General features: G+C 43.4%; 10 protein-coding genes across 21 annotated transcripts; 2 read left to right on the top strand and 8 right to left on the bottom strand.

The window, feature by feature from the left end:
• Positions 1-3,937: 3,937 nt before the first annotated feature.
• G6PC1 (glucose-6-phosphatase catalytic subunit 1) lies at positions 3,938-13,392 on the bottom strand. The gene is made up of 5 exons (XM_072646585.1): positions 12,959-13,392; positions 11,423-11,532; positions 9,994-10,099; positions 8,291-8,406; positions 3,938-6,059 (listed from the first exon to the last, which is right to left on the bottom strand). Exons 1-5 carry the CDS (start codon positions 13,186-13,188, stop codon positions 5,548-5,550), a joined length of 1,074 nt encoding a protein of 357 aa, XP_072502686.1. The 5' UTR covers positions 13,189-13,392; the 3' UTR covers positions 3,938-5,547.
• Positions 13,393-51,721: 38,329 nt separating this feature from the next.
• LOC140528598 (amine oxidase [copper-containing] 3-like) lies at positions 51,722-59,731 on the bottom strand. Its single transcript, XM_072646571.1, has 4 exons — positions 57,995-59,731; positions 55,441-55,726; positions 54,897-55,026; positions 51,722-53,147 (listed from the first exon to the last, which is right to left on the bottom strand). Exons 1-4 carry the CDS (start codon positions 59,583-59,585, stop codon positions 52,869-52,871), a joined length of 2,286 nt encoding a protein of 761 aa, XP_072502672.1. The 5' UTR covers positions 59,586-59,731; the 3' UTR covers positions 51,722-52,868.
• A 622-nt stretch (positions 59,732-60,353) lies between these two features.
• AOC2 (amine oxidase copper containing 2) lies at positions 60,354-68,846 on the bottom strand. Its single transcript, XM_072646584.1, has 4 exons — positions 67,238-68,846; positions 63,018-63,303; positions 62,637-62,766; positions 60,354-60,752 (listed from the first exon to the last, which is right to left on the bottom strand). Exons 1-4 carry the CDS (start codon positions 68,823-68,825, stop codon positions 60,486-60,488), a joined length of 2,271 nt encoding a protein of 756 aa, XP_072502685.1. The 5' UTR covers positions 68,826-68,846; the 3' UTR covers positions 60,354-60,485.
• A 1,986-nt stretch (positions 68,847-70,832) lies between these two features.
• PSME3 (proteasome activator subunit 3) lies at positions 70,833-76,985 on the bottom strand. 2 transcript variants are annotated; one of them, XM_072646577.1, is made up of 11 exons: positions 76,635-76,985; positions 75,850-75,882; positions 75,648-75,710; positions 75,177-75,281; positions 74,424-74,472; positions 74,023-74,135; positions 73,683-73,751; positions 73,103-73,170; positions 72,952-73,006; positions 72,721-72,807; positions 70,833-72,513 (listed from the first exon to the last, which is right to left on the bottom strand). In XM_072646577.1, exons 1-11 carry the CDS (start codon positions 76,674-76,676, stop codon positions 72,433-72,435), a joined length of 765 nt encoding a protein of 254 aa, XP_072502678.1. In that variant the 5' UTR covers positions 76,677-76,985; the 3' UTR covers positions 70,833-72,432. The 2 variants fall into 2 exon arrangements, with proteins under 2 accessions (XP_072502678.1, XP_072502679.1); XM_072646578.1 differs by lacking the exon at positions 76,635-76,985 and adding an exon at positions 76,036-76,573.
• Positions 76,986-80,299: 3,314 nt separating this feature from the next.
• Positions 80,300-89,022, top strand: BECN1 (beclin 1). Of its 4 annotated transcripts, none has more exons than XM_072646572.1 (12): positions 80,300-80,476; positions 80,707-80,835; positions 81,382-81,449; positions 82,780-82,838; positions 83,495-83,585; positions 83,717-83,853; positions 84,040-84,234; positions 85,773-85,919; positions 86,307-86,456; positions 86,703-86,763; positions 87,288-87,430; positions 88,163-89,022. In XM_072646572.1, the coding sequence occupies exons 2-12, from the start codon at positions 80,709-80,711 to the stop codon at positions 88,329-88,331; spliced, it is 1,347 nt and encodes a 448-aa protein (XP_072502673.1). In that variant the 5' UTR covers positions 80,300-80,476; positions 80,707-80,708; the 3' UTR covers positions 88,332-89,022. The 4 variants fall into 4 exon arrangements, with proteins under 4 accessions (XP_072502673.1, XP_072502675.1, XP_072502676.1 ...); XM_072646574.1 differs by having other exon boundaries at positions 87,966-88,179; XM_072646575.1 differs by having other exon boundaries at positions 80,343-80,835; positions 81,332-81,449.
• On the bottom strand, positions 88,449-94,578 carry CNTD1 (cyclin N-terminal domain containing 1). Of its 2 annotated transcripts, none has more exons than XM_072646580.1 (7): positions 94,458-94,578; positions 92,647-92,722; positions 92,227-92,401; positions 91,452-91,614; positions 91,039-91,180; positions 90,295-90,391; positions 88,449-89,736 (listed from the first exon to the last, which is right to left on the bottom strand). In XM_072646580.1, exons 3-7 carry the CDS (start codon positions 92,395-92,397, stop codon positions 89,566-89,568), a joined length of 744 nt encoding a protein of 247 aa, XP_072502681.1. In that variant the 5' UTR covers positions 92,398-92,401; positions 92,647-92,722; positions 94,458-94,578; the 3' UTR covers positions 88,449-89,565. The 2 variants fall into 2 exon arrangements, with proteins under 2 accessions (XP_072502681.1, XP_072502680.1); XM_072646579.1 differs by lacking the exon at positions 94,458-94,578 and adding an exon at positions 94,066-94,337 and having other exon boundaries at positions 89,341-89,736.
• On the top strand, positions 94,360-96,216 carry COA3 (cytochrome c oxidase assembly factor 3). The gene is made up of 2 exons (XM_072646583.1): positions 94,360-94,756; positions 95,655-96,216. The coding sequence occupies exons 1-2, from the start codon at positions 94,435-94,437 to the stop codon at positions 95,756-95,758; spliced, it is 426 nt and encodes a 141-aa protein (XP_072502684.1). The 5' UTR covers positions 94,360-94,434; the 3' UTR covers positions 95,759-96,216.
• A 505-nt stretch (positions 96,217-96,721) lies between these two features.
• WNK4 (WNK lysine deficient protein kinase 4) lies at positions 96,722-111,433 on the bottom strand. 6 transcript variants are annotated; one of them, XM_072646565.1, is made up of 19 exons: positions 110,503-111,433; positions 108,495-108,667; positions 108,046-108,266; positions 107,477-107,634; positions 106,949-107,037; positions 106,598-106,814; positions 105,716-105,980; positions 105,316-105,437; positions 104,964-105,022; positions 104,729-104,885; positions 104,366-104,482; positions 99,803-99,940; positions 99,574-99,628; positions 98,730-99,415; positions 98,595-98,652; positions 98,080-98,494; positions 97,738-97,937; positions 97,486-97,583; positions 96,722-97,371 (listed from the first exon to the last, which is right to left on the bottom strand). In XM_072646565.1, the coding sequence occupies exons 1-19, from the start codon at positions 111,115-111,117 to the stop codon at positions 97,369-97,371; spliced, it is 3,846 nt and encodes a 1,281-aa protein (XP_072502666.1). In that variant the 5' UTR covers positions 111,118-111,433; the 3' UTR covers positions 96,722-97,368. The 6 variants fall into 6 exon arrangements, with proteins under 6 accessions (XP_072502666.1, XP_072502667.1, XP_072502669.1 ...); XM_072646566.1 differs by having other exon boundaries at positions 99,574-99,625; XM_072646568.1 differs by having other exon boundaries at positions 104,729-104,846.
• Positions 111,434-112,415: 982 nt separating this feature from the next.
• On the bottom strand, positions 112,416-117,430 carry VPS25 (vacuolar protein sorting 25 homolog). The gene is made up of 6 exons (XM_072646576.1): positions 116,724-117,430; positions 116,191-116,336; positions 115,301-115,354; positions 114,766-114,854; positions 113,906-113,981; positions 112,416-113,026 (listed from the first exon to the last, which is right to left on the bottom strand). Exons 1-6 carry the CDS (start codon positions 117,065-117,067, stop codon positions 112,914-112,916), a joined length of 822 nt encoding a protein of 273 aa, XP_072502677.1. The 5' UTR covers positions 117,068-117,430; the 3' UTR covers positions 112,416-112,913.
• Positions 117,431-126,902: 9,472 nt separating this feature from the next.
• Positions 126,903-129,317, bottom strand: RAMP2 (receptor activity modifying protein 2). Of its 2 annotated transcripts, none has more exons than XM_072646582.1 (4): positions 128,976-129,317; positions 128,092-128,163; positions 127,612-127,729; positions 126,903-127,397 (listed from the first exon to the last, which is right to left on the bottom strand). In XM_072646582.1, exons 1-4 carry the CDS (start codon positions 129,070-129,072, stop codon positions 127,139-127,141), a joined length of 546 nt encoding a protein of 181 aa, XP_072502683.1. In that variant the 5' UTR covers positions 129,073-129,317; the 3' UTR covers positions 126,903-127,138. The 2 variants fall into 2 exon arrangements, with proteins under 2 accessions (XP_072502683.1, XP_072502682.1); XM_072646581.1 differs by having other exon boundaries at positions 128,768-129,207.
• Positions 129,318-139,756: the final 10,439 nt, after the last annotated feature.

Raw genomic sequence — 139,756 nt, 5'->3', positions numbered from 1 at the left:
TCATGAAATTCATGTAAAATATTGATGAACTTCTCCAGGCAACCAAATTTTGACATGATTTTCCATAAGCCCTCACGACTAACAGTGTCAAAGATCTTGGTCAGATCTACATAGGCTTACAGCTATAATAAAAATAAAGATCCCTGTTTCTTTGAAGGCGATTTCTATTGAGCAAGGGACTATTCAATCCTTATCTTAATAACATATGGTAATCAAAAGATTATCAAACCCAGGGTTTTTTTCTCCATCACCTGATTCTTGAAAAATTTCTCTTCTCCTATATGAAAATGATATTACTCTGATATCATTTATTTATATAGATCTTAGAAAAGCTATTTTCTAAATTGAGCAACTGATGCAGAGAAAAATCATTAAATATTAATTATTCCACAACTACAGTGATGCTTTGGGGAAAGGAACCTAGCAAGTTGCCATGAACTACACCATAGTCCATCAATCAGGGCTAAGAATTAAGTATCTAGCGCTAGGTAGTTATTGTAATGAAACATTCTCTTGGAAAATGAATGAAATAATGAAAATAATAAAAATGGTAGTCACTCAGACCATGGAAGCCATTTTGAAATTTTTTCTTGCAAAGTGGGACCTACCCTTTCATCATTTTCCAACACAAAGCAGTTGGAATTATACAGCCAGAAGCCCTTAAAAATGATTCACTGAAAGTTTTCTCTTTTTTCTGTTCTATTACCCTGGTAGCTTTGATATAGGTGTCATCCAGGTTGGTCTGGGTAAACCAAGTTTGGGTAACGTGGAAGCCCACTACCCCTACCATGTGAGTAGGGGTAGTCTCCTTTGAGTGGCTGTCTGAATCTTTAAAACTGTCTACTATGCCTATCACTCTTTTTCCGCTGCTTTTCCCCCCACCTCTTTTCTTCTTCTCTTTTTGGCAAATCTTATTTGATGTGTGCATCCAGAGAATGAAGATCAGAATTCACCCATAGATCTGGGCACCAAGAAATGAACCTGGGCATGGGAGTGTTTGCTTCTGTGCTGTGCTGTTTGTTCTTGGTTTTACATGCCAGAGGTAATGATCCTCATGGGCCATGGGGATCTTAGATCCAGGATTGAAGAAGGTACAAGTTAGCTATCTTGACATAAAATCTCTGAGAAGCCAGACTAGTCCTTGAGTCTGAGGGGTGTTTTGGACTTTGAATTGCTACTATGCTCTCTAAGAACCGAGCTAAACTGTTAACCTAATCTCCTTCCCCTCCTCAGGAACTGATGTGTAAAAAGGGAGGAAGATTATGCTACGGTGATGGACAGAGAGTGAGTCAAAGATTCGATGGAAAGGCAAGTGTTAGGTCAGAGACTTAGATTTAGATTCAAGAGAGACTTTTCAATTCATATTTTATAACTTTCCAAGAGGCAGTAGTTCTCTTGCTCATCAACTTATCACCTTCTACCCCCTACACTTCTAGAATCACATATACCTACTAATAGAAGTGCTAGACTTAGAAACTTGCCTGTAACCTATAACTCTGAAGACCACACTGTATATTCTCTTTGTTCTCTACATTCTACAATGGCCTTTGGACAAAAGCAATAAAACTTGATTTCCTAATGTGAAGTAAACTTTGTGTCTATGATACTCAATCACTAACTTAAGATTATGCTATTAAAAACAACCATAAATCACATTATTGTTTCTGTTTTCATCTCAGTGTGAGGGATACTATTTCCTTCCCAAATCCATTTTGCCAGGCTTCATGCCCTGGCCCTAGATTCGAGATGTTAAATATATGGTACCAGCACTTCAACTGGACTAAATTAAAATATAATTTAACAAAATAAATAAATAAAAATGTAATTTAACAAAATAAATAAGATATACTAAAACATAGGTAATGTTATTACGTGATTTTCTAAGTCAATATACAGCCCAAAGGGATCCTTATATGTGATTTAGTGACCCCCATTTCTTTTTGAGTTTGATACCACTGACCTAGATGACCAGATCATTAAGGAAAAATAATAGTAGTATAGCAGTGCACAGTTATATGATATTTTAAGGTTTGCAAAGTGTTTTATATACATTATCTCATTTGATCTTGACAAAGAAATCTAATGTAAAGAGGCAGGGTCCCCCTTCAAAAGAGCAGAACCTTTCTCCTTTAGTCTCTATCACAGTCTTACCTTCTGGAGAATTGGACCTCTCAGAAGATCTCTAAATCTGCTAAGAAGTTACACAAATACCAAAGTTCCTCAGTTTCCACATTTGTAAAATGAGGGAAGTTGAACAAGATAACATCTAAAGTACCTTCTACCTCTAAATTCCTCTCCCTCAAGAGACCTAGACTTACTCTAACTAATCAATACCTTTTAATATACAAAGATTTCCATTAAAGGGATAAGAAAGAATGCATCAGATAATCCTGAGATACCAGGATAATAGATCTTATTCAGCAAGAGAACCCTGTAGAAGCAGCAGAAGCCTTGGGGATTATTCCTTAGTTCTTTGATCACCTTGCCTGAAATCTTAGTGGCATTATATTATCAGATTAGGAATCTTTCCTATTCCTGTTTTACTAGAGTCATCCATGTTGACTTATAGCCCATAACCATGACAATCTAACCTGGACGCAAAATCTTTTTGAGCTCTGATCTATACAGCCCTTATTATCTATAATTTTTATTAGCCCCTAAAACCTGACAACATATTCTGTATCACTTTTTCCTGTTTTGCCAAACCCAAATTGACCTCTCTATTCTAATATAGCCGTACCTTGGTCATATATATTGCAGGTGTCACAAAAAAAGCACTAAGGACAATGCATACTACTCAGACAGAAATTTCCCAATGTTCTTCTCCTTAACCCCTCCAGCCTAGGGAATTTTGCCCTTACAATGGGAATACTGGAGGCCCTGACTCAGTCTTACAGACTTGCCTATGCCTATTTTTGGACTTAGTGGAAGAAGAAACAATGAATCTATGAGAGGCAGAAGCAGCAGAAGAACTCCCACCATGAGGTCACCCACAAATACTATGGAGCTCAATCACACCAAAGACACGTTGGGGTGAAGTCCCTCTCTCTGGAGAGGGTGAGGGTATAATTCTGATCTTATTTCTTTAGGCCATGGGTTTCTTATCCTATTTCTTAAAGAAAATTCTTACCTTTGTGTATTTAAAAGTTTGTTTTGTTTTCTTAAGGGAAATGTAATAAAGCTATTAACGAATGAACTGATAAACTACCTGTTGTTGCTTGAATGTAGCATTCAGTGAGGTAGTTGGAAACAGCTGGGGGGGAAAGACAGATTTAAAACTGATGCTTTTTGTCAGAATAAGATTTCTGGTTGGAGGGTCAGAGTTGATAAAGACAGTTCTTGTTGTTTTAAACAACTTCCCAGGTCAGAGAGAATAAATTCTGTGGGGTTTCTTTGAGCAGACAAGTTAGTAACTACGACTGGACAATTAACTGGGTTGACATGATAATGGCATCTGCCATTATCTCCATCTGGTTTGAAAGGAACACAACTCCTTCAGTGGAAGAGGAATTTAGCAGTGGCTAGCGAGAAAATCATACCCCAAGGGGAGGAATAACCCAGCCTACAAAAAGGAGAGGGACAGTGTGAGTGACTGACAGTGAGTGACTGCTCCAATTACCTATATGTATACAGCCACCACCACTCCTAAATCAGTGACTATCCTGATGGACTCTGTTCCACTAAGTTCTTCACCTTTTTCCTGATTCACATTGAAATAACTAGCCCTACCTCAGCCATTATTTCAAACATATGGAATTCCTACCAGGGTTTGCTGCCTATTCACAACACAGCACTTCCATCTTCTTAGAGGAAAAATTAGGTACAGAAGCTGAATGACTTGTTCAAAGAAGGAAAGAAAGAGTCAACAAATCACCCAAAAAATAAATAAAATCCCAGGGTCTTGTTACACCTGAAATATAATAATCAGATGAACTTGTTTTTCTTAAAAATGTTTTAATAAAATATTACACACATATATATTTTCTTATACAGATATTATGTCCAGGATTGTTGGTATGGATCACAGTACTGTATATGTAACTGATAGCAAACACAAGGTCTGAAAAAATAAATAGGTTTTGATGTTTTTTTTTTGTTTTGAAACTCTCTTTTGTAAGCAAATTCATCTGAGAAACCTTTTGGAGAATAGGAAAAGAGGAGTTTGGTCTTTTCTCCCGTCTTCTTTCCTTTCCCACTTGGACCAGAGGAAGGAGTCACATTTGCTCTCTAAGAATCAAAAGTAACATTGGAGTGACCTACTGGGAAGCTAGAAAGGCTGCCCTCTTCTTGACATTTTTCCTACTATCCTAGAGCTTAACCTAAAAATACAGAAGCACCGGAATAGATTTACTTTTTCAGAGAGCTTGGAATAAGATAATGCAGTGGAGGCGGGGCCAACAGTGGGAAAGAGCAGGAGGAAAGTGAGCTGCTGTGGTGTAGAGAAAGAATGGGTATAAGAGAATAATTTATGTGATGACCCCTATAATGTAAAAAAAAATGTAATATTGAAAAATATCAGCATTCTGATCAATGTAGGGAACAGTCCCTATTTCAGAGGACTGATTGTGGAACATACCTTTCCTCCTCCTTACGATGGACTCTAAGGGTTGAGTGAGGAGACCTTTGTTATCAGATGTTATCATGATAACATGTTATCAGATGTGGTCAATCTAACCTTAACTAAACTTTTTATTATAAGGAAGAGTTGAGGAAGGAGGTGGAACTGGAGGAGGAAGGGAGTCATTAGAAAGTGACCTAGATTTCTTAAAAAAGAGTATCAATAGAACATTTGTTTAAAATAATAACAATATTAACAGGTGTATTCAAGGGCAAACAAAATATGACTGACTATCCTGACCCAGGTAGCATATTCAGCTCATCTCAGCCATTTAAAAACACTGGTAGTAGTATGTTGACCAACCATATATCCATTCAGGAAAAAAAGATAAGAAGAATTACTTATCTTGTTGCCTATGTATCATTTTTGCAGGCTGGTCCCCATTAGGGAAATTGCCTTCACTTAGATGATTCAACGTAATTGGTGCCATTCAGGTAATGTTTATCATATGATTTTTTTTAGTATATGATATGTGGAATCCTCAGACATTCTCCTCCATCTCTCCTTCTTTCCCCACTATCCTGCTCTTTCCTCCTTTTCTCAGCATGAGTAGTCACATAGTCACAGCCTGGAAAAATTCACAAGTGAGATTCCCAATCTGAATTTTCTTACTAGAGACTGGCGAGATTTGTCTCATCTGGAAGGTCTGCTACTATGGATTGGACAGAATAAAAATAACATGCTTTTATGAGAGACTCCAGGGCTAACAGTCTTTTTGTAATCAGAGAAGTTCTCTGGAATGTTGCAGTTCTCTCAGAAGCCTTGCTAGCTCTCAAAGAATCGCCACACAAAAGGACTGAGGATTCTAATGAGACAAGAGTCGGTGGTCCGACTCCTAAACCTGTTGGCCACACCATAGGCTGTCAGAATACCACTTAACTGCAGGTAGCACAATTCATTTATACTGGATATTCAAGTCTCCAGGTCCACTATAAAAATTTCTTCTGGGACTGGCCCAGAATCTGGGAGAAGCAGTAAGGGATGAGGCTGACGGATGTCAGAGGCACTGCCGCACTCTTGCAAAAAGACAGTGCATAGAAAAGCATCTCCACCTGGGATGGGGGTTTGAAAGCATCAAAAAGATGCAAGATGACCAGTGAGGCCACAATACAACACAGGCGGAAGGGAAGCTGCTTTTTCTGTTTACCTTTGCAACTTTGCTTATACATATTGGAGTTGAGGGCCAGACCCAGGCCAAAGAGGGTCCCAAGGTTCTTGAGCAGACTGGCAAAGGGGGTGGTGTCAATATGGACCCATTCTGGCTGCTCACACCACCTCTTGGCTTTCTCTAGGGTCCATAGGAGGTCAATCCCCATTGCCTTCAGCATCAGGTAAAATCCAATAGCAAAGCTAAATAGGAAAAAGGTGATCACAATATATTTCTTGAGACTGGCATTGTAGATGCTCTGGATGTGTCCAAAAGTTTCAGCGACAGCAATACCTGAAGAATGGCCAGACAAAAATGACAGTAAGAACTGAGGGGAAATCTTCAGATGTAGCATTAGAGGGTGATGCGCTACCAACCCTGCCAGATTTAGAGGGTAACATAAGAGACATCAGTTTGATCTGAATAGCTATCTACTACAGTGTTGCTCCTTCAAACATAGAAAGCGAAGAAAAAAATCTCCAAACTGATACTCCTCCTTTTCTGTTTCCTCCATCCTGCTCTTTCTGTGCTGGGCTGCCTTATCCCTAGTACCCGGTCTTGGCCCCTTGAACCACCTAGAATCACTGCTGCCATGGAGGTTACTTAGATATTTTACTAAAATATAATTTTGGGCAGCTAGGCAGCACAGTGGATAGAGTATTGGGTCTGGAGTCAGGAAGATTTGAGATCAAATCTAGCCTCAGACACTTCCTAGCTGTATGACCCTGGGCAGGTCACATCCCCTGGTTTGCCTCAGTTTCCTCATCTGTAAAATGGGCTGAATAAGGAAATAGCAAGCCAGTATCCCTGCCAAAAACAAACAAACCCTAAGTGGGCCCACAAAGAGTTGGACACAACTGAACAATCACAAAAGAATAATTTAGGTTGAAGAAACTCTTATCTAGCTTGCTTTGTTCCTTTTTCTTAATTTTATGTTCTCTCTCTCCTTTTAACATCTTTCAATTTATTTTAAATATTTTTACTCAAAATCATAGATCATGGCCAAAAAATAGATGAGTAAAAGGTTTTTTTTGGATACATCTTGTTGTTTACATTATTAGAATTTTTACAATTACTATTTCTTCCCCTTCCTCCTCCCCTTAGTAAATTAAATCTCTCCTCTGAATATGTGGGGGACTTAAGGATATGGAATATGGACTAGGCTGGTAAACTGTTTTTCCTTATCTTTAAAAAAATTTGTTGTACAAGGGATAACATACTGGGTAAAGGAAGGGAAACAAATATATTTGGAAATGAAAGTAATGGAAAAAAAGAAAGGCTACCCACAAAATATTTTTAAAACCAAAATAATTTTTCAAATAAAAGTAAGATGAGTTTTGGCAACAGGAAAAAAAAAATGAGCCTGCCCTTGCACTATATTCCGTTTTTAAAGATCTCTAAGAAAGGGAAGATCCACAAGTGTCATGAGAACAAAGATTGTGGCTTAGTTACACTTTGCCTCTGCCCTAGTACTGAGGACAGTGCAGTAAGTAATAGTTTAATAAATATTTGTGGAATGAATGGCATAATGAATGGAGATTCCACAATCTTTCGGTTTGTCACAAATTCCAAGGTCTCTTACTCCAACTACTCTCTCAAAATCAAAGTCCTTTCTTATGCTGCTCTAAGTGCCTCCTGCTGCATTCTTGGCTCAATTTGTAAGCTACAAGTCTACTCCACTTTAAGAAGATCAGAATGCAGGAAAATCTGAAATAGCAAAAATTAACAAGGGTTATTTGTGTTAGAAAAGGATTCCTTTATATTTGGAACTTCCCTAGAGTTTTTTTTTGTTGTTGTTATTGTTACAATTTGTCAAACTAAGCTGCAGCTAAGCCCTAGGAAAATCCTTAGAGTATAATAGAAAATATGACTTCATTTACAAAATTATAGTTTCCTTACCAGTTTTCAGGAACATACATATTGTGTAAAGCAAAACATACCTTGCTATCAAAATAGCAACTCTCTAAACTTTCTATTTTTGATTTGCAATCCATTGAAATTCAACAGCATAAATTACATTCCCATTGTGTTCATACTTCGTTGCCAAAGAAGACCATGCCATCAGAGAAATGATGACATGACTTGTACTTGACTTTGTTTTGAGTGAGGGAGGGCTATGCAGGTCAGCAGCCTCACTTCTCCTCCAGAGCCATCTGAATCCAGTGACCTGATATTCATCAGGATGACTGGAGATGACCTAGGATGCACTGGGAGACCTTGGACCCTTTAGGCCAAGGTCTTTGAAGGTACTCACTTAGGGTGAGGCAATGCCCATTCATTGAATAGTCTGTTTAAGAAATAACCAAGGCATGGCCCCTTTAATGAGGTCAAGAAAGCAGCAACAGTTACAGGAGAGGAGAGGAGAGGAGAGGGGAGGAGAGGGGAGGAGAGGAGAGGGGAGGGAAACGGAGGGGAGGGGAGGAGAGAGGAAGGGAAGGGAGGGGAGAGGAACACAATAAGGATGGAATGCTGCATAGCTATAGTTAAGGAGGAGCCAGAAAGAAGTCGCTGCAAGTACTACTGACCTGAGAAGACTCCAGCGACAACCTGATGAGGGAAATGGGCAGCCAGGTAGATTCGAGACAGACAGACATTGAGCTGCACAACCCAGAACCCCAGCCACAGAAGCACATGCAGGCACCTGCGAAAGGAAACCCAAACACAGCAGAATTGAAACAGAGTAGAAATGCTATTCAATAAAACAGCCTCTGCAGTAACATTGGAATACCTTAATTTCTTCTAGTCCAAAATTCTATTTAATTATAATAATCATGGAACCTTAGACCTGGAAGTGACCTCTAGTCCAAAATCTAGCTAAAGTATCAACTCTCTCTAACATTCCCAACAGATGGTCATCCACTCTCTATATAAACACTTCCAGGAACAGAGTTCACTGACATTTTAAGACTCTTGTAACTACCACCTACTGGTCTGGGTTCTTGCCCTCTGCGTTCTGAGCAGAGTTTCTATTTAAAATCTCGCATATAGTTGAAGGCAGTGATCATATTCCCATTGTCTTCTTTTTCTAGGCCAAATATATCTAGTTCCTTCCAGCGATCGTCATCACCGTAAGTAAGCATCACATGAAGTGATCCTAGTTCCCTCACTATCCTGGTTGCCTTCTGGATGTACTCTGATTTGTCAAGGACCCACTGACAATGTGGTGTACAGAACCAGACACAATACTCCAGAGATGGAGTCTGACCAGGGCCTAGTTCTATAGGGCTACCGTTTCTTTCATTCTGGATTAATGTGATTTAAAAGAACATTAGCTTTTTCAACGACCACATCACTCTTGCAGAGTATTGTGCTTATAGTCTGCTAAAACTCCAAGGTCATTGTGTAGCTACATCTCCCACATTCTGTACTTGGGTGACTAATTTTTTGAACTTAAGTTAAAGATTTTACATTTTTCTGTGTTAAATTTTATCCTGAGAGGCAGAGTGGTAGATGAATGGAAAGCTGTCCTTGGGGCTGGTCCTTCCTGGGACACATACTTTCCTATGTGACTCTGAGCAAGTCGCTTAACTTGTGTCCCCAGACAATTTTCTAAGACTATATGTTGCAAAGACAGTGATGACTTATGAGTATAGGAAGTCCCTCACTGGGAGTTTCACAATCCTAGAAATCACAGGTCAGATAAAAAAATTAAACCAATAAACATTTATCTTATTAGATTATATCATCCAGTGAATTAGCCCTCTATTTCAGCTTTTTGTCACTTGTAAATTTGATATAAATTCCACCTATGTTTCCATATAGGTCATTGATAGAAATATTGAAGGAAGGGAATAAGGTGCCTACTATGTGCCAGTTATTGTGCTTAAACACTTTACAAATATTATCTCATTTGATCCTCACAACAACCCTGTGAAATAGACACTATTATTATCCCTATTTTACACTTAGAAAACTGAGGCAAGCACAGGTCAAGTGACTTTCCCAGAGTCACAAAGCTAGGAAATGTCTGAGGCCAGATTTGAACTTAGGTCTCCTTAACTCTGGGTCCAGTGCTCTATCTAATGTGTGGCTACCTGGCTGCCTCACAATAATGAACAGAACAAGACTCCTGTTTAATAGGAGTTCCTCAAATTTATCATTCCCATTCTAAAGTATGAGAATATACTGGGGAAAATGAGAAGCAAAGAAAGTGATTTATCAGTTAGAAAGCTGATTGATCCCTTTCTCCTTCCCTTAGTCTCTCAACTATCACTGAAACCTTCCTTACCGGAACCCAAGAGTCGGCTTCTTCTTTCCACGAGTAAGGGAGAGAATGGATGTAACAATTACATAGTATACACCTGCTGCACCCATGGCATGGCCTGAAGGACTACCTGGAGGATGAGAAGGAAGCACAGTGTCTTAGATACTGGCAAAAAAAAAAAAAAAGAAGAAAGGAAGGAAGAAAAAGAAAGAAAGAAGAAAAGGTACTTCTATCTTTCCCTGGCTTTGGAAAAATTCTATGTACCTCTTCACCTACTATCACCCCTCACCAGGGCTCACTCTGGGAATGTCCTATTGTTTGGAAAATATCAAAATGTTTTTAATGAATAAGCTTCAAGCAAGGTGTAGCTGATGTACCACTGATTCAGGTGGCTCCACCCACAAAGCCCAGCTGCTGGGTAGAGAAGCGTATCTGTGGTCCCTGGCCATTGCTATTTCCTCTTCCGTGGAGAAAATGAGTTCAGGATACCCTTTACAGATCCAGGGCTTCTGCCCCTTTCCTCAATGAGGAAATCCTGGCTTAAGTGCAAGACACCAAAACACTTCAACCTCCTGCACCCAGGTGACAGTACTTCTGTGTTAAACTTCTCTACACGATAGCTCCCTACCCAGTCAATGTACAAGTCGCTCCATCATTAGGTTGTCTTCAATTATTTCAAAATATTATTCTGAGAAAGGGTCTCTAAGCTTCACCAGACTACCAGAAAGGTCTGTGACACACAGAAAAGGTTAAGAACGAATTTCTAAAATGACATGGGCAAGTACGTTAACTTGCAAATAGTCTTTGAACTGAATTTAGTTGAATTAAATGGAAGCTAATGAAAAATCACAGAATCAGAAGCCACCTGTATAATCTGTGTCAATTCTTAATGTCCTCAAGTGCCCCTCTAGTCTCTATCCGAAGACTTTCAATAAGGAAAAACCCACTATCTCCAAGAAAGTCCATTCCACTTCTGGACAGTTTCTCCTTACATAAAACCTGAATCTACCTTCCTCCCACTTCCATTCATTGCTTTATGCTACAAGCCAGAATGAATCTTCCCTTTCCCTCATTTGTCACTCAGTAATTTCAGCTGTGTCCAACTCTTTGTGACCCCATTTGGAATTTTCTTGACCAAGATACTGGAGTAGTTTGCCATTTCCTTCTCCAGATCATTTTATAGATGAAGAAATGGAAACAAACAGGGCTAAGTGACTTGCCCAGGGTCATACAGCTACTAAGTGTCTGAGGCTGGATTTGAACTTATGTCCTTCCTGATTCCAGGCTTTATCTATTGTGCCACCTCGCTGCCACATAATATAGCAATGTTATCAACCACAAAATAGCTCATCTACATGGTTACAAAACTGCCCAGTTTCTATTTTATGCAAAGTCTTTATCATGGTCACTTCCATAGAAAGTTAGCAATGAGATATGTTAAATGAAATCTCACCTGGTCCAGTCTCACAGGTGATGGGGAACTGCTTTATCACAGGCACAGATGTGTTTATGTAGTAGTCAGTGTCGAATACCCACCAGTATGGACGCTGTCCAAAAAGAATCCTGTCAGACAGCAAGAAAGTTGTAAAAAGAATTAGAGGGTCTGCTTTACTAAAGAGTGAGAGAGTATACTGAGAAGCGTCACGCACTTACTTTCCTGTCTTCACTTACTTTCCTATCCCTAAATGCCCACAGATGGCAACTTTGTTTAGCTCTGATTCTAGAACCACAGAGTGTCAGTGCTGGAAGAGACTTTGAACATCAATCTAGCCAGTCTTGACATTTTACAGATGAAGAAACTTGGGTCCAGGGAAAAAAGTAACTTGCAGAGTTAATGGAGCAAGATGCTCTCAGACCTAGGTCTCTCGACTTCCAGCTCAGGGCTCTTTACTGCTCTTTACAATCCATACTGAACTATCCCAAAAGGAAAGTTTAAAATTGAGAAACCGCAGTTTAAAACTTAGACCTGTGTGTGCTCAGCCACTGCATCTCCATCTTCCTCACTCTTCTGTTCATTTAAAGAGAACCCTGAGTTTCCACAGTGACAAGATTATCAGGGTCATCTGCCCCTTCTGTTCCCACCACAATCTCTATCTTCCAAGAACTGAAGAGAATTTCCTATCTGGAAAGTGCGTCCCCTGCATCTATATCTTTATCCTTTCTGCTTTGGAATAAAAACCACTGAACAAATGTCTTTTTCCTTTCATTGAAAAATGGGCTAGAAAGAAATTTTTCATTTTAGTAAAAGAGATGTCAAATTGAAGTCAAGAGTCTACTGTCACTCTAAAGTTATGAGATGATAGATTCCTTTTGGATTTAAGGATAATCATTTTCTCCCCTGTTGATAGACAAAGATCCAGGTCTTGAATAAAATAAAATATCATTAATTCAGACTCCACTAATCTAGGGCTCAGTCAGACACAATCTATTATATAACTCTTACTAAGTACAAAGTTTGAAATAATTTTACCTATGAATTTCTGGGGTCTTACAGGTGAGTAGAGAAAATAACCATTTATAATTAGTAATTTTATAATAAAGAATTCAGACATTTCTTCAATATGCTTTCAATTTCTGTACCTAATAATTAATTCTTTTACATTAAAGATTTGTGTTACTAATTCTATTTTTATTGACTTAGCTCATTTTATTTGTTTCTATCTCTTTCTAACAATCTTTATATTTTGTACTATATTTCAAAATTTTTTTTAAATTTCATTTCCTTTTCAAAATTATCATTATTCAGACTTATATTATTCTTTCTCAATTCCATACTCATTAGATTTTACTCTTTCTAACTCAATGACAAGGTTCTGCCTCCAATACTTGTGTAGGATATTAAAAGCAAAGAGAGAGTAGCTGACGTCCTCCCAAAGACTATGGATAGGGATTAGAAAACAGGTTCCCTTTGAAGAGTCAGTGGAAGACAGACCTCTTCCCCTTCCTGATCCCCCTGTTATTCTTCTTCCTTGCCCAGATTCTTACTTACCACTTAAAAACCAAATTAAGCCAGTCTCCAATCACAGCCACCCAGAGGAGTTTGATGCCTACAGTCTCTTGAATATGAAACCAAATGGGAAAGAGGACATAGAAGGCATTCCTGAGATCTGCAAGCATTGAGACCAAGATGAACCAGTCCTTAGAGTCCTTATAATTTACTTGGAGGTAGCGGGTTGATTGGATCCCAAAGTCATGGAGGATGTTCATCCCTGCCTCCATCCTCACTCGCCCTTGGCTCTTCTGTAGGTCCTCAGCAAAGCAAGTGAAGTTATTTCAGGCTCTGCTGGAATTGTTGTGCTCTTAGATCGATCCTTGCCTCTGTTTTATACTCCCTTGCTTCCAGACATAGGTCATTTCAACCCTGATCTTTGGACCCAAAAACCACTTTTGTCTAAAATCTATTGATCAAAGGTGCATTACCAGAAGGTTGATGCAAACACATGTGGGGTCATTTACGTAAAATAGGAAAACAGGCACACAAAAACAACCTGATCTGCCAAATACTCAGCAGGGGCAATTATTAACCTTTGGCATGCTGTTTGACATCCCAGACAACTGCCCTCCTGTCCCCTTAAACTAGGCCAAAGACATGGGATCAAGTTTAAACCGTCTACTACTCCTTGCTTCATTTGGAAGCTTCCCTGATTTGTATATGGAGTTTGTACCCTCTGTTGTATACTTGCCAGCTTGTTTGGTGGACATAATGAAGTTAACATGCCTCAGTTTAAATCCTTTTGAGTCATCTCTTTGCGTCCTCCAGCGATTCACATTTCTAGTTATTAATTAAAAAGTAACAAGGCGGTTCTATGTTCTGAGAAGAGTTGTTATTTGATACCTATGTCCTCAGCTGCATCAAGTCTTCAGAAATGCTTGTGGTTCAACATCCCCTTTCTCAGTGTTGGTGAGATATGAGATTATCATAAGATGGGCTAATGATTTAATCTGGCAGCCTTTAAGAAGACTTTTAAAATCATCCCTTGCAATTTACCTGAATGAATATCTATTTATGCAAAAATAAATGCTCATAGAAGTAAAATGCCAACTGTCTTGTAGTCCTCAATTCAGGGATGGCCCATGACATTGAAAGGAACCAAAAACCTTACACCAATTGTCTTGAAATTTGGATTTGGAAATTTGGAAGGACCCTGGATACAGGTAGGACATACATGAAAAAGAGGAACTAAGGCTGTCTTGACAAAAGGCGTTTGTCATGAGAGTGTGGAAAGGAAATAAAGTTTTAAAACAACCAATATTTTCTTTCCTTCCAACCAATACAACGTCCTCTTCAATAATGCCAAGGAGGATGGTCTAATATATCTGGAGCAGAGAGGGATAGGTGAGCTGATGGAAGGTTGGGGAAGAGGATCAGAATGAAAGGGTTTGGCGCAAAGGTTAAAGATAGTCAATGCTAGAAATAATTACAGGAATCAATGAGATGGTAGGTCCTGATTTATCTAACTTTCTCAGTGCATCAGATCCTCGCTAGGAGGGATACTCTCTTCTAGTGGTGGTCAGGATGGATTTCATAATGAAGCATATCAGTTGAACAATCCTGTACCTGGGGAGGTCCATCTTAATAGCTTATAGATAAATGTCTCCTGTAGTAAGGAGCTCTCCCCCTCTCCTCCTAGATAAACCTTGTTCTTAGAGTAATTCTTTCTTTAAATCTCCTGTCCTGGTTTCAATTGCATAAGGGCAATCTACGTATAAAACCTATGTACAGTAAGACAACAACCCTGGGCCCCCATAGAGTTAGACTTCCAAGGGGCCATAGTCTCTGTGTCTTGCAGGTCTTGGTCATGTGCCCAGCATGTGGGGAGCAAGAGGAGGGCACTATCTTCTGGTGGGAACAGCAGAGTGCTCTGCTCTTCTTGATAAGGAGTCATTATGGGACTGATGTTTGTGCTCTGCAAAAGCAAAGCATGGGACTTTGGGCAGTCTGCCAAGTTTGGTGACAAGCTTCGCTGGAACAACCATGGATTACATCATGAAGCTATTATTGGTCTCCAACTGCCTCTCAGCTACCAACATCTCTCATTCTCCCATTAGCCTCAGTGGCAATCCTTTTCTACTGCTTCCTGAGAATTTTTATCGTGTGATGAAACGGGGTTAAGTACCAATTAGAAAACTGGTTGGGGAAGATGAATGGTAAAAGACTCTCAAATGTCTCCAATACCAGACCCTCAAAGATCTTGTGGATGTCATGATATGTTGGAAAAAACATTGACTCTGGAGTCCTGGCTTCAAATCTTGTCACTGACACTTACCTATAAGACCTTAAGCAAGTCACTCCTGAACCTCGGTTCTCTCATCTGTTAAAAAAAAAAAAAAGGAGTAGGTTGGATTAGATGGTTCTCAGATTCCTGTCATTTCTAACTGGGTTTAATCCTAGCTCTACATGTGTTCCCTGTGTGACCTTGGGTAAGTTACTTTTCTCTGCCTCTCAGTTTCCTCCCTTGTAAAACGAGAGGAGTTGGATTAAGTGACTTTTAGTGTCTCTTTCTACTCTAACACTCTATGTTAGCAAGTCAGCCCCTAAACAGAAGGATCTGTCTCCTTTTAGTATTTCTTTTCCCTTGTGTATAATATTGTTTCAATAAATGCTTGTTGAGTTGAATTGAATTGATTGTATTTTGCAAGAGGCACTTCAGATTTGGAAAATTTTATTTTACTGCCTCCAGAGATTTCATTCCACCTCTCTTAGTCACCTTTTCCAGCAAATGGAGATTCTCCTTTTCAAGAATTTCTTGCTTGAATCTAACTTCACTCTCCCCCTTTGCAGTTTGATTCCATTCCCTTTTGTTCAGAGCTTTAAGTTAACTGCCCTTTAGGGAAATGTCTGGTCAGAGACCAGGAGACAGTTAAGATGGAAAAGTTTATGGAGCTCTCTTTGGCTGGTGAGCTGTTAAGACCCAGTAAAAAACACAAGTTTTGCATGGTTGGAGTTTCTGTTTGGGGGAAGAGATGGAGAGAAGCTGTCTCCCAGAAAGTACATTTTAGACTGACATGATTACAAGGAATCTAGGACTTTATTTTCATTCAAGTAGCATCCACTGGACGGGGAACCCGGGACTCTAAAGGGGAGAGGAACTGCTTTGTCTTTGTTTTCTTGTTGCTGTGGTGTTAGCTAGTGCATTTTCAAAATAACACAAGGAGAAAGCCCTCATTATCAATGCCGACCTCCCTCTGAGTAACAGAAAAGTGGGTTGCTCTGCAGATTCATATTCAGAATTTGAATTTTCCAATTCCAAGCTGTACAGCTTTTAAAAAAAAGTTTTTCTTACTAGCTGTATGACCTTGAACAAGTCACTTAACCCCAATTGCCCTGCCTTCCCCTCCTCCAAAAGAAAAGAAAAAAAAGTTTTTAAAACCTCTTTTGGAGGATTTTCTTGGTGGGGAATAGGTAAGTGTAGTATTTAGGAGGAAAAGATGGAAATTGATAAGACGAGTCACTGTTACCTTTGAAATGATTCCATTCATCTCTACAAAAACACATTGGGAAAAACAGATTGGGGAAAGAGATGGATTAATTATTGTTAGCCAGTGAAAATGACTGACTTATCTCAGGGCTCAGTGAGAAAGTTCAGCTCTAGGACCTTGAACTGTTCATCTGTTAGCCAGATGGGGGGAGCATGGTTTGTGTCCTAGTTACTCCAGATGGATAGGGTGAACACTCTGTCTATTTAAAAAAAAAAACCACCCAGAAGTCATTTGTGGACATTTTTAAAAAACTGAACAGTCAAAGCCCTTGCTAGCTATGTTTACTTCTCTTCCAACCCTCTGCTTTTCAATCTACTCTTATCTCAGGGATGGTGATGAGGCGAGGCAGACAGGAGTGTCCAAGGCACTCGGAGTAACAGTGGGTACTGGCTTCCTTCTACAAGAGCTACATGAATCGATGAATTTAAAAAGTAACAGAAATTAATGTAAATGTAATTTCCTTGGTCTCAGAATCATCAAGTTTCTTAAAGTTTCTTCTAGTTCTAAGTCTATGAGCCTTGTGACCCCCATTGAAATTACAAACAGATCCTCTTCCCTGGGAAAAAATAAGCACGGTCCAGCCTTCCAAAAGTCTTCTTGATTGATGGGACAACAGACTATTTGGTTCCTTACCTCAGAAAAAGATGTTCAATCCAATTCAGTAAACACTTATTAAATATTTACTGTGGACAAAACAATGTGCTTTGTCTTTGGAAGAAGATGGGGATGGCAGGGAAGGTTGGAAAATACTGGAGTCCCTACTAGGGCATTTGACATATAAATAGATGATTATAATTATAATGATTATTGAATTGAGTTGAATTGAATTGGTTGCATTTTGCAAGAGGCGTTTGGGATTTGTGCACACCAAAACACATGCTACTACGGAGTATCATGGAGATCAAAGGGAGGATGGTTGTTGAGGTATGAGGGAAGGTTTGAAAAATGAATTGCAGGGCAGAAAAAGTTAAGGTGGGAAGGACCGTTAGTCCAGACAGGTGGTGATAAGGATTTGTACTAGGGCAATGACAATGGAACCAGAGGAAAGAAGGGTGAGAATTAAATTCCACATAGAATTGACTTAGTTACCTGCTAACTTAATGAATGCAAGAGATAAAGGAACGAGCAAAGATAAACAGAGGTTTTCAACCTTGGAGACTGGATGTTGGCACAGATAGAAGTAGCAAAGAGGGAAGCAAAAGTGGCTTTTGAGTGAAAGACATTTAATGAAATAGTGAATTGTGAAAGTTATTTCTTTTACCTCCTTTGGCAAGACTAAACCACCCTTAGGAGTTTGGAAGGGGAAGAGACTTCCTGATATCCAACTTAAATCTCTACCCCTTTGAGCTAAAACTTTCTTGACTCTATTACTTAAGCTAACCAGAGAATTCCCTCCAGCCATCAGAAAACCTCAAAGTTATTGGTTGGGATAATTTGGAAGAGGCTCCGCTCCCATGGAAACATTTTTTTTTTCATTTGACCTGACATCCTCCCGTATGGAAAACAAGAGCTGTTTCTGAAGGGGAATATGACTAAGACTGCAACGCTAGCTACTAAACCTTTCCTTGATCTAACTCAACTGGCTTTTTGAAGGCATGACTTAATGAATGTCGATGCATCTAGATGCAAATAAAAGGAGGTGGGAGAGAATTGAGCCATCTATCCATCTGCAGAGTGATGAGGATGAATCCTCATAAGAGGAAGGATTTAAACATATCACTAAAGGTAGCTAGTGGAATAAAAGATTTTGTCCTATTACTTTAATAGACTTCTTAGGAAGTTGGCCTAATTTTATCAACCACATATCCCTCTCCTCCCTTACCTTGCCCCAGGGTCCTCTAAGCTTGGTCTAGCCACAGGGGTGGAGAACCTACAGGTCACATGTGACCCTCTAGGTCCTCAAGTGTGGCCCTTTGAATCCAAACTTCACAAAACAAATCCCTTTAACAAAAGGATTTGTTCTGTAAAACTTGGATTGAGTCAAAAGGCTTCATCCAAGGACCTAGAAGGCTACATGTGGCTTTGAAGTTGTAGGTTTCTCCCCACCCTGTTCCCTTCCCCGCCCCCTGCCGGTGGCTAGGGTTTTAAAATGTAAAAGAATTATTTGCATGTGGTAGTTATAATAATGCTATATAGTATATATTACATAATGATATGTACTATGTATCATTAAACTACACATAGCATGTATCGTTATATACAGTAGATATTATATATACAACATTCTATATATTATGTACCATATAGTAGATGTATGGCATATAATAATATAGTAGTTAAAATAGCAACAGCTGGAATTTAGATAGCACTTTAGGATTTGCCAAGTACTTTGCAGGTGACAGTAATATTAGATAGCATTTATATAGTGCCTACCTATGTCCTAGTTATTGTGCTAAGCATAGTACAATCATTACCTCATTTGATCCTCACAATGACTCTTTAGAGGTAGGTGCCATTATTATGTCTGTTTTACAGATGAGTAAACTGAGGCAGACAGAAAGTAAGTGACTTGCTCAGGGTCACACAGTTAAGTTGGGAGGAGTGTCCTGTCTCCTAGAGAGTTTGGTCCAAGCCTCAGTGCATGGTCAATGAATGGTCACCCCATCTCCAACCTCCTAAACCCCAGTTAGAGGTGCAGGACATAGTAGTAGGGGAAAACAGGCTTTGGAAAAGCACAGGACCCTTGGTGGATCAGTGAGGGGCTAATGGACTAAAGAACCACTGTGGGAGGGGGAAGTATGCCCTCTATATCACAATGCTCTGGGACAAAACCCTAGGTCACCTTCCCTAGTTATGACTCTGCTGTCACATCTTCATCTTTTGGCCTTTAATATTTGCTTCTTAGTGATTTTCAAGTTCTTCCAATTTGTAGACTCTCTACTGAAGAAAATCCATGCATAAAGTCCAGTGGACCACCTGGCTCCCACCTTCCCATGTGAGTACTAAAACAGTGATGCCAGTGAGATTGATACTCAGTTTCCTAATAATTGTCATAAGGAAATCATTGTCTTATTCTAAGCATCAGCACCAAATGAATCAGCTCAGGGATCACTAAAGAACCCATACCAGAACACCATTTTGAGGACCCATATTTTGAGAACTGCTTCTTCATGGTGAAAGCCAATTCCCCCTCTCTAAAACACTAAGATCCAGTCAGAAGCTAGAAGACCATTCTCATTCACCTTCTTATTATTTTCTTCTTCCTCAACCATTATTTTCCTTATCTAGCTAGACGTGGAAACCTTAAAAAGTTTCATTTTAAAAAAAACAGCTAGTTTCATGGTTTTATTTTGTTATACAAATATGTTTTATTGGTGCCTTTTGTTTACCTATGATTCTGACACTATTGACTGTGTGTTTAACATCACAATCATTTCTATATAAACCCACAACCTCCACATCTCAGAATCGAAGCTTCTCTTATAACAAAGAATTTAAGCAAAATATAATGAGTACCTTATCTAAAAACATTCAAAATAATAATAGTAACTAGCATTTATATAGTGCTTCAAGGTTTGCAAAGCACTTTACATGTTAACTCATTAGATTTTCACAACAACCCTGGGAGACAGGTACTATTTTTTGTTCCCATTTTACAGATGGGGAAACTGAAGTTGTGAGAGGTTAAGCAGTTTGCCCAGGATCACACAGCTAGTTAGTGTCTGAGATAGAATTTGAACATAGGTCTACCTGACTCCAAGTCTAGCACTTCATGCACAATGTCACTTAATTAGAGATTTATGGTGTCCATCAAATCACATATTGTATCTAATATATCTTATACCTGGGACCAATGCCAGTTCCTAATAAGTACAGCTCATCCTTAAGTGAAAAAAAATAGCTATGCTCTACCATGAATTCAGCAGGGCCTCCTTGTTACAGGGACCCCGTGGGTAGAGACTGTGTATGTGGGTGATAATTAGGAAACCAGACGCCTGATTATCTCAGCTCATACCCTGTTCGGGCATGAAGGTGATTGGAGGGGAGGATGTAAGAACTATTTTGAGTTATAAAAACAACAGGAAACTCAAAGAATGTTAGCTTGGGAATAAACAGCTGTCTGTGTCCCCGCTGTTTCCATGTCTCCCTGGACACAGGAGACCTGTTTACAATACTGATCTCTTGCCAGCAAGGGCAGGGAGACCAGAAGAGGCCCAGAGAGGGAGGAAGAAATGCTTCACTTCCCATTTTTTTCTCAGTCTTCACAGTGAAAAGTAGAGAGAGCTGATTCACATTTTACAGTTGCCTTTTTGCTTCTACTAATTTGGAGGCAGATGAAGGGAGCTGGGGCATTGGTTGTGAGAAAAAAGAAAGTGATTATTCAAGTGCCCACCCAAATGGCAGGATGTCAACTTTCATCTCCTGGTTAAAAGTGTTCACTTTCTTTCCTCAGAGTACTTCAAGCCAAACCTTATTGCAAAAGCCTCATCACCAAAAAGTACTTGGGCTGCTGATTAAAAAGAAAATTACAATTGTATAATTAATTTGCATCCCATTCACATGACATTCTTTTAAAATCTACCCCACCACAAATGCACACAGAAAGACCAGGACAAATGACTAATTGGTCTCTGTTGACCTCACCTACAGACCCTTCCTCTGCACTAACTCATTTCCTATAAGACTATATTACTAACACACTCTCTATATACCCTCTTCTCATTGATCCCCCATTTTGAGCTTTGGCTACACCACTGTTTGATCTGTTTCTTCCAAGTTTCATCATGTCAGTGACCCAGTTTGATACAATTCCCACCCCTCAGTACTTGCTGATCATTGAAACCCGGCTAGCCTGGGTTTCAGAAAAAATTGTCAATTATAGATCGGGCTAGAGTTCCAGCTCTTCCACAGGGGAAGGTGCTCTTATAAGAAGGCAGACAGAAAGGGAGAGAGGTACCAGGTCTGTGTCCCAAAGAGGTCAGAGGAAAAGGAACCCTATGTACAAAAATGTAGTTCTTTACGTAGTAGCAAAAACGGAGAACTTAGGAATGTCTGAGCAGATTATGGAATATGAATGTAAAGGAATACTATTGTGCTGGAAGAAATGATGGGAGGGATGGTTTCAGTGAAGCCTGGGAAGACAAGCATGAACTGAAGAAAAGTGAAGTGAATAGGACAAGGGAAACAATTTATACTATAACAACACTGTCAAATCAAAGCACTATAAAAGTCAGTGCAGTGACCAACCATGATCTCAGAGGACCAATAATGAAGCATATTGCCCACCTCCTGACAAAGAGGTGATAGACTCAGAAGGCAGAATAAGACCTATAATTTTTGGATATGACCAATAGGGAAATCTGGGAATTTTGCTTGACTATGAATACTTGGTTTTGTTTTTCTTTTTCAATGATACGGTAGGGTAGGAGAGAGAAAAGCAAATTTTGTTCATTGAAAAAATAAAATTTAATTTGAAAGAAAGAAAGGGCAGGGATACGAAACCATATGTGTTCATCTTCCCTTGTATGTCCATGTATCAGGAATCCATCTGGACCCAATTTTCTTACGCTTAATTAGGAAAAGATCACTAAAATCTTCCAGGCCCAGCAGAGAGAAGTAGGACAGTAGATCAGAGAGAAGTTCAGCTGTACAGGGTTTGATACATTATCTGGAACAGAAGGGAAGGGGCCCCCATAAAGAAAGCTGAAAGAAAGACTTGGTGTAAGACCAGTCTCCACTCAAATAAATTAACAAAGAAACTGATAAAGAAGAGTGAAGAAACAGACTAGAAAAGGACATGACATGATGAAAAAATATTATGAGGGAAAGGATAAGTGACTCAAAAATTCTTGATAAAAGTGAAAGCAAGACAGTAAATTCTCCTGGACTCCCCTAAATAATAGATCAGTAGCAAGGACCTTTAGAATGATTTTTTGAAATGTATATTGAAAAAATAAGTATGGACATTAGAGTGGAAATAGAGCTAAGCAAGAAAGTAGATAGAGAGTCTCTCCAAAATTTTGGAGACTCTGAAGAAGAGAAAGCAGATGTGGAATTCATTTGGGCATCTCCAGTTTGTATTTTAATTCAGCTAACTATGTCAGAGCCAGAAAGGATTCTTAGGGAGTGTCTATTCTATCTCCTTCATTTTACAGAGGCAGACATAAGCCCAGAGAGAGTAGGGATTTGTCCAACATCATACAGTGAGTTCGATGCATTATGTCAGCATATACTACAATTACATTGCTTTAATTAAGAGAGCAAAGAAGAGTTTACCAGTAAGATCTATGGTGAAGGGAAGAACTTACGATCAAACAAAAGATAGAGAACATTATGAAATGCAAAATGGATAATTTTGATTACCTTAAATTAAAAAGTTTCTGCACAAACAAAACCAGTGCAACCAAGATTAGAAAGGAAGCATAGAGCTGGTAAACAATTTTTATAGTCAGTGTTTCTGATAAAGGCCTCATTTCTCAAATATATAGAGAACTGAGTTAAATTTATAAAAACATAAGTCATTCCCCAATTGATAAATGATCAAGGGATATGAACAGGTAGTTTTCATATAAAGAAATTAAAGCTATCTACACTCATATGGAAAAATGCTCTAAATCCTTATTGATTAGAGAAATGTAAATTTAATCAGCTCTGAGTTACCACCTCACACCTATCAGATTGGCTAATATGACAGAAAAAGAAAATGATAAATGTTGGAGGAGACTTGGGAAAATTGAAACACTCATGCGTTGTTGGTAGAGTTGTGAACTGATCCAGTCATTCTGGAGATCAATTTGGAACTATGTCCAAAGGGCTGTAAAACTAATCGTACCCTTTGATCCAACAATACCACTACTAGGGCTGTATCCCAAAGAGATCATAAAAGAGGGAAAAGGAAATGTACAAAAATACAGCTCTTTTTACGGTGATGAAGAATTGGAAATTGAGGGGATGCCCATCAACTGGGGAATGACTGAATAAGTTGTGGTGTATGAATGTAAAAGAATACTATTGAGCTATAAGAAATGATGAGCAGAAGGACTTCGGAAAAACCTGAAAAGACTTACATAACCTGATGCTGAGTGAAGTGAGCAGAACCAGGAGAACATTTTACACAGTAACAGCAACATTGTACAATGACTAACTTTTTTTTTTATTTTAATTTTTTTTAATTTATTTAACTTTTAACATTCATTTTCACAAAATTTTGGGTTCCAAATTTTCTCCCCTTTTGTCCCCTCCCCCCACCCCAAAACACCGAGCGTTCTAATTGCCCCTGTCTGCCAATCTGCCCTCTCTTCTATCATCCCTCTCTGCCCTTGTTTCCATCCTATACCCCTTTACCTGTATTTCTTATTTCCTAGTGGCAAGAACAGTACTCGACAGTTGTTCTTAAAACTTTGAGTTCCAACTTCTCTTCCTCCCTCCCTCCCCACCCCTTACCTTTGGAAGGCAAGCAATTCAATATAGGCCAAATCTGTGTAGTTTTGTAAATGACTTCCATAATAGTAGTGTCGTGTAAGAACTAATTATATTTCCCTCTATCCTATCCTGTGCCCCATTACTTCTATTCTCTTTTGATCCTTTCCCTCCCCATGAGTGTCGACCTCAAATTGCTCCCTCCTCTGCATGCCCTCCCTTCCATCATCCCCCCCACCCTGCTTATCCCCTTATCCCCCACTTTCTTGTATTGTAAGATAGGTTTTCATACCAAAATGAGTGTGCATTTTATTCCTTCCTTTAGTGGAATGTGATGAGAGTAAACTTCATGTTTTTCTCTCACCTCCCCTCTTTTTCCCTCCACTAATAAGTCTTTTGCTTGCCTCTTTTATGAGAGATAATTTGCCCCATTCCATTTCTCCCTTTCTCCTCCCAATATATTTCTCTCTCACTGCTTGATTTCATTTTTTTAAGATATGATCCCATCGTCTTCAATTCACTGTGTGCACTCTGTCTCTATGTGTGTGTGCATGTGCGTGTGCATGTGTGTATGTGTAATCCCACCCAGTACCCAGATACTGAATAGTTTCAAGAGTTACAAATATTGTCTTTCCATATAGGAATGTAAACAGTTCAACTTTAGTAAAGTCCCTCATGACTTCTTTTTGCTATTTACTTTTTCATGCTTCTCTTCATTCTTGTGTTTGAAAGTCAAATTTTCTTTTCAGCTCTGGTCTTTTCATCAAGAATGCTTGAAAGTCCTCTATTTCATTGAAATACCAATTTTTCCCCTGAAGTATTATACTCAGTTTTGCTGGGTAGGTGATTCTTGGTTTTAGTCCTAGTTCCTTTGACTTCTGGAATATCATATTCCACGCCCTTCAATCCCTTAATGTAGAAGCTGCTAGATCTTGTGTTATCCTGATTGTATTTCCACAATACTTGAATTGTTTCTTTCTAGCTGCTTGCAATATTTTCTCCTTGACCAGGGAACTCTGGAATTTGGCCACAATGTTCCTAGGAGTTTCTCTTTTTGGGTCTCTTTCAGGCGGTGATCTGTGGATTCCTTGAATACTTATTTTGCCCTCTGGTTCTAGAATCTCAGGGCAGTTTTCCTTGATAATTTCATGAAAGATGATGTCTAGGCTCTTTTTTTGATCATGGCTTTCAGGGAGTCCCATAATTTTTAAATTGTCTCTCCTGGATCTATTCTCCTGGTCAGTTGTTTTTCCAATGAGATATTTCACATTATCTTCCATTTTTTCATTCTTTTGGTTTTGTTTTGTGATTTCTTGGTTTCTCATAAAGTCATTAGCCTCCATCTGTTCCATTCTAATTTTGAAAGAATTATTTTCTTCAGTGAGCTTTTGAATCTCCTTTTCCATTTGGCTAGTTCTGCTTTTGAAAGCATTCTTCTCCTCATTGGCTTTTTGAACCTCTTTTGCCAATTGAGTTAGCCTATTTTTCAAGGTGTTATTTTCTTCAGCATTTTTTTGGGTCTCCTTTAGCAGGGTGTTTACTTGTTTTTCATGCTTTGCTTGCATGTCACTCAATTCTCTTCCCAGTTTTTCCTTCACCTCTCTAACTTGATTTTCAAAATCCTTTTTGAGCTCTTCCATGGCCTGAGCCCATTGAGTGGGCTGGGATACAGAAGCCTTGACTTCTGCATTTTTCCCTGATGGTAAGCATTGTTCTTCCTCATCAGAAAGGAAGGGAGGAAATGCCTGTTCACCAAGAAAGTAACCTTCTATAGTCTTATTTTTTTTCCCTTTTCTGGGCATTTTCCCAGCCAGTGACTTGACTTCTGAGTGTCCTCTCCACCCCCACCTCACCTCCAGATCCGCCCAGCCAGCACTTGGGGTCTGAGATTCAAATGCTGCTTCCCAGCCTCAGGGTTTGGCCGGGGGCAGGGCTGCTGTTCAGTGTGAGATTAAGTTCAGGTGCTCAGGTGGGGGCAGGGCCGCCTCTCGGGCTCAGTTCCCTCAGGGGGTTTATGCAGAGACCTTCAACAATGGATCCAGGCTTCTGCCTGCTTGGGGAGCCCTGTTCTGCTCCCGCCTCTGCTGCTGCCTCCCGAGGGGTCCTGAGTTATGGGGGCACCCCACTCCCCTCTCAACCCACCAAAGAGGCCCTCTCACTGACCCTTGTCACCTGTGGGTGGAGGGACCCACACAGCTGCTGGAGATTCCGTTGCTGAAGCCTGCTCGGATCTGCTCCTTTCAGCGCTGCGCTGCTGAGGCAGGGTTGGGCTCTGCTCTGGTCCGGGGTGTGAGGGACATTTTGTGAGAGGTTTTCAGGCTCTCTGGAGCATTCGCTAGTGGTTCTTTTTTTTACAGGTATGTTATGGGCAGTGGGTTCGGAGCTAGCGTATGTGCGTCTTTCTACTCCGCCATCTTGGCTCCGCCCTTACAATGACTAACTTTGATAGACTTAGCTCTTCTCAGCAATGCAGTGATACAATACAATTCCAAAAGATTCGTAGTGGAATGCTATCTACGTCCAGAGAAAGAATCCAGAGTCTGAATGCAGATCAAAGCATATTATTTTCACTTTCTTTGTTGTTTTTTGTTTCTTGTGGTTTTTCCCTTTTCTTCTAATTCTTCTTTCACAAAATAACCAGTGTGAAAATATGTTTAATGTGATTGTACATGCATAACCTATACCTATACCTAATGTGATGGTATATGCATAACCAAGACTGCTTGCTGTCTTAGGGAGGGGGGAGGAAACTAAGGGTGGGAGAAAAATTTGAAACTCAAAATAAATGTCAAAAACCATCTTTATGTGTAATTAGAAAAAACAAAATACTATTGAGTGAAAAAATAAAAAAAACCCAATTACATTGCTTTGAATCATTGATAGATTTCAGAAAGATGGAAGTATAGTCATTGGAAAGAGCTTCAGGGACAGAATGGGTTCTACCATGAATTGGATTAGATGGAATTCTCTGATGGAAGTTGAGCTTCCAGCTTGCTCCTTTACATATTGCCTTTTTTGCCGAGTAGAAAATGTGATTGAGTTCAGGCCTCCAAGGAATGACCTCAGATTTTCTAGCATTGAGTTTCTTTACTGAAAAAGATGGAGCTGAATACAGTAGACCTAAGCTGAGGATTATTTAGGTTAGACTTTGGGAAGGGGTAAAGCATATAAAATAAGAGAATGAGATAATAGCAGATAGGGAGGTTGTGAAATGGCCTCCCTTGGAAGTCTTTGAGAAAAGGAGGTACCCGTAGCAGGGGGCCACCTCCAGAGGTCCTGATCTGTATCTGGTCACTGGACCCAAATGGCTCTGGAGGAGAAAGTGAGGTCGATGACTTTGCACAGTCCTCCCTCACTTAAATCCAATTCATTTACAAGTTATGGCATCAGCTTCCCGATGTCATCATCTTTTTCCAACAAAGGACAAATAACAATGGATGAGGCCAACACAGAGGCAGAAGCCTGTACAGGATGGCCCCTGAAGGGCCCAAGATAAGGTGGGGTGGGAAAGAGGGAGCGGGATAGTGGAAGGTGGGGAAAAGGAAAAGGAAGAGGAAGAGGACAGTTTCAGAGAAATCAAGAGTCAGATGAGATTTATTCAGCCTAGCTAAAAAAAAAAACTGACTTTCTGAGGCTGAGACATTGGGGTCAGACAGTTTAGGTAATGAGGAAGAGGCTTTCAAAGGAGGATGATATAGAGTAGGTAGGAGACATGTATCTCCCACCCCCAGACCCCAGATTCCAGCAGAAAATGTTTTTTCTTATAACAGTAACTCCACAGGCCAGAATCAGTCACTCCAGATACTATCCTGGCTGGAAAACAAGCTGCTTCTCCAAGAGGAAATACACAGGGGATGCATAATCAGTGGTGCATATACTTACCCTAGAAAACCCCAAACTTCCCCCACTACCCTGATGCCCCAATAACTCATCCCAAGCATCTTGATGAGTTAGCAGTTCTCCTGTGCCTGTTTTGTTTTTTTTATCCATGAGATGAAATAGTAAATACTTTTTCTGTCATAGATCACAGAGAAAGTCCAAAGGAGGAGGAAAAGTGGAAAACAAGCAATGAAATTAGGAGACCCCAGTTCCAGTTCTTATCCTGCAGATAATTCAGTTCAACAAGCATTTATATGTAGACCTACTATGAGCAAGGCACTGTGTTTGTCACTGGATATGGAAAGACAAAATGAACCGACAGTTTCTATCCTCAAAGAGCTTATACTGGGGGAAGGGGGAGGGATACAACATATATAGATAAGTGGAGGAAAGCACACTAATAACTGGGGAATTTGGTAAAGCTTCCTGAGGAATGTGACCCCTGAACTGAGGCTTGAAAGAATTCAATGCAAGTTTTCTTCAAAAATCTTCAAAGATGTTCTGTTACGTCATTTGAAATAGAATTTAGTTTACCAAAAAACCCCAATATTTATTGACAGTTACGTTTTTCAGGAACATATTTAATGTATAAAGACAGGCAACTGTCATCATCAACTATGATTGACTTAGCTCTTCTCAGGAATACAATGATATAAAACAATTCCAAAGGACTCATGATGGAAAATGCCATTCACACCCAGAGAAAGAACTATGGAGTCTGAATGCAGATCAAAGCACACTGTTTTCACTTTTTTTGTTTTTTTATGGCTTTTCCCTTTTGTTTTGTTTCTTCTTTCACAACATGACTAATGTGGAAATATGTTAAATATGATTGTACATGCTTAACCTATGTTGGATTGCTTGCCGTCTTGGGGCAGGGGTGATGAGAGGGAGGGAGGCAGAAAAATTTTGGAACTCAGATTTTTATAAAAAAATAAATGTTGAAAACTATCTTTACATGTAATTGGAAAAAAAGCACTATCTCCAAAAAAAGAGGCAGTTATATTGAAGGTGATGTTCATTATAATTCCTGATATATGTATATGTGTGTGGGGGGGGGGATGTGTGCCTAGAGTCCTTCAGACTCAGACTCCCATAGTAGAAGACTTTTCCCAGCTCTGCCACCTACTAGTGCTTCATCTCTGAGACCACCTTCCATCTATACAGCTTCTATATTCATACTTATTTGCATGTTATCTCCCCAATTATATTGTGAGTTCTTTGAGGGCTGGGCAGGTTTTTGCCTTTCTTTGTATTCCATAGAGCTTCGCATAATGCCTGGCACATGGTAGGCATATAATAAAAGCTTATTCACTGACTGACTGCCCTCATATTGGCAGGTCTGGGGTTCCCAGAGATGGACTGCTCTTTCCACCACACTACCTTAATAACAATATTCTTTTTTTTAACATTCATTTTTCATAAGATTTCGAGTTCCAAATTTCTTCCCTCCCTCCATCTCTTTCCCTCCCCAAGATGGCAAGCCATCTATTATAGATTACACATATTAATGTAATGTATGTAACAGGTATACATTGTATATGTATATGTATATATATGTAACATGTATATATGTTAATGTATAATGTGATCATATTAAACATATTTCTACATCCTATAATAATATTGCAAAAATAAAGGCAATTTTCAAGGAAGGAGAATCATCCTTCCCTTATCCTTCCTGATGTTTTATATACTCTGTCGATTAAGAAAGTCCTCCCTTATGTCTAATCTAATTCCCTCCTCCCTCTGTTCCATTCTTAGCAAATTTACCAGTACCATCAATATTTTTCTCTTCCTCTGCATAGTGACACATACACCCACTGAACTTCGCTTGTTTTCTGAGATTTCAGGGAAGCAGTCTCTTTGGTGTGGTAAGAGGTAGTTGAAGCATTTTCCAGAATTGGCAAGATTTGCCAATGCCCCAAAGACCAATTCATCTTCTAGAGGAACAGAGAATATTAGCTTCTGTTAGGAAAAGCTCATCCTGTTATTACCACTGACCCCTGAATCCTGTGCCACTACTGCAGGGGGTTGGTGGAGCAAGACAGTGGGGACACAGAGCTTGGCATTTGGAAGTAGGGAAAAGGTTAATAAATAAGTAACACATTAGGTTGGTACAGCAGAAAAGTGGTTTCTCCATTGTTTCTTTTTATTACTTGAGTAGACAAAAGTTCCCACAGATTATCTACCCACCTTGCTCCTCTTACCATCCCAGAAAAAAAAAAAAGGAAGTCCATTAGAAGTAACAGGAGATGTGGGGTGGGGTATCAGATAAGGGTAGGGGATACAGAGTTGGGAAAGATCTCAAGTTTATGCCGTATGAATGAAACTGGGGGGGATTTACCCCAAAAAGAGAAGAAAAAAGAAACCAATATGTACCAGAAGAGTCTAAAAAAAGAGAGAGAAGACAAGGGAACATAATAATAGCTAATGTCAAGTGTATAAAGAATTGTCATGTAGAAAAGAGATTACCCTTGTTTTGTTAAGTCCCAGAGGTCAGAGTTAGGAACAATAGCTGGAAACTGCAAGAAAGCAAATTTAAGCTTGATGTAAGGAACATTTTTTTACAATCAAAGCTACTCAAAAGCAAGATGGGGGGTAGCGTGTTTTCCTTTGCTGGAGGTCTCCATGCAACAGACAGATGACCACTTGTCTATGAGGCATGTTATCAAAGGGCTTCTTATTCACCTATGAGTTGTGCTAGAGGTCCTGTGAGGTGACTTCTACCTCTGTGATTCTATGAGTCTATGCTTCTTTCAATGGGATGCCAGTGAGGTCACTTTATCATTCAAGCCTTACCTCATAGATCTCTAAGCTATCAGTTCCATAACCTTTGCCACCATTTTCTCCTGGTGACTGGCCATGGTCACCCTGTTCTCTGCTCCACTCAGAAACTTGAATAGCAGTAATGCTGCCTTCAGGGTTCTATCATTCAGGGACTTCACAATTCATATCCCCTCTACACTCCTTTCTGCCCTCCCCCTCCCATTCTGGTAATTACAAGGTTCTTAGATGTGAAGCAAAGCTTTACCTTGTGAAAACATTGTCTCCTGCCTTGCAAATACAAAAAGGAATGCGATTCAATTATAACCCAATGAACAGTTATTAAGCTCTTCCTGTGTACAATTGTTTAGTTGTTGAATCATTTTAGACCCTCCCTGACCCCATGTGGGGTTTTTTTGGCAAGACACTGAATTGTTTTGCCATTTCCTTCTCTAGCTCATTTTACAAGCAAGGAAACTGAGGCAAACTCAGGTCCTTCTGCCTCCAGAGTGGGCTCTCTATCTGTTGTACCACCAAGCTGCTGTCTTATATACAAGGCAATGTGGTAAGCATGCAAGTTTGTTTTTTGGAGAGAGGAATCTAGAGTTGTTATTTCATCAGTGTATGAAAATGTCAAGTATAGAAAATCCCTCCACTCATGTTTTCTCCCCAATTATATTGTGAGTTCTTTGAGGGCTGGGCAGGTTTTTGCCTTTCTTTGTATTCCATAGAGCTTCGCATCTGTAACCTGGAGTCTGAGAGGGACACTAGAGGGTCAAGTAACTGCACAGTGGATAGAGACTAGGTCTGGAGTCATGAAGACCTGAGCTCAAATCTGACTTCAGACACTTACTAGATATGTGACCCTGGGCAAGTCACTTCACCCTGTTTGCCTCAGTTTCCTCATCTGTAAAATGAGCTGGAGAAGGAAATGGCAAACCACTCCAATATCTTTGCCAAGAAAACCCCAAATAGGGTCATGAGGAAATGGACACGACTGAAGTGACTGAACAACAGCTCTTCACTTTCATTTTCCTTCTTTCTCTTGGGAGAGAAATAGGCTAGTTGCTCTCTTGCTGTTTCTTAAGGGTTTGTTTTGTTTTCTCTTTCATGGTTTCTCTGAGATAAAATGATTAACTACTGTATTTCTGATGTACATGTGTATTCTTGCACAAATACTGACAAAGGAAGAATTTTCACTTGGGGAAGATGTAGAAACAACTTAGTGTTTCCTTGGTTCCTCTTGATGGTAGGAGAAGGTGGGCTGTATCAAAGAATACTTGGGCATGAAGTCAGGAGATTTGGGTTCAAATCTTTCTTCAGTAAAGTACCCAAGAGAAAGAAGGGATGGGGTAGAGTGTTGTTGGGTTTTTTTTTTTAATAATTGTTGGGATCTTTCCTGACACAATGGGTACTTAGAGCTATATAGAAGAAAGACTTTTTTAAAATTCATATTTAGTATTTTCCTAAAAACAGAAAAATAAAAGTAGATCTTAAAAAGTCCTAGATACAAACTGAAGGGCTGAGAACAAATTGGAAGTTACCATTTCTGGGGCTGTCATTTCAGGCATTTCCCTAGCACCAAGGGTCAGAGCCAAGGGAGTGAGGAAAGGCCTCTCCCAAGGGGAGGAGCTGGGAAAGAATGACTCGACTCTACTCTACTCATGCAAATGCAGAAGCTAAGAAAAGACAGAATCAAGTCCCTGGCTTTAGAGCAGAATAACACCAGTGCTGGGACTGGAGTCAGGAAGATCTAAGTTCAAATCTGTGTGACTCTGGGCAAGTCACTTAACCCTTCTTGCTTCAGTTTCCTCATCTGTCAAATGCACAGGAGAAGGAAATGACAAACCCACTCCAACATTTCTGCCAAGAAAACAAATGGGGTCATGAAGAGTTGGATATGATTGAAAAACAACTTAACAATAGGTTAGATAAATATAATAGAGGATGGAAAGGAGATGGGAGAGACTGAATGTCACAATGCCTAATTAGAAGGGGAGTCTAATGGTCCTAGTGAGAGGGATGAACTAGGGTGGTGACTGTATGTGAAAAGGAAGGAATAGAAAGAGGTTATGGACATTGGATGTGGTGGGGTTGAGTTAAAGAGGAAGAAAAAAATTGAATCTGTGTTCCTGGGAGGATGGTAGTGCCATTGAATAGAGATTTTGAGAGGAGGGCAGGTTTAGACGGGGAAAGAAGGCATGGCTTCAATTTTAAGCTTGTTGGGTTTGAGTTGCCAGTGAGACACCCAGGTTTATATGCCCAGCTGGTTGCTGTTCAGTCATGTCTGACTCTCCATGACTCCATTTGTAGTTTTCTTGGCAGAGATACTAGAGTGGTTTGCCATTTTCTCATCCAACTCATTTTACAGATGAGGAGACTGAGGCAGCAAACAGAGTTAAGCAACTTGGCCTACATCATACAGCTAGTAAGTGTCTGATTCCGGATTTGAACTCAGGAAGATGAGTTTTCCTCATTTCAAGGCCTGCACTCTGTCCATTGTGCCACCTAGCTGCCCCAGGTATCCAGCAGAGGGTTAGAAATACAAGATTATGGAATATTTTGTGGTATTACTTGCCTTGCCCCAAATCATGTCAGCTTCTTCTTTGGTAATATTTTTCTCTATATCTAACCTGAATCCCCTTTTTATGTAAGATTTAGCTCTCAGGAAATCTAGGGTTTCTTGGAGTTACAATTCAAGTTGCATAGTAATGTAAAAGGGTTAATCAGGGGACTTCTCTTCTCCCCCAGTCTAGGGAACAACTTGTAGAATGCAGCTGAATTCCTATGGTCATTTTTGGTAATATGTGCTCTGGCTCATTGCTTAAGAATTTTCACTTTGGGAAGATGCAGTAACAGTATTTTGGTTCTTTAGTTCCCCATGGTAGTAGTGGGAAGAGATGGGTTGCATTAAAGAGTGCTGGACTTGCAGTCAGGAAACCTGGGTTTGAATCTTTCATCAGCCACATTCACTATGTAATGATGGTGAAATTCACTTAATGTCTCATAGCTTTGGTTTTCTTATCTAGAGAGTGGACATAAAAATTCTTATACTTTCTACTTCATAGAGTTTTTGTGAGAAAAGCACTTTGCAGATCTTGAGTGCTATATGTAAAGGTAATTTATCAATAATAAAATATGTCAATACTTTTAAATCTTTGTGATAGTATCAATGTTTTTATTTCCTTTATCAATGAAGACTACAATATACACAGTAACAACACCATTGTGCAAAGACTAACTTTGGTAGACTCAGCAACACAAGGATCTGAGACAATTCTGAAAGACTAATGATGGAACGTGTCATCCACATCCAGAGAAAGAACTTTGGAGTCCAAATACAGATGGAAGCATATTATTTGCTCTTTTTTTGTTTGTTTCTTCTTTCTCATGGTTTCTCCCATTGGTTCTAATTCTTTACAACGCAACCAATGTGAAAATGGGTTTAATGTGAATGTATACATGTAGCCTATGTCAGATCGCATGCTGTCTTGGTGAAGGAGAGAAAATTTTTACTCCAAATCTTGCTCAACTGAGCAATAAATAAATAAATACTTTTTTAAAAAGATAAAGGCCAGGGGGCGGAGCCAAGATGGCGGAGTAGAAAGATGCATATACTCTAGCTCTTCTTCCACAGCCCATCAAACACCTGTAAAGAATGACTCTCAACAAATTCTAGAGCAGCAGAAGCCACAGAACAATGGAGTAGAGGAGACTTGCAGCCTAGGGTGACCTGGAAGGCTGACAGGAAAGGTCTGTCACACTGGATGCAGAACAGGGACCAAGGTCCCCCCACATAGTTCCAGCCCCAGGCAGCGGCAGCAGAAGCCTCAGCCAACAGCAGTGGCTCCCACTGCAGGCAGTAGCCAACATCCATTGTTGGAGGCCTCAGCCCTGAGTGGTGCCCCAGCCTGCCTAAAGCCCCTGCAGGAATTGAGCAGCTGATCTGAACCTCAGCCCCCAGTGCTGGCATGGTGGAACTGGAGGTGAGGCTGCTGTGGAGAGGAAATTCTACTACTTGCAGATTCTGGGCATAAAAGTTTCTGGTTGCCCCCAGATCAGTGTGCAGGCTTGATTGTGCCACCTTGGAGGAACCGAGATCTTACAGGTCCCCAGAGTATACCCTACTCTTGACAAAGAACCTAAAAGTCAAGTAACTGGTTGGGAAAATGCCCAAAAAAGGGGAAAAAATAAGACTATAGATTACTTTCTTGGTGAACAGGTATCTTCTCCCATCCTTTTGGATGAGGAAGAACAATGCTTACCACCAGGGAAAGAGATAAAAGTCAAGGTTTCTGTATCCCAAACATCCAAAATAAATATTCAATGATCTCAGGCCATGGAAGAGCTCAAAAAGGATTTTGAAAATCAAGTAAGAGAGGTGAAGGAAAAATTGGGAAGAGAAATGAGACAGATGCAAGAAAATCATGAAAAGCAAGTCAACAGCTTACTAAAGGAGACCCAAAAAATTGCTGAAGAAAATAACACCTTTAAAAATAGGCTAACTCAATTGGTAAAAGAGGTTCAAAAAGCCAATGAGGAGAAGAATGCTTTCAAAAGCAGAATTTAGCCAAATGGAAAAGGAGGTTCAAAAGCTCACTGAAGAAAATAGTTCTTGAAAAATGAGAATGGAGCAGATAGAAGCTAATGACTTTATGAAAAACCAAGAAATTACAAAACAAAACCAAAAGAACGAAAAAACAGAAGATGATGTGGAATATCTCATTGGAAAAACAACCAACCTGGAAAATAGATCCAGGGGAGACAATTTAAAAATTATGGGACTACCTGAAAGTCATCATAAAAAAAAAAAAAACCTAGACATCATCTTTCATGAAATTATCAAGGAAAAATGTCCCTGTCCTGATATTCTAGAACCAGAGAGCAAAATAAATATTTAAAGAATTCACTGATCACCTCCTGAAAGAGATCCAAAAAGAGAAACTCCTAGGAACATTGCAACCAAATCCCAGAGTTACCAGGTCAAGGAGAAAATATTGCAAGCAACTAGAAAGAAACAATTTGAGTGTTGTGGAAGTACAATTAGGATAACACAAGATCTAGCATCTTCTACCTTAAGGGATCAAAGGACATGGAATATGATATTCCAGAAGTTAAAGGAATGAGGATTAAAACCAAGAATCATCTACCCAGCAAAAGTGAGTATAATACTTCAGGGGAAAAAATGGTCTTTCAATGAAATAGAGGACTTTCAAGCATTCTAGGTAAAAAGTCCAGAGATGAAAAGAAAATGTGACTTTCAAATACAAGAATCAAGAGAAACATGAAAAGGTAAACAGGAAAGAGAAATCATAAGGGACTTCACTAAAGTTGAACTGTTTACATTCCTACATGGAAAGATAATATTTGTAACTCTTGAAACTTTTCTCAGTATCTGGGTAGTTGGTGGGATTATACACACAAACACACACACACACACATACACACTCACACATGTATATACATACACACACACACACACACACACACACACACACATATATATATATATATATATATATATATATATATATAGAGAGAGAGAGAGAGAGAGAGAGAGAGAGAGAGAGAGAGCACAGCGTGAGTTGAATAGGAAGGGATCATATCTAAAAAAATAAAATTAAAGGATGAGAAAAGAATATATTGGGAGGAGAAAGGGAGAAATGGAATGGAGCAAATTATCTCTCATAAAAGAGGCAAGAAAAAGCCTTTCCAAAGGAGGGAAAAAGGGGGAAGGTGAGAGGGAAAAAGTGAAACTTACTCTCATCACATTTGGCTCAAGGAAGGAATAACATACACACTCAATTTGGTATGAAAACCTGTCTTACAATACAGAAAAGTAGGGGAGAAGGGAATAAGCAGGGTGGGGGGGATGATGGAAGGGAGGGCAAATGGAAGAAGGGAGCAATTAGAAGTAAACACTCTTGGGGAGGGACAAGGTCAAAAGAGAGAATAGAAGAAATGGGGGGCAGGATAAGATGGAGGGAAATATAGTTAGTCTTATACAACATGACTATTATGGAAGTCATTTGCAAAACTACACATATATAACCTATATCGAATTGCTTGCCTTCTCAGGGGGGATGGGTGAGGAGGGAGGAAGGAAGAGAAGTTAGAACTCAAAGTTTCAGGAACAAATGTTGAGTGTTGTTCCTACATACAGCTGAGAAATAAGAAATACTGGTAATGGGGTATAGAAATTTATCTTGCCCTACAGGACATAAGAGACGATGGGGATAAGTGAAGGGAGGGATGTGAGAAGGGAGGGCATATTAGTGGAAGGGGCTGTCAGAATGCTCAGTGTTTTGGGGTAGGGGGAGGGGAGAGATGGGGAGAAAATTTGGAACTCAAAATTTTGTGGAAATGAATGCTGAAAACAAAATAAATAAACAAATAAATGATTTTTTGAAAAAAGATAAAGGCCAAAACCCTTGCATGTCTTAAAAGATGACTTTGTGAGTTATTGGGATAAAAAAAAAGGCACTGGTCAGTCAGTGGTGAACTTTCTGGTAATAATGTTCTCTGAAGTTAATTAGATTAGTCCATGGACATACCAAAAACCTGTCATGCTTGGTAAGATCTTCCAGAGTTTGGGCTCCAGTGCTATAACTTTCAGGGGAGCCCATGATCATCTACATCAAAATGAGAGGTAGGCTTCAGTGGAGAACAGTAGCCATCCCCCTGTAAAAATTGCTAACTTGCCTATATGGTATCCCCTCTGGAGAGGAAGGGAATATAGAAGGCCTAAGCCTGCCAGAAACATTTTGTAGTAATTTATTATTATTCTAAATTCAAACTTTAGTCTGCTTGGAAAGAAATATTCAAACTGGCAGAGTCCCCTCAGGCCTTTGGATATCTATCTGACAAAAGACAATATGAAATAACACTTAAAGAAATTTTGAATAAGGAAAAGGTCACAATTGGATAAAATACAGGATTGGGTTAACATTCAACTCTACCTAATTGAATAATAATTACTTAATCTTTCTTGAGGAAGCTACATGACTCAGTGGAGAGAGTGCTGGTAATGGAGTCAGGAAGACCTGAGTTCAAATCTGGCCTCAGATGCTAACTAGCTATGTGACTCTGGGCAAGTCACTAGTTTGCCTCAGTTTCTTCATCTGTCAAAGGAGTTGGAGAAGGAAATGGCAAACTATTCCAGTATTTCTGTCAAGAAAACCCCATACAACTTGTATGAGCCAATGCTGAGTGAAGTGAGCAGAACCTGGAGAACATTGTGTACAATGACTGACTTTGACAGACTATAAGCCCTTCTCAGCAATGCAAGGACCTAAAACAATTCTAAAGGACTCATGATGGAAAATGCCATCTACATCCAGAGAAAGAACTGTGGAGTTGGAAAGCAGAGGGAAGCAGACTGTTTTCTTTTTTGTTTTATTTTGTTTTGTTTCAGTTTTCCTTCTCATGGTTTCTCTCATTCGTTATAATTCTTCTATGCAACATGACTAATGGGAGGATGTGTTTAAGAGGAATGTATGTGTAGAGCCCATATCAGGCTGCATGCCACCTTGGGGAGGGTGTTTGGGAAAAAATTTAAAGCTTATGGAAGTGAATATTGAAAACCACAAATAAAAATTATAAATGAATGAGTGAATGAATAAACCTATAAAACATATAAACAAACAAATAAATAAAAAGAAAAGAAAACCCCATTCAGGGCCACAAAGAGTCAGACAGAACTGAAAAACTTTTCTGAAACCACTCAGTTCTTTCTTTGACCAAGCTCCACAAGAGTTCTCCGGTGGTAAGCAAAGGTACCTCCCCTGTCTGATCAATATCCTAATTCCTTCAGAACCCAGAAAGAGTGACTCATAAATCTCATCCCCTCAAGGGGTGGGGAAGGCCATGATCTTAACTAGACAGGAAGTGTCTCTTACTTTATTTTTGGTTAATCCATTTTCTGGGAGCCTTGAGTTTAGCTCCTGACTTTTTGCATTTTTTCCCTAAGGCAAAAAGATTGTAGATTAGAGAACGTTTTATTTAATAATATTTTCAGTTGAACGGAAAAAGGAGGTTTTTAAATATGTTTCCTCAAGAAGCACTCAGCTATTGCTCTAGACATTTTATTTTAGAAAATCTAAGAGTTTTCTAATTCTTCATGATTAATTCTTTCCTTGTTAATAAACCTCTACAAAAGTTATTTGGAAGCTTGAGTGTTATAGAAAGGGGGAAGATTGGGCAGACTATCAGCAACAGGAGCTGTAGCTTGGGAGTGCAGTTATGAGTATCAGAGTATAGGAAAATCAGTAACGGGGATTCAGTAATCTAATAAAGACCAAACAGCTACCATTGGGTTAGAGAATTTATAATTATTGAGAAATGACTAGTACGGCAAACAAAAAAAAAGTTCCCAGTAGCAAGGGCCAGAGAGCTGGTGCTAAACAAGAGATATGATGTAATAAGATGAACAATGTGTAGTCCCTGAGAGACTCCAGAAGACCTGGAAGCCATTGTCATCTGCAGACACTTCTTAAGTAACTTAACCTCTCTGAGATTTATTTGACTCATCTGTAAAATACAAATGTTACTGTTCAGCAGTACCTTGTAGGATTGTTGAAAGAAAAAACCAATAGACTTGCACTGCTGGCCTAAAGGGTTGGAATCTTCCTTTCCAGCTCCCACTTCCTAGTTCCAAATTCAATCACGAGGATGGCCACCCTCTAAAGAGAGGAGCCAGTCTTCGGCTTTACAGTCATTTCACTCTCACTTTAGCTCTGCATTGTCTGAACAACTGAATGCCTCAAAATCTATTATCTCTTGTCAAGCTTGGGCATCTCTCTGTCGGTGGTAATCTCTGAGCAGAATTTGGTTACAGAAAACTTGGACTGTTGTCAGTTGGCTGAGGTTGGGAGACCTGAAGCCCCTAACTCTCATGATGTTGCCTGTAAGGCTAAAAACATCCACCTTACGACCGCAGAACAGCCAAGACAAACAAATCAACACATCAGCTAAGTCTGATATCATATACCTCATTCTGCCTTTAGAATCCCCTGCCTATCTGAAAAGAAGCAGAAGGCATGCTGCATAGTTAGTATTCTAACATCACTTTGGTGGTGCAGTGGATAGAGTGGTGAGCCTAGAGTCAGGAAGACTCATCTTCCTGAGTTCAAATCTAACCTCAGATACTTACTAGCTGTGTGATTCTGAACAGGTCACTTAAACCTGTTTGCCTCAGTTTCCTCATCTGTCAAATAAGCTGGAGAAAGAAATGGCAAACTGGTCCAGTACCTTTGCCAAGAAAACCTCAAATGGGGTCATGAAGAGTAGGATGTGACTGAAATGGCTCAACAACAGCAAATTCTGATGTCACTTTGACCTGCCCTTTTTTCAAGAACCTCCTCATACCCAAGGGGGACAACAGAAACCGCTGAACCCCAGATCTCTCTCTGCAAGGTTTTCTATATAAGTAGTAAGCAGTGGCAAATTTAAATGACCTAGCTTAGACCAAAGGCATAAGCAAAAGACACAGGCTTCATGAGGAACCAGAAAAGACAATTGTAGAATATATAAACAGAATTAAATCAAATTTTCCAGCAAAGTGCCACCTTTTGTAGCCTTCACTGCCCAACCAAGGAGAACTGCAATATGACATGAATGCCTTGATGGTGGCTACCAAAGAAATTCTTTGGTGGCTACTGGAAGTTTGGATTTATTGGAAAACAAGAAAGTCTCTCAGGGAGGAATCTGGGGTATAGATGCGTCAGTAATCATTAATCATGATTAAATCTTATGATTTATGCTGGAGTTTAAGGCATTATGCTAAAGGGTAAAAATAGTAACTGGGGATGGAGTAGAGAGTGGAGTGGAAACTCAGACTTTTTTCCTCTACATGGGCTCTCCCTTCTGTGCCTGCCTACTCTTTCTTCAGAACTCTTTCCACCTCAAAATCCCTTGGGAATCAATATTGGGATTCTGCATTCAACAGAATGAGAAGTCAGTGCCCCCTGTTCTGGCCTGGCAGCAGAAATAAAGGCCAAAGGGAACAAAAATCATGAGCTTAGGATAAAGTTAAAGTTAGGAAATATACAAGGGAACGGGGAAGGGAGAAGGGAAAGAAGTGATGTTACACATTATAAACCATTCTCTGAACCCTAATAGTGCTTTTTTTAAAAAAATTTATTTATTTTTATTCTGAACCCCACACACACCAACTCTTCTAGATAAAGAACAGTAAAAGAGGATTGTATATAAAACCATGAGTCTACTCTATCCAGTTTGTTTCTTTTCTAAAGGATATAATAAATTCAGCATGTTTCTTTACAAGCTATGCCTCTGCCATCTCCTTCTGGACATCTCCCCTTCTGTGCTGTACGTTGTTTTAAGTACTTCATTGATGTTCTTTTATTTCTTTTCTTCTTTTGAAGAGGCCGTGGGCCAACGTATCATTCATGTTCCCTGCCACTCCAGTTAGATTATTTGCTCATAAAACCTTCCATTTTTAATAAATAAGTAGAGTTAAGCAAGACAAGCCCATCCATTAGATATAACTGAAAATATCTCATTCCATCTCTCTAGTCCTGTCATAGGCAGTACTTAGCCCTTGAATAGTAGTTTGTGGGGTAACCAGTCCAACACTGTGCTTCGTAAGTCCTCTCAAAGTGAGATCAGTAATTGTATCCATCAAAGTTCTGAAGTCCTTCAAAGTTGTTTTTCTTTACAAAGTATTTCTTTTTCTGTTTCTTCCTGCTGGTTTTTGTTGGTAATAAAGAAAGACTGGTTGTTTGTGGGGGCTTATTTTGTATTTCTACAATTTTGCTGAAGTTGTGATTTCAATTTATTTTAAAATTGAATCTCTAGGTTCTCTAGGTAGAATGTTATCTGCAAAAAGCATAAATTTTGCATCCTCTTCACCTCTGATATATTAGATATATATTAATATATCATTAATATATCACCTCCGATATATTAGTCAATGTTGGAAAAGTTATAGCATACTAGCGCATTGTTGGTGAAGCTATGAAACAGTATGATCATTTTGGAAAGCAATTTGAAATTGTGCAAATAAAGCAACTAAAATGTCTATACCCTTTTACCCAGAGATTCCACCACCTCAAGGAGATCATTTGGTGTCATTTCACTGTACAACAAAGAGAGTTCTTTAATCTTTCAAAGTTTTCTTTACAATGTTAATGTCTTTGCACAAATTATTCTCCTGGTTCTTCTCCCTTCACTCTAAACAGTTTATCCTTCTCAGTTTTCTCTGAAATTGTCGCTATATTTCTTATGGTACAATAATATTCCATTACATTCATATACCACAATTTGTTTAGCCATTTTACAATTGTCTAGAGGAGTATAGGCTTAGATTCTAGCTTTTCTTTTCTTCTTCCTTCCCTTTTAAATTTTCCCTTCAGGATCAAGAAGATCATTTTGCCTGTGGCAATCTTATCATACCTTTTAAATCCTCACCACCACCCCTACCAGTTCTAGGATGGCTAACAACAATGAGTCTGGGCTGCATTTATTGTTGTGTTGATTGTTTAGACTTAAGAAAGGATGTAGAAAATGTTAATAATTCAGATTAAACACACTTTTAAGTGTGTTGTGCCTGGTGTTGGTTGTTAAACGTTTATCAGTACATCTCTACTAGTTTTCCTTTTGAGTTTAATGTACATATATTTTATACTAAACCTATGTGTCTTCAACTATCTTTTGTCCATTTCAGAGATAAATGAAGTACATGTGATGCCTGCTTCCCCCACCCCTTTCACCCTGTTTGTATTCTCTTCTTCTCATGTGTACCAATTATAGCAAATTGTTCCATTCCCTTCTTCCTCGTTTCTGCTCTAGTTCTGAAAGAACATTTGTTTCATTAGAATATTAGCACCATCTCATCATACAGACCCTTGTAGTTGCTCAAGTACCTTTCTACACTTCTCTTGACTCTTGCGCTTGTATTTCAAAATTCCAACTCAGCTCTGGTCTTTTCATCAGAAATGCTTGAAATTCCACTGGTGCATTAAAAGTCCATTTGTTTCCCTATAGAATTCTAGTCACCTTTTCCCTGTAGGGCCAATCCTTATCCTTCATTCTGAAAATACACAGACAAGAGCATTTTTCTCCCATTTGGTGACTTCCTGAGATCTTACAGTATTTCACTGAATAATTGTTGCCACCTCCTAATCGTCACACTCTGTTTTTTCAGTTCCAAAACTGGTTTGTAACCTTTCAATGATTGTTGCATGGTATAATTCTGTTCATCATGCCACTTCAAATGTAAACAGAGTAGGAATGTATTCACCAGTGTGATGTGGATACACATTTATCTCTCACGTATTACATGCTTCGAGCCTAGAATTCTCAGCTCATGTTGTTGTCAGTATATTTCCAAAAGCTGACTTGAGTGGTTTGTTTAGAGTGCTGCAGGACTAACTGTATTGTCACTCAATCCAATGAGGAGCCATAGGCGCAAGGGAAGTGGGCAGGCAGATGAAGCTGCCATGAGTAAATCATGTGATATAACAGTTGCATCTTCCTGCACTGTCTAAACTGTACAGTTCACTTGCCAGCAATACAGTTTAGTAATAAATGATTTTTAAATAATACCAACACAGTTTTCAAAAGCTTCACATAATGGTCATACCTCACCTTTTTTGCAAAAAAATTGTTATAAAATCTGCTATGATTAAGTGGCAAAATATGGTATATACTATACAGATATAAACTAGCTCCTATTATAATTCATAACTAGCTTGGTTCATGTTTGATATCATCCCACAGGATCTTAATTTCTTTCCCATACTCAACTCTATACTATCCTCTCTTAAACCCCTTGCTCCCTTTTCTAACCAGTGTCTCTTGCCAACCCTGGATTACTCCCACCACCACCCTTCTCTGCTCTTATTCATGTGCTGCTGAATGAAGTTGAAGGAAGTCTCATAGCCATGCTGACTGGGTACATTATCAATTTATGTTATCCAACTACATTTGTGCCCTTAATTATAGCAAGGCAATTCTTTTATTTCTCGCTAATTGATTTTCACTTACCCTGATGATTGGTTAAGATTCTAAAATCATCAGAAATCCCAGTCATGCTGCTCAGTTCCCCTCCAGCTCTCTTTCTGGTCTGTTCCACTTCCACATTTGCCACTTTGCCCCTGTGCAGATATCATTCCTATTCCTGCTTTTCAGCTTCCCTTCATGTGTTGTTTTCCTCCATTACAATATAAACTCCTTGATGGTACAGACTGTTGTTTTCTTGTTAATTAAAGCTATTCCACGTGAGTTCTCTCTTTTGTCTTCTCTTGATTTCAAAATTCTAACCATAAGAGGGTAGCTAAGTGGTACAGTGGATAGAGTACTAGGCCTGGAGTTAGGAAGATGTGAGTTCAAATCTAGACTCAGAATCACAGACTAGCTATGTGGCTCTGGCCAAGATACTTAACCCTGATTGCCTCAAAAAAATAAACAAGCCATTGACAGCATCTTCTCCCCTGCTCCTTTTCCCAAGTTTGTCACAAAGAAGTGGCTCTTCCTCTCCAACACACTGCAATCTTAGTCATCTTACCTCCGTCTCTCTCTAATTTTCAAACTCTACCTACCTACTGGCTCTTTCCCTACAGTTTTCAAACATCTCCAAGTTTCCTCACGCTCAAAAAACCTTCCTTCAAACTGTGATGCTATATCTTGCCTTACTTTCTCAGCCAAACTTTTAGAAAAATTTGTTGACACTTTCTGCCTCCACATTCTCTCTTCTCATTCAGCTCTCCAGTATGGCTTCCAGCCTCATCACAAGAGTAAAATTGCACTCTTCAAAGTTACCAAGGATCTCTTAACTACCAGTTCTGAGTCCTCATCCTTTTCATTCTCTCTGCTACATTTGACCACCCTCTCCTCCTGGATGCTGTCTCCTCTTTGGCTTTTATGATAGTACTCTTTCTCAACATGTGTCCATGGTTAGAGTGCTAGGCTTGGAGTCAGGAAGACCTGGGTTCAAATCCAGCTTCACACATTTAATAGCTGTGTGACCCTGGGCAAGTCACTTAACCTCTGTTTGCCTTCATTGATTGGAGAAGGAAAAATGTTAAATCACTCCAATATCTTTGCCAAACCCCCCCCCCCCAGACAATGTAGTACATGAGATCACAGAGAGTTGGACATGACTGAATTGATTGCACAACAATAACACTCTCTCTCAATGCACCTCCTGTCTGTCAATTGCTCCTTTATAGTCTCTTTTCCTGGATATCATGACTCCTAACCATCAATTCCCAAGGTTCTGGCCTAGGATTCTCCTCTTCTCTCCCTGACACTCTTCCTTTGTGGCCACTTCAGCTCCCATGCAGATGACTCACAAATCCATATATCCATCCCCAGTCTCTCCCCTGAGCTCTAGACCACATCACAAATTGCCTGATGAATATTTATAACTGGACATCCTGGAGAGATCTCAAACAATATATGCAAAACTTAATTCATTACCTTTCCCCCTAGCCTAACCCTAGTTAAAGGTACACCATTCTTCCAGTCTCCCAGGTTCATAATCTTGGCATTGTCCTCAATTAGTCATTCTCCCTTACCCCATATATCTAATCATTGTCAGATCTTGCCTTTTCTAACTCTATAACACCTCTCATATATAACTCTTTCTCTCTATTCCACTATCACCTTAATTCAGACCTCCCTATTACTTATCATCTGGATTATTGCAATAGCCTCCAAACTAATCTCTCTCCCTCAATTACAGTTTCATTTCTATCCATCCTCCACCCTGTGGCCAAAGAGATTTTCCTTCATTGACCAAGTCATTCTCTTACTCAATCAATTGAGTATCAATCAATTTGGTGGCTTCTCATTGACCCCATAATCAAATATAACTCTTCTATATAGTTTTTAAAGTTCTTCCCAAACTCTTCCCAACATATCTTTCCATCTTCATTGTACCTTACTTCTCTTCCTGCACTCTGTAATCCTGCCAAACTGGCCTTCTCTCTTCCACACACATAAAGACGCCATCTCCACACCTTTATGTTGTTGTTGTCCAGTCTTTTCTGTCATGTCTGACTCTTCATGACTCCATTCAAGGTTTGTTTTCTTTTGCCAGAGATACTGGAAAAGTTTGCCATTTCCTTCTTCAGCTCATTTTACAGATGAGGAAGCTGAGGCAAATGGTTAAGTGACTTGCTCAGGGTCACACAGCTAGTAAATGTCTATATGAGGCCAGATTTGAACTCAGGAAGATGAGTCTTCCTGACTTCAGGCCCAATGCTCTATGCACTATGGTGCCACCTAGCTGCCACCCATGCCTTTATATTAGCAGTCTTCCATGTTTCCAGTGCAATCCATCATCTCCTCCTCATAGCATCTTTCTCTTCCTTTAAGATGTATCTCAAGCACTAGATGCTACATAGATCCTTTCTTGATCCCCTAAACTATTAATGGTCTCCTTCCAAAACTACCTTGTATTTAACTATTGTATGTTTGTATTCCTTCTTTTTATATTTATTATTTATATCTTTATGTATTTATTGTATCCCTCATTAGAATGGAAGTACAGATTGTTTTAATCACTGTATTTATATCCCCAGGACCTAACATAGTGCCTGAGAGCCATAAAAGGTGCTCCTCAGAACCTCACAAAGTTCTTGTAGGAGATTTAGTTGACTTTTTTTTTTTTGAAGAGGGTGTCAAGGCAATCTGGGTTAAGAGACTTGCCTAAGATCACACAGTTAGTAAGTATCAAGGGTCTGAAGCTGGATTTGAACTCAGGTCCTCCGAACTCCAGGGCTAGTGCTCTATTTACTGTACCACCTAGCTGTCCCTTACTTCTTTTCCTCTTTCTGGTATGGATTCTGGTATGGATTTCTGAATCTGGAGTTCTGCCCCTGTTTATCCTTCATTCTTGAAAAGGACCATGACATCAGGGAGGTGATGCCATGAAATGCAAGTGAATTGGATTTAAGTGAGGAAGTGCTGTGCAAAGTCATTAGCCTCACATTCTCCTCCAGAGCCATCAGGATCCAGTGGCCAGGTACAGATCAGGACAACTGGAGATGATGCAGGCTGCCCTGGGGGTCCTTGACCTTTTCAAGCTAAGGTCTTCAATAGATATCTTCAGTATAGATTTAGGTAAGTGCTATGCCTAAAGCTCTATTAAGGGACTTCTCCCAGTAAATTCACCCGGAATTATCAAGTGTATTTACAAGACTCTATGCTAGATGTGGCAGATACAAAAACAGAAAGTTCCTGCCCTCCAGCCTCCATTGTATTAGGGGATACAATATGAGAATAAGAGACATCTGAGCTGTCTGAAATAAGAGAAATCTGAAAACATTTGTAAGCACCTTCTTTAACAGATAAATAAATATAAAATAATTGGGATAGGGAGAGCAATGAAAACCTCATGGATGAAAAGTGGCATTCTAGCTGAGCCTGGATAGATAATGTCAACTCCAATAGCCTTTCCCACAGAGACTGTGCTTCTATTGTACTCCTTGAAATACTGCTATTGGATCTTTAAGAGAAACAATATAATCTTGAATTCTAAGAAGTTTAGCATTCTGGAGAGGCTGTTAAAAGTGATGACGAGAGAAATGAAGAAAATAAAGAGATGAAAAGAACTTCTTTTCCAGTGAGAAGAGGATAAAGACAATTCTTAAGATTTTAATTGGTATCCTGAGTCAATAGAATGATGGAACTATTGTTTCAGAAGTAAGAAGTTATCAGTGGTTGTAATGATAGTTGAAGGTAACTGACTGTTAAAACATTGTAAATAATTATTTAAATCTTTGCGTGAGTTGTTGCCTTATTAATAAATTGTATAAGCTGTGATACTGTTGTTTAATTAACTTTGGTGTTTAGTTATATAGAGATGAGAAACTGCTTATGGCGGGAAAGGGGACTATCCTTTTAAATTGGTGGTGGGAAAATCACAGTCAGATCTAATTGAATAGAAAATAAGACTGATTTCAATTTTAGTCATTATTAAAGCAATTTCGAAATGTACTTTTTTTATTTTATTTTTTTATTAAATTTATTTATTTAACTTTCAACATTCATTTCCACAAAATTTTGGGTTCTAAATTTTCTCCCCATTTCTCCCCACCCGAAAATGCCAAGCATTCTATTTGCTCCTATGACCAATCTGCCCTCTCTTCTAACATCCCTCCCTTCCCTTATTCCCATCTTCTCTTTTGTCCTGTAGGGCAAGATAACTTTCTATACTCCATTATCTGTATTTCTATTTCCTAGTTGCAAGAACAATACTCAACAGAGTTGTTCCTAAAACTTTGAGTTCCAACTTCTTCCCATTCCCTTTGGGAAGGCAGGCAATTCAATATAGGCCATATCTGTGTAGTTTTGCAAATGACTTCCATAATAGTCAAGTTGTGTAAGACTAACTATAATTCCCTCCATCCTATCCTGCCCCCCAATTGCTTCTATTCTCTTTTGATCCTTTCCCTCCCCAAGAATGTTGACTTCAAATTGCTCCCTCCTTCCACTGCCCTCCCTTCCATCATCCCCCCCACCCTGCTTATTCCCTTCTCCCCCACTTTCCTGTACTGTAAGATAGGTTTTCATACCAAAATGAGTGTGTATTTTATTCCTTCCTTTAGTCGAATGTGATGAGTAAGCTTCATGTTTTTTCTCTCACCTCCCCTTTTTCCCTCCACTGAAAAGTCTTTTATTTGCCTCTTTTATGAGAGCTAACCTGTCCCATTCCATTTCTCCCTTTTTCCTCCCAATATATTTCTCTCTCACTGCTTAATTTCAATTTTTTAAGATATGATCCCATCCTATTCAATTTACCCTATACTTTGTGTGTGTGTGTGTGTGTGTGTGTGTGTGTGTGTGTGTGTGTGTAGTCCCACCAACTACCCAGATACTGAAAAAAGTTTCAAGAGTTACAAATATTGTCTTTCCATATAGGAATGTAAACAGTTCAACTTTAGTAAGTCCCTTATGATTTCTCTTTGCTGTTTACCCTTTCATGCTTCTCTTGATTCTTGTGTTTGAAGGTCACATTTTTTTTTCAGCTCTGGTCTTTTCATCAAGAATGCTTGAAAGTTCTCTATTTCATTGAAAGACCATTTTTCCCCTGAAGTATTATATTCAGTTTTGCTGGGTAGGTGATTCTTGGTTTTAGTCCTAGTTCCTTTGACTTCTGGAATATCATATTCCACCCCGTTCAATCCCTTAATGTAGAAGCTGCTAGATCTTGTGTTATCCTGATTGTATTTCCACAATACTTGAATTGTTTCTTTCTAGCTGTTTGCAATATTTTCTCCTTGACCTGAGAACTCTGGAATTTGGACACAATGTTCCTAGGAGTTTCTCTTTTTGGATCTCTTTCAGGCGGTGATCAGTGGATTCTTTCAATATTTATTTTGCCCTCTGGTTCTAGAATCTCAGGGCAGTTTTCCTTGATAATTTCATGAAAGATGATGTCTAGGCTCTTTTTTGGATCATGGCTTTCAGGTAGTCCCATAATTTTTAAATTGTCTCTCCTGGATCTATTTTCCAGGTCAGTTGTTTTTCCAATGAGATATTTCACATTATCTTCCATTTTTTCATTCTTTTGGCTTTGTTTTGTGATTTCTTGGTTTCTCATAAAATCATTAGCCTCCATCTGTTCCATTCTAATTTTGAAAGAATTATTTTCTTCAGTGAGCTTTTGAACCTCCTTTTCCATTTGGCTAATTCTGCTTTTTAAAGCATTCTTCTCCTCATTGGCTTTTTGGACCCCTTTTGCCAATTGATTTAGCCTATTTTTCAAGTTGTTATTTTCTTCAGCATTTTTTTGGGTCTCCTTTAGTAAGCTGTTGATATGCTTTTCATGCTTTTGTTGCATCTGTCTCATTTCTCTTCCCAGTTTTTTCTCCACCTCTCTAACTTGATTTTCAAAATTCTTTTTGAGCTCTTCCATGGCCTGAGCCCACTGAATATTTATTTTGGATGTTTGAGATACAGAAGCCTTGACTTTTATGTCTTTCCCTGATGGTAGACATTGTTCTTCCTCATCCAAAAGGATGGGAGGAGATACCTGTTCAAGAAAGTAACCTTCTATGGTCTTATTTTTTTTCCATTTTTTGGGCATTTTCCCAACCAGTTACTTGACTTTTGGGTCCTTTGTCAAGAGTAGGGTATACTCTGGGGACCTCTAAGATATCAGTTCCTCCAAGGTGGCACAATCAAGCGTGTACTGGTCTGGGTGCAGGAAAGGATTTTTGTGCTCAGAATCTTAGCAGAATTTCCTCTCCACAGGCACCTGACCTCCAGTTCCCCCAAGCTAGCACTGGGCGGGGTGGGATTCAGTCAAGCTGTGGGGGCAGGGCCACCATTCAGTGTGAGACAAAGACCAGCTCCCTCAGTGCCCCCAGGGGTTTTTACAATCCAGCAATGGTCTTGGGCTGCTGTAGGGGCTGCCTGAGAACTCCTGCCGCCTGCCTGTTGTGAAGGCCCTTCTCCCTTCCCCGTCACTGACCTTTGGCGCCTGTGGGTTGAGGAATCTGCAGACCCTCTGCTGCTGCGACTGGGGATTCTGAGACTGGAGATTCCATCTCCAAGGGCTATTCACAAGCCATTTGCATGCCCGGCCAAAGCTGGGCTGGGCTCCGCGCTCTGCTCTGCGTCCAGTGCAACTGACGTTTCCCGTGGGCCTTTCAGGTCACCCTGGGCTGGAAATCTCCTCCACTCTGTTGTTCTCCACTTCTGCTGCCCCAAAATTTGTTGAGAGTCCCTCTCTACAGGTATTTTATGGGCTGTGTGGGGAGACCCTGCATATGTGTGTCTTTCTACTCCACCATCTTCTCAAAATGTACTTCTGAATTACTTTAGAACTCATGATGATGAGAAAGAATATGATAACAAGTCTATTAATGTGTTTCTATGTAACATATAGATAGAAAGATGGACAGACAGACATATATAGGAGACAGGAAGTTAAATTATATATGTATGTATATGTATATCTACATATGTATGTACTGTCTATCTATGTCACAGGAAGTTAAAGAGTCAGGAACAGAGTCTGGACTGGAAAACCTGCCATAGAGACCCTCCCGCTGGTTCCTTTTAGAGAAAGATACGACAGTTGAGTTCCCGTTGCTTTCATTCCTTCTCTGCCCCTTGTCACCTTAACCCCAACTCCTCCCCTACCCACTGGCTTACCCTATTGTCCCTTCCACTTTTCCAGGACTGAGGGTGGGGGTAGGAATGTAGTTAAATTTCAGTGGGAGTTGTCATAGTTAGTCATTTCAGTCTTATCAGACTCTCCATAACCCCATCTGGGATTTTTTTGGCAAAGATACTAGAGTGGTTTGCCATTTCCTTCTCCAGTTCATTTTACAGATGAGGGTTAAATGAATCGCCCAGGGTCACACATCTAGTAGGTATCTGAAGCTGGTTTTGAACTCAGGTCCTCCTGACTCCACTCTACACACTGAGCCATCTAACCACACCTTTACTGGAAGAGGGGATTGAAAACAAAAACAGGATGTCCATGGATGCTGCTTTGGTGATCAGAATGGAGTCCTCCACCCTCTGCTCACATACCAAACATTATTAGATGCTCAAAATCTCTGTTCTATGAACCTGATTTGCTGTCTTGATTGATGTGCCCTCTCCCACAACACAGACTACATGGGACTATGCTTACTGTTTATAAGGGCTTAAGGCTGGAAGATAGGAAAAGGGCTCCCCTCTACCCAGTCACCCCATGCTTATATTCCCAGGACAAAACTGCTAACAAATATTAAATTTTTCCAAGATAGGCACAAAAGGAGGATACACAGCAGGTGCCAAGAGACCTCACGAGTTTCTTAAGGATGTGGACAAATTACTTTTCCTGGTTCCTGCCCATCTCCCTACTCCTCAAGAGTAAATATTTCAGTTCCTGTTTATTACCCATTTAAATGTCCGGACATTCCAAGGAGAGACAGGTGATGTGAGGACACTGGGGAGTTTGGGGGAGGAGGAGGAAGACAGGGGTTAACCTAGATGAGGCTAAACCAATCCCAACATGGTAAAACCCAAGCTCATTTGCATCCCTTAACTAGATTGGCCAACAACATATTGAGGTCACAGGAATTATTTATTGCAAGTTTTTGTTTACTGATCCAGTGGGTACTCAATCCCATAGCACTTATAGCAAATAACCCCCTTTCTCTTCCTACCATCCCTTCCCCCATCCTGTTAACAGTTAATTATCCATTCAGAATTTTCTGATTTAAGCTGTTGCTGTTGGTCTGACTTTTCTTTTATTATTTCACAAATGAATATGAATAAGTCACACTGTCCATGGAGAAGGTAAGGACCTGGAAGGAATTTATTGGACTGGTGTAAACAATATAAGATTCATTAGGGAAATTTTTTTTTATTACATCTGAGCATGACAGAAACACCCACACAAACCCCTCGATCATACAGACACACATGGACAAAGGCATGATGGGAAAGTGAATTTTATAGTGAGATAGATAAGAATTATTATCCTCTCAACAAAAACATCACCATAGGAAGGAGAAGATAGACATTTAGGTCATGAGGGATGGGGTGGGGTGGGGTTAGGTTAGGAGTACAAATGGTAAGAGTGTCACTGCCACAGAATCTCACTCTCCTGGCACTAGAAGAGAAATTTGAAAGCATTTGTAAGCTCCTATTATTACAAGCCAGACACTGTGCCAGGTACTGGGAATACAAACTAAAAAAGAAAAAAAATGGAAATGATCCCTGCTCTCAAGGATCTTATACTTTATTGAATATCAGAGTCTGAGGTCCTTGAGAACAGCGATTATTTCATTCTTTTGTCTAACAGTGCCTGGCACATAGTAACTACTTAATAAATACTAGGATATTGAATGAATGTAAATCCCAAGAAGCTGAAAAAACAGGGAGGTGGGCTATGGCTAGGGAAGAGACACAGAAAGACAATTCCAACAGCTCTACAAATATAGGCTTAGATAAGCCTGCCCAGGAATCCACAGAAATACCTGGTTCTGGAGAGCTGTTGCTTACAAAAGTCCTAATACATATCCCCACTACACACAACTCCCCTAAGCTCCCCTTCTCCCTCAGTCCCTAAACAGCCTTATTCCTCCTGTCCCATAACAAGGAAGGAAGTAGAATAGCCCAGTGATTATAGCAAAGCTGGAAAAGGCAAAGGAAGGAAAAGTTTAAATGTTTTAGGTCACAGTTTGACTATCCCTTCTGGGAGCCAGGGAGTGTATGCTCCTCTCTCCTCTCTGAAGCCAGGGATCCAACATGTTTTAAGATGAGGGAGACTGAGCTGGGTCTTCACTGATTTGCAAGGGTGCAGTGGCACATTCAGGGAAGAAGTAGGAGGTCTGGCAACTGTGGAAAGAACAGATACAGAGCTGGAGGCCAGACATTAATAGCATAATAATCCAGTGCTCCTACTTCCTCCCTATTTGGACACTGAGGTTCAAAGCCAGCCTCTAAGACCCTGTTCTAAAACCACCGTGGGTGAAGTTGGGGATGTCAGGAGCACAGGCCAATGTCTCTGGAAAGCACAAAACAGGATTGTTCTCACAGCCTCTGGCATCCCAGTCATTCTGAAAGTAGACCACATCAGGAGACTGGACTGATGGATCCTCATTAAAGAAGTTATAGGGTCGGAGGAAGAAGCCAACGCCATTTGCTACAGTCACTGTGTTAGGAATGTCTTCTGCGTGAGGAATGTGCAAAAAGCCAGTAGTCACCCAGGCGACCAGATCCTGGAGAAGACAAGAAGGAGGACCCTAGGATGAAGAACCTGTTACTTTATGAGAAGTCTTCTAAGGGAGGACCCAGTTTGGCAAAATAGCTTCCCCTTCCAGCCCTTCAAAAAAGAAATCTCAATACAACCAAACATCCTTTATGCAACCAGGGTGATAATTGCTTCTGCCCTAAAGAAATAGCAAGATGGTCAGTGAAATGGGAATGGTGATGGGCATTGGTGATGCCCTCCCATCCCATAAGAAATTGGGTCCCTTCTCCCCTAATTGTCGTACAGTGGTATCCAACTCTTCATGACCCTAAATGAGGTTTGCTTGGCAAGGATACTGGAGAGGTTGGTCATTTCCTTCTCCAGTGTATGAAAGCAAACAGGGGTTAAGTGACTTGCTCAGGGTCACACAGTGAGTGTCTGAGGTCTGACTTAAACTCAGGTCTTTCTGACTCTGGGCCCAGCACTTAACCACTGAGCTACCTAGCTGTCCCCAAAACAGCACTTGCATTTATTTATCTGTGCAGGTGACATGTGTTAAGTACAATGGTATGCATCTACTATGGGCTAGGTCAGGGGTAGGGAACCTGCTGCCTCAAGGCCACATGTGGCCCTCTAGGTCCTCTGAATCCAAACTTCACAGAACAAATCCCCACCACCCCTGGGCCAGGTGTTGGAGATAAAAAGACAAAAATGAAACAATTCCTGCCCTCAAGGAATTTCCATTCTATAGGAGGAAATAGCATATATACATATAAGTAAATATAAAATAAACGAAGTAAGTGTAAAGGAAACTGGTGACAGACAACACATGGATAAGCCTTTAACAGGTGGTCCCTGAGCTATATTGTGAAGGAAGGAAGGGATTCTTAGAGGTGGGGGTGAGTCGGGAGCAGACAACTGGGGGGTAAGTAAAAGTGCAAAGTCCTAGGCACACATGGCCTCTCCCCACTACCACTGCACAGATTTAGAGAGTCCCGTTTGGTGAGCCCGGAGCTGGATCTCCTAGCTTGGCTTTATCTGCACTTGGGTCCCAAAAAGAACTCTCTATTGAGGGAAGAGAGGGGGAAGGCCAGAGAGGGTGTTGTGAGTGGTGGGAAAAGGGCAAGCATTAGAAGGAGGGAGTATAGCTGGATCATGGGAGAAGCAGGTAGGAGCTGCCAAGGCAGGAACAAGACAGCTCTACCCCAATCACACCAGTGTAAAGAGCAAAGTCATGCCATTGCCAAACATTGAAAACAGGACCTCCAGAAAGACCCTGGCAAAGGGTTAATAAAGAGCTATTCTGAAGTGTATGAAGGGTAAGAGTGAGCTACATTCTGAGGTCAGGGGGTTCTCTGGTAGTGATTAAAAACTCAAACAGAAGACCCCAATGTAAGTAGCCCTGCAGACTGAATACTGACTTAGAAAACCACATATTAACATTTTCTATGCTCTACTGTAATCTTATTTATTTTCTTAAATATTCTCCAATTGCATTTTCTTCTGTTTGAAGTGGACTAGGGGATGTTGTGGGTCACATGTGATCCAGGCTGGCAGGCATATTTGACACTTCTGCTCTAGGGAACCCAACACTCCATCCAACTCTATACAGAGCAGTCCAAAAGTCTTAAGCGGTGTTTTAAGCTCTTATACTTAATTACTATAATTAACACTTTGGGGCCGCCCTGCACGAGGACTTGATCTGATGGAGCATACAGCCTAGGGAAGGGGGTTCAGCCTCTCTTGCTCCCCCTCCCTCTCCCTCAGGCTTGCCCACCTTGCCCGCTATGGTCTCGTTGTTGATGAAGTCACTGAAGTTCACAGTCGGGCTCCAGGGATCGTTCTGATTATAGATACTGGTGCTCGAAGGCTCCTCCTCCTTCCTCTGTGTCACTGCCAGCTGGTACCTAATCAGGGAATATGGTCAGAGCACCCAGGTGGAACATGCTAGGATCCCACCAGAAGAGTATAGGAAAAAGGAACAAGGATCTTCAGGTTGTCCCTTCTTCCTCCCCCTTTTTCATTATTACAGTAGAATTATTCATCTTATCCTAGGATTTACAGTGTTTTCCTAGGCTCTACTGGATTGTTTCCTTGCCCATGGGCAAGATGGCCCTGCTCCCATCCCAGACAGACTGAAGTCTCTCTCATGTACCCAAGGATCCTCAGAGAAACTGATGACCTGAGCTCTTTGGTTGACTCCATTCTAGTGTCTTCCCAAGATCCACCATCCTATACTATTTCTGCAGCCAGTTTCTCTGGAGGCTAGTATACATCTATGTATTGTGCCCTTCCTCCCACAGGCCAGCCCAATCCCTGACCTTCCCCAGCTGAAGGCTCTTTCCATGGCACTCTCCTGGGGCATTGGCTGTCCTGCAAAGCTGATGGTCTGGATTCGGTATCCACGACGGTGACCCCAGGCATTGGTATGATTGCTAGCCAGGTAGAGGTATCTAGGAGTGGAGCTCCCAAAGGCAAAAGCTGCCTGGTCTTCGGTCTCCAGTGTTTTTTGAATCAGTTGCATCATGTGCATCTCATGCTCTGGGCTCCAGGGTACAGGCCTAGGCTCAAATGCCATGTCCTCTGCTACCATCCAATTTTCCTGTCCTGCAAAGTTAAGGAAAAGGGTGATACACATTCATTTATACAGTTATTTTCTGGACTCTCTTCCAACAACTCCAGAGCTCGGGAAGAAAGATGGGGTAGAATCACAGAATAATACAGGATTAAATTATAACTATCTCATACTGTTTTGGGCAACTAGATGATACAGTGGATAGTGTTCCAGGTGTGAAGTCATGAAGTTCTTCATGAGTTCAAAACCAGCCTCAGATACTTACTAATTATGTGACCCTGGGCAAGTCACTCCACCCTTTTTACCTTACTTAGTTTTTCATCTGTAAAAATGAGCTAGAGAAGGAAATGGCAAAACACTCTATTATCTTTGCCAAAGGAACCAAATGGGGTCATGAAGAGTCAGACACAACTGAAACAAGGGAATAAAAATTCTCATACCTTCCTATCACCTCCCCTATCCTTTGGCTAAAATGGTAAAATTGCTCCAAAATTTGGAGGGATTCTTTCCTCAGTGACTCAACACCAATAATAATCCCAAAAGCTCCAATGAATCCTACTCTTCACCTGGTACCTGGTTTTTCTTTCGAGAACTTCCCCATTCAAAGTGGAGACAGCACAGAGCTGAATCACAAATCTCTCTCCTTAACGGACCAAAGGCACAAAAAGAATGACTTTATTCTTCATAAGGAAACCACTCAATAAAAGGACAACCATGGGTCCCATGAACATGATTAGATGAGTCTGTTTTCTACATCATCTCTCTTAAACAAAAGTAGAGGTATATTCTTTACACAACTATATATCTTGGTTTAAGGAGGAAAAAGGGTTTTCATCCCTTGTTAAGGTCAGAGAATTAGGGAGATGAAGGTACATCAGAAAGGTAATGGAGGGATGGATGGCAACTATCAGAAACTCCCTCAGTGACTGTGGGAAATTCAGGTTAAGGAAACGTCATGGACAAGTCGTTTGACTTCTCTGGGTCTCAGTCTTTTCATCTGTGAAACGGGAGGGATGAACATGATGTCCTCTGAAATCTCTCCCAACTCTAGGTCTATGATCCTATGATTCTATAGGGTGCAAATATGCAAGTAATCATTTCATGCCCTTCCCTCTTGGCTGAATGTACTGTGCTGGAGGAGAAAGAATAAAGGGGAGGAAGGTAGAAATTTTGGGGGAACAGAAATTGACCCTCTCCTCTTTGCCTGTCCAGTTTTTCTCTCCATGCCGCTTTCCCCTCAAATCCCTTGGATATAAGTATTAGAATGTAGTTAGTACACAGCAAAATCCAAAGCCAGTGTCCTCTGCTCTGCTCTGGTTGCATAAATCAGGGCCAGAGGGAGCAAAAATCATGAGCTTTTGGGCTCAAGTTAGACTTGGAAATACTCATAATCCTCCAGGGAAGCTAGGAAAGAAAAATGAGATCACAGGTTACAGACTGTTCCCTGAGCCCTAATAGTTCCCATGACTTTGTCATGTAAAAAAGTCTTATGTAAGGAGTCCTTTCAAGTGCTCTGAGTTTTAAAGAACAAGAAATCAAACAGAAAATTGCCAGCTAATTTTGATCCCCAGGATCATGGGAGACAGAAGAGTATAGATAATTAAAACAGCTCAAATAACTTTTAAATGCTTTTAAAAATCAAATCCAACATCAATAACCAAAAAATCCAGCCCCTAAATAACTAAAAATAGTTTTCCTAGTATATAGCTTTGAGCATACAACAAAATAAAATTCTCATGCTGGCATTCAAGGTCCTTAGGGTCTAGTTGTCACCTACTTTTCCTAACTTATCTCCTACAGTTCCCCTACTTGTATCCTATGCTTCCAGTCAAACTAGATTTTGTACAGTTCCCAATTCTCTCTGCACACCCTGGGTTCCCTAATTCTGTGCCTTGGATCACACTGTTCCCTCCTGGAATATCCTCTTTGTATCTTCACCTGACTACCTATTCTTCAAAACCCAACTCGAATTGTCCTCCATGAAACCTGATTTCCCCAGCTAGAAGTGATCTCTCTACTCTAGCATTTGTGACACTCTACACTTTGAATCATGGTTATTTTATGTACCCATTTTATCTCCCTTATTGGACTATAAGCTTCTGGAAAGCCTTTTTGTATCCGACATCTTACCTTGTTTTCTTCTTTGCACGCAGTAAATACTTGATAAACATTTGATGAATGAATGAATGAATGAATGCATAGATTATTTCAAGGTATCAAACAAAGCAAAAGATGAGGATTCAAACCTATCCCCTTCTCCCTTTGGCCCTCGCCCACGGAGCCCTACAAGACCCCCTCACCTGCTACATCCAGATCAACTTTGAAGTTAGCAACATGGGTATGGATGGTGCCTAGGACATGCTTCCCAACCTGGTTCCCATATCTTCGGCCAGCACCAAACAAAAAGGATGAAGCGATATAGCCAGTAGCATGAAATTTGACCTCTATGGCTCCATTGGGGTGAAAGGCCATGTCCCACACATAATCATAGTTGAGCAGAGTGGACACAGACCTGACAACCAACACTGTCTCTGGGAGGCCCCCGTAATAATGGGAGAAAAAATCAGAATGGTGCCGCCGCAGGGGCAAGCCCTGGTTCTGTTCAAATATACATAGAGCATCACGCACTGTCCTTGGAGTTCCAGAATCCGCAAGGAAGTCCCAATCCACATAGGTGGCCAGGTATGGACAGTCTACTCCTCGAGTCAGTGGTGTGGAGAACAAGCCCATGCCAAAACTGCCATCTAAATAGTGAGTTATCATGGCTGCTGGGGAGTTGCCACCATAGATGGTCAAAGACTCCTGGAGGCTGACCTCATAGACTACTCGCTCCCCTTGGAACCGGATGTCAAAAATCCTCATGCCACTGAACAGCTCCAGGCTGAAGGTGAAGGTCCAGAACAGGGAGGCCACTTGACTTCCTTGGACGTGGTATCGTGGTCCCTGGGGAGAGAACTGTAGTGGGGGAGGAGAACCAGAGGGAACACGTGGCCTGAGAGATGAAGACCCTTTAGTGCTATCGTGTGCTATCTCTACAACCTCTACTCGGCCTCCCTCAAACTCTTGTTCAAGGTGGTCCAGATTCTTATAGTATCGACCATGGTAAAAGACTTGCTGAACTGTCCACTGAGCAGGGTCTAGGGCCTGATGGTCTATTAGCAACTCCAGCCCCACAGGGTGGAGGTAAAAGCCAGCACCTGAGACGTTGTAGTAGATTCCAAACCAGGTGGCCCGATCCCCAGAGTGCAGACCTCTTGGGGCAGTGGTCATTGACAACAGATTGCTGCCATTATAGTAGCAACAACGATGGAGGAGACCAACAATTCGAGGGAGCTCACGGTCAGAGATCATCCTGTTAAGTTCTTCATACTCTTTTGTGGACAGTGGTCGCTTATAATAGGGGAGGGGTCCCCCATGGCGTTCTACAGTCACATCCCGAAAGTAGGAAGGGTTGGGTAGTGGCCCCACCACAAGCTCACTCACATTGGGTTGGGTCTGTTGGCCAAAGAAGACAATGGCTAGAGCCTCTCGCGGAGGTGACGGACCCTCCCTGTCTAGGTAGGCCAAGGCTACAGACTTGGGGGGCAGCTGCAGCTCCACTGAGTAGACACAGTTATCAGATGGTTTGGCATGACTTGCATCCACCAGGCCTGGCCCCAACTTCTGGGTCAGAAAGTGCATCACTGATGCCAGCTCCTCACGGGTCAGGTCTGAGAACAGCTTGCTCTGGAAAGGATGTGGCTGGATCTGACTCTTCTTGGCTGTTGGTGAGGTGCATTGGGGAGGTGGGCTGGAACCACCCCCACCCCTACTGGTCAGTAGGACACAAACCAGGGCAAAGATGGTGATGATGGAGAGAGCCAGGAGCACCAGTGCTGTCTTCAGGTTCATGGTCACGTGGATAATCAGAGTCAGGACCTACAGGGGTGGGATGGGGATCTCCAGGCAGGGAAAAGTTTCTTTCAAACTCCAGTGCTTGGGTTTATGTGCCTGGCCACAGGGCAAGGCTGCCAGACTGCAGAGATACAAGGGAATGTGTAGGGCAAGAGCAGCAGAGGGGAGGATCAGGAGGGGTGGGAGGACCAGGGGTGGGAGGATCAAGGGTGGGCGGACCAGGGTTGGGTGTGGAGGGGGAGGCGGGACTGAAGGAGAGGGAGCTGGAGCCTCTGCTGTACCATATAAGGACCTATCCTTCCTATCAGGTCCTGCTTCCAGAGTCAGAGTTGGGGATCATAACATGGGGAAGGAGTTATTTAAGATAAAAGAGAGGGAAAATGAGAGGATCCTAGGAGAGAGATGGGGCTGAGTGGGGTTGCCCTTTGTTCTACCCCCAACCCCATCTCCAGCCTCCTTCCTCCTCTTCCACCCTATTCTCCCTCCCTCCCACATCCAGATGTGTTCTTTCCTTTAGCTGCAAAATACTGTTCAGCCTCCAAGGGAAACTTACTATTCATGCACCCCCACCCGACCAGCTTCCCTCTTTCCTAAATCTTTCCCCACTTCTCACAGCTCCCCTCCCCCTGCCATGAAAATTCTGGAGAGAGGACAAAGAAAGGTTAAGTTTTTAAAGAATCAAAGTGAAGGGGAAATGAGAAAGAATAAGGAATGTAACAGGACTGGGGAACAGGGTGGGGATGAATTCAGAATACATGTATGGAATGACTCCCAGCTGAGTTTAAGAATATGCAAAGGTAAGTGGGCCTGTTGAGACACAGGAAGAGAATGAGAAGAACGACCGGGGCCAGAGGAGTTACAAAGGATATGGTCCAGATGTCAGGATTCTAAGCAGGATTAGAAACCGTAGTAGGAAAATGGAGGCAGGTCAGGTACACAGGCAGCCACGTCTGGCAGGCAGGCAATGGGATTGACATCGCAGACCCCAGCATCCTGATCGTCCCGAAAGTAAACAGCATCAGGGGAGAAGGCAGAGGGGTCCTCATCAAAGAAGTTATAGGGCCTGAGGAAAAAACCAACGCCATTTCCTGAAGTCACTGTGTTGGGGATGTCCTCTGCGTGAGGGATATGCAGAAAGCTCGCTGTAATCCAGGCAACCAGGTCCTGGGAAAAAGAGGAGAGAAAGAGGGCTGTGGTGGTGAGGATGTAACTTTGCTCACCCCACCCCGGCCTGGCAGGGAGAAGGAGCTCTCCCAGTATCTCACTCTTCATCAACTAGTTCAACAATCAGGTTTACCAAGCAACCTTACAACCACACTTCCCCCTGTCTCCCTTAGGATCCATTGTCCTAGCTGCTCCCAAGGGAAGCCAGGTGTAGGATGATTTGTGCTCCAGGTCTGAGCTATCATCCTACAAGGATGAGAGGGGCCCCCACTTCCTTACTAGCTCTCTCCAAGGCCACTCTCAATTGCTAAATCCAAGGGTCTTTTTTATTCTCCCCATCTTCTTCCTTAAACTGTATCATTTTGAACATTACTGACAACACCATCCCTCTGCTTATTCTCTCATTCCTTAACTTCAGAGATACCATCTTCTTCTCTCAGGTTTTCCTCCCTCCACTCTTACAGTTCCATCTGTCTTTTGTGCTGGTACCTCAGCATCAAGGTAGATTTTCCCCATTGGCCTCTGGCCTTCTCCCCTTCTCACTCTACACTCCTACCTTCAAACTACCTTCAAACTCCATCAAATGAGTGCCTCGCACATAGTAGAAATTTAATACTTATTCCCTTCTCCCTTCCTTTCTCTCCCTCTATCCAGGGTATTCATACATCTGTTATCTCCAGCCCTGACCTAAGCTCTACATCTGTGTCTATGAATATCTATATTTTGTCTCCAGATGAACAAAACTCTCAAGCTCAGCATGTCCAAAATAGAATTTTACTCTTAACGCTGCACCTCACAGTCAGGTGACTCATTCAGTTTCCCATATTAAAGTTTCCTTATCACTCATATACAAACAGTTTACCAAATTCTGTTGTTTCTGTATTTGAAATCTTTCATACATCTGTCATCTCTCTGGTCCCACTTTCACCATTTCATTACTACCCACCTGGAATATTAAAATAACTTCCCAAGATTTTTCAGCCTTCACTTTCTCCTACTCTCAGATCTCTTTCTCATTGCTACCAACATAAAACATTATGCATTCATTTGGTAATCATCCCACTATTCAAATGTCTCCTAGGCTGCTTATTGTTTGCTGAGTAAAATTCAAACTCCTTTGCCTGGCATTCATGACCCTCCACAATCTATGGCCATGCCACCTTCCCAGTTTTATTAAATATAACTCTCCTCTACTCCCTATACTCCAGTCAAATTGGACTTCTCTCCTAAATATGTCTGTATTCTCATGCCTGTATGCCTTTGTTCATGGGGTTCCTTGTATCTGGACCGTGTTTGCTTTCAATCTTCACCTTGTCAACTATAGTCTTTAAAACTCAGTTCAAATGCCCTGATATAAAGCCTTCCCTGATTCCCCTAACCAGTACTAACCATTTCCCTGACAACTTCTCTTTTTGTTGTATTATGTATTATTTTGGTTTGTAGTTATCAGAATGCGTAGAAAGAGAGCTGAATTTTGATTCAGGAGATGTGGGTTTGAATCCTGGCTCTGCGACTTATTATCTCTGTGACCTTGGGCAAGTTATAACCTCTCTTGACCTAAATGTCCTCATTAGGTAACCCATGAGACCCATTCTAGCTGTAGATGCTATCTATGTAGATGCTACTCCTAAACTGCAAGATTCATGCGGGAAGGAACTGTTTATCATTTAAACTTTACCTCCCCTACCATCCTTTGCACACAATAGACACTTAGTAATAACTATTGTTGTGTCTTGCCCCTGGTATTGATCATCAGAGAAGTCCCCATCCTTCCAAATGGTTCAGACATCCAAAGTCCAGGTCTAAGGACTTATAGAATCAAAAAGACTAAATAACTTGGAAACTAGAAAACTCCTCTCCCACCCCATCTCTAGGGCAACTGACCTCCCCTGAGAGTAGCTCATTGTCAATGAAGTTGGCAAAGACCACAGTTGGTGTCCAGGGATCATTCTGGTTGTAGATGCTGCTGCTCTGTGGCTCCTCTGCTTTCCGACGAGTCACTGCCAGTTGGTACCTAACCATGAGGTGGGAGCTCCAGGTAAGCCTGAGGGTCTTAGTTGGGGAGTGGGGTGGATGTTGGAGGGGTGGAATTTTTATATGGTCAGTCTTCTTTCCAGATGCCAAGAGATATTGTTGCCCACCTCACTTCCCTTGGTCTGGAGGAAGGGATGGGGAGCTAATGAATTGAGATCTCCAGTAGCAGAGGCTAGAGGGCTACCCTTTCTTCCTGATTCTTCCCACCCAGATCTCTCCCTCTTTCCTTACCTTCCCCAGCTGAATGCCTTCTCCATGATGGTGTCCTGAGGTAGATGTACTCCAGCAGGACTATGGATCTGGACACGATATCCACGGCGGTGACCCCAAGTATTGGTGTGGTTGCTGGCAAAGTACAGGTATCTAGGGAGGTCATCTCCTAGGAGGAAGGCTGCCTTATTCTCTCTGTCCAGTATCTGCCTTGTCAGCTGTGGACGCTGTAGCTGGTGCTCAGGACTCCAAGGCACAGCTATGGGTTCAAACACCACATCCTCTGCCACCACCCAATTTTCTAGCCCTGCAGGGGTGAGGCAGGGTAGGGGTTGGATTACACATCATTTGAGATCAATTCAGACAAACTACACACACAATGAGAGTAAGTGATGAAAAAAATGACTGATTCATCTCTGATTGACTCCCTATCAAATTCCCCACAAGGTTGTTTCACATCTTTTCCTCTATTAAACCCACAACACAATTCCACCCCATCCCCATCCCCTCTTTCTTAGAAAATAACTCCGCCTTTATTAAAATTAGAAGTCCTCTCATCTCTCTTTTACATTTCAAAATCTGTCACATTATCACTAATCCTCCCCTTCCTTAATTCTGGTCTCAGAGTAAGGTCTCCTTTGCAACTCCCCTCTTGCCAAGGATAATCCCTCCGCCTCTGTCTCAATCCCATTTCTTCCAGTCACAGGATTTGCTCCATCCTATTCTCTTTCCTTCATCTTTAGCTCTTTCCCCTCTGCTTATAGATATGCTTAATTTCCCCTACCCTGACCACACCTTCCCTTTCCTTAGCACTTACTTGTCAAGCAATTGTCCTATTAGCTTTCCTCTTCTCTCAAATGTAATGTGTTCAAAACTAAGCTGAACATCTTTCTCCCCTTAACCTGCTCCTACCTTCTGACCACTGTGGCACCCACTCAGTGTCCCATATTCATAATAATCTTGGGGCTATCTTTGACCATTCCCTCTCCCTCTTGCCTCTCATAGACAATCAGTTACCTAGGATTATTGACTGCATGGCTGTACTCTTCTCATTTGTGTTCTCCTCTCTCTATTCCATTACCACCACTCTAATACTGGCCCTAAGGACCACTTCTTCATAGGTCTCTAACCTCTATCCTCCCTTTACCTCCCTTGCTCTATAGCCCTCGAACTCACCCTGCATCCATCCTATTAGCAACTCTAGTCATGTCATGCTATTAAAAAATCAATAGCTCCCTCTTACCTTCCCAAGTTCAGACTTTTCTGCTTGATATTCAAGGCCCTCTACTCTCCCTAACCACTGTACCTCCCCAGTCTTATCTTGTTATTCCCCTCCTTGAACTCTTATCCTACTGCTGAACTGGACTGCTCTATGCTCTCAACACACACACAATTTGTCCCCTTTAAACTGCCTTTAAATGCAATCTCTGGTGTGCGTTCTGTGGAATGCTCTCACTTCTTGCCTTTTCCTACTGGATCCCTAAGTCATCCCTGAAAGTTCAACTCAAATACCACCTCATTTAGGAAACCTTCCTGGAGGATTCCACTCAGCTACCATGGGTATTGAATTTGGAGTCAAAGAATCTGGGCACAAATCCTGAGGCTGCCTGGTGTGACTTTGGCAAGTGACCTCTGGGGCTGTTTTTTCATTTGTAAAATGAGGGTTTCATTACCCAAATATCTTTTAAAAAAAGGAAAGGGAGTAATATATTTATCTTGACTAGGGATGGGAGGGATATTTTGTCAAACAAGTGAACATTATTGGAGAAAAAATTAGCAGGTTTGATTATGCAAAAATATAGGATTTTAACAATACAAAAAGCACCTCTAAAATTAAAAGGCATTGGGGAAAAGCATTTAGAGCAAACACCAGATAAGTCTGACATATAAAAATCTATAAAGACCTTACATATATGTGTGATTGTCACACAAATAATTTTATGTACACATATACATACATATGACCAATGAAACAATGATCAAGAAACACGAAGAGACAATTCAGAAGGACTGCAAACTAATAACCAAATAAAAACATTGGTAACTAGAAAAACGCAAATCAAGACAACCTTAAGATAACACATAACATCCAAATAGGATGAGAAAAATAGCAAAAATAATCAAAATCAGAATTGCTGTGACTGCAAGGAAAAAAGAACATTTAATAAATTGTTAGTGGAGCTGCAGACTGCTGCAAACATTTTGGATGGCAATATATGTCAACATATGAGATTGAAAAAAGTGATGATAATCTTTGTTTTAGCAATCCTTGTAGGACCTTACCTTAAAATATTATAAAGGATGTTTATATTGAAAAATCCATAATTGCTTTATTTGCCAATAGAAAAAAGGAAATCATCTATATGCCCACAAATCAAAGAGTGACTGAATATATTATGGTGTACTAATGTAATATTAGTGCATTGAGTCCTGCCTTTGATACACACTGGTTGTGGCAAGTCACTGAACCTTTAGTTCTATGAGCAACTCTGTAAAACTATATGCCAAGAAGGTGCCAATTTGCATCAGCAGAGGGAGTTTCATCTGGAGTTCTCTGGACCAATGAAATCACAAGTCCAGTCACTCTATTTATGGTGCAGTGTGTGGTGTGTGTGTGTATGTACACATAATATGTGTATATATATAATATATATGTATATATGTGTGTGTATATATATACATACATACATGCATGCATACATACATGGAGACCTGGGCTCAAATCCTGCCTCAGACGCTTACTAGCTATATGACCCTAGGCAAGTTACTTAACCTCTGTTTGCCTTAACCCATTGGAAAAGGAAATGGCAAACCATTTCAGCAACGGACAATACAGTCCACTGGATCATGAAGTTGAATACAACCAAACAACATCATTAATAATTATCACAGTTGTATATATTATGTTACACACACACACACACACACACACACACACACACACACACACACACACAGAGGATACAAATCCACCTATGGAAAAAGATGTAAATCAAGAAAACAGAATCAGAACCATATATACATTTGACTACAATGGAAGGAATGGAGGCAGGGAAGGAAGGGAAGAAAACAAAAGGCAGAAAAGAACTTAAGACAGATTTGAAAGAGTACAAAAAGCAAACACATTTCATTTGGTGTTTAATTTGCTTTTGTTTATGGTTATTAAAATAAAAAATTAGAATGAAAAATAGGAAAACAGAAAAGAGAGAGTTGAAATAGATTATCTCCAAAGTCCCCTCCAGCTCCAAATCCTGTGATGACTGGCAAATTTGACTGCCAGTCTCCATTCTCTGTCCACTGAATGATGGTGAAAAAAATCAATTACATGCACAAAATACACTTCCCATGTTAGCTCAGAAAGCTGGCATGTGATGTTGCCCATGGTGGGAAAAATGAGATGCCTTTCCTCCTAAACAGCTGTTGATGAGATCCCTTTACGGGGACATCCCTGCCTATGCTGCAAGGGAGCTTCTTCCAAGGATGTTCCCAACCTCTTTCCACCCCCATTCACTCCTGCAGGCCACTGGCAGCCTTTAGTCAAGCTCAGGTGGATATCACTTAAGATAACACATATCAAGTATTTTGCACAATCTTAGGGTGCTACATAATGAATGCATTAGTGTTGAACTTATGAGTTAGGAAAACCTTGGGTTCAAATCATGGCAATGTGGGAAAGTCACTCACTGTCCTTGAGGTTTCCTCATTTATGTAATAGGGAATAGTATTTTACTAACTACCTTAGTGTTGCTGTGTAGTTAATATCTATCAAGGGCTCTGCAACAAGGTTAGTTATTACTAGGTGACACAGGCCTCTCATCTTCCCAGGACTACAACAGCTAGCCGGGTGGTAACCACCCAATTCACCCAAGTCACCTAGACCCCTGAAGGCTTATGCAGCTGACCACACCTCCCATGTTGCAACATCACTGGACCCCAGGGCATGATGCAAGTGGCAAGAGATCAGAGTTTAGGTAGAAACAAAACCTAAAACAATTTATATTCCTACTAATTTGAGAATGTGAGGCAAGGTAATCACCTTGTCAGATGTCTGACAAACCTAATGCTTCGTGGACTGTGCCTGATACTCCATAAAGTGGACAACATAAATCACTTAGGTTACTCTCACTAAATGTATTAAACAATTTGCGTGGTAATCTGATTATATCCCCCAGGTCTCCTTCCAAAGATTGGTGTTTTGGATCTTCCTCCCTACAGATTCTTTGGCCCCAGTCCCAAATTACCTGCTACATCCAGGTCCAGCTTGAAGTGAAAGGCATGAGTGTGCACTGTCCCCAGAACTTGTCCCCCTATACGGTTCCCAAAGCGAAGGGTATCCTCTCCCCCACCTAGAAAAGCTGTATTGATATAGCCTGTAGCATGGACCCGTCCCTGAAGTGCTCCATGAGGGTGTAATACAAAGTCCCAGATGTAGTCGTAGTTGCCCACAGATGACACTGACCGGATAACAAGAGCTGAACCAGCCACAGCACCAAAGTAACGACCTTGTGCCTGATTATGGTGTCTTCGAAGGGGCATACCCTGTGCCTCCTCAAATACACACAGTGCTCCAGGGAGCAACTGGGCTGTCCCCTGGCTCACCAGCACATAGGCATCCACCATGGTGGCTAAATAGGGACAATCTACTCCCCGCACAAGCCCCCGACTGTGCCGACCAATCCCATAAGTGCTATCCAAGTAGTGGGTCATCATTGTCTTAGGTGAGTGAGCACCATAGATGGACAGACATTCTTGGACACTGATCTCATAAGCCACCCGCTCCCCTTGGAACCACACATCAAAAATCCTCATGCCACTGAATACCCCAAGGCCAAAAGTAAACGTCCAAAATGGAGAGGCTACTTGACTCCCCTGGACACTGTATCGGGGACCCTGAGGTGAGAACTGTAGAGGAGGAGGGGGACCTGGAGGTACCTTAGGCCTCAAAGATGATGCCCCATCTGGTAAGGGTGGAGCAACCCTAACCACATCCATTTGACCAGCCTTGAACTTTTGCTCCAATTGGCCCAGGTCCTCATAGTAGTAGCCTTGAAAGTAGACCTTCTGGACGGACCATCGAGTTGGGTCCAAGTCCCCATGATCCAGCAGCAGTTCCAGTCCCACAGGATGCAGAAAAAAGCCAGCACCTGAGACATTCTGGTAGAGGGCAAGCCAGGTGGTACGCTCCCCTGATCCAAAGCCATGAGAAGGTGAGGGCACAGGTGCCAAAGAAGAGCCATCATAACTGAAGACAGATGTCAGGAAGACAGGTGCCTTGGGCAGTTCTACTTCCTTCAAGTGCCTCCATATCTGGGCAAACTCAGTCTTCAGCATAGGGCGCCGATAATAAGGGAGGGGACCCCCATAGCGTTCTACAGTCACATCCCGAAGGTAGGAAAGGCTCGGCAGTGGCCCCACCACAAATTCACTCACATTGGGCTGGGCCTGATGGCCAAAGAAGACCACAACTAGAGCTTCACGGGGAGGTGGTGGTTCTCCCCCATCCAGGTGGGCCAATGCTGCATCTTTGGGAGGCAACTGTAACTCCACTGAATAGATACAGTTGTCTGATGGGTTGGCATAGCTTGCATCTACCAACCCTGTCCCCAGCTGCTGGGTCAGGAAGCGCATCACTGAAGCCAACTCCTCCTGGGTCAGATCTGAGAACAGCCGACTCCGGTTAGAATGCAGCCAAAACTGACTAACAGGGGTCCTTGAGGGGCAGTGGGGAGGTTGCCTGGAGGCACCCTTATCAGTCAACAGAACACAAACCAGAGCAACAATGGTGACAATGGAGAGAATCAGGAGGACCAGGATCACCCTCATATTCATAGTGACTACCAAACAGAACAGTATTAGAAGTCCCAGGGAGAGTTCTCTCAGTTGCTTCTCCCAGCTCCAGGAATCAACTCTGGGGAAGAAAGCTACTCCCTGGGTTAGGACTGAAGCTCTCCACCCTCTGGTCTAGATATGTAATTTTCCCTATAACTGGTTTCTTTGGTCCTGCCCTCCCCATTTTCCTCTTCTGTGGCTTGGCTTCCCCAATTGCCACCCACCTCCCCACCCTCCCCAGCCCCAGTACACCAGTAATCAGGTTCCAACAACAATAAAAACTGTAGGTATTTTTCATCACTGCCAACATTGTTGGTTAAAAACTTTTAATTTATGGGTTTCCTTTAGTTGAAGGAGAGCATAGACCAAGGGTAAAGAAATTTTTAGAATCCTGAAGTACAACCAAACAGGTGCTGGAAAAAGATTCCTGCTTTAAGTCTCCTTATGAGGCACCCTTGTGCAGAGGTAAAAAGCATTGGACTGGGAGTCAGAGAACCTAAAAGGATGGCCCTGCACTGAAATCCCAGTTCTATTCATTAATATCTTCTGAGACTTAGGAGAAGTCACTTTACCTTGGGGGGAAGGAGGGTTTGAGGGGTGGAAGGTCTCAGTTCCTTCATCTATAAAATGGAGTCAGAATAATTAATTTTTCAAGTCCTTTCTTAATTCTGATGCTGTATAGTTACATCCTTCTCTTCATCTCTTCACAGAGCCTTGGGTGAGGATTCCATTTCAATTTAGTCCAAGGGGAGCCTAGAGGTAGCCAGCATCTGTACCACCCTACTTTCCTATCCCCAATTACCTTTCTGTTTTCCTTAATTACGGTCAATAATCTGGGTCCCACTGTAAACCTGAGCTCTAGGACTAGGTAACATGACCATCCATCCAAGACAGGTACTCTTCACCACATGTGTGTCTCTGCCTTGCATCCCTAGGAAGCCCTCCCTGTTGTCTAATCTCCATTTGCCATACTACAGTCTTTTTTTAAAAAACTGATTCTGAAAGGTAGAAGACAACAAATCCTAACTAAAAGTTAGTTGTTTTTGTTTTCTTTTTGAGTAGCAGCAAGGTTAGGCTGGTATCAGAGTATGACTGGGAAATGAAAAGTGTATCTGAAGATGTAAATCAAGGAGAGTCCCAGTCAAACATACCAAAAAACAAACAAGAAACTCACCACTATTAGAAGTGAGTACAGACTAAGTATCAATATACAAAGTCTTTAAGGAATTAAAAATATCCTTCTGAAAATCAGAGATCCAACCATCTCTGACACATCCTGGTAACTCGTCCCTGAGCCAGTCCCTTATCTTCTTGGTGCTCTACTTAACTAATACTTGAATCAACAGAAGGTACTGACCTACAGTGGTAAATGCCTGGAGGCTCCCACACCAATGAAATCACATGCGAAGCAGGCTTTCTCCCTGACCCCTCCTTTGCACAAGGGAAAAAGGGACAGGCAAGGGGCATGGTGGTGCAGTGAGTTAAACACCAATCAAGCTAGTTAGGATGCTGCTGTCTGAGTCTTGGCTCAGCACTAACCAGCTAATATGACCTTGGACAAGTTGTTCTGCTTCTTGCCAATTACCTCCTTTATAAAACAGGAGTGTTAGGTTCAGGTGACCTTCTACCTCAAATACTATAGGTCTCTCAAGTTCTATGATGAGGAAGCTCTACATTAAGTACATGAGAGCACAGCAGCCCCTACTGGCAGCTCATGAGAATCACTGGAGGAGGGAGCATAGATGCCAGAAGAGGAGTGGGGGGAGAGGACAGGAGGACACCCTCACGTTTTGGAGGCATCATTTTTAACATAAGCCAAGACCACAGAGAAAGGGTCCACCTCCCCCCCTAATAATGGAAGACAGTGTTAGATCAGTCTTTATATCTTTGAAGGGGGAATATAGGTTGCCCACCTCATTTGTGGTCAATCTGTAAGTGGGGGTGTGTGTATGGAGATTGGCCTCAGCTTTCTGAGGATCGCGAGGGGTCTGTTACTTTAAAAAAAGGTCAAAGTACCTGTATTTTTAATAATTTCTTGACATGGTAAAAGAATTTTACATTACGATTCAGGGAAGCTGGGGTAGGATAAGAATTGGGGAAGCTAGGTTGGGGACATCAGAACAATCCAACAAACAAAAAAGCAAACAACACCAAGAAACACATGGTGAAGAGGGAGAAGGTAGGTTGGGGACAGGGATGGGATCTAGGGGAGGCCCAACTAAAACACAGTTGGTTTGTTACTGAATATTATTCATGGGAAGACATGTCCTGAATCCTTCACTATACTATAACATAATGGGACAGAGAGTGATGCATCCCAGGTGGAAACCAGCAGAAAAGTGCAGAGACAGAAAAACAGAAAGGAAGATGGAAACACAGAGGGGAAGGGTTGATTGGCTGTAAAAATCAGACCTTCTCTGAGGGGTAACAGAGCTGGGAGAGGTCAGAAGAACCTGTAATAATGAATGGAATAGACCTAGAGAGTTCTCAAGAGAAAAATAGCAACTCTTCCATGTTCACACACTCACACACACACACACACACACACACACACACACACACACACACACACACACACACCACCACCACCACCACCCCCACCCCACCCCCGGGAAAAAACATAAATAACAATATATTCCAAAAGCAAGAAGCCTAAAACTAGCATCTGGACCTAAGCTTCAGAAAACACCACCCTCCCATTTGTAACTCATTTCAGAAAAGCCTGATTGTTGGGCCAGCAGTCTTTGTAACAATTCCCAACAAGACTGAGTTAGAGGATGGTAGCTGCCTGCCCTCCCTCCCCATCCATCCATCCATCCATCCATCCATCCATCCATCCATCCATCCATCCATCCATCCGCTCAGGTGTAACAGACTGTGCCTCTCAGCTGAATCCTCCTCCACTTAGTCTGGACACCTGACTCTTGGAGCTAGGATGAACTCCTGAAGAGGGTGGAAAGTCTGGTAATAGGGTCAGGAATATGTGCGATGAGAGAGTTACATATGAAAAACTGAAAACCTCACAATAAAGACATCAAAAAACCTCTGAAAGAGATGGTAGAAGGTATAATATTTCCCAAGGTCCCAGTAGCAGGGAGATGCAATTTAGGAAATAAAACCTCTCCCTCCCTTCTCCCCCCATTCCCCATCCTATCATCAGGGATTCCTCTATGCCACAGACAGGTAAAGGTAGCCCACCCCATTCCCTCCAAGAAACACTAAGTTTTTTCACTTCCAACTCCCCCAAAGTCTAACCAATTAACTGAAAAGGAGACGGACAGACCAAGAGACCAGAGGTGGACTGGGGTGGGAAAAAGTTCAAGAGAAAGTGCATGTGTGCATGTACACACATATGCAAACACTCCAGAAATGAGTCTCGACAGGGCAGGTTGGGAATGGGGACTAGGGTAAGAGTTCCTGAGGCCTGAAATAAGAGGTAAACACGTCACAGAACTACATGAGAGCTTCATTAGACTCTAACTAAAAACAGAAGAGAGGTGTGATTACTATTTCCAGCCAGTTTCCCCATATCGATAGTCATGTAACAAACCAAGGCAATGTCGGTCTTGAGCCAGACTCACAGAGTCCCCTGGCTCTGGCCCTGGCCTCAGTACAGCGTCTCTGCATTGCTGCTCCGGGGCCGCTTGATCTTCTCAATGTTTTTCAGGATCATGTCATGTAAAGTGACCTGAGAGAGAGGTTGGGGGAGGAGGAAGGAAAATCACCCACCTGGCTCTCATCCAGCATAGGCATAGGGACTTCAAACAGAGCTTTCAGGTCAGGAAATGGGTTCACTGGAGAGATGAGAAGCAGAATCTAACCCCCCTCCCACTAGAGATGAGAGCTGAGAGAAGTTAGGGCAACTGGACGGTTATATGGTAAAGGGATCACTCACGTATTGGTTCCTCAGTTCTGATATGATGAGCCGAAGGCTAATATATTCCTTCTCATCAATCTCTGTCACTGTGCGTCGATAGTCTTCCTGAAGAATGGGAAGGAAGGAAAGAAAAGGGAGAGGGAAAAGAGGAGTTAGTTGTTTTTCAGGGTCAGGATGAGGGTCTGCTTATTCAAGATTTTGCTCCCAATGTCACACTTTCCATCCCAAATCCACAATTTTCTCACTTACCACATGGGGATATTTGGCTATTTTAGAAACCAATTTGGCTCTTGTAATGTAATATCTGAAAAGAGAAAAAAAAGAGAAAAGAGCAAGTAACAGAAGCAGTCAAAGACAGACCTTATTCCCCAATCCCTGGGACAGCTCCCCACAGTCCTACCTAGAAATCTGGTCCAGATAAGATGCAGCTTCACTCTCCACAGTTCTTAGTTCTGCAACTGTCTCCTCCTGTGAAGGATTAAAGGGTGAATGCGTGAAAGTAAATCCATTCGTACCAACCCCACCCCACTGGATACCAATACCAGCTAGGCAAGACCCAAAATATGCAGAACAGATGGAAAAATGCCTCAACCTCTTCCTCTAGATATCTCCTCCACCCCCATAAATGACCACATATGTAGATTTTCACTCAAGGATTTTTCAAACAATCAAGCAAGTACCTATTTTGCAGAAGTGTAACAGCCACGTAGGATAAAGATAAGAGCACAGATAAAAGGAAGATATAGAATAAAGAAGACCAAATTTCTGCTCTCAAAAAAAAAAAGCCTAAAAGTAGCATCTGGGTCTAAGCTTCAGAAAACACCACCCTCCCATCTGTAACTGATTTAAGGAGAGCCCAATAGTTGGGGCAGCAGTCTTTGTAACAATTCCCAACAAGATTCTGAGTCACAGGATAGTAGCTGCTCTCCCTCTCTCCCATTACTCTCTGAGAACTGATCATCTACATCACAAGGCATTACCTGGATGGATACACCAAAGTTATTTCCATCTTCTATCCTAGGGATAAGGAGCTGAACCCACATTTTGACCTGGAAGGAAAACAAAGCAACATGAGAATCAGTAGCCTTTCTGTTGTAGAGCATTTCTTATGTGAAAAGTAACTGCTGCATGGAAAAAGAAAAGAAAAGGATCACTAAATAAAGAGGAAACTAGGGAGTAGGAGGAGGGTTGAGGGCAAGAAATCTCCCTTCCACCTCAAGAACACAAAAACATCATTTTCTTCTTCACAAGCTATTATAAGGCTTTCCCCCAATCCATCATCATTTGCACACCTTGCCCCCCATTTCACTCTGGCCTTACCGTGTTGCATTTCTCGATTAACAGCCGGATTTCAGGTTTCACCTTTTCAATAATGTCCACCAGCTGTTGGTTGCTTTTTAACATCCCATTAGGCATTACAAATACCTTGGTGCCTGGTGGGAAAAGGAAACAACTAATTTTGTCTGGAAGAGGAACGGACATTTTTTTCTCCCCTGCCCTAGGGCCTGCCAATCTCCCCACCTCCCCCCACCGCCAGGGCTTCCCCCAACCCATGACACTAATGCCAGGTGAGGCCTTCCCTTCCTCCACTGAAAAGCAGTGGAATTCTAATTTCAGGTACATTCAATTCAGAAAATGCAATCAGACTGTAGCTCTCAGGACACCAGATCAACCAATGTGGGTCTTCCAGAAGTAGATTTGGGGAAAGGGATGGTGCTCACCCTGGAAGGCCTCCTCACACTCATCCAACTTCCTCTTCTTCAAATTGGGCTAAGGACATGCAGAGGTTAAGTGTTATCCTCTTCAAAGACATCAATTTTTAAATTACTTTACCCTACTCTTCCCCCCAGAGTCCCGAAACCTAAATTGAAAGTCCCCCATTGTTGATTCCACTCAATTCAATAAACGTTTATGTGCCTATGTGCCTAGCACTGTGCTACAATACCCGGGATAAAGACATAATAAATGAGAAATATGCTTTCAAGGAGTAAGCTAATTGAAAAGGCTAGATTCATTAACAAAGTGATACAGATAATTTGGTATAAATTATACATAAATAAATACTAATGAACATTAAGCAAAGAAATGATCAATATGGGTTGAATCTATTGAGATATTCTTGCTTTAGCTGACACTTATGAAGTACCTGCTTTCAGATTTGCAAATATTATAATTTTTATATACAGAGGTATAAGCCAGAAAGAAGGGTGAGTTTAGTCAGCAAGAACTTCCTGATTGGAGAACCTGTATGGTAATTTCAGTACTGCTGGATCTCAGAACAGCTTTAGGAACAGGATAGTTAAGAGCCTTCTCATGTTACAATCGCAGAAACTGGAAGGATTATGTTAAATTCAAAGAAACTGGTTCCTAGACCCTAAAATAGGTCTTTACATTGGTCCCTTATGCAAAAAGAACTCTGGTTTAGGGGCACCTATTTATTGGTCAATAACAGAGAGTAGTAAAGAGTGACTTACACCATCCAATCCATCGTGACTATTGGTAAGAAGGATGGGATCTGGGACAGGGAGATTCATGTCTGAGTGGATCTGGGTTAAATCATGGATGTTTAAGATAGGCTCCTGGAAAAAAAAAAATCTGTATGTCTTTTCAAGTTAAATAGAAATGAACGGATGATTTAAGTGGAAAGATGGGGAGGGCCGCTATGGGTGTGGAATGTCACTGTCAGCTAGTTGAGCTTAACTATTTTTCTTTGTTGTAAGGCAGGGCTCAGGGGAATGGAGGTACAATAACATCTAGGAATCATTCCAATATTAAGACAAAAGTATCAAGTAATTAACCTTTGTTCAGGTGTAAGGAAGGAGAATGTATGTTAGAATCAAACACAAAGCAGACAATTCCAATTTGCTATGGAGTCCCACCTCCTGAGAAAACTGGGGATAAAGGTAGCTATAGAAGGGAAGGGAGGGAAAAGAAGTATCTCTCACCTTCAAAAAACTATCAAGTTCTAATAACTTCTTTGGGAAAAAATTTGCCACCAAGTCTTCTGCCTGAAAGGGACACAGTGAAGTTGACTTACTGCTTGCTGGAGGGCACTTGACATCCCATGTACACACTCCCCAGGTACCTCTTTTGGGTAGCCCCAACTAGATTAGTCTGCCCTTCCCATCCAACAGCAGCAACACTCACCTCACTTGTGATTCGCTCCCTGAAAGAATCAACCTGCAAAGAGCAAGAACAAACATCAGAACTTCCGAGAAAGAGTAGGAGCAGGGGAATACATATGTCCTCAGAACCTTAAAAAAAAAAAAAAGAACCAACCAAAAAAACTCCACACATACACTCCAAAAAACCGTTCCTCGTGCCTCCGCTCACCTTGTAGTTGTAATGAGAAGATGAGAGACCCCCAGATTCTAAGTATTTCATTTTTTTGAGGATCCATTTCTCCATCTTGGGGGTGGTACCCACGGAATAGGGGCCAATACTCGTCGGTTTTTCCTCCCTCCCCATGTCAGCTGGCTCCCCCAGGTAAGGGAGTGGGGACTTAGGGGCTGTGATCTCACAAACGCATCCCCCAACCCTCAGTGACGATGAGACTGCGACCCCAGGCACCTGTGGGATCTTGGAGCCGGGAGTAGGGAGAGTTGGGGCCGCATGGTCGATAAGGGGAGGGTTGGTTTTCGCTACGGCTTGCCTAGGGGACCCAGGCCAACACGTGTCCGTCACCGCTCGCCCCGAGCCCAGCGCGGAGAGAAGCAGCAGCGGCCCCAGAACAGCAGCATCCCCGGGTGAAGCGACGCTCCGCCCGCCTCCAGGACGAGCCGGTGGCCAGCCCGGCTGCTGGCAGGATGGGGCGGGCCCGGGGCAGGGGGAGAGGGCGACGGGTTCAGAGATCCCCCCGGGAGACAAAGGCGGCCGCCGCGGGGTCAAGAACCGGCCAGGCGGGGTCGCGGGGAGGAGGCGGGGGCTGCTACCTTGAGCTTCACTTCCTGATCCACTTTCAGCAGCGAGGCCATGGCCGGAGCGGGCCGCGTCCGCTCCGCTGGGGACTCCGGGGCGGGGGACCGGAGCTGGACACGAGGGCAGGCTTCGGCTTCTTTCGGGCCTCCGCCGGTCTGTCTGGCTCCCTCGCTTCCTCGCTGCCTGCCTCCCGGGCGCCTGCCTGTCTTCTTGCCTGCCTGCCTGCCTGCCTGCCTGCCTGTCTGCCTGCCTGCCTGCCTGCCTGGCTCCCAACTCGCTCACTCGCTTGCCCGCCCGGCTTCCGCCGCTTGCACCGGAAGTCGCGTCACAGCCAATCGCCGGCGGGCTCGCGGGCGACACGTGCCCGGCGCGCGCTCTTACGCACGCGCGCCCTAACGCGCGGCGCCAGCCCGGGCAGGAGGCTAAGGAGTCGTGGTCTCTCCCGGCTCAGGTCTCAGCAGCTGCTCTGGGCAGACAGTAGGAGTCCGGGACTCCCTAGGAGGCTAACAAGAGTTTATGCCTTCCTCCTTTGCGCCCCGGGACATTACGTAGAGAGTGTAAAAGGCCACAGCCCTGGGCCTCATCGGCCTTCATCGCATCTCCTGCGGATGCGAGGCGCCAGTGCGCCGTCGCGTGAGAATGACGTCAACACTGCGGGCCGAGTTCTGGGCTGTCAGTGGAACCCAGCAGGTGCAGGAAACCTCGGGTGGGGGCGGGCTAGTTCAGGGCCCTGGGATGCTTGCCCAGGTGCCAACCACCTGGTATGTGCTGAGGAAATGCACCCGTCTTGTCCTGTTTCTTTTATCTTAGTCTGGGAGCCCTCTGAGGACAGCGACTGTCTCATCATCAATAGATTCAAAGATGTTGCAAGGGAAACTTGGAGATTGTCTCGTCCAACCCCATCCTTTTACAGATAAGGAAACTAAGGCCCAGAGATGGAAAGTTGGTTGGTCAGGGTTACTTACACAGGTGACAGCCAGATCTAGAAGCCCTAGCCCAAAAGACAGCACACCCTTTTCTAACAACAGTTTAGGACCATGAGCAGTGAAATCCTGCCCCCTATAATTCTCTTGGGCTTCCCCATCAGCACTTTCTTTTATAGCTCTCAAATACATTTCTTATGTGATGTTTATTACACTTATCGATATCTGGGTCTTATACCCCACTTGACTGTAACCTCTTCAAGGGTCTTTTCTAAATTTTGTATCCCAGGCACCTAGCAGCACACAGCTTTGCACCTGAGAAACCTCTTAGTGTTTTTTGTGCTGTACTCTTTGACAGAAGAGAATTGGAAGGCCTAATGAGCCCTGACGTGTGAAGGGTCTTCACAGTTCCTTGTGTAGCAGGCAGAGAAATTGCACTGTTGTATTCTACAACCCATATCTCTTCTTTATGGTGCTGGATTTGGAGTAAGGGAAGACCTGAATTCAAATTCAGCTTCTGACACCAAGTTTTTAGCTTTTGCTGTTCATAGTTAGCAGAATGAAAGGTATAAAGAATAACTTTATTTTGTAGCAGTTTCAAGTTTGAAAAAATACTTTATTAGTTGATCCTCAGAACCCTATGAGACAGAGATAATACGATTATACTGTTTTAAGAAAGAACAAACAGGTTTAGAAAAGAGAATTGCCCAGGGTCACACAGCTGGATTCAAACCCAGGTTGCTGTTTTTATTCTGACTCCAAATTTAACCCCCCTTTACACTTCATAAGTTACTCAGCCCTGGATGCTCTTGTCAGTTAGTAAACATTAAATTCCTACCATATGCCAGATACTGTTCTAAGCACCAGGGATACAAAAAGAGACAAAAGACAGTTCCTGTCCTCAAGGAGTTCACAATCTAACATGGATGACAACAGGCAAATAAATATGTACAAACAAGCTACATACAAGAGGAATGGGAAACAATTGAAAATGAAGGCATTAGAATTAAGAAAAGTTAGAAAGGCTTGCTGTAGAAGATAGAATTTTAGTTGGGACTTAAAGGAAATTGGTAGGCAGAGATGAGGAAAGAGAGTATTCCAGGCATGGGGGCGCAGCCAGAGAAAATACCTGAAACTGAGAGATGGAGTGTCTTTTTTGTTGGATAGCAAGGAGATCAGTGTCACTGAAGAGAAGAAGAGTATGTGGTGGGGAGTAAAAGTGTAGGAGGACTTTCATTAAGGACCTCTCATAGGAGGTCCTTACAGTCCATACAGGTCCATACAGACTGGTATGCTGCAAATACTACACTGTGGATCTGGGATTTTTCCCTACTTAATAGTATTTTATTTTTTCCAATTACTTGTAAAGATAGTTTTCAACATTCATTTTTATAAAAGTTTGAGTTCCAGATTTTTCTCCCTCCCTCCCCTCTGTCTCCCCTCCCCCAGAGAGCAAGCAATCTGATATGGTTTATACATGTACAATCAGAACAAAAAGAAAAAACCACAAGAAAGAAAAAAAGTATGCTTCAGTTTACATTGAGACTCTACAGTTCTTTCTGTGGATGTGGATAGCATTCCATCATATGTCTGTTGGAGTTGTGTTAGATCATTGTATTGCTGACAAGAGCTAAGTCTATCATAGTGGATCATCGCACAATGTTACTGTTACTATGTAAAATATTCTCCTGGTTCTGTTCACTTCACTCAGCATCAGTTCATATAAGTCCTTCCAGGTTTTCCTGAAATCCAGGTGTTCATCATTTCTTATGCAACAATAGTATTTATTCCATTACATTCATATACCACAACTTGTTCAGTCATTCCCCAATTGTTGGGCATCCCCTCAATTTCCAAATCTTTGCCACAACAAAAAGTGCTGTTATAAATATTTTTATATTTTCCCTCTTTTTTGTTCTCTTTAAGATACAGACCTAGTAGTGGTCTGGCTGGATAAAAGGGTATGCACAGTTTGGTTGCCCTTTGAGCATAGTTCCAAATTTTTCTCCAGAATGGTTGGATCAGTTCACAACTTGTGGATCTGTTTTATTCTCTACTTACTTTCAGTAACTCAACCCCTTCTGCCAGGGAGTTTCAGATCATAGAGTCTGAATTGGAATGCACCAAGGAAGTCATATAGTCCAATCTATACTTAACAGAAATGACCTTTCAATAATCCTAACAAGTGGTCATTCAGCTTCAACTTGAACACCTCCAGAAAGGAGAGTTTTCTACCTTCCCACACAGTCTGTTGCATTTTTCTGGCAAACACATACTGTTGAAAAGTTAATCTTTATGTTTTTCAGCTCTCTCAGGGCCGTGAATTTAGGTCTGTGTATAGAGCTTAGAGACCATCCAGGCCAGACCTCTCATTTTACAGATGCACAGAGAGGTAGTGACTTGTCCAAGGTCACACAGGTCATGAATGGCAGAGCCAGGATTCTAACTTAGATTCTGACTCCATATTTACCATGCTGACTGTAAAAGAGAACCAGCCCTGACCTCATAGATAAGTCATGGATTCCGTTAAGTTTGAAGATCCTGAGGCAGGTCAGGGAGTTCAGAAGCTTGCAGCTGCTTCACTTCCCTACCCTCCCGTCCCTGTAGCATGCCCCTCTTGGCCGGTTCCATGAGCGGAACTGCAATTCTCAAGGCGGACTGTGGGGGCCGCTGTAGCGCTCCTCTTAGTCCGGGCAGGAAGAGCCGATGCCTGGGATTGGTGGGTGGAGTTCATAGTTTAGCGTCTTCAGTCACATCCTTTGGAGAACGGAAGTCCCTCCTACTGGACCGGGAAGTAGGATCGGGCGGAGATCCGGGCTGTAGGCGATGGGGGTAGGGGAGACGGGGATCCAGGAAAGAGCTGGAGGTGTGAAGGTGCCGCCACGGTAGGCCCGACTTGGCCCGGCCAGGGCTACGGACTCTGGAACGCAGAGGTGAGGAGGTGGCGGGGCTGTCGTCCTGGACTAACTCCTGGGCGAGGCCGGCTCCGACCCCGTCATCGCCTAGTTCCTGCTCCTTCAGCTCGGCCAAGAGTGGGCTCCTGGGCCCTGGCACTGGATACCCCCGGGGACCCTGGGGTGGAGGGCTGGAGTGAGAGTACTAGGCCAGAGAGGCAGCCCCGGGAGCCCCTACCCTACGCTGATCGGCAGCCGGATACCTGCAGGGATGGAGGGGTCGAAGTCATCGAGCAGCACCATGCAGGTGAGCTTCGTGTGCCAGCGCTGCAGCCAGCCCCTGAAACTGGACACGTCCTTCAAGATCCTAGACCAAGTCACCATCCGGGAGCTCACAGGTCTGCGCCTTTCTAAGGGCGGGGAGGGGGGGAAGGGGAGAGAGGCGGAGGGGCGGAGGGGATTGCCCTGAGAAATGGGCCACTGACTGGTGACAAGCAGCAGGACCTCGGACAGGTCATTTTGCCTACGGGTTTTTGTCTTGAGTAAAAGATAAATTGAGGTTAGGAAATTTAAGGCTCCTTTCAGTTTTAATGTTCTTTAAGTTCTGGAATTCCATAGAGTTTTTCCAACAAAAAAAGGCACCTCTTTACTACTCTTCTTTCGTGTTGAGTATAAAGTGGACATCGAGGGTTTCAACTGTGGTGGAGAGAAGGGTAAAAAAGCAGGAGAGGAGTGGAGTGAAAAAAAATGGAAAAAAATTAAATAACCTAAAATTGATGCTTGTTTTGAGGACAGGGGCAGGTATGTAAATAGAAACAAAACTGTTTCACCAAATGTAAATGGTATTCTAAAAGAAATGGGGAGGGAACATAAGGCCATCTTCTATTTTCACAGCTGGAGAAGCAAGAAACTTTCACTCACTGGAGTAATTTCTTCTCCCTTAGCTCCACTACTTACCACAGCTCAGACAAAGCCTGGAGAGACTCAGGAGGAAGAAACTAACTCAGGAGAGGTAATAGGGTTTATACTTTTCTCAAGGGTAGAATCCAGCTTAAGAGAAATATGCAGAGCTTCTGCCCAACTATAGTAGTCCCTTGAACCTACCCAGACTCCTTTTATGGGAGGCATCCATTAATGAGAAATACCCTACTTAAGGTATCTGTGAAACATCAGAAATGTATCCAAATTTCCATGGTTTCAGAGAAATGGAAGACATAACAACTTGAGGGACCTCAAGTAATGCTCAAATAATGGAAATCTGGGGATGCAGTCTTCCTTGAAGCATCAGTAACACTTCAGAGAAGATTGTTACTTGAACATTGGTGTTTTCTAATATAAATGGAGAATGACTGTGCTCTTACTGCAAAAGACAGTAATATGTGAACAGGTTTTGCTTATAATCTCTTTTATGGTTTACTATGTTATTTTTGGTCATAGGCTGGCTTGGTCTTGCCAGCCCAATTCTAGGCAAACTTTTCATCAACTCTGGTTTCAACAGTGTAGAGAATTGCCACATGAGGAATCCCGCTCCCCTTCTCCCAATACTTGTCTGGAGGTTAAGTGACTTACTCAGATTCATGCAACAAGTCTGTCAGATGCAAGACTTAAAAGTCAGGTCTTGTCTTGAAAGCCAACTTTCTACTATATTACATTGCCTTATGTCCACAATATGCAAACATATAATATCTAGATCAGACATATTTGCCAATTAGGTTAATTTGCTCCTTTCCTCTGGGAAAAAAAAACATAAACATACCACCTGTGGAATCAGGACATTCAAAGCCAAATAGAATTTTTAAAATCATCTGTCTCATTCATTTGTACAGTTAATTAAGGATTAACTATGCACTTATTCTCCTACCATACACCAGCCTTTGTCATACTCTACTAAGTGCTGGGGATATTGCTACAAAAGCAAATCTAGTCTGTACCCTCAAGGAATTTATATTCTAATGGGGCTAACCTTATACTTAGGGAAGTGGTTGAGGTGGAGTGGGGGGAGTGGGAGGTAACATTTTGGTCTTGAAAGTTACTTAGATGATGAGAATGGGCTACCGGAGAGCACCAATTTAGGAATTTAGTAACTGAGTTGACTTATGGTTCTTGATTCCAGAACTGGAGGAGGGTGAGAAAAGGGTATGAGCATAGTGGCAATTAGTCTTGCTGAAGCTGTGAAGGATGTGGCCAGAGAGGAGGGAATAAAGATTAGCATGGTGACTGGAACTTTCCTGATATACTGGCCAGGACAAGCAGTTATATTCAGGAGAGCAGGGCTATTGTTTGGGACACGAACTGGTACCATAGTCTACTGGTATCTTAACACTGTCCCCTCTCATTTCCAGGAGCCATTTGCTGAAACTCGGCAGGATGGTGTCTCCCGCAGATACATCCCCCCAGCCAGGTGCCTATTATGCCTCAGCCCCTATTCCATCCTAGAGGCACATAAAATTAGGGTAGCTTTCTCTATGTAAGGTCTTAGGATCAGATGGCAATGGACAACCATTTGATCCTTCTAATAAGGCCATGGTGTCCTGTCTCCCTTCCCCCCACAGCCTATTACAGCCACGTAGTAAATCTAAAAAGGGCTTTCCCTGTGGCAATTATTAGGGTGGGGAGGGCAGATCAAGTAGTGCTTGGGAGTTCTAAGTACTGGGAAAAGTTAATCCAATTCACTGGAGAGGAGGGAACAGAAAAAGAAATCTGGAAATGGTTTTCCTTGGATTGATATTGATGAAGTTGGGTTTTTGCAGGGGGTATAATTAGGAAATGCTTCTCTTTGGCCACCTTACCTACTGAAGTTTCTGTGGCATGAGCCTCAGGTTGGTGCCATGGTTGTTCTCTCCTCAGTCCAAAAAGGCTAGCCTTTGCAGTCCCAAGAGAAGAGATCAGAATGGCTTTGAAAGAGACCAAGAGCCAGCAAGAGTTGGGGGAATAGATTTGACCCTTAAGAATTTCTTTGGCTTTGCTACCTAAGAGTCTTGCCACTGGCACTTTAGGAGGTAGAGGGGGAACCTCTCTGCTCCCTCATGTGGCTGGTGGGTGGGGGACTGTCTATAGGATGATGTCCACGGAAAGTGCCAACAGCTTCACTCTGATTGGGGAGGCATCCGATGGAGGTACCATGGAGAATCTCAGCCGAAGACTGAAGGCAAGTCTGCCCATCAGGGGGGTATGGTCTGAGCTGGTGGAGGAGTATGTAGTCGTAGTCAGTGTGAGGATGACTCTCACTGACTCCTTACAATGAATTTCATAGATCACTCATTTCTTCTTATTCCTCAGGTCACTGGAGACCTTTTTGATATCATGTCAGGCCAGACAGATGTGGATCATCCTCTGTGTGAGGAATGTACAGATACCCTGTTGGATCAGCTGGACACCCAGCTCAACATCACAGAAAATGAATGTCAAAACTACAAGTGAGTTCCTGTCAGAGCCTGAAAAATGAGATTCTAGATTAGAGCCAGAAAATTTGCTGCTGGTCCAAAGTGCCATTTGGATGAAGGGATCCCAGATTAATCCCTTACATGATTTCCTGGAGGTTTGCTGCAATAATGTAATATGAACAACAGGTTCCCTCAGATTAAATATGGTATCTTCGGCAGACACTGTTTGGAGATCTTGGAGCAAATGAATGAAGATGATGAGGAGAAGTTGAAGATGGAGTTGAAGGAGCTGGCACTTGAGGAAGAGAGACTGATCCAGGAACTGGAAGATGTAGAAAAGAACCGCAAAATCGTGGCAGAAAATCTTGAGAAAGTTCAGGCAGAGACGGAGCGACTAGATCAAGAGGAAGCTCAGTAAGTGCTCAGTACATCTCCCTTTCATTCAAGTCTAAAGGAGAACAAATGGCTGCAGGCTGAATGTATCCTGGACAGTTCTCTGAAGCATAAATAAGTGACTGCCCAAGGTTATATAGCAGCTAGTGTCACAATTGGAATTTCAACCTTGGGCTTCCCAATTTTAAGCCAAGCACTGTCTCTGCTGTGCCACTCTGCCTCCTGAGAATACAAAGACAAAACCCAAACAGGTCTTGCTTTTCAAGCTCATTTTACTAGGAAAATGTCAACATGTCACAAATAAATACAAGATTATATTTGGAGCTTGAGCTGAGCCTGGAAGGAAGCTGATGAGGGATGAGATTTAGCCTATGTAAAGGAACAGAATCAGGAAAAGGAATTCTAAGTTCAAGAAACAACTGACGGACTGGTTTGGCTGGAATGTAAAGAACAAGAAAGGGACCATATATGTCTGGTTAGATTGGTGGGAGCCTGATTGTGAAGGGCTTTAAATGCCAGGAATAGAACTTGCATTTTATCTTAGAGACAATAGGTAACCACCGAATATTTAAACTGTTTCATTATCTATACATAATGGTGGCGTACCATTTATGTACCTTGTCATTGTGATAATAATCACAACAACTTTAAGGCATACAAATATTATTATCCCTATTTTACAGATGAGAAAACTGAAGGTTAGGGAGTAAAATTACTTACCTTTGTTGACTTTGCTAGTAAGTGGCAGGTGAGAACTTCAAACCAAGTCTTTTGACTTCCAATCCAGTGCTTTCATTATTACTCAATAGCTGCTTTCTAAGATCTCTAGAAGTCCTTCCCTGGCTTACAATTCTGTGATTCCATGACAATGCCCAATCTTGCTAACTCCCTACTAAGCTGGAAGAGTCTTTAATCTGATGGGGAAAATACTATATCTACCCTTTTGACACTTATGATTTAATTTGGGAGATGTATAAAATTCAATAAGGAATTTTTAAGCTCTACATTAACTATGGACTAAGCACTGGAAATACAGAAAGAAAAAACAGTCCTTGCCCTCAAAGAATTTACATTGTGTTCCATAGGGGAATGCATATAGGGTTTCTAGGTATCCCAAAAGTCATAGAAGGTAGGAATTGAGCTAAGGTTTGAAGGAAGGTAGGGATGTGACAGAGTAACATAAATTCATATTAGTAGAGTGTAAATAAGTGTTCAGAGGGACAAGTCAAATGAGCCAACCCAGGTAGTATATATGTTCTACGTGGTTTTAGAGGAAATCTCCCACAGCTCTCCTTTTGCAAAGATTTTAAATGAGAGCATTTTGTCCTTTTTGAAGGACACACCCAGCCCTAAACAGATGGAATTTGACATTCTTTACAAACCCTTACTGGGAAAAACGAATGGGGCCCAATGTTGTGCCCTGTTTGTAAGACTCTACACCAAATTTAGAGGGCCCCAAAAGCATCAGAGCCAAAACAATTCATTGGCTAGAATAATAAGATTGGTGACCCAGGCCACAAGAGTGACCAGCTCTTAATGTTTGTCTTAATTACTCACAGATACCAGAGAGAATATAGTGAATTTAAACGACAACAGCTGGAGCTAGATGATGAGCTAAAGAGTGTGGATAACCAGATGCGTTATGCCCAGATCCAACTGGACAAGCTGAAGAAAACAAATGTTTTTAATGCAACATTCCACATCTGGTAATATGGACTTTGGGATGGGAAGAGAGAGGGTGGGGAACAATATACATCTGGATTTTAGCTACTGACCACCAAAGAACCTCTCCCCCACAAAACAGGGACTATGTGTTGTATTCATTATGACATGTTTCTTTTAGTTCAGTGTTAAGAATGGGTAGGTATGAATTCACCTTATAATTCTAGGGCACAAAATCACCCAAAACTGAAAGGAAAAAGAACCAGTAGGCCAAGCCTTTTAGGTACATAAAGACCTATTTGTTTTGTCACAGGATACTGATTCTTGTCCCCCCCTCTCACCTCAATATTTCCCCAAGGTTATGGCAGAGACCCACTAGGGTCACAAAGTTCTTTTTCTCCCCCCTCTTTCTTTCCTGCTTTCCTCCACAGGCACAGTGGACAGTTTGGCACAATTAATAACTTTAGGCTTGGCCGGCTCCCTAGTGTCCCTGTGGAGTGGAATGAGATCAACGCTGCATGGGGACAAACAGTGTTGCTGCTCCATGCCCTAGCCAATAAAATGGGCCTGAAATTTCAGAGGTAGGAGGATCAGTCTTTTTTTTTTTAAATTGTGTTCCACTTTGCTCTATTCAGTAAATTAAGATTTTCCTCTCAGTGAGGACTACACCTCATTCCTAGACATTTTCACTTTGTAAAGGGTTTTGTCTAAGGAGAGAAAGGAACTATTAAATCCATGGATAATTGATAAACTACATGACCTCATCTTTATTAGAAAATAGCGTATTCTTGAATAAACCCATTATCCACCCCTCTTTTTTTTTTTAGGTATCGCCTTGTTCCTTATGGAAATCATTCATATCTGGAATCTCTCACAGACAAATCCAAGGTACTCTGGGTATCTCCAGTTCAACTGCATTATAACTGTGATATTTTCTAACAAGACAGCTGAATTTAGTTCTAATATTGCACTTCAGCTTCTGTCCCAGCCTCAGATAGTCTCTAAAATGTGAATATGCCATTAAAATCCAACTCCTTTAGACCTATAGGGGGGACTTAAACATTTTTTTTAAATCTACTAGAAAACTCTGAATGAGAGGTCCTAAGGTTATTTGTAATTGGAATGCATCAGTGGATGGCTGGAGAGCGTTGTGTAAATCAGCATAGGGAAGGAATCTATGAGGTAGATATTTCTCATTTCCGTTTTCTAAACGAAGAAGCCAGACCCAGAGAATTCAATTTGTGCCCAAAGTAACATAGCTACTCCATGACAAGACAAAAAAGAACCACTAGGACTTAGTTGCCTATTTTTAATGAGATTCAAATAGAGCATGAATTGAAAAATCAGCAGGTGTGAGGTCATTCTGTATGCTTCAGTGCAGTGTGTCCTACTCTGCCTCTCTTCTTGAGCAGGAGCTACCATTATACTGTTCTGGAGGTTTGCGGTTTTTCTGGGACAACAAGTTTGATCATGCAATGGTGGCTTTCCTGGATTGTGTGCAACAGTTTAAAGAAGAGGTGGAGAAAGGAGAGACACGCTTCTGTCTACCTTACAGGTTAGTGTACTTCTAGCCTAGGGGGAGGCTGCAGTGATACCAGACCGACCAGACTTGGAAAGAGTTCATATCCAGGTAGTCAGAATAGCATCAAGGACTTAGGACTGAAAGGAGCAGGAAATAGGTTCTAGATCTAGTGGCTTTGACAGTCAGGGGCCTGAGTACTGCTCTCCCTGAATCTTCTGCTCAGGTCCCTTGATCCTATGAATGGAGTAGGATGTGATCCCCAGTCCCTGGAGAGAGAGACAATGTTATACTAGATGAGTTTGAGGATTATCTTGGCACAGAGCTCTGGCTTCTCTAGTTTCAAGAGGGTTTTTTCCAGAAGCTCCTGGAAATAAGCATTTTGATCAGATGTTGGCATCACCCTTACTTAATAGGTAGGAGGTTTATTTCATCAATGGAGCAGAGCTGTCTTTCCTGGCCACAAAGACAAAGCATTTCCTTTCCTCTCTAACCTTCATTCCCCACTACAGCCTACTCCCTGCTTCCATCCTTTCTTTCATTTGCTTCCATGTTCTGTCTCTGTACTCAGCAGTGACAATGGGGCTCTTGTAACAGCCAGCATGATATTTGGCTTTTGAGCAAATCCAAAGTACACCACCCTCCTCTGACAAGAGTGCTTTAATGGAGAAAATGACGTGAATGGTCCCATGATCATGGCCCTGCCTGTTTGCCTGAGCTGACTTGAATTCTCAGTTACTAATGAGCTCTGATATGTCTCTACTGCAGGATGGATGTGGAGAAAGGTAAGATTGAAGACACAGGAGGCAGTGGCGGCTCCTATTCCATCAAAACCCAGTTCAACTCTGAGGAGCAGTGGACAAAGGCACTCAAGTTTATGTTGACCAATCTGAAGTGGGGTCTTGCTTGGGTTTCCTCACAATTTTATAACAAATGACACTTCTTTTTTTCTCCATGAGAGTGAAGGAGTCTTCTGCCTTAATGACTTTAGAATATGTTTTGTTGGCAGAAATATTATAAATTACGTTCGTTTAATATTAAACAGTACGATATGTTTACAGTATCAAAAAAGAAAATCCACAAGGCCACTTTATTTTAAAAGAATAACATCCTATTGCAAGTTGTGTCTAGAGCAGTAACATAATATATAGTTCTCCACCAGCCCATTTCACAACTTTATACTCCTTGAAAAACAGAAAATAAGGTTGCTTTTATAAAAAATCTGAGTTAACAGTGGTTATCAGTGGATTTTCTCTCTCCTAATTTTATGCATACTCAACATAGTTTTTTTTTTTTAATGTAAGCACCTCCTCTCTAGTAAGAGGAGTGAAATGTGTGCAACATCAAGTAACATGAGAAAATGTCACAAGCTTTGCCTGAAGGCCACATAATGTGATCAGAAGCTTGAAATTTAACACTTTTCTTTCTCAAGTCTAGTGCTTATTGCCTATCTGCTCTGTGCCAACAGACACATGGCAGAAAAAAGAGACATGAAAACAGACTTTAATACTGTTTGGAGCATTATGAAGATAAATAATTATTTGCAATAAAGGTTTGCTGCAGTCTGTTACTATGCAGAGCTGCGCTGGTTGTAAAACAACAACAAAATAAAAACCTATAATAAAGTACTTTGTATTCTGGAAAAATCAAACTCGTAGCTATGTAAAAAAGGCTAGGCCATGTTATTTAAAGTAGACTGAAAATAGCCAGTTCTTTAAGAGCCAGTGTTTGCTCATTTCAAAGGAGTGGACAAAGGTCCTGTCCTTGAATGAAAATGCACTTGGACTGGGGCATTTGAGACAAAAAGAAATGTCATACCAGGTCAACGTCACCTGGGTTTTTGGTCCTTTTTTTTTCTTCTTACTGTCTTTTTTTTTTTTTATCAAAAAAAAATCACATCTAAAGAGGAAATCATGCCTGTAACTGTAAAACCAAACATTCCAACCTAGCATTCCTCCCCCTTTTATTTTTACTGAAGCTGTAAAGAATAAACATATCCACCTTAACCCTTTCTCTGAAGAGCAGCAAACAGAAGATAGTAATATAAAATAGAAAGATCGAAGTTACTTCTGACCTTTTTTCTATACTGGGTTATAAAAGATTAAACAGATTGGGGGGAGAGGGAGGGTCATGACCTGGAGTCTGATGATATTCTGGAAACTCAATCAGTCTCACATATTGCAGGTGGCAGCAGCCCTCAGTGGTCTGGCTGCCAGGTGGTGCAGAGCAGGTTGCTGTCGAACTGGGGTGCTGGCTCCTACCCCATGAGTCAGGATTGCATATGAAAACTCAGCAATGCCCTTAGTGGCGATACCGGTGATACTATGTAAGTGTTCCACAACCTTCAGGGAGAGAGATACAAGTAGCTAGTTTTCTAAATCACCTTGACAGATTACAAATGTACATTTTTCTAGACAGCCTCTGGAGTCAAATGTTAACTAATTTTTTCCATTCCTCTGAATTTAATGGGAAGATTGGATCCTAATTAAAATGTTTACTAGAGCTAAACTGTGTGAGAATAGCTCTTCCCTTAACACTTAGCACTGCCACTTAGTGTGCAATTGACTTTTATTTAAGAAAATTTTAGGAAGTGTGAAGGACATGTTGCCTTCTTGAAATTTTCATCTTAGAGGCAGACCAGATGATAGTTGGCCAGATTAGGGAACATAGCTTTTCAAAGCATTTTCAATTTTGCTTTGTTCAAAAGTTAAAAATGCTTTAATCAGTAACCTTACCCCAGTTCTACCTCTCTACTGCCCATTCATCTTGGCACACTGATCTGTCTCTTGCTAGACTTTACTTTTTTCTGGTAAAGATAAATCTGCCCTTTCCCTTTAATTGACTGGGGAATGCCTTTTATTAAATGAATCTTGATAACAATGCCACTTAGCAGTGCATACCTGGCACCACCACTCCTGATTCTGGATGAAAGCACTGGCCGCAATGATCCCAACTGCCAAAAGCATGAAATCTTCTTTCACTGATACAAATTTTCCCCTGAGCAATTAAAATCACAGTTCAGTTTCATAACTAAGGTGAGAACCTTGTTTGCCTAAGTTTTGGGGTCATCCTTGATGTTATTTGATTATGCTGAGTATGGAGAGAAATTGTAGAACCAGCTGACTATCCCATAGGTAGCTTCCTCCCAACTAAAAACAAAACGGAACTTAAGGACAATATACAAGCCTCATTCATGTGTATTTGATTTACTAGTCTTTTGTGTTCCCATCTGTTATCCTAACAACATAATTGTGGGGCTTTCTCTCATCTGCCTTTACAGTAATCAGGCAATTTTGTCAAAGTTGCAGCCTTATGACTGACTTGTTTTGTCTGTTTTGTTTCTGAAAACATTACAACTTATGATCAAGAATCAATGATAGGAGGGATAATAGGAGATGTTAATGACTTGAATTCATTTAAATATTTTAAGACTTTAAGTCTTTTGGGTTTTGGTTGGGCTGAACTTGCTACATCAGAACAGTAAGTGCAAGTTCATAAATAACAAGCTCATGAGAATGAATACAACAATTATCTCTACCAAAGTGAGGGGACAAACTAGTTGGCCCTACTAGATCTGATCGACTCCTCAGGTCATTGTCAGAACACTGCTCCCAGTATTTGTAAGTCTATAAGAGGTGCCTTACCTCTGCTCCACAGGTGTAAAGTTCTCAATTGATGCCCTCAGCAGGCTTTCATAGATGGGTTCATGCAGGAGATAGACCAAGTCAAGTAATGTCAGGCAGGTTCCATGCAGCTGTTTGGCTGAGACCAAACAGCCATTATACCCTGGATGGGGGCATGGAGAGAGGTGACGTCACTACCTTTGTTTCTCCATCAAAGAAAATAATTGACGAAAGATATAGTCAGATTCCTCATAAATCAGGATAGTTCATTTCAAAGGTCATGTCACATTAGGTGACATTACTCTCCCTCTTCATCAGATTGCCCAGAGCCCTGGGGCACATTGCCTCTGGTAGAGGAGTCTCAAGATACACTTGGCATTTCATGGCTACTGTGTTTGCCTCATTTCCACTGAGATATCTTTTGAATGAGATACCTAAAACTTCTAGAAGCATCTCCACATATGCCAGAGGAGTGGGTAGATTGATTTGGAAGTTTAAAGACTTCAGAATAGCAAGTTCTGACTCCAGTAGTTCTTCTTTAGTATAAAGGTACCCTAGGGCCTGGAGGAAATTCAGGACCGTAACATTGCTGACTATCTGAGTAAAGAAAAGAGGGGGAGGGGACAGAGAAAAAGATTCTTTAATAAATTGGGGTTTTTGTCACAAAGATTGGGGTGAGGGGGAGTGAAACAAGCATAATACCATAGATGTAGAGCTGGAAAAATCTCATTTTACAGATGAAGAAACAAGTTCAGAATTCAAAGGTAGCAACAAGAGGTGGAATTTTAAACTCAGCTCTTCCAATTCCAAATCCAGTGCCCAGGGATATATATTTTCCCTTTTGTAAATCTAACCTTTAATGATGATTAAAGTATGTTGACTATTCAGGCACCTTATGCAAACTGTCCTTGAGTCCAAAGGGGAGGAAAGGTGACCTGTATATCTATATAATGATGGCATTAATCCAGCTATTGTGCTTTGAGAACAAGAATGCAGGTTGTAACAGCTGTGTGTGTTTAGTAGGAGTGCTTAGGAAATGTAATTGCACTCTGGAGTTTCTAAACGGGTAGAATCATCCAGCCGAGGGGTAGGTCTCTCAGAGCTGCCCTGTGGACAGCCTCTTTTATTCATAATATCAAGCTGTCCACAAAAGGCCAGATTTTAGAGCACAGTATGGTGAAGGTGGAAATTGCAAGACCAATTCCTTACTTTGTAATGGAAGGAAAGTTTGCTTGCCAGCTGAACACATGACACAAGTCGAAGTACAAATGTATTGCAGAGCTCTTCTTTCCGGGTCCTCCAGCTCCAGGGCTCTGCTTTCTCACTCCCTCTCACCACAGGTGCTGCTTGGCTGCAAATGCTTTCTGCTTGCTTAACCATGAACCTACAGGAGTGGGGGGAGGTCAGGAGTAAACAATCTGGACTTCAACACATTCCAGAGGGAGCATTTGTTCTTCAAACTCTGCTACATCTTAGCCTCTCCAATATCAATTTAAGACTTGGTTACGCTTGCAAGTAAAGGAGATCAAGACCAAGGTAAGAGGTGACTGGTACCATTTGAACAGGAGCAAGCACATTAGTTAATCAGAGAGCTACTTATTTGCCAAGGCCTTATGCCTGGGACTTTACCTTTCTAGGATTTCTACTGCTTGGTAGCTCACGGATTTTTCCAGGCGCCATTGTTCAGACAGGAGAAAAACGAATTCTGCCAAAATAAAAAAGAAAAGCCTGAATCACAAGATGCAACCCTAACCATTCTGAACTCTTGGTGTTGTGTAAAAAACCATGATTCAACCCAAGAAAGAGGGATCAGGAGGTGAGAAAGATGAGACTAGAATAACTAAAACAGAGCCTAATTTCTTTTGCTGCCAAGAATCTGATCAGAGCCAAAAAGGGAAGTCTGATTGAGTGCCAAGAACAAGGGCTTACCAAGCTCCTTGGTGACTTACTCCAGAAGGGTTCAACAGATAAGAGCTTTTACCTGGTACCAAAACACATTACCCCCCTTTCCTGCCCTCTAACTACATGCTCATGTTCCTGACTTCAGAGAGGTTCTTGAATAGATGAAAAATCCTAATTCCTATGAAGTTTAATATGAAACATAAAAATATGGTCCTGGAAGTTGATGACACTTCTCTGCTTAGAGGAGTTAAATCTTCCTCTGGAAGATGTGTATGTGTATCTTACCACCACCATGTACTTTAAAGTGAGCATGATTCCTCTGGTCTGTTAAATGGGACTATAGTGGCTAGATTTCTTCCCCACCAAGTTTTTTGTTTTTGTTTTTTGTTGCAGGGTTGTTAAATAGGCAGATTTTGAAAACACTAGGAAGGTGGGAAGAATCAGCTCTAACTGCCTCCAATGTTTCCCTTTGAAAAAATAGTCCCAGTTGGAATTGTTTTCCTTCAATATTTCCCTTTGAAAGATAGTCTCAGTTGGAATTGTTTGGCTTGCAGTTCCATTATAGGGTGGGAACCAGGGTAAATCTCAGTTCTGAGCAGAGGAACTTTCCAAGACCCCTGGGTTTTACATAAAACACCATCAGCGGCACTGCAGATGGTCAGATGTGGCAGCCAAACCCCGCCTCTTTACTGAAACTTAAATGTCTTTTGGTGAATCTACGATCCTCTGGACCCATGTGGCATATAAACACACCTATGTAAACTATCCATGCAGGGGAACAGAAAGCCCCCACCCCACACACAACTCTGCTGACAAAATGAAACACTAAGCTAATTCATGTTTGCTTGTATCCCCAGTGCTTAGCCCAATGCCTGGCACATGGCAGACACTTAATAAACGCATCTTGACTTGACCTTGGTAATTCAGACATTAGGTCCAGATAACTTAAGCCAAAATAAAATTCTAGGGTTACTTCTTGTTTGCTTTGGGGCCTGAATGATGAGGGCAATGGCTTCAGCTTTCCTCTGATTTGCCAGGGGAAGCTGGGGGTGGGGGTAGGGTGGGCGAGGACACTGGGGGGAGGGCGCTTTGGGTGTCCCTGGGGCAGGACAGATCCCATCCCCTCCAAGTCCTGGGCCCACACACCCACGATCCGGGTCTCCCTGAAGCTGCCCGTCTGCCCCCGGGCTTCCCGCACTGCCCTCTCGTTCTCCTGGGCCAGGTGGAGCAGGGCGTCTTCGATCGTCTGTGTGTCCACAGCGCCAAACTTGAAGTCGCTGAGGGAGGCCGACCCCCTTGGCCCTACAGCCCCAGCCATTGTTAGCTGACCCTCCCGACGACGCCAAACTTCCACACCGCCTCGAAACTTCGCGGTCTGTGCGCAGCCTCGTGCTCCCAACGGTTTTTCTAGGTCTGAAACGCAGAGCTCAAGGGTGCCGCGGGAGCTTCGGCCAATCAGAGGGCTCGCCCAGGACGCCCCGCCCCCTCCTCTGCCTCTCTCCCCCTTCCGAAGGAATGGCCAATCAGACTACAAGTACCAGGATCCTTAGTGGCGGCGGCGACGACCGAGAGGTTCCCTTCCTTCCTGGCGTGCGCCGTGGCTCTGACCCGCTCTGGAGTAGGTCGAGGAGTGAGATGGCTGATGCTAGTGCCGGATCCGAGGCCGGAAAGGCCCCGGTAGCGCAGCGCATTGATCCTGCGCGAGAGAAACTGAGCCCGGCCCAGCTGCACTTCATGCGGCAGGTGGAGCTCTCCCAGTGGCAGAAAACGCTTCCGCAGCGGCGGGGCCGGAACATCGTGACCGGCCTGAGCATCGGGGCCTTGGTGTTGGCCATTTGTATCTGTGGGTCACGGAGGCTAGGGGAGGGGGAGGAGGAGGGGAAACGAGGCTGGGGGGAGGGAAAAGAGGAGGAGGGAGAGGGGCACGGCGGGGGTGGCGAGGGGGGGATGGGGGGAGGGGGTGGCGGGAGATCCTAGGCCTCGGTCAGAAAAGAAACTGACGCCTAGTGAGAGGCGGTGTTTGCCCAAGGTCACCGCGCTAGTCAGTAACACAGCCGTGGCTAATGATGAGTTAACAAGTATTACCTAATTTAAGAATAGCAGTAACTAACATTTAGAGAGCGCCTACTGTGTGCCAAGCACGTTTTACAAAGGAGGTGCCGCTCTTACCCCCATTTCACAGATGAGGGAACTGAGACAAACAGTTTTGGGTGCCCAGGATCACGCGGCTAGTATCTGCCGGTGAATGGAATTCCCGGTCTCCTGGAGACCCAGGTCTTCCTGAGGCCACACCTCTATATCCTCCGTGCCAAGTAGGGGTCTTAGATTCTTCAGCTCCCAGGTGTAGCATTCTGCACTCAGGGAACACATAGCTTCCGGTGCTGGACTTTTGGTTTCCACCGACTAGGGACTCCTGATGGTGAAACTCTACCAATGCAGGTCTGCCCCTTCTTTGCAACTTACAGAGAGCCCTGGGAGAGGCGTGACTTACAGAGACAAGCCTTGAGCCCATATCTTGTTGGCTTTGAGGCTGACCTGCTATCCATTAGGCGCTGCTGGGAGCCATTGTGGGGGCTGCGGGTCTGGGGTGGGGGTGCAGCTGCTGTTTGAGATTCCAGGATGGTGTGGAGGCAGAAAAGCATAGACCACTGGAGGTAGGGGTGGGGAGCTGGAGGAAAGAAAGTTAGGAGAGTGCTCCAGTTTCCTCATGGTTTTCCTGAGCCGGTGACCCCCAGATGGGTATACATTCTACTCAGTGTCGCAGGAGCGGTTCCTAGATGATTTGGAAGACAAGGCCAAAGCTGCTAGAGTGAAATCTGCTGGGGCCAACAGCCCCTGAACCCCAAGTGGGTGCTCACGCTGTCTCCACCCTGGATGGAACTTGTTCAGAATAAGGATGGATGCCTCCACCTTCTGTACTTCCCCTCCCCTGCAAGAAAAGACTCCTACTGGGATAAGGCCAACCTGACCTTGGGATGTTGTTTTGTTATGGAGTTCCACCCTACTTTGGGAATTGTGTATCCAGCCAATTTGATGGGAACACCTGTTCCTTCTCCCCCCCACCAAAACAAAAGAAATTGAGCCTTTGTCACAACAGGGAGGAGGCACAACCAGATCACCCCCAGCTTTTTCGGGAGCATTTTATTCATGTCTTCATAGCTTCTTCCTACTGTAGAGATTTAAAGCCATTGTTGGGGGGCAAGTTTAGTATCTCTTCTCTTTGCTGAAACCTGATAGGGCAATGTTGGTGGTCAAGCTGAGAGCTGATTCACAATAAAGTGAATCATCTGTTCTAGAGCCATGTGAATCTATTTGGGGGATGGGAGTGGAAAGCTCTGCCAGCTATGGCAATTGTGTTGCCCTAAGGAAATGTGAATGTTTAACTAGAATGGCTTTTCCTGCGATCTTTCCACCGGATTAGCAGGTAAGGATCGTGGCACTCACTGGACTGTGTGAGGCTAAACTATCCTTCATGTACAAATATCTCATCTCCAGTTTCCCTCCATTGCCTGGGGCCTTCACAATAGCCTTTACAGGAGGGGTGAATGGGGGTCATCCAGCCCTCATGATTTCAGAGCTTGCCTGTGCAAGCCCAGGGTGGGGTTTGGAGGAGAGGTTAGATTGGTGGAGTTGATCATTGACCTTGAAATTAAGCTGCTGATGGCTTGATGCCAGGAGGCTGAGTGTCCTCCACCTCTGCTCCCCATTGTGAGAGATCTTTTAATCCTACCCCTGCCTCCCCCACCAGGCTGGGCCCTTCCACCCACCCTCTATTCCCTGCAGGGCTGACAGAGCAACAGACTCATTTCCAATAATTTTATTGGCTTTTGTACAAGTCTGACAGCAAGCCCAGCCTTCAGCTTTGGGGGGTGGAGTGAGGAGTGATTGGAGAGGGAAGTTGTCCACAAGCAGCTTTGTGTAGTTTTAGTGGTTGGTGCTTGGAAGCCCCAGGGCTCACACTCCACACTGCAGGAGTCTCTCCATCTGCTCTTTTTTAATAGTAATAATTAGCATTTATATAGTGCTTTTAGGCTCACAAAATGCTTTACAAATTTTGTCTCATTTGAGAGGGTAGATACTCTCCCCTGGCTTTCCATCCCTATCCCTGGGATGTGATACTCATGATAGCTGACACTTTTAAGATTTGCAAAGCACTGTGCAGGCATTTCATTTGGTCCTCACAACAACCCTGTGAGGTAGGTTCAGCCATTAGAACTATTATTACAGATAAGAAAACAGAGGCACGGAGAATTAAAAGTGACTTGCCCAAGGGCACATAGTATCAGAGGAGGATTCAAATCCAGATAACTCCTGATACCAAACTCGAAGTCTTTCCACTGCACCACACTGCCACTCCATCTTGGTGTAGCATGCTGAGTTCGACTGATCAAGAACCAGGGCCTCAAAGCATCAGCTCTTCCATGGTCCCATCTTGCTTCAGTTCTGGGCTCACTAAAGGGAAAAGAGAAAGGACTGAACAGACTTGTTAGAGAGGAAAAATCTTGGGGTAGAAGTTTCCCCCAGTATCTTCCTCCCTGCTGCCCTCAGTCCCTAGCTCCCCCTCACCATCCTGCCAAAATCCCCAGCGAATGTCACCCCCTTGCTTGGTCGCTGTTCTGGAGAGCCAGCACTGCTGCCGCTTAAAGAATTCCTTCTCATAATGCCTGGAGAAAGGACGGATACTGAGTGAGAGGAACCAGGGGACCAGGAGAGAGGAGGTGGGGGGATCATGCCACTCAAACCAAGGTGGATGCTCGGGGCCTGAAAGAAACTGGGGAAGAGAGGCTTGTTGCAGAAGCAGGAGATGGGGTGTCTTACCAGGGGGTGGGGGTTCTGCTCTCTGCAGGCTGTTTCTACGAGAAGCAGGGAAACTGCCCTTGGAGATTCGACGCTGCCGGCTAGAGAGCATGGTAGCAGGAGCCACTATGCCTGGTGGGGGTTGCTTCCCTAGCCTGCTGTAGAGGTCCTCGATCTCTTTCTTCTGCACCATCTGCAAGGCTTCCACCTCAGACAAGTGTCTACAACAGTGCACAAGGGTTGGTTAGAAGAGGAGGTGCCAGCAGATATACACCTATGCACCTTTATCCCTTTCTCCCACTCCCAATGTTTCCCCTACTCCCCTTTCCCAACATTGCCTCCCCATCTGTCATCCCCCCTCACTTCTGACGAAGATTCTGCAGTTCTGCCCAGATTTCTTCATCCTCCCCGCTGCTCTCAGAGTCCCCGCTGCTCAGACACAGGCTGCTGCTGTATGTGTAGTTCAGCCACCCCTGGCTGGGCTGACTTGGAGGAGGGGGGCTGATACCCTTCCATGATGGCTCCCTCTCCTCTTCCCCATCCTCCCCCTCAGCTCCAGTCCCCAGACCCTCTGCCGCCCTATCGCTCTCCACTAGAGCCTCCCCAGTTTCTGGCCCTCCTCCAGCACTGTCCTCTGTGTCCGAACTCTCGGGGGCCAACTGGGAAGTGGGAGGTTCAGGGGAACCCAGAGGTGGAGCTGTTGACTGTTGGAGAAGGGGTTCCGTTGGCTCCTTTGATGAAGTCACTTGGAATCGCCCTACAAGCTGTGGCTTCCCTTCTGTTGTGGATGGGGAGGCCCAAAGGGAGGAAAATAGCAGGGGTTAGGTATTTGCTGAGAGATTAAGTTGAGCAAAGTGATTAGAGATTGGAGGCCTCACCTTCTGTGATGGGGGACAGTCTGGCCTCAGCCTGGAGTGACTGAGAACTGGAAGCGGCCTAGAAAGATGGGGAGGGTAAGGGCAGGTCATGATCAGGGTCACCAAACCCTTCTGGATACTCCCTTTGATCCTCACCTCACTTTGCTCCTCAGCTTTAGGTGGTGGAGAACTCTCCGAGTCACATGATACAAGAGGGGCTGGGGGACTTGGTGCAGGGGCAGGAGGGCTTGGAGGTCGAGGAAGGAGCTGGGGCTGAGGGGTTAGCAGGGACTGAGCTACAGTCATCACAGCCAGAGAGAAGGCACCAGCCAGAGAAAGGAGGGGAGCTGAAGGGGGTGGGGGAAGAGGAGAAGATGGATTTGGAGGAAAGGAAGAAGGACTGAATGTGAACTGGGAGCAATTAGGTGGACATGGAGGTGGAGAATTGGGCAGAAATGAAGATGAGCTTGGGAGGAACTGGGAGGAAATGATGGGAGATTGGGAAGAATTAGAGGAGAATGAGGGTGAAGTGGAGGGAAAGGAAGAAGGACTTGGGGGAAACTGGGAGAGACTAGGGGGAAATGGGCATGGAGGACCAAGGGGGAAAGGAGGGAGACTTGGGAGCTGGGAAGATGAGATGGGGAACTGGACAGGATTGGAAGGAAACTGGGAGGAAGCGAGGGGATATGGGGAGGAAGTGATAGGTAAATGGGGGGCTGTGATGGGGAAGGAAGGACCTGGAGTAAAGGGGGTCCCAGGAGACAGGGGGTACCCTGGGGACATGGGGGAGGAAGGAAATGATTCCCAGTTTGTCTCTTCCATAGAGGTACTGCTCTTGGTCTCTGCAATAGAAAAGAGCAGTGTTGAGACTGCAGCCCTCAACCCCAGACCTCCCTTTCCCCACAGACTCCAGTTAGGTCACCTTCCCAAAGCAATCCCTTGAGACACCCCTTCCTTCTCTAGGGATGAACAAGGGCAGAGGGAAGGACTCAGTACATACCACTGACTGTTAGTGAGAGGGGGCCAGGGAGAGCCGGTATCATGGGCTCCTCCTGCTGGAAACAGGGAGCTCATGTCACAAAGTAGGTCTCCAGTCTTTGAAATAGGGGGCTCAAGGGGTCAGGGGGTTGTGGAGTGTGAAGGGTTTGGGGTTGTGAAGTGTCTTTGAGTGAGTGGGATAAGAGGCGGGGGAATAAAGTGTCTATTATGGATGTGGCAAGAAATCTGACCTGGGGAGTTGGGGCATCTCCAGTGGCCCCTACAGGGCCCCCTTCTCTCCTTAGCAAGGTCTCCACACGCTGAATAATTTCCCGAATCCGGCCCAGGAATCCATTCTGCTCAGATGGCAGAATGAACTCATTATATACCTGAGGAAATTCAACCTAAGTTAGAATGAGGGATCAGTTCTTCCCTCTCTCCCTCAACAAAAACACTGCTCAAATGTCTCCAAATCTAAGTGATGAGCAACTGGGTGAAATTGGGGAGTGCCTAGCAGGAGTGGGATATTATTCCTCATGCTTTCAACAGCTAACCCTTGCTCTGATCTCTGGAACAAATACCATTCCCTGTTCCTGAGCAACCTTATTCCCATACACTTCCCCTCCCTGTCTCATACCACTTTTCCTTAGTTCTTCAACATCTTAATAACGGTGCAGAAGAAAGAATGATGGAATCAGAGGCCCTAAGATCAAATATGTGGTCTGCTATCTGAGCAGAGATAAGGCTCTCTGTTTCTGACAGGGTTGGACTAGATCACCTTTCCATTATGAACCAATAGCTAATAGCTATTTCATAAATAGCTATATTATTAGCTATTATTAAAACTATTAGCTATTATTTATATGACTTTTTAAGGTTTGCAAAACCCTTTACATTCCTATCTAAAAAATTAAGATTCTCTATTCACACAGCCACCATCTTTCACCCATACTGTTGCAATAGCTTCCTAATTGGTTTCCCTGCCTGAAGTCTCTCTCCTTTCTGATACATCCTCCACAAAGCTGACAAAGGTATTCCTAATGCACAGATCTGACCACCTCACTCTCCTATCCAGTCAATGCCAGTGGTTTCCCATTGTCTCTTTTGGTCATTGTATCCCAGTGCCTGGCACATAGTAGGGGCTTAAGAAAAGATGACTAATTGATGGGCAGCTGGGGGGAAATGGACAGAGGGCTGGGCCTGGAGCCGGGAAGACCTGAGTTCAAATCCAGTCTCAGACACATACTAGCTGTGTGACCCTGGGGAAGTCACTTCACTATTTGCCTCAGTTTTCTCATCTGTAAAATGAGCTGGAGAAGGAAATGGCAAACTGCCCCTGTATCATTGTCAAAACAACAACACCAAACCAACCCAAATGGGGTCATGGAGAATGGAACGTGATTGAAAAGACTGAACAACAACAAACTTGATTGAGTGATGATGGAAATGACTTGCTGATGGTCACACAGAGCATCAGAGGCAAAAGTTACAGTTTGCATCCACAATTCTTTAAACCACCCCACACTGCCTGCATCATGCTTCTTACAGGGAATCACCCTGATATTCCTTCCAAGTATAATACTACTGTCTTTTCAACTAGTCTTCATTCTGCGTAAGATGCTGGTGCTAGATGAGGGAAGAGGATAGAGAGGCCCAAGATTACAAGACACACCCACACAGAAAAGACATCCAACTACAGTAGACAGGAAATGTTACACAAAGGTTGTGATCATGAGGGCTGTAGGATCCTGAAGGAGATAGGGCTGAGAATAGAGTTAGTGGCATTTTAAGTCAATCTGGAAGGATGGGTCAAATCTGGATGGATGAATTCACCCATTCATTCCTATTGATAGGTGAAAAGGAGAAAGGAGGTCTTTCTACTTGGGGGTGACATTATGAATGCAATTGAGAACTCACATGGCCAATTCAGGGAACTGGCCCAGTCTGGCTGGAGTACAGGATACTTGGAAGGGAGGAAATAGTAAAAGAGAAGACTGGAAAGAAAGGGTTGGGGCCAAATGGTAGAGAGCTCTAAATGTCTGGGTGAGGGAGTTGTCCTTCATCATGTAGTCAGGGGCCATTAAAGAGTTTTGAGACAAACGGGATAGGGGATGGGTGAGTAGGAACAGGATATTTCAGGAAGTGTTTTCAGTGCCAAGCTCCTCGGATGAGTACTCTACCCTCTCCATCACAGATTCCTGGTCTCTAGCTCCCAATAATCAGACTTTCACTCCACTCCCACCCCCAACACTGCTGAAACACCCGTCTATAAGGCTGTCAGTGACCTTTCATTGAACTCCAGATGACCTTTCCTCAAATCTCACCCTATTCTGTTATGTTTGCCACTGTTTGCCACCTAATCTTCCTGGACACTTTCTCCTTTGGATTCTATGGCACTGACCTCTTCTAGTTCTCCTGTCTCTTGAGCTGCTCCTGGTCTGTTTCCTTCAGTGATTCCTCTTCCCATTCCCAGACTATTGGTGTCTTCAGTCCTTGCTTCTCTGCTCCTCTTCCCTATACTCTATTTCCTCTTTCGAAGTTTTAACTATTACTTCTCTTCTGATGACTCCTACTAAACTTCCATCCCCAGATTCTCATTTAGAAATACTATTATCTCAAATGTAATGCATTCTTAATTCAATGAGCTCATCCTAGAGTTGGAAGGAAACTTGGAGTTCATCTAATCCAGGGGAACCTGCTGCCTCAAGGCCACATGTGGCCTTCCAGATCCTTGGATACAGCCCTTTGACTGAGTCCAAGTTTTACAGAACAAATCCTTAATTATTAAGGGGATTTGTTCTGTGAAGTTTGGATTCAGTCAAAAGACCACACTTGAGGACCTAGAGGGCCCAATGTGGCCTCGGGGCTACAGGTTCCCCACCCCTGGTCTAATCCAACCCCTTCATTTTACGGTTGAGGAGACTGAGGTCCAAATGCTGAAGTGATTGGTCCAAGGTCACGGAGGCAGTAAGGAGTAGAGCCTGGATTCAAAACCAGATCTCCCATAGAGATGGAGAAATAGAGGGATGGATAGATAGACAGGTAAATAGGTAGATTAATAGATAGATAGATAGATATAGATAGGTAGATAGATGATAGATAGATAGACAGACAGAGATAGATAGATAGATAGATAGATAGATAGATAGATAGATAGATAGATAGATAGATAGATATAGCACATTTATTAAGGGCTTTACTGTGTGTTAGTCACTGTACTAAGCTTCAAATCCAGTGGTCTTTCCACTATACAACATAATATAGTAGTGAGAGAGTGTGTTTTAGAGTTAGGAAGGCCCAGGTTCATATCCTTGCTTCTGACACTGACTTTGTGTTCCTGGACAAGTCACTTAATCTCTCAGTGCCCGAGGCAACTCTCTAAGACTTTCAGGGTCAGAGAAGGTGCTGACCTTCATGTGTAGAGGAAATTTCCACATCTGGAAATTTCCTTTATCAGTGAGATCATAGGTCCAGTCTCCATCCTCTTTTCATTATGCAACACTGCCTCTCAATCATCTCCCTGGGGATCCATTTCTGTTTCTTCAGTGGCAGCCCTCTTATTCCAATTTCCTGAACTAGAAATTCTAGAATAATTTTTGACTCTTTCCCTTTTTTTTCTGCCCAATATTCGATATATATGCATGCACACATATCACATGTGTATATGTATATGTGTCTAACCATTCATCTACCCATACTTCCATCCATCTCTCTCTTCCTCCTTCCCTCTTTCTCTCTCCCTCTCTCTCTTTCTCTTCCTCATTCCCTCTCTCTTTCTCCCTCTTCCCCTCTCCTCTCTCTCTCCTTTTTCTCCCCTTATTACTCTCAACCTGCCTCCCCCCCTCCCCATGTGCACAAAGTACTATATGCAAATTGTCACTAGACTCAACTGGCATTGGGTCCTTCCAGTTCTTTTGAAATATCTCTGCAATTCAACTCTCCTCATCTCATGCCCAGGTACTGCAACAGCTCTTAGCTGAACTGTGCCACTAGTCTTTTTAAATTATCAATATATTCCACACATAGCTAACAGACTAGATTTCCTAAAATATTACTTCTATTGTGCTATTTTCCAATCTGGGGAGTAGCTCCCTATTGCAAATCATATAGGTAACTAAACTCCAAAGCTCTTTCTGCTTGGCAGATTACCACAGCAGTTGTAAGAGGAATAAAAGCCACTTTCTATCTTTTCCAGGACTTATACTTATGCTCCACACACAGAAAGTACTAAACTGTTAGCTGTATTCAATGGAAGGCTAGCCTTTGCTATGAAAGTCATCATTGATGAGCTCAGTCTATGAGCTTATCACAGACCTAGAGTTGGAAGAGACCTCAGAGGGCATCTAGCCCAACCTCCTGATTTTAGCGATAAGAAAACCAAGGCCCAAGAAGGTCAAGAGACTTGTCTGAGGTCACACAGGTAATGTGCATCAGAGGTGAGACTTGAACTGGGTCCTCTGATTCTGCATTTAGCACAGTGCCTGGTACGTAGCAGGTGATTAATGTTGATTGACTCACTGACTCACTGACTCCAGAACAAGGGCTCTTTCCACCATTCCAGGCTACTTTTCCATTTCTTTAAACTCTGACATTATATTCATGCCATTCTAATGATTTGACTAGATCTTGCCTTATGTTTTCCCCTTGTTTTATAGATTTAAGTGACATCTTTCCCCAGATGGCCTTCAAAGCCAGGGACCATGCCTTCTACTTCCTTGGTATTCCCCACCATGCCTAGAATAGTGCTGGGAACCATCAATTAGAGTGATCCATCCTGGGCCCAGTCACAAAAGCCTCTTTCTCTTCTTCCTAACCATGGCAGCTGCGATCTCTTCAGGACTGTCTCCATCCAAGTCGAATCGGAAGGTCACCATCTTGCTGTTGTGTGTCTGCAACTGACACTCAACGACTCGATCATTCTGGTCCGACACCTTTGGGTATAGAGTCAGTGTAGAATGGAGGTCACTGCCCTAGCCTCTACGTCATAGTGACCAAATTTGGGGAAAGAAAAGGACAGGTCACACCATGAAACCAGATCACAGAAAACAGGATGGGGGGTCCTCATTTTCATCTGTGATCTATGTTCCCTTCCCCTTCCCACCATCCCTTCCATTGTTCCCTCTTGGTCCTTCCCATGGTATTCCCAGAGTCCAGCTGCCCCATCACCCCTTTCTCACACTTGTAACACGTAGGCGCGATCGAGGTCTGCGCTTTGGGCTTCTCCCAAGGGGTCTCCTCATTCTTCCTGGCCCTTCTCCTACATCACTGAGTCCCGATGCTGCATCTGAAGTGTAACTGGAGAGAGGGGAAGAAGCAGAAGAAGGAAGAAGAAAGCTGCGGGTACACTGATGCCAATTCCCTCCTCCAACCATATCCCAACATCTACTTCATTAATCCTAATCCAGAACATACCTATCCCCAGGGGAAAAGTCACTGGCTGGGCCAGATCGGGGAATGGATAAGGCAAAAGCCTGAAAGAGGATGAAGGTACATGAAATCAGTCAGAAGAAGTTGGACAGACTCTTCCCACTCTGACATTCTGTGATTTGTGGGTTTTGGGGTCCACAGTCAAGGATCCTAACATCCTAGGAAATTGGATCAGGAACAGATGAAATCAAGAGTGGTAAAGTTCCAAGGAGGTATACCCAGGGATCATCAGGTAAGAAAGAAAAAACATCTAGACTCATGGGGTTTTGAATCACAAAAAGGTGAGTCAGAGACTTAAACCACCAGCATCCCCTTCCCCCAATTTAGCCCTTCTCACTGAAGGCAAGCAGATCTGGGGATCAGCTGGGCTGGATGGTTCCCTTCCATGAGGCTGGAGCACTGGGTCTGAAGTTTCAATGAAGCCAGAGGAGCTGATGTAACCATCAGTCTCACAATCCGCTGTAGGAGAGAAGTGAAGGGGAAGGGGAATTAGAAAGGGCCAGCTGGAGGCCAGGTGGACAGGGAAAGAGTATTCCTGAGTGGTAAAGAGCTCCAAATGCAATTCTATTTATTCCTTCCCAGAGAGAGCAACAGGGTTAAGAGGGGCAAAAATCTCTGCCACCCAGTGGGGACGCTGTTCTACAGAGAGGTGCTATGAGGTGCTACAAGTTTAGCCCTAGGGATAGAAAGGTTGGGAGAAAGGGGCTGCCCAGTACCAGGAATCAGGGGTGACATACAAGTGGTAGAGGAGTAGCTGGCATGGCGGAAAAGGAATGGCTGGTGCTGATCTGCCTCTGGTTCTTCAGGTTCAGGGGGGAAGGGAGTTTCAGGACCAGGAGCTGTTGGGGCAACCACTGGAGGTGGTCCCGGGGGTGGTGGGAGTGGCTCTGTCTCCCGAGCTCTACGAAGCTTCTCCCTTTTTCGTTGAATGGCAGCAACTCTTTCTCTAACAGCTCTAGCTACAGGTTGGTAATCTGCTTCACAGACCAGTCCCAGGGCCACCTGATGGGAAGGAAAATAACAATGCATACATAGACAGAGACAAATTTACATACACAATTAGATACAGAAACACAGACCTCCAGCCATTGTTCCTCAGAAGCAGATACTCATGTTACACAAATTTCTGATTGCACTTGATGTAGAAAGGATCTTTGGGGATGGGGCATGGTGGGAAATATGACAGGTTTAATTTTTATATCAAATCATCTGGCCTAGAGAAACATCTTTTACATACAAATGATGAAATAACTTGCTACTATATATTTAACAGCATAAAAGGAAAAAAAAGAGAAATGGATGAAAATTCCCAGACCTCTCAACTTCGATTTCCCTACTAAGGATTCAGTTCTAATTGAGCATGGGGAAGGGATACTATTCAAACCAATGCTTAGATTCCTCCTTTAATCTGGACTTTTCCTAAATTAGTGTCACCCATCTCCCTCCAGCTTCCATTCCTGTGTCGAATGGAACCAAATTCCTCTCCCCTGTTCCCCTCCCTATTTCCCATCACCCACATGTTCTTCATTTCTCCCCCCATCTTGCCTCTCCTTCCATACAGTAATACCCTCAGCACCAACCCCAACACACATCTCCTCCTTAAGGTTCAGTCCTCTCACCATTTCCTGGGCCACCTCCTCAGCCGCATCCCTTCCCAGTTGGAATAGAAACTCAATGGCCTGGTTGTCTCGAGGACGGCCAACCCTTCTGGCATCTTCCATTCGCAACCACAACTTCAGCCCCTGCTTTTCCCCATCGTCCTCCTCTGCCAGTTCCACATGCACACCTCTCTCTTCTCGAAAGAAGGCATGAGCCAGGAGATCCTGGATGGTAAACCTAGAAATGGAGCAGGACAGATTAGCTGAGGGCTAATATGGTGTTCTTTCTCTCATCCACCTCAACCATCTCATTCTTCTTTATTTCCCCACCCCACCCTCAATATTTCCCATAATGCCATTCCCAGACCCCACCTCTCATTCTTATCAGTGCGGATACAGCCTTCTATTATCTCCTTCAGCTCTGGTACCTTCACTTTGTGAAAACTATTAGGCTTCGTGCCCTGGGCAGAAGAAAAGGGAGCTACACTTAGTATTGTGTCCAACCTCAGACATATAAACCATTTAGGATTTTCTTGACAAATATACTGGTATTTCCTTCTCCAGCTTATTTTACAGATGAAGAAACTGAGGCAAACAGGGTTAAAGTGACTTGTCTAAGGTCACACAGCTGTCTGAGGTCTAATTTGGAGTCAAGAGGACCTGAGTTAGGGCCAGTACCCTAACCACTGCAACCACCTAGCTACCCACCCACTATCTCCTAAATTGCCTCATAAATTGTGGAATGGAGGATGGTGGCAATAAAGGTTAGAACCTTTGTCTTCCCAGAAAAATAAAGTATTTCTTTGTCCAGGTATATGTACTAAAAATGAGGCAGCAAAGGAGACTGGGGAGAAGCACTGGAATCAGTGACTGGGAGATCCTTTCCTCCCAGTTCCTCACCGAAGTGACCTTTCGATAGATTTGGGCAGCATTCTGGCACTCAGAATAGGGGTACTCAGAAGTGGCCATCTCCAACATGCACATGCCAAATGCATACACATCCACTGCCTCATCGTATTTCTCCTCGTACATCTCGGGTGCCATGAACTCCGGGGTCCCTAGGTGGGGGCAAAATGGGGATCAACCGATGGTTCCTATTCTCTCCCTGGCCCCCCAATAGAGGAGTTTCAACCGGGACAAGAACTAGATTGGGTAAATTGGGGTAGGAACACGTTGGGAATGAAAACAGAGGAACTCTAGGACAAGATCGAGCCCCACATCTGTATAAGGGCTGCGTTGGCTTTTGTCTTGCTCTTCTAATCACATCCAGGGTTTAGATTCTTTCTGCATTTGGCCACACTTCCAAGGAGTTCCAAGCAGCCTTTCAACGCTCAGATCTCAAAGGTTCCCCCGGTTGGGACATTCTGGGGTCGCTCCAGCCTTCTCTAACCCTAGAGTGAGTTAAGTGGGGAAGGGGATGTGGAGCGAGATCAGGAACAGTCGGGGTAGAGGGGAGTGTGGGAGCACACCAATGACGCTCTTGGCAAAGGAGGTGCGCTTCAGTGTGGCCAGGCCAAGGTCCCCGATCTTGACTGAGCCAGTGGGACCCGTAATAAAGACGTTATCGCACTTGAGGTCTCGGTGCAAGATAGGGGGATCCCGGGAGTGCAGGAAGTGAAGCCCACGCAGGATCTGTCGGCTCCAACGCTGAAGGACTCGAGGCTTCATTTCACGGAATCGCCTCAGGTATCTGGAAGGAAAAAAAAGAGCTTGAGAATGATGACAGGACAGTATAGTTAGGAGTCACCTAAAGGTGCAAGACTGGCGCACCAGACTTTGAGGGAGTGTTTCTGGAGTCCTCAATCTCTTCCATCGGGCGCCCCTGAGTATACTCCAAACTCATCCTACATTACCTCTCCCCACTCTCATCATTTCCCCCGAGCTCCGCCCTCTGCTGGCCCATGGTCCCAGAACTCACGTCTTGAGTGTGCCCGAAGTCATAAGTTCTGTGACTAGTACTATGCAGACTTGGCCCTTCAGCACGGATTTCCACGAGTCGTAGAAGCGGACGATATTGGGGTGCTGAAGCCCTTTCAACATCTCCACCTCTTCGGAGAAACGCTGCCTCTCTGCTCGAGACAGTTTCCGAGTCTGGGGGCGGGGGAAGGGGCAGTGAATGGCATTCGAAGGGTGTCCCTCAGGCCCCAAGAATGCCTGATAAGGGGTAGCAACCAACTGTGGGGTCCTTTTCCAGGCAAGAGGGAGAGGGAGGCCAAGACAGTCTGAAAACAGTATAGGGGAGGTTGTAAGGGATAGGACTTGAGGGAGCAGGTCTGGAGACTCCCGGAGGTCTGCGCCTTGGGGGGTGGGGAAGGGGTTGGGTTGGGGGGCGGATGGGGCTCTTGCCCAATAGGCTCCCAGCCCCGGCCGGGCCCCACCCGGCCCGCCCTCTCTTGCTCAGGCTCCAAGGACGCACCGACGCCGTATTCGGACCCCCACAGACGAACACAAGCGCCTTTATGTGGTATGGTCCAGGGCCTAGAGTTCAATGCTGTCTTTGTGCCCGACTCCGGTAGTGGGAGTGGGAGGGGGCGACCTAGGGCCTGAGGGGGAACCGGAGGGGAAACACGTTGGAGGAAAAGTGGGAAAGGAGAGAGGGGCAGAAGAGGAAAGGTAGAACTAGAGGAACTGGGTAGACAAGAGTCGATGTAGGACTATAGAGAGGAGTGAAAAGATTCTGGACTAGGTTTCTTGGAGCCTGAGCCCCTGCCTCTCCCCCTGACCTACCCTCCACCATTCGTCCCACGTCTCTCCTCCCTCATCTCCACCCCCCTCATTTTGGCCGCCTCTCTCCTCCTGGCCCTGGTCCCAGGGCGCGGCGTTGGCAGGAGTGAGGGGCCATCCTGGTGCCAGGACTCGAGGGGAGGGACCCTTCCCTCAAGGTGCCCACTCCGCCCCAGCCTCCTCCCCCACAGTCTCATTGAGGGATCGAGGGCTAAGCAACCTCTCAGGACCCAGAACTGGGAACTACAGCAGATTTCTATTCTTCAAGTCTGTAGTGAAGTTTGAAAGGGGACTTCGGGAGGAGGTAGACGTGAGCGAATTCACACACTTTCCAGCACTCATGCCCCTTCCAGCCCAGAACCACACCTGAGGGTTGGGGACGACAGTGGGGCGAAGAATTGAGGAATCAGGTGGTCAGATGCCTAACCCAGCACATAGGATTCCTGTTCCCACTTTCTCGGTGAAGGCTCCAAGGATCTTTTGGGGAGAACTTCCCTGAGTTCATGCTTCCAGAGAAGCAGTCTCGGAGTAACGGGGCTTTTAGGGATTCCCATAGAGTTCCTCTCTTCCTTCACTATCCCTCCCACCTCCCCCCCAGAAAGATGGGTCTTTCTGAGGTCCAACTAAATCCCCTGCCCTGAGAAGACCCTGTCCCAGAGTCTTGGGCTTCTCCTGCACCCATGATCTCGTGTCCTCTAGGGAGGGCGCTGAGGAGAAGGGAGCAGGGCTGGTTTCCCTTTGGAGCTTTGGTTGGGGTGAGAGGGAGAGTAAGCAAGTAAACCCACGGGGTCAATCCCAACCCGCTGTCTCCGGGCAGGTCTGGCCAGTAACGGGGATCGGGGACCAACCTCGCCTCTGATCCTTCCTCTTGACCTAAGGCTGAGGTGGAAATCAGGGGGATCCTGCTAGGGGATAAATAAGCAGTCCCCACTGCGCGTTACCCTCCTATTTTTCTCAGTGGGATTCTCTATGGTCTTGCTAGAGTGATTGGACCAACCTCAGTACAGACCACTTGGAACATGTCGGTAGGGTAGAGGCAGGGAGACAAACTTGGGATTCTGCCTGCTGCGTCCCCTCGATCCAAGATCTCTCGCCCATGAAGATCTCACAGGAGGGGTGCCCGGATTGGAAGCGATTTTCTACGTTCCTCTGGACTCTGCCACAGCTCCAAGTGCCACCCCCATCCCCACCCCACCCCTCACCTGCAGCTCACACCAAGCGACTTCCACTGTAGTGTCGGTGTCCAAACCCCTGTAGACAGTCTTAAAGGAACCACGTCCGATCTCGATGTCGAACTTAAGATAGCGGCCGTCCGGGGACGTGGCCACAGCCTGCGTCTCGGTATCTTCCTTCTCCTCCTGCTCTCGTAGCCTCTCAGGCGCCACCCCACTGGGGCTCTGCAGCATCTCCCCAAAACCCAGGCCTCCCCCCGACCCTGAGAGTTCCGGGCCCCCTAAATCTCCCGGCTTCCCTACAAGACCCGCGCTTGGTGCGCCCTCCGCCTGCTCCCCGGAGCTAGGCTGTAAGGACTTGGGGGAGCACGGACTGCTTAAATCCGGAGGGCCCGGGGGATCAGGGAGGGGCGGGGCGGGCTCAGACCAAGTGCTCAGGAACCCCAGGTCCACCGAACTGCGGCGGTTGAAACGCGTGGATCGCGGTCTGAGATCTCCTTTTCCGGAGAAGCGACGCATCCGCCGGGGTGCCGAGCCGAGGCGGGGAGCCCCGGCAGGAGCGGGAGGCGGCGGAGACCTCAGCGCCAGGTCTGCCTCGATCTGAGACATAGGAACTGGTGGCTCCGGAACAGGGGGGCCAAGCATGAGGAAAGAAAGGGTCTGATGGCACTGGGGGCCAGGAGCCACGGGCAGCGAGACTCTCTGCGCTTTGGGGTCTGGGTCTAGAGAACTGCGCTAGCTCAGAGACTTCACTCGGGTTTGGACTCAGGCTCCTGCAATGGGGCTCCAGCACCGGCCCCCAGCTCTCCTGCTCCGAAGCTCCGCCTCTTCCACTCAGGCCCTACCCACAGGCCCCTCAGTTGGGGGGCTCCCTCCCTAAACCCCGCCTATCCTCCACCCCCCTCCCGCCCACCCCTGGCCGCCCCTTCGGGGGTTCCGTGTTCTCACATTTCCCCAGCGCAAGCCAGGGAGGGCTTGGTTATAGATGCTAATAAACCTGCTTCATTTCAGACTCCACCTCCTAAGACCCGCTCGGTCTCATCTCTAACAGCTATTCGCCCTCCCCCTCATAGCCAACCACCTCTCTCCGCTTCCCCCAGAAGTAAACTCTTGCTCTAGAGAGAGGTTCTCCGCAATACAAGGAGCTAGCGCGCCAGCCTAAACGAGGGGAGGAAATGTGAGTAGCTCTTGGATCCAGGGTAGGGGTGAGGCTGCCACCCGCCGGCTCATCCTCGATAATGGAGCCCCACCCGCGGTCACTAACTGGCTTGAGTAGTTCCAGCGGCGAAAGCAAAGACAAAAGACACAAGAGCTACAGAACGCCTGGGTTCCTCTTCCACGACCCTGTCCCCCCCACCCCCGGTCACTCAGCTTTTTGCTCCAACTGAGGAGCTATCCTATCAGGACATGCCTCTCCGTCACCCTCTCCAATACTGAGAGTTCCGTCTCCACATTCGGCCCACTCCGGCCCCCAACCAAGGGACCACAACCTAGACCAGTTGGCTATCCTGAAGCCACCTGCGCTTTCCTGTTTGACCATCTCTCCAATAAAGCAAAGTCCAAATCCGCCTTAACCCTTTTGTTTCCGCCTACTAAAGAGAGCCCCACCCAGCGTTTAGGACCTGTAGGGGAAAAAAAAGAGGGACTGGCTGTCACTGCAGTGTGGCTGGAATCATTAGTCCGTGTTTTTTCAAGTTGCAAGGTCCTTCTTTCAATGCTGACCAAAAAAGCATTAGCCTGGTGGGAGGGACTAGAATTAGTCTGGAGAAAACTGATCTAGAAATTCCCTATGGACATTTTTGAAGACACAGGACTTCTTTCTCTTCCTCATCTTAGATGCCCCTAAATCTCTACACTAAGATTTACCCATTCACACACCACTCTCACCATCCTCAGTTCCAGTTCCCCTCTCAAACACACAATAGTCACCTGGACAAAGGCACTGAGAGCTGAACAATCCAGCTTTAATAACACAGATCAGAGCCATACCTGGAACTTTGCTAGCAGTTCTCCTTCTCTGATCTCCTATTCCTATGATGCCCTGTGGGCTGCCTGCAGCCATGTAACCCCTAACCCTCTTCAGAGGATCCAGGCTAAACCTGAGGGGAGAAGTCAGTAGGTGCTGTGTACTTGTAGATATGTGTGACTGTTTTGTGGGTTTACTGACCCTGGATCAGCTGAAGTTTGGAATGAGGGAGTAGAAAGAGTAAGGAGAAACTAGGCACATCTTCTCTCTCTGGGGCTATTACCTCAACCCACTCATGGAGCAGAACGGTGGGGTAACAGAGGAATTCTCTTTTCCAAATTCTCCCATGGTTCTCCCAGCACATGACTGTGGGGAGGTTGAAAAGTTCCTTTACATTCGGGTCTAAGCTCCAATCTGTGGGGACAGAGCCTACTCCTTCAGAGAATTAAGGAAGAGAGTGGGGTAAAGGGGTCCACTAAAAGAACTTGACCCCTCGGCCATCGCTGACTGTGATGATCTCAGCCTTGTGCTCCAGCTGTAGGGCCTGCAGCGCTCGAAGAAGTGTGGCCTCATCCAGCCCATGGAACTCTGTGGAGAAAGCAGAGGTATAAGTGGACCCCACCTCTCCACACACACATACTGGGAGAAATGACTAGGGTCACTGCTAGTTGATGACTGGTACAGGCTGTTAAACTAACATGCCTGGTGGGCATAAGACACCACCTAGTATTTCAGTACCTGGCAGAGGAGGGGCAAAGGGTGAACCCCAATCACCTTGCACCTAAGCTAGAAGAGATGGTACATCCTAAGGCTATACAGGTTGCAGGATATTATCCAGTATAGCCAACTTTCCTGGCCATGGAGGATGCTATCAGGGAGGAGGTGGGCAAGATGACTGTAAGGTGCCAAAGGCAAGGCAGTACCGGTCATGACATATACTCAGGAGGAGCCTGGTTTCTGAAGAACCTTGCACCTTCCCCAGCATGGGCTGTTGTGTGGCCCTGGCCACTGTAAAGTGCCATAGCATTCCAAGTCAGAGGGTAAAGGTAGAAGCAACTGCAGGCCAGCAGGACGGGGGCTGCAGCCAAGAGCTGTCAATTCTGCTACTAATCTATCAGTTAGTTCTACAGAGAAGAGGTAATTCTGAGGATCTAGGTGAAGGATGAGCTTTTAGGGAAAAGGAGTAGATGATTCAAAAATCAAAATGAACCCTAATTCTTGACTAGATAAAAGCCAAAATACCTGAATGAGCTAGGTCCTCCCTTCCCTCCAACTCACCTCAGGTGAAGCTTGAATCAGGAGGGGATAAGTGACCATTATTATCCTCTCCCCAGTACCCCACCCACTCACATACACACACATTTACTCAGCTTTTCCACAGTATTTGCAGCCCAGGAGTCAAGAATATGAAATGGATAACATAATAGGGAATAGGAAATGGGGAGGGAGGGAATTAAAAGGTATTACCCTCATCCTCTGTGTCATCTCCATTGGTTAGTTCATAAAAGGTAAATACAGAATTGTTCTGGCCACTCTTTGAAACCTGTGGATGTAGAAAATGAGGACTAAGTGGAGCCCATGAGGTCCTAGGGTTGTCACCTCACTGACTCATTGACCCCACCCCTCCAATCCAAGAATCAGGTACCAGAGCTGATTTTAGCCTCCAAGGAAGAGTGCCAGAGTAGACACATTCCCTATGGGAAGCTATATTTACATACATAAACAGCATTCAAACCACAACTTCTCACATGTCTAATTAGTGGCCTCCTGTCCTGGCTAGGTCCCTATTCAGGAAAGAGGGTGGGGGCTGGGTGTCGTTGTACATGTTGTATTGCTACTAATGCTGCTTCCCTTTTTGGAGGAGTTTTGGTTTTGTGGCTGGAAGTTTCAGGTGAGCCTGTTCTGACTCTACAATGGCTCAAAGAAATTCACTGGCATTCTGTGAATTTGAGGCAGACCCTATTAGGATGTGTGTGAGGAGGAGGCCTCAAGTTATTTTTCTGCCCTTTCCTCATTTATCTCCTGTGGTCAGAGTGTCTGGTCAACAAAGCAGCCTGTGGTTCTCCCCACTGTGCTCTGAAAATATGACCTTGCCCAGCCCCTTAGCTCCTGGTGGGAAAAAGGGAAAAAGAAGGAAGCTTTATTTGGCCAGAGAAACTGAGGCAACAGGAAAGGCTTGCCAGAGATGTAGCTTTCTTCTATAGCCCATCCCCAAAGTGCTTGGTATAGAGATCTGCACAGTGGAGTGTACATGTGCATGCCATGTTGAACTCCAATTCCTTTCTACCCTCAAGGTAAGGTGCTTTTTCTGTGCTTATAAGTCTCACCCACTGGTAGATGAGCTTCCCCCATTCTTCTGGTCTCCGCCACATGATCAAGAAGCTGGACTTGTTCTTATCCAGCCACTCCAGATTCCCTGGAAAGCAATCATGCATGGGAGAGTTGCTAAGAGGGTTAATGAGGTGGAAAAGAGTGGAGGAGGTTCTACTTTCAGGACACTGAGAGATTAATTCCCTCCCACATCCAGCTCCCATCCCAAATCCACTGTTGCCTTCACCAAAGAATGATCCTGTCTTTTGACTCATGGCCACAGTTACTTCCTTCTCACTTATATACAGTAGGTATAAAGAGAATGGGTAAGCAAACCCCACTTTTAGAGGCAGATGGAAGGCTATGAATCAAGGAAGCATAGCTATTACTGTGCCAGTCACACTGGATTCTGCTGCCATGGAAGGGAAGGAGAGGAGTGGAGGGGTAAAAGAGGGACAAGGACCAAGGAGAAGAGGGAAGACACAAGGCGATCTATTAGAAGGTCAAACCATCATGGAAGAAACAGTACAAGGACTGATGCCTGGGACCTACCTTTCTTCCTCAGCTCCTCCAACACAATCTGGATAGATTCCATGGGAAGCTTCCCTGACTCAGGGTTAAGGGAATGACAGAAACATGGGATATGGACCAAGTTATAAATCCAAACCCCAAAGAGAACAACAGCCCAGAGATACCTCCACACTGAGCCACCACCCACAATATTTAGAATATCCAAATGGGATCTGAAGACTGGAGGAAGGGAGATGGGCTTCTATTTACTTTGTACACATTTTTATATTTACTTATATATGTCCATGTTACTTTTAGCAACGGAATGTAAATTCCTTAAAGGCAAGGGTTATTTTCTTTCTTTCTCCAGCATCCAGCACAGTGCCTTTTGTTAGAGGAAGAATATAATATAGGAATAATCTAATTTCTTGGCCTCTGTCTTTATCATTTTAAACTGCTTTTCCCAGATGCTGGAGGGATGAACCAGAGAAGCCAGGGTCTGTCCAAAATGGACCCAGAGCTCTGTGGTGCACTCAATGGGCCAAAACAATTTAATCTCCTTTTCTTGCTGAAGGTCAACTCAGCCTTGAACTTGTTTGTCCTGTATTAGTAGGCAGATCACCCCGCCAACATTAAACAGTCCAACAGTGGAGGAGCACAGGAAAAAAAAACAAAACCCTAACCCTGCAGATCACAGAAGCAGAGAAGCTCCAGAGCTGGAAGGAAGCTCCACCTAGTTCAAACAAGAGTCTCTTCTACAACCTCCTAGACAAGCAGTCACCCAGGTGTCACTGACCATCTCCTCCTCCTCCCTAACAAGTCTGTCCAGAGATGGGTCTAAACCTGCAACCTGGCTCCAACCCGAACAGACTGGGGTGGGGGTGTCGGTGCTGGGGCAGGCAAAGAGGGGCGGGACGCCTTAGGGAGGATACTCTGCAGCTTGTTGTTGTTGAAGAGGGGGCTTTCTTGTGCCTCCATCACCGTCATGCTGGACTGTCGGTGCAGGCGGCAGAAGGACAGGACCAGGGAGCACCAGGCGGCCAGCTGCTTCTGCCGGGTGTCCACGTTTGGCTGTAACCTGGAGAGGGCAGAGAGACCCGGGGGTGCGAGGGGGAGGGGAGGACTCAGGGCTGGGACCGGCACACGGGGAAGAGGCGCAGGGGGGAGAGGAACGGGGAGGGGGAGGAGGCGTGCACAGCGGGGGGTGGGACGAAAGAGAGAGAGAGAGAGAGAGACAGAGACAGAGACAGAGACAGAGACAGAGACAGAGACAGAGAGAGACCGCTCGGAGCAGGGGGAGGGGAGAACGGACGAGAGCGCTGGGGGTCAGCTAAGGAATCAGCAGGGTCCCGGGGGGAGGGGCGTCCGAATTCACGCCCCTCAGCGGGTGGGGTGAGAGTAGGGAGGGGAAGTCCCTCAAAAAGGCGTGGGGGGAGGGGTATCCCTAAGCGGGTCCGAGGCTCACGTAAAGAACGGAGGGAAGCGGTACTGCCATGGCCACTCGAAACTAGTCGCCATCATCACCCGGGGAAACCGGAACCGCCGTGAACTGACTTCCGGGATCCGGCTCGGCACTTCCGGAAGCGAGCTCCGTCGAAAGGTTCCGGGCCCTTTGAGATCCTTGTGCGCTGGATCAGGCAGAGCCAGTGAGAGAGGAAACTGGGCCAGCGCCTGGAGCCCGTCGGGGTGCGGCAGGCAGGCGGTCCCGGGAACCGTTAGGGACCTAACTGTGTGTCTCCAAGCGGCCAAGCCACGTGTCCCTGGGAGCCGGCCGGGGTCCTCGGGCTGAGAGGGCCCCCCCCCCCCCATGTTGCCATTTTACAGATGAGGATACTGAGGCCCAGAAGGATGAAGTCAGTCAGTCAGCTAGCCTTATGAAGCACCCGCTGTGTGTCAGATCTTGGGCTACCAAGAGCAGCAAAGAGCGGAGCCTACGGGGGAGACCACGTGCCAACGTGTGCAGTCAGTCGGGCTCTCTGCGGGGTACGCTGGAGATAATCGAAACGGGAGGCTCCAGGATGAAGGGACTGGGCCTGTGCTCAGCGTTAGCAGAGAAGCCTGGCGGACCTCGGGCTGGGTGGCTGACCGTCCTCCACCCTGTCCTGGGGAGAAGACCGGTTCCCCGTCTGTTCTCCTTCTCCCCCTCTTTGCCCCCATGACTTGGCTTCCGGGGCACGTCTGGCTCCTTGTGTCTCCCGTTTCCCTAACAGCCTCTTTGCCGGCTGCTCGGAAGGCCCTGCCCCCATGACTTGAGTATTCTCCAGGGTGTCCTTGGCCTTCTTTTCTTCTCTCCCTTGACAATCCTAGTCACCCCCGGGCCTCAGCTATCTCTAGACAGTTGACTCCCAACTCCCTATCTCCAACCCTGACCTCTTCTGAACTCTTGCCTGCTATTTCCCACTGCCCACAGGATATCTCCACGGGCTGCCAACTCAGACTCATGGTTTTTTTTGAAACTAGATTCATCCTCTTTGCTCCCAAACCAGCCCCTCCTGACTTCATTCTGTTGGCAAGTGCAACAATATTTACCCAGCCTTCCATTTTCAAGACCTTGGTGATTATCTCTGGCTCTTTCCCTTCCTTCATTCTCCTATCCAATCAGTTGCCACACCACATTGACTCTACTTTTGCAATCTCCCACATCCATCCCTTCCCCTTTATTCCTACCACCCCTCACCTCCCACTAGTCCTTCTCTGCCAACCGCTGTATTACGATAACCTCCTAAAAGATCTTTGTGCTCCCACTCTTTCTTCCCCTTTTTCCCTTCCTTTATCCTTCACACTTCTGTCAGACTAATCTTTCTAATGATTCCTGGCAATGTCACTCCTGTTTAAGACATTTCAATTGGTTCTTATTGACATCTACTGAGCAAAATTTTCCTTTGCTTGGCATCCAAGACCCTCGAAAACCCGACATTACCTTAACATTTCAGTCCCATCTCCTCACATATTCTTCACGCCAACCAAATTGAGCTGTTTTATGTCCTTGTAATATTTTTTCCCTATTCTGTTCCTTTATTAATATTGTTTCTTCTATTCCTTGAATGCCCTCTCCTCAAGAAGAATACTCAGTAGAAACACCACTTGCTGGTTCTGGTGGCAAAAGACCAAAGTTCAAATCTTATTTCCAGGGCTTACATTTTGGGGAACCTGGAGCAAGTCTTAACTTCCTTTGGTCTCAGTTTCTCCTGCTTCAGATCTGTGATTCTCCCCTCCAGCCCCACCTAACTGACCATCTTCACATAGCTGAAATCTTACCTCCTCCATTAAGTCTCCCCCAATTCCTCCCCAGCAGAAATTGGCCTTCTTTCCTTAGAAAGAGAACTCAGAGTACTTGATACTTTTCTTAGGCTCTTATTGTTTTCAATTTTGTCTTCTCTTCACTTCTAGATTACTATTAAAGGTAAGGATTGTGCCCTGTTTACCTTTGAATCTCTCCCAGAGCAAAGGCCAGTGCCTTGCAAATAGAAAACAGTGATATTTGAATAAGGGTCACTTTTTAAAAAAAAAATTATGCTTTTTTGCTTATGTCCCCAAAGTCCTCTTCTCTTGTCTCTATGCATTTTACTCCTAAATCTCTATCTCTGACCTCTCCTGAACTCTTGGTGTCTCCCACTACCCACAAGACATCTCCATCTGGATGCCATCTCAAATTCATTGTTTCTGAAGTTAAATTCATTTATTTTATCCCCAAACTAGCCCCTCCTAACTTTATTCTTTTTGTAAGTGCAATAATACTTACCCTGTCTTCAATATCCAAGACCTTGGTGTCCTTAAAGGGTATGTGAGTGCTTCTACATCTGCTTAAGCTCTAAGAAGATCTTCTGCGTTAGAGAATGGGCTTGATGACAGATTTAATATCTGCCACTTGAGGACTAACCTAGCTATATTCAGAGAGGCTCATCTCTAGGTTAGCCACAAAGTAATGAAGTTTTTGGCTCTAGCAACCATCAAAGACTCTTCACTAAGTCATGGGGAAGTTATAATCTGTGTAGATGCAAGGGGTAACACAAAACTGTAAACTTTGTATCTTCCCAGTACCTAGCATATTAACCTATATTTTGTGAGGATTTAATAAAATTTCACTGAAATGATTAAGTCTGAGTGTATCCCAGGAATATCCATGGGAGAGAATGGGTGTGATGTTGGATATATGTGTGTTCATGGGAGGAGTAGATATGCATATAAGACAAGGGAGGTCAAATCCTTTGAGGTATTTCCCTGAGAAGTACCTGAAGAACACATATGTATTCATGGAAAGAAAAGGTCTGTCCTGGGAAGAGAGTAATTGGAGCTTGGGCATCAGACTGTTGGATCTATTGGTAAAGGATGATTGTGTCCACCGGGAGAAGAGAGAGGTTCATAGTAAGGGCAGGTATATCCCAGGGAATACACTAGTAATACTATAACCAGAGAAGTTGAACAGAGGCCAAGCAAAATGTATTTCAAGCAATTATTGTGCCATTGTTATTAAAGGAGCAGAAAAGATGGCATCCATTGCTGGAGAACTATCAATTTGGCAGCAATCTTAGTGCATTTAGGTGGGCTGAGTTTTTCTCAGAGCAAAAATCAGATCTAGAATTCAGGAGAGACACAATTGTGTTGTCTGAGAACCAGGGAAGTCTTTCCTTGACATGGGTTTGTCAGTCAGTCAGTCAATGTACAAAATGTTACTACATACCAGGCACTATGCTAAGAGAAGGGATTACAAAAAAAGTGGCAAAAACTAGAGAGACATCATGCAAACAAGTAATTACATATAAGAGATATAAAACATAAAATGGGAGGCAATCTCAGAGGTAAAGTATTTCATTTCTTCCTGAGGTAGGGGGTGGTGAGGGGGAGTCAAAGGAACATAGATATTAAGTTAGAAGAGAAATCAAAATTTATTTTGTAATGTTAATGAGAGTTAAAGATCTTCCCCACCCATTAACGGAAGCTTGATTATGTGAGATTTTTGTTGTTGTTGTTGGAAGGCCCATACCTTTTGTTAATTTCTAATGAGGCACTGGTTCTCAAGGGTTGTGATGACCTCTGGCTTTGAAAAGTATATAAATACTCTGAGGTGAGGTTTTACTTTGGGGATTAGTTTTTGGAAGAAGGTTTGTGTGTCAGATGAGACTCTGGGAAGTCATTAAGGAGCTCCCCGCTTTGAAAACTCAGATGTTGGTGCTTCTCTCTCTGGTAACTATATATGTATTGCTTACAGTCAGACAGTTGGAAGCCCTGTCTGTTGATCTTAATTTCTGTTTGTATTTTCTCTGAAGTTAAGGGTGCTAACTTTTTCCCCTGAACTAAGTGAATGATATTTGTGCTTGATTAAAATAGATTGTTAACCTCTCAAAAGGTGCTTTCCTTTTAGAAAAGCAGATCTAAGAGCCTATACAGCAGGCCCTCCTGTATATACCGGGGTCCTTGCTGTTCCATACTTAGGGTAGAGGACTGTGAGATGTTGCCCAGGTATCCTGTGGCCTTTGCTGGACTTGATATTTGTTCCTATGGCAGGATGTCAGTCCACTGACCTGGGAAAGACCCTGTAGCCATTACTGGAGCTTAGCCTAAGGAGGAGGCTCAGTATTATTGTTTCCTATGGTTCAAAGGTCCTTTCTCATATTGACTCCAATGAAAAACCCTCCACATCTTGGCTCCCACTTCCATTTTCATTCTTATTTCATAACTATTCTCCTTCAGGAATGCTACGTTCTGACCAAACTAGACTATTTGGCACAATCCATCTCTGACTTCTGTGGGTCCTTCCAAACAGTTCCCTCCTTATCATTATTTCTCAGAATCTTAGTCTTCCACAAGGTTCTCTATAGATGTCACCTCCTACCTGAGGCCTTCCCTTCCCTACATTGTGCCCCCACCTGCTGTGTTGTTTAATGCTCTCTCCTTCCTCAAATCACCTTGCATGTACTTAATTGTGTATATTTCACATCTCTCAGTAGAGCATAAGCTCCTTGAAGGCAGGCACTGTTTCATTTTTGTCTTTGTTTCTCCAGTTCCTAGCACATAGCAGGCCTTTTATCCACGTATACTGAATTGAATTGACAGGTTAGCCCAGGTGGTGTTGGAAGTGGTTTATACTTCCAAATTAATATTCCTAAAATACAAAAATATATTTCATTGCCCTACTCAAGAAGCTTCAATGGCTCCCTATTGTTCCTAGGAAAAAAATAAACTGAACTTAGCATATATAAGTCATAACCTTCCTTTTTAGACTTGTTGCAGGGTAGTGCAGTGGATAGAGTGCTGGGAATGAATTCAGGAAGGGCTTAGTTCAAATCCAGCCTCAGGTGCTTGCTAGCTGTGTGAACCTGGGAAAGTCATTTGACCACTATTTGCCTCAGTCTCCCCATCTGTAAAATGGGGAGGATATGAGCACCAACCTTCTAGGCGGGAGGGTTGTTGTGAGGATTAAATAAGATAATAATTGCAAAGTGCTCAGCATGGTGCCCAGCACATAGTAAGCACTACTTAAATGTTAGCCATTATTATTGTTGTTACAGATTAGTAGCCTTCATACTTCAACCAATCTGGCCTATTTGCTATTTTTTTGAACTCCACATCCCACTTCCCTCCTTTGCACAAGCTGTCCCCTATGTTTTTTCATTTCTGTCTCTTGGAAACCTTTCTTCAAGGCTCATCAAATGTGTCACCTCCTATGGGAAGCCTTTCCTAATCCCCTTGGCTGTTAGTACTTTGTCTTCTCAAAAAACAAACGTATATATATGTACACACACATATGTATATATATATGTATATATATTACATGTAGTTTTCTCTATATTTACATGTATCTCTCTATATACATGTATCTATATATTTATAGCTATACTTATCTCTCTATATATCTATATACCTGTTAACATGTACCTCTCCTCCCCTCCCCTCCCACCTTTCATCTCCCAATAGGCTCTTAAAGTACAAGGAGTGTTTTGTTTTTGTTTTTGTCTTTGGATTCCCATCATCTAGCCCTAGACCTGGTCCCTAGTAGATGCTTAATAAATGTTTGTTAGAAATACTCTTTAAGTAATAAAGAATGACTTAAAATAATTAGAATACCACTCATCCGTATGGCTAAGTATGACCATACTACCTAAATGAATTTACAGATTTAATCCTCTTCCCAAACCACCAAGGCAGAACTTTTTAGAACTAGCCAAAATAATGACAGAATTTGTTTGGAGTAACAAAAGGTCCAAAATCTCAAAGGGAATAATGGAAAAATCAACCAGTTGCTCAATCAACAGACATTTACAGGCCTCTCCTGTGCAGCACTCTGTTGGGTGCTGGGGATACAAAAAAAAAGAAATGAAACTCTCCAGGCTCTCAAGGAGTTTCTGATAGTTTGCAATTCTTCTCTTCAGGTTTTGAATCTTTTGTTCCTCCACGTATCCTTTGGGATCATGGGATCGCACACTTAGCACTGAAAGTGCCCCCAGAAGTTATCAAGTCTAATTCTCTTATCTTACAGATAAGGAAATGGAGGCCCAGAGAGGTAAAGTGATTCACCCCAGGGAACACAAGCAGGAAGAGACAGAAACATTATGAGAGACTTGTAAATTACAGAATAAATTTATCCAGGATAAACACAAGGTAGCTATCTGGCACAGTGGATAGAGTTCCAGGTCTGAAGTCAGGAAAACTCATCTTCCTGAATTTAAATCTGATCTCAGATACTTAGGAGCTATGTGATTCTGGGCAAGTCATTAACCTTATTTACCTCAGTTCCCTCATCTGTAAAATGAGCTGGAGAAAGAAATGGCAAACCACGCCAGTATCTGTGCCAAGGAAACCCTGAGTGGGGTCACAAAGAGTTGGACAGGACTGAAATGCTTAAACAACAACAACCAAAGTTAGGGAAGGAGGACCTTGAAGTGGAGGGGATCAAGAAAGATTTCCTGTAGAAAGTGGTGAAGTTGTAAAAAAAAGGGGAATAGCACTTCTAGAACTCAAGTTACATTATGAAGAAGTAATCACCAAAGTTAGTTGGTACTGAGTAGAAAATAGGAAAGTAGATCAATAGAACAGACTAGATAAAAAAGAGACAGAAAAAAATTGAACTCCATAACTTAGTTTCTTCAATAAGCTTAGAACATAAATTACTTGGAGGAGAGTTCCATATTTCATAAGAACTGCTAGGGAAATTGGAAAGAAATTTAATCACAACCAAAGAAGAAGCCACAATAAATTCAAAAATGGATATGTGACCAGAATATTAAAGGTCATGTCATAACAAATTTAAAAGAGAATGAGATCAGATACCTTTCACAATTATGGCTGAGGTTGGGTGGGAAGGAAAAGCAAAGGGTTCTTAATTAAGAAAGGAACAGAGATGATTACAACACATATAAAAGATTATTCTGTAAAGTTTTTGCATGAACAAAATCAATGTGACTAGAATAAGATGCTGCCAATTGTTGGGAAAAAAAACCTTTGAATTGAACATCACTGATAAAGGTCTAATAATCAATATAAGGTAGAAAGATAGCTAATATATACAGAGAACAGATATATAAGACTAAGAGCCATTCACTAGCATGTGGACAACATAGTGCAGTGCAAAAGCCATAGGATTTGGAGTAAGAGGATCTGAGTTTGAACCCTAATACTGTCACTTACCTTGGGCAAAGTAACTTTATATTCCTGGTCCTCAGTTTCTTCATGTATAAGATAAGAGGTTTGTACTTGATAATCTCTAAATTTGCTTTCCAGCTCTAAATCTATGATCCTGATCACAATGGATAAATGGTCAAAGGATATAAACTAACAGTTCTCAAGACAAGAATTGCAAACTATTAACAATCATACGAAAGATAGCCCTAAATAATTTAAAAGAAATGTAATCAAAACTTCTCTGAGGTTTTACCTCATACCTAGCAAATTGTCAAAGAGGACAAAGATGGAAATAGTCTATGCTAAAGAGACTTCAGAAAGAGAAGTACGCTATTGATAGACTGGTGAATTGCTTCTAGGAAGGAATTGGGAATTATGTTAAAAATGACTAAAATGTTCATATCTTTTGATGTAGAGATGCCACTGCTAACATATCTCAAAAAAAAAGTCCAAATAGAAAGAAAAGTCCCATATATAATCAAATTTTCATAGAAGCATTTTTTTTGTTTTAGCAAAGAACTGAAAATATACACCCATCCATTGGGAATGGCTAAATAAAGAATGGTTTATGATTGTAATAAAATATTACACTGTCATAAGATATGATGAATATGAAGAATTCAGAAAGCATGAGAAGATCTTTGAATTGCTATAGAGTGACATCAGCAGAATGATTATACTGACCAAACTTGGCAGTAGAGAAAAGATGAGAAAATGTACCTCCTCCACTTCTTTGCAAAGGTGAGAGATGAGGTATATGGAACATTGCATGTACTGTTAGGTACTGTTGATATGTTGTTTAGTTTACTTCACTGATTTTTTTTCTCTTTCTCTTTAATAAAAGATTCTTTGTGATGGATTGTTGGTTAGGGGAGGGGAAAGAGATATATTTGGAAATGAAATTGCTGCAAAAACAAAACATATCCTTAAAAATTTTTTTAAAAAATATTTGTTGGATTGCATTGGACTGGATTGGATTGGATTGGAGAAGGGCCAACCAACAACAGCCTTCTTACCATGAGTACACAGCAGTTCAGGGAACCTTGTTTCCAAGGAGTAGGAGAAGCCCTTGGCAAACAAGATGGTTAGAAGTCAAGCCTCTGCACTGGTGGGAAAGATATAAGCAAAAAAAAAAAAAAAAAAGGCAGGACCCCACAATCTACTACTTCCTCATAGAAGCCACAAAGGACAAATGGAGCAGAGGGAACAATAGGACTGGCCATTAGCACTAACTAATCAACCAGCCAGTCCTTTGAGAGAAGAGCAAAGAGATTATGGAACATTGAAACATCAAAACATGAAAAACAGATATGGAATGACTGATATGAGGGAAGGTAGCCAGTTGACAACAGATGGATATAAATAATATGGCAATCAAATTGTAACCCAATAGAAAGGATGTTCTTGTTCCTGCTGGTGTGAACCAGTTCCACATCCCCACATACACCCTACTCTCCACCCATCCAGGTAGGAGACTAAACATTTCCCTCTACAACAGAGAAGAAAGTAAAAGGGGTAGGATCTTAAAGGATACCCATATCCAGCATTGTATTAATAATAGTGAGCTCTTTAAGGTTTGCTAAGCTCTTAACAAATATCTTATTCTCTCCTCACAACAATCCTGGTATTATTTATCCTCATTTTACAGATGAGGAAACTGAGGCAGGCATTGGTTAAGTCATCTTCTCAGGGTCACACAGCTAAGAGACATTTAAGGCTGGATTCTGAACTCAGGAGGAATGATATTTCTTGCCGAGGTGTATCTCTGCTGGTTTGTATGGTTTGCAGAGGAAAAAGTCAAATTTAGGTAAGCCTCTGGAGCTCAGGAGAGGCACAGGAGCATTATCTGGGAGGTCCCTGGAATGGCTCTAGTGCAGGCATCTTTGCATTTTTTCCCCTGGGTACTGATTGGCAAGAAGACTAAGAGGGGAGAGTGCATTCTGTGTATTCTTTCCCCAGGCATCTTGAATCCTTCTTACCCAGAAGCCTTTTTTTCTAGAACTTATAACTCTAAGAGCCATTTGAGTGAGACCAGGTATCTGTTGAGTATATGTATGTTAATGGAGAAGAAAGGAGTGTGCTTGAAGGAATCTAAATGTATCCCATATTATCAGACAGGCATGTTTACAGGAAAGAAGGGGTGTGTCCTAGGAGATGTATATCCATGAGAACAGAGTCATATATAGGAAGGACAGATGTGCTGCATGGTACAAATAGGTGTGTCCCGGGCAATGTACCTGAGGCACACAGATATTACTCATAAAGAGGAACGATGTGTATTTTGAGGGGATTGGGTAACTCCCAGGAAGCAAATAGGGATATCCAAGGGCAGATGTATACCCAAAGGAGACTTTGTGTCCAAAGGAGTGGGCGTCTTTGTGGGAAGGACATGGGATCATAAGTCAGTAATTGTGTTCTGGGGCAACTGCCAAGTGTGGTACGGTAAAGTCCACTCCACCATCTTGGGTCATTTCATTGGGCCCATCCACCTTTGAGTGTCCTTGATTTGCATGGACACCAGAGGGCAGCACATGGCCAGGCTGCAGTTTGGTGTCTAGAACTGTAGATAACACTTCTGTCTTAGAGGGAGAGGGGAGAACAGGGACCAGGAGGGACCTCAGTGTGACTGGGAGAGAGCCTCTGTTACATACTGCTGTCTGTCCTGGACCTCTTTGGATGAATCTCCTTGGAGTCCTCTTAGAATGTCTAGCCCTTCAGGCCCTACAAAGGGAACTAAGGCCAGGAAAGTAAGGATATTATATTTCCCCCTCCCTGCACCCCCTCCCCCCATCATATCTTCCTATCCAGGGCGGATGGGAGTTGTTTCCTGAATGTTTCCTGGAGCTGGGTTAGGAGCAGTGTCAGGAAGGGCCCTACCCTCAGAGGAAGGAGCAGGAATGGAGGAAAAGATCAGGAAAGCTTTTATGAGAGGGAGTGTGGACTCCATCTGGTTCCTTCCATCCTTGCGACTTGAAGCCCAGGGATCATGCCATAAACAAAGACTCTGAGAGATAAGACACATGACTTTATGGAGAACTTCTATGGGGAAAACCCAACAATTGGTTTATTTGTTATGGTAATTCTAGAGCCCATGTTCCCATCTGTCTTTCCCTTTCTGCCCCCATTTCCCCCAGAAGTTCAGACTGAGCTTCCCCAAGGGGTTATTGAGGGCAGGGTGGGGTAGGGGTGATGGAATAGAGTCCCAGGGAGGAGAGGAACTGGAAATTAGACTGAGATATTTTGATGAGGGGTAGGGATGTTTTATGTCTGGACCTCACTGTCCTTACTCCGCCATACCACCAGGGTAACAAGGAAAGGGATAAGGCAGATGGGAGCAATGATCAGTGCGAGCAGCACCTCCTCTGGGGGGTCAAAGAAGAGGGGCCGACGCTCTAATGAGCAGTTGGCAAAGTACATCTGGTGGCTCTGGAAGATGATCTGCTCAGCCCAGGGATTGGGGAAACCCAGTTTGAAAAATTCTGCCAGTTTCTCCAGGCAGTATTGTAAGTTGCTGTATGGCCTGTGGGGGTGGGGGAAAGGGTAAAATGAGAATCAGAATGAGGGAGGACTGGGGAAAGGCCATCTCCTGTACCCCAGACCCAGGGCCCTGCCTTCATTTGTACTTCATTCTTCAAGATAATCCCCAGCCCTTCGAAGTAGGTTCCCACCCATTAGGTTCTGGTCTATTACCCCAGGCCCATGGCCTAGTTCCCAGCCCAGCCTCTGCCTCCTACCTGCTGATCATGTCCCATTCACACCAGTCCTCTCTGCTGATGTTTCCCATGTGTTCCTCATAGTCCGACCAGCATTGTCTGGCTGTTAGTTCATAGTTCTGCTCAGAGGTCACCTCCACTATAGGCACAAATGCAAAAGGTCCTTCACACCTGTGTGCCTTGGTGCCTTTCCACTCTTACAACTCTGAACATCTTCCCCACCAAAGGTATCTCTCCTCCTCCTTCCAAATCCTGAGATTCCATGGAAGCCCTGGATACTCTCAAACTCCTTAATCAACTAAGGAGCTTAAAATAGCAAAAGACATAGAGGGAGAAAAGGAAACAAAGGGGAAGGGCAATAATTGTGTTTACCAGGGCAGGGGACAGGGAGCAGCCAGATAGAGAGAACAATGTAGGTATATAGGGAATGCCCCGGGGAAGCATTGCCAGGAATTGGACCCTTCTTTTAATGCCACTTTTCTTCAGTCATTGGACACTCACCATTTTGCCATTTAGAGGGTTCCGTGATATCAGGGACTGTCTGAGCTTCAGAGCCTCGGGCATTTAGGGTAACTGTGGGAAGAAGAAGCTATGAACTGAAGTGAGACAGCAAGTCCTGGGGATCAACCTCAGTCCAGTGCTGCAAGGGTAATGCAGAAAGGATGGGAGCAAGGATTAAGGAGAAGGGAAAGGAGAAAGGATGGCCAGGGACAGCCTTTCAAGAATCCATGCATGGGTTGGCAAAAGTGATGTGTTTGGAGTCAGAAGGCCCAGGTGCTTTGGAGTCCCAGAGCAAGGAAGATTTGGATATCTCGATCAAGCTTCATGGCAATGATCAAGTCACCCAATCCCTCACAATCTCTGTTTTCCATTTTTTGTAAAATCGGGGCAGTAACACTTAACTACCTTCCTGACAAGGGCTGCTTCAAGACCGGTGCTCTGCAAACTGCTATGTCAATGTAAGCTCTCCTGACTTAGCTGCTGGTAAGACTAAGTTAGTCTGGCTTGGGACTTACTAGGGCAAAGGGGACTACTGAGTCTTTCATGCATAGGTTTTTCCAAGCTCCCGGAAGGAACTGGTTGGGACAGGCCCCTGCTAGAAAGAAAAGTCAGGCCACAGCTTCCTTGAACCCGTACTCCTCCCCCACAAAGTTCTTCCTTTCCTCCTCATCCTTACCCTTTTCCCCACAGTGCTCGGACCTTCCTCGAGAGGGTGTAGGGTGGAGGGCTTCAAGACACATGGTGCGCCAAATTCGGAGCCACCTCTCTCTCAGTAGCCCTAACTCCTCCATCCCGGTCCTTCACACCCGTCCTTCCTCCTGCCCCTCTCCTCAGCCCCTCTTTCTGGCTCCCTTTCCCCAGGCCCCGGGAAGCATCTCACTCACAACAGAGCAGGAGGAGGAGCCAGAGGGGGCTTCGAAGTCTGGCTGGGGTCGCAGGGAGATGAGGAGAGCCAGAACAGCCGGTTCCGATTGAGACCATGGTGCAGCCGAAGCAGAGAGGCAGCTGGCGGACCCAGAGCCAGGGCCAGGGCGGGGGGCTGGACGCCTATATCCCCGGCCCTAGCCGCAGGAAGCGGCGCCGTTTCCTCCGAGGGGCTGGGGCAGCAGTGGACACGTGGGGGGCGGGGGACGCCCCGGACCGGACGGCTAGAGGGGGAGTCAGCTTCCCCTCCCCACCCGGTGGCCTCTTCTTCTCTTCCTGCCCCGCCAAAACTTTGACTCTCCTCCCCTTCAAAGCGAGGCGCCCCGACTCGCTGGACAGCTCCCCCTCGAAGCCTGGAAACTAAGCAGTTTGCAGTTCTCTGAGAGAGGACCCTTGAACTCTCTAATCGTGCAATCCTAGATTCCCGAACTCCCTGTTCTTCTCCCTTTAGTCGCCCCGTTTCCTCCTTGGAAGTGGGGGAACTCAAGTTGCTTTAGGGGGTCTAAGAACAGGGAATTTAGTTTAGTTGAGCTGGAAGTTTGGGGGCTCAGGCTGAGGTCGCTGGCCTCACTGAACTAATGTATGGATTTGGGGACTGCAGCAGACTGGGGTGGAGAATAGGAACTGGGAACGAGCTAGGGGCTGCCTGGAGCTGGGCCTTGGGCCGGGTAACTCAGAATTTCTTTTCCAGGGGAACACCCTCTGATGTCAGCCCAGTCTAACTCGAGAGGAGGAGGGGAGGGAAAGGGGCCTCTTTGGGCGGGGAAAGGGCCTGGGCAAGGGGGGACTGGAGCCTTGTTATCCTCCCTTCAGGGTCGCTGGCTCTTAGGAGGATAAGCAGTGGGTTAGTGGATAGGAAGGTGAGAGCTCCTATGGGAATTAGCGTTGGGTCCTAAGAGCATCAAAGAAAGGAATATGAATGGATTCTCATGATGGTGTCCAGAACCCAGCATGACAGATAGGGGCAGATAGAACAAATTCTCAAAATTCTGTGGAGTTAAAACCTGGAGGGAATGGAATAAGGTTAGAGGTGCTGACTCAACCTGAATAATGACAGTCACAGTCAACATCATCTCCCCTGAAACTGACCCTAAATTGTTCCTATTGCCTCCACAAGTTTCCTGATTTCGCCCCTACTAAACAACTTCAAATATCTAAGTATCCCCTTACCTCAATATATGCCTTGGGTAAGCCTAGATTCCCTGCTCAGCTCTACTAAATCTTTAACTACTGGATGTAGTTGTCTAGGATATGGACTAGAATTAGATTTGGGGCTGTGGGTTGTTATCATAATAGGGTTGAAGTGAAAGTTTAAGGTTAAATCACCTTCATTATCATGGTTCAGGTAGTTTGCACATCTGGGACCAAAAGAGGTGACTTGGACAGCTAAGGGTCTAAATGTCTGCTCTCAGACTTGGAGGTCTACTTAGTGGGGAAAGAGTTGGTAATTTTCCCTCTTCTAGTCTCTTTCCCCCATGTCTCTCTCCCTTCCATCCGGGTTCCACTTATACTTGCTGCTGGAAATACTCAGATGGATGTGGCCATGGTTTGAGGTTTGAGGACAAAGGGATTCACTTTATACATTCAGGTCTTATATTATTACCAACGTTATAACCATAATCAAAAAGAGGAGGAAAATAATGTTACACTAATTTAAAAACTTGTTTCTGACAGGCTTGTACTTAAATATAAGGATGCAGTATTAATAATTTGGGGACAGGCCATAGCCTACTTTTTTGATGTGGGAATGACTTGACTGACTAAATCAATCCACAGCCACCCTTCTATATGCATAAGGATTAGTCTGGCAGTAGTGTTAAGGGTTAGAGAAAGAGAAAAGGATGAATTGGAGGTGAAAAGTCTGTTTAGGTGGTTATTTCAGTAACATTAGTGAGAGATAAAGACCTGCACTAGGCTAACTATATCCCTGGAGGATTTAAATAACAAAGGATTTGCAGTAGCTGACCTAGTCCAGCCATCTCTCAAAGAATCACTTCAGGTTCAGAGGGAATTACTCCTTTGGAGGGGGAAATAATTTTTCCCTCTCTCTCATTTCCCTTCCACCCCTCACCCCCCATCCCCATTGACCATGTCATTGGAGAGAAGAGAAGAGACAAGGCATCCAGCCAAGAGCAGGGAGAAACAAACCAGGGATAAACATGGACATAGAGAGATGTTGAAGGATAGCTACCCAAGGAAGGAAACAATTACAAGGAGCCAGATCCCTTGTTCTAGAAAATAATGCTGACTATGGAATCCAGTACCCAGGTGATATGAATTTACCCCTTTGTCCCATGTGTATCCTGCCCATTTCCCTCACAACCAGTCTACTCTTCCCCTGGATTCTTTACACTTGTAAGAGAGTGTAGCCCAGGTTTCTTGTACCAAATGTTCTTATTAAACTACCTTGGTAATTGCCCTTTACAAAAAGCTAATTAAGTCAGCCTGATAATCAATGAGAAGAACATTAGAGTGGTCTCATCCATCATAGTATTAGAAATCTAGTCCTTCAGTGTTCCTTACTGAATCTCCCCCTTTAGGAACCCATTCTTTCAATTCCAAAAGAAGTTGGAAAAGAAGCCCCAGAGGCTCTGGGCACTGAAAAGGAGGAGCAGATTAAAGGAAAAAGATAGCCTAGTTTTAGAAGTGTTGAATATGAGTTAAAAGTGGGACATTTTGGTAGAGACTATTAGGCAGTTGGAAATACAGGTCTGGAACTTAGAAGAGAGTTTTTTAGAGCTAGTTTTTTAGAGGCTGAGAGTCATCAACACAGAGGTAATAGTTAAAGCTTATCCTCTTTAAGCACATTGAAGTGTGGCTTCTGAAAGGGTTGAGGAATGGTTGATATGGTGTTTTTGCCTGACAACTCTACCATGAGCAAAACAGAAGTCTGAATACATTTTTCAATCTGCCCAATGTCTTTGTTAATGTCAATCATGAGGGTGTGTGGAAAATCAAGGCAAATTTTAGTTGCCCAGAGAAGTTCATTAGTATCGTACCCCAATTCCATGATGGCATGCTTTCATGAGTTCTGGACAATGGATGATGCTCTCTGACTGGCCTAATTGCCGTGGGCTGCCCGGGTCCTCTTACTTATATCAGGTCTTTGGTGGCCAGCCAGATAAACATATGAGAGAAGAGACCTCCAGAGTCAAACAGGGGTGTAGGCTTTATTCCGGATACAAGCTACATGTCAGCATGCAGGGCTAGTGCTCCCCACGGGAGCCCCCTTCTCCCTCCCGAGGAGCAAGGAAGAACAACAACAACCCCCTCTCAGGCTTTCCTATCCCCATTTAAGCTCTCCCTGCTGCATAGTTCGCTCATGGACACTGTGCATGCTCTCAGCCCCTTAGCTAATTAACAAAAGGTGTGCTCAGAACACGGACCAATCTCAAGGGTAGGATGCTCTCCCCAGCAAGTTTCCACTGAGAAGAGGTGGAAAACGAGATAGCTCGTGTCTCACTCCTCAATTCCCAGCTGTTCTCTGGGGGGCCTCATACCTGACCCGAGACCGTTCACATGAGAACTGAGCTTACCTTAACAGCTCTCAAACTTTCCCAGTCACCAAAAGAGTGAAACAAAGCTTTATGCCTGCTCCCATACTTTTCAGCATGATATTTTCAGCAGTGTTCTCAGATGCCTTCAGAGAGGACAAAAATGGCATCAAGGTCAGTGACCACACTGAGGGTAAATTATTTAACTTGAAAAGGCTACACACCAAGACTAAAATGGAGAGTTGGTGCATGACTTTTTGCTTGCACATGATTGTGCACTCAGTGTAGCTTCTGAGACTGAGATGAAGCAGAATATGGATTGATTCTCTGCTGCTTGTGCTAATTTTGGTCTGACAGTTAACACCAAGAAGATACACCATCCAGCACCCCTCTACACCATCCATTCATGGAACCATCAGTTATAGCAAATGGAGACATTTTGAATGATGTGGATAAGTTCACTTACCGTGGTAGTACACTTTACAAGAATATGCACAAAGATGATGCACACATCGCCAGACATAGTTCAGTGTTTGGGTGACTGAAGGAAAATGTGAGAGAGAAGAGGTATTAGGCTGCCTACCAAACTGAAAGTCTACAGAACTGTTATGCTGACTCCATTGTACTATGCCTGTAAAACCTGGGCAATATACCAATGTCATGCCAGGAAACCAAATCACTTCTATTTGAATTGTCTTAGGAAGATTCTGAAGATCACCCGATAAGATAAGGTACTGGACACTGAGGTCCTTTCAAGAGCTGAATTGCCAAGCATTCAAACTCTACTACAGAGAGTGCAACTCCAGTGGGCTGGACGCATTGTTCAAATGCCAAAAGTATGTTTGCCTAAAAGACTATTTTATGGAGAATTCATATAAGGCAAGAGCTCACACAGAGGTCAAAAGAAGTGATGCAAGGACATTCTCAAGACATTCTCAATGTCTCTCTGAAGAACTTTGGGATTAATTGTAATACATGAGAGACACTGGCAAAGGACCCCCCAGCATGGCATGCTCACATCATAGAAGGCAACATGCTCTATGAGCAAAGGAGAATTGCAGTAGCTCAAAGGAAATGTGAGATGTGCAAATTTAGAGAGTTCTCCATTTCAAAAGTTCACGTGGACTATTTGAGTCTGACTTGTGGAAGAGTCTCTTACACCCCTATTGGTCTGATAAGCCACAGGTGGACACACTGTACCTTGGCCCCAACATAATGATGTCATTTTGAATCTTCTTCAAGAAAAGACAACAACCAACCAACCAGCTGAAATCACAAGAGTGAATTAGATTGAAAAGGTAAAGTACAGAAAGAGAGAAAAGAAGAGATCCAAAGACAAACCTTGGGAAATCTCAAGGGTTTGGGAAGAAAGTGAGAAGTCAACAACAACAAAAAAACAGAGAAAGAGCAAGTTGAGAGGTAAGAGGAGAACCAGAAGAATATATCATCATAGACTAAGAGAAAAGAGAGTATACAAGCAGGTGATCAATTGACCTAATATGGGGCTCTCAGGGGCTTTCTGAGGGTAGGAGAGACAATCAGGCTCTTTTTTTACACTTTCCCTATCATTTACATGGGCCACAACAGATAAATGAAAGACTAATGCACAAAATTCATGTATATAGAATCAAATGTATCTTTGCAGCTTAAAACAGTCTTGCTATGGATGGTGTGGTAAGAACAATATCTAACTCCTTCTCTCTCATACAAGTTAGGCTAATTTTTCCTAAATGACATTAAAAGCATACTCCAGACTTATTTGGCACAGGGGTTTAAAGGCTCCAGCTATTGACAACATTCCCTAGTCCCTTGAATACAAATGGACATCAGGTACTCCAGCTTCTCTCAGATGCTTGATTGGTGGACCATAGTAGGCAACTTATAAGCAGAGGACCTTTGCTATCGATAAGTAAATCTTCTTTTATTAACTATTGAATAACTTATGGATGTCTCATTTAATTTCAATATCAGACCTAGACTGCCAGGGGACTGGTTTAAATCAGGTCCAATCCAGAACAGATGATGAGGTTAAGAATAAAACAGCTAGTTCTTAGTACTTCCCTGTTAGAGATGTCCTTATCTGACCTGTGGGAATCCCACATTCTAAGCCAAAACATGTGAAACACATGTGGGTCCAGCTTATGGGATGAAAGAGGAAAAATAAATTCCAAACTTTCTCTTCATACACAGAAAAAAAAATCCCATCTCTAATGTAGACTGCTGGAGCTTAATGCAGTCAAAAGACAAACTTTGATGTGAAAGTCCAAGGGCAGTGAGAACAAAGGGATTATTGGAACATTGAACAAAAATAAGTTATTACAATCAAGCAATTATGAAGTCTACTTGACATAATTCCATATAAAAGAAATACAGAAATTTGTTCATCTTTGCAAAATTTTGCTAGCTTATCAAGGTTCAGCAAAAAAGCAAGCCCTTTTCTTGCTCACCTCATCAAAAATAATTTTTATCTCTGGGTTATCCCTAGACATTTTTACACACATATACATATATATCCATACCATATGCATACATATATGTATACATATACAAACATGATTTCCGTTCTAGTAGAGCTCAACATTCCTATTTTAGCTTTGAAAAGTAAGTCAAGATATAATCTTATAAAACCCTACTCCTTTCAGGCAAAGCTCTTTCCCCCTCTTTACTTAAATAAATGTCTTTATTTTCTTCAGCATTTTTTTGGGTCTCCTTTAGCAGGGTGCTGATCTGTTGTTCATACTTTGCTTGCATGTCTTTGATTGCTCTTCCCAGTTTTTCCTCCAGTCCTCTAACATAATTTTCAAAATTTTCTGAGCCCTTTTTGAGCTTTTCCATGGTCTGAGCCCATTGAGTGGGCTGGCATGCAGAAGCCCTGACTTCCGTGTCTTTCCCTGATGGTGAGCACTGCTTTTCCTCATCAGAAAGGATGGGAGGAGAAACCTGTTCACCAAGAAAGTAACTGTCTATAGTCTTGGTTTTTTCCCCTTTTTGGGGCATTTTCCCAGCCAGTGACTTGACCTCTGAATATTCTCCTCACACCCACCTCGCCTCCGGATCCTCCCAGCCAGCTCTTGGGGTCTGAGACTCAAATGCTGCTCCCCAGCCTCAGGGCTTTGGGCGGGGGCAGGGCTGCTATTCAGTGTGAGATCAAGTTCAGCTGCCCGGGTGGGGGCAGGGCCGCCTCACAGGCTCAGTTCCCTCAGGGGGTTTATGCAGAGACCTTCAACAATGGATCCAGGCTTCTGCCTGCTTGGGGAGCCCCGGTCTGCTCCCACCTCTGTTGGTGCCTCCGGAGGGGGCCTGAGTCATGGGGGCTCCCCACTCCCCTCTCGACCTGCCAAAGAGAGCCTCTCACCAACCCTTGTCACCTGTGGGTGGAGGGACCTGCGCGGCTGCTGGAGATTCTGTCCCTGAAGCCTGCTCGGATCTGCTCCTCTTGGCGCTGGGCGGTCAATGCAGGGCTGGGCTCAGCTCCGCAGCGTGAAGAACCTTTTGCGAGAGGTTTTCAGGCTCTCTGGAACAGAAATCACATCTGCTCCGCTGTTCTGTGGCTTCTCCTGCTCCCGAATTTATTGGCAGCTCTTTTCTACAGATATTTCATGGGCTGTGGGTTTGGAGCTAGCATATTTGTGTGTTTCTACTCTGCCATCTTGGCTCCACCCCCCCCTAAATAAATGTCTTTAAACCAGATAGTTTACAGAGAAGTCACCTAGTAGTACCATAGGATCATACATTTAGAGCTGGAAATTACTTTAGAAGTCATTAAGTCCAACCTTTTCATTTTTCAAATGAGGAGACTGAGACCTAGAGATGTTAAATGACTTGCCCAGGGTCACAATGCTAGTAAGTACCTGAGGCAGGAGCCAAATCCAAATCCTCATCTCTCCAAGTTCAGTGCTCTGTACACTGCACCACGCTCCTTCCAAGTGTTATACTTTTGTTTATTTATAAGAGCTTAATGAGCCATGATTGTGCTCTATAGGATTATAGATCTATTGTTATTTGTCCTTCATTTTCAAAGAAGACCAATGACACCACTGGGTAACATCTTGACTTACAAGTGAATTGGATTTAAGTGAGGCAGAGCTGCACAAAGGCATCAACCTCACTCTCTCTTCCAGAGTCATTGAAGTCCAGTGGCAGGACAAAAGTCAAAATGACTGGTAATGGCCCGGGATGTTGTGGATGATCTTGGGATCTTCTGTATCTCATCAAGCTCTAAGCTCTGCACAGTGTTTCATCTGCCTTCACAGCTGTTAGAACAAATTGTTCTCCTTTGCCCATTCTACAAGGGAAAGTCTTCACATGCTTGGGGTAGACATCCTCCTAACTCACCAATGGCTTTGAGGCTTGTTGGTTGCTCTCAACCTGGTTTTAGCCCATCCACCCAGATGGTTTTTTACCAGGACATGGCCACTGCACATGCTACAGCTTCTTGGAGCCACAGGTGAGAGTTGGGTGGCAGACAGACACCAAAAGTGGATGAGCAGCCCTTCAAAAGGGCTCTCAGCAAGCCCTTACACAGGAGGTGTTAGTCTTCCCTGAACACCTTATATACTCCAAGGATTATAGATCTAGTACTGAAAAGGACCACTTCATACAATGCCCTCATTGAACAAATAAGGAAAGTGAGGCCTAGTGAAGTTAAGCTACCTGTTATGGATCACACAGGTCATAAGTGGAATATACTCTATGACACATAGAGTCATAAGTGGAATTTAAACTTAGGTCATTTGATTTCAGAGCTACTGTTCTTTCCCCTGCACTATGCTGCCTCCATCAATAGAGGAAGCTTCTACATTGATAGGTTTTCTACACCAGGAAAATCATAGGTATGGATCAATCTCCTGAGTACCAGGGCTGTGTCACCAACTGCTTGTTGGACATTTCCCATTGGATGTCCCATATCATCTCAAACTTAATGTGGCCAAAACGAATTCATTGTCTTTCCTCTGAAGCAAACCCTTCTTAACTTCCTGATTTCTAATGGGGGGAGTTACCACTGTCCTTCCAGGCATCCAGGTTGACAACTTTGTCATTATCTTTGACTGCTCAGTCTTCTTCATCCCATATGACCAACCAGATGACAAATCTTGTTATCTCTAACTCCATAGCATCTCTCATCATCTCTGACCATAGCAATAGCCTACTGATTGGTTTCTGTGCTTCCAATCTCTCCCTTTTCCAGTCCTTCGAGCACATAGCTCAAGGTGATATTCACAAAACAAGAGTCTGATCACATCACTTTCTTACTCATGAAACTTCACTTTTACTTCTAAGATTAAATACAAAGGCCTCTATTTAGTATTAAAAATACTCCACAGACTGACTCCAATGTAAGAATAATAGGCAGTCTTCCCAGGCTTATTATGCTTTTCTCTCTTTCATATTCTCTTCGTTGTTGTGCAGTCATTGCAGTCATGTCCAACTCTTCATGTCTCCATTTGGAGTTTTCTAAGCAAATTGCCATTTCCTTCTCTAGCTCATTTTACAGATGAGAAAACTGAGGCAAACAGGCATGATTTGCCTAGAGTCACATGGGTAGTAAGTGTCTGAGGTCAGATTTGAACTCATGTCTTCCTGACTCCAGGCCTGATACTTTATCCACTGTGCTAGCCAACTCTGCTCTTCAACCAAACTAACTTACATGGTTGGTGTTCCTTGAACATAACAATTCACATCTCCTTATACTCCTTGGAAAGCATTACTATCTCTTACAATCCCTAATTTCATTCAAAACTAAGTTCAAGCACCACCTCCTATTTGATACCTTTCCTGACCATTCAGTTGGTTATTAGTGTCTTCCCCCACCAATTACTTTTCATTTATTGTATATATGTAAATATACATATACATACATGTATGTACATACATATATAATACACATCTATGCATGTTTAAGCATATATATGCATGTATTATAATTTTTATTTTGATCTGTACCAGTCGATGCCAATGAAGTTATGGGTCTGAATTTTTTAAAAGTACATATATGCAGCAGTGTTAGAAGATCGGAAGATCTTCCTTGATCTATTGGACCTGGGCCAATTCATCTTTAAAGAATTTGTGCTGTGAAATGTTACAATAAACACTTATTAGTCACTATAGGCTGGGGCTCTGGGTTGAAGGATTTGCACTGTAGAATTTTCAACAATGTTTTTTTGATCCTTGTAGACTTATACTTTGGGATGAAGCAATCCTCTTATTGGATTTCTTGATCCCTATGCCCAGATTGGGGAGTGAGAGGACTATGCTAAAAGTGTATTGGAGCAGGAGGAGTTACTCATTCAGTATACTTAAAAGAGCACTAATTTCCTTTGTCATTTCCTCAATTCCTTTTTATCAAGTGTCTCAGGAATCTTTAAGCCTTTTCTTTGGACTTCCATTGAGAAGGAATGGTATTTCTTTTCTCTCCCCTCAGCAACTTTAGTAGCTGCTTGCACATGGTAGTGAGAGCATGTGTTTTGTCTAGGTGAACTAAAGATTGGTTCTTAGGGTCCTGGCTGTCTCTTCTGCTTTGTGTTTCTTTTCCTGAGCTGGTTGTTGGCTCTTGCTCTAGAAGAGACAGTATTGTGTTGGAGTCAAGATACAGTGTGTCTGACTATGGCTGATCAGACCAGTAGGAGCTTGAAAGGCTCTACCACTGGTTGGGCACAAATTGTCCACATGAACATTTGGAGTGGAGAGGTCTCTAAATATGAGCCTCTCACATCTCTTTTGAACTGTTGCAATTCTGCTTTGCTTATAGAGCACAGCACCTTCTTTGATGTGGTCATGTCATGCTGGGGGGTCCTTTGCCAGTGTCTCCCATGTACCACAATTGATTCTAAAGTTCTTCAGAGCAACCCTGAGAAGTGTCCTTATATTGCTTCTCCTAGCCTCAGTGTGAGCTCTTGCCTTGTGTGAGTTCTCCATAAAATAGTCTTTTAGGCATATATACTTTTGGCATTCAAACAATGTGACCAACCCATTGAAGTTGTGCTCTCTGCAATAGTTTGAATGCTTGGCAGTTCAGCTTGAAAGAGAACCTTTCCCTGAACACAAGTGAGTTATCAACAGTCTTAATATGGATATACCCTGGTGGCAACCTTGTGAGTTTTGAGAAATGAGGAGCTCTTGAGTTTGCACACTAACCAGCAGCAAGAGGTGACTCATGCTCATCCATTGCTTGTTGGAGGAGAAGACGCCCTAGGCAGGAGAATCAGCCATGTACAGAAGGTAGTGGTCTTGAGTGAATTGCGCAGATG

The sequence above is a fragment of the Notamacropus eugenii genome, chromosome 2, assembly GCF_028372415.1.
Source record: "Notamacropus eugenii isolate mMacEug1 chromosome 2, mMacEug1.pri_v2, whole genome shotgun sequence".
Taxonomy (NCBI): Eukaryota; Metazoa; Chordata; class Mammalia; order Diprotodontia; family Macropodidae; genus Notamacropus; species Notamacropus eugenii.
This window is presented reverse-complemented; position numbering and strand designations above follow the sequence as displayed.

Bases quoted from the DNA above. Each gene is read 5' to 3' on its own strand.
- G6PC1 (XM_072646585.1), bottom strand. From the start codon at position 13,188: ATGGAGGCAGGGATGAACATCCTCCATGACTTTGGGATCCAATCAACC. The intron at 10,100-11,422 runs GTGAGATTTCAT...CTCATCCTCCAG, and splicing joins CACCTGTGAGACTGGACCAG to GTAGTCCTTCAGGCCATGCC. The intron at 8,407-9,993 runs GTAAGGAAGGTT...TTCCTTTCGCAG, and splicing joins AAGCCGACTCTTGGGTTCCG to GTGCCTGCATGTGCTTCTGT.
- LOC140528598 (XM_072646571.1), bottom strand. From the start codon at position 59,585: ATGAACCTGAAGACAGCACTGGTGCTCCTGGCTCTCTCCATCATCACC. The intron at 55,727-57,994 runs GTGAGGGGGTCT...TTAACTTTGCAG, and splicing joins AGTTGATCTGGATGTAGCAG to GACAGGAAAATTGGATGGTA. The intron at 55,027-55,440 runs GTCAGGGATTGG...TTCCCTGATTAG, and splicing joins AGAGCCTTCAGCTGGGGAAG to GTACCAGCTGGCAGTGACAC.
- AOC2 (XM_072646584.1), bottom strand. From the start codon at position 68,825: ATGAATATGAGGGTGATCCTGGTCCTCCTGATTCTCTCCATTGTCACC. The intron at 63,304-67,237 runs GTAATTTGGGAC...TCACCCCTGCAG, and splicing joins GCTGGACCTGGATGTAGCAG to GGCTAGAAAATTGGGTGGTG. The intron at 60,753-62,636 runs GTCAGTTGCCCT...TCTTTTTCCCAG, and splicing joins ATGAGCTACTCTCAGGGGAG to GACCTGGTTGCCTGGATTAC.
- PSME3 (XM_072646578.1), bottom strand. From the start codon at position 76,170: ATGGGGAGGGAGGAAAAACCGACGAGTATTGGCCCCTATTCCGTGGGT. The intron at 75,883-76,035 runs GTGAGCGGAGGC...TGCTCTTTGCAG, and splicing joins CTTCTCATTACAACTACAAG to GTTGATTCTTTCAGGGAGCG. The intron at 74,473-75,176 runs GTAAGTCACTCT...GCATGTCCTTAG, and splicing joins GTCACGATGGATTGGATGGT to CCCAATTTGAAGAAGAGGAA.
- BECN1 (XM_072646572.1), top strand. From the start codon at position 80,709: ATGGAGGGGTCGAAGTCATCGAGCAGCACCATGCAGGTGAGCTTCGTG. The intron at 83,854-84,039 runs GTGAGTTCCTGT...TATCTTCGGCAG, and splicing joins AATGAATGTCAAAACTACAA to ACACTGTTTGGAGATCTTGG. The intron at 86,764-87,287 runs GTACTCTGGGTA...CTTCTTGAGCAG, and splicing joins CTCTCACAGACAAATCCAAG to GAGCTACCATTATACTGTTC.
- CNTD1 (XM_072646579.1), bottom strand. From the start codon at position 94,237: ATGGCTGGGGCTGTAGGGCCAAGGGGGTCGGCCTCCCTCAGCGACTTC. The intron at 92,402-92,646 runs GTAAAGTCCCAG...CCACTCCTGTAG, and splicing joins GCAGTAGAAATCCTAGAAAG to GTTCATGGTTAAGCAAGCAG. The intron at 91,181-91,451 runs GTATCTCATTCA...GCCCCCATCCAG, and splicing joins GATGCTTCTAGAAGTTTTAG to GGTATAATGGCTGTTTGGTC.
- COA3 (XM_072646583.1), top strand. From the start codon at position 94,435: ATGGCCAATCAGACTACAAGTACCAGGATCCTTAGTGGCGGCGGCGAC. The intron at 94,757-95,654 runs GTATCTGTGGGT...GGTGACCCCCAG, and splicing joins GGCCTTGGTGTTGGCCATTT to ATGGGTATACATTCTACTCA.
- WNK4 (XM_072646565.1), bottom strand. From the start codon at position 111,117: ATGCTTGGCCCCCCTGTTCCGGAGCCACCAGTTCCTATGTCTCAGATC. The intron at 107,038-107,476 runs GTGAGGAACTGG...TCTTCTGCCCAG, and splicing joins TCTATCGAAAGGTCACTTCG to GGCACGAAGCCTAATAGTTT. The intron at 105,981-106,597 runs GTGAGAGGACTG...CCTTCCCATCAG, and splicing joins AGGAGGTGGCCCAGGAAATG to GTGGCCCTGGGACTGGTCTG.
- VPS25 (XM_072646576.1), bottom strand. From the start codon at position 117,067: ATGGGGGGGGGGGGGCCCTCTCAGCCCGAGGACCCCGGCCGGCTCCCA. The intron at 116,337-116,723 runs GTGAGCCTCGGA...TGCCCTCTCCAG, and splicing joins CGCTTCCCTCCGTTCTTTAC to GTTACAGCCAAACGTGGACA. The intron at 114,855-115,300 runs GTAGGTCCCAGG...ATTGCTTTCCAG, and splicing joins GGAGGAGCTGAGGAAGAAAG to GGAATCTGGAGTGGCTGGAT.
- RAMP2 (XM_072646581.1), bottom strand. From the start codon at position 128,882: ATGGAGGAGTTAGGGCTACTGAGAGAGAGGTGGCTCCGAATTTGGCGC. The intron at 128,164-128,767 runs GTAAGGATGAGG...TTCTTCCCACAG, and splicing joins CGAGCACTGTGGGGAAAAGG to TTACCCTAAATGCCCGAGGC. The intron at 127,398-127,611 runs GTAGGAGGCAGA...CCACCCCCACAG, and splicing joins GAATGGGACATGATCAGCAG to GCCATACAGCAACTTACAAT.